We start from the raw sequence: 121,896 nt of genomic DNA on the forward strand, positions 1-121,896 counted from the left end.
GAGGTTTCCCAGTTCTCCCGCCGTGCTGGCTCCCCTGTGGATCCACACCTGTCTTCTGATGCGAAAAATGATGTGTCTGTGTCTGTGTCTGTGTGTATAGTGGAGTAGCACAGTGATTTAAGAATGAGTGTCCAAGTCTGACTCCACAGCTTACTGGCTGTATGACCGTGGGCAAGTTATTTAACCTCTCTGAGCCTCCTTATCGTCATCTGTAAATGAAGATGGCTATTGCTACCTTATAGGGTTGTAGGCATGGATTGATACAAAGCAAATGACAGGCTGAGCACAGGGCTTGACACACAGTCAGTGCTCAATAACTTGAATGGTTATTATTATTATGTTGAATGGTTATTATTATTATTTTGAGCCCACCAACTCAAGAGCCTGCCAAACTCAGGCCCAGAAGCCAAGGATCCTCTGGCTCCCCCAACAACGGTGGTTGCTACCTTCTAGACATCCTCCATGATTCTATGTCTTCATCAGTGGGCATGTCTGGCATTGTACCCTTCCTGCACACTCAGCTACCCACCTAGGGCCCAGTTTGCAGTCCAAGAGTCCACCCAAGGTAGCAGACACACAAGATGCAAGCATATATTTGCACAAGGCATTCACATGTTCATCCACACATGTCTGCACGTACCTGCACACACGTGTGCACCCATACACCTATGCACCTGCATGGTGCATGCATATGTATCTGTGCGTGATTGCAGGGGTACAGGTGCCTACACATGCTCTCAGGAACAAACACATTTACAGTTGTGATCTCAAACAACTTGCTGTCCCTCTCTGGGCCTCAGTTTTCTTACTTGTAAAACAGGGATAACACTAATTCTTGCTTTAGCCACTTAACCGGGGCCTTGAGTAGATCAGATTAGCTATTGCCTGTGGAAGTGTGGGCTAACCTGGAAAGTTTTGTGTAAACTTTATCATTAGTCCTATCAACTCCACCTCCAAAATAACTCCTAAATCCATCCCCCATCCTCCATTTTGCTGCTGCCACTCTAGCCCCAGCCACCACCAGGTCTCATGTGGACCACTGCAGTGGCCTCCTCTGTGGGTGCCCTGTTTCCACTTCTGCTCCCCTACAGACCACTGTCTATCCTGCCAGGATGTGCTTTTACAAGTACATGGCTGATAAGGCCTCTCCCCTGCTTAAACCCTTGGTGGTCTCCATTGCTTCTAGTTCTTTCACGTTTCAGAAGGCAGTCAGGACAGAGGTCAGGCTCTGTAGCCAGACTGCCTGGGCTCCATCCTGCCTCTGCTGCTGCCCAATATGTCCTTACACTGTGACCATGGGCAAGCCATTGCACTTCTATGAGCCTCAAGCATCTTCATCTGAGAAATGGGGCTGAATAATAGACCTTGCTCTTAGGGCACTTGAGAACAATAAATAAGGTGATGCCTGTAAGATGCTGTGAAACAGGGCTTGGCACACACCTATTACTCTTAAGACACAGAACTGTTTCTGACACTCTTCCATGTCTGGCCTCTGCTGACTTTTTAAGCCTCAGATTGAAAAGCACCTTCTCTAGTAGGTCACTCCTGAACCCCAGCCTAGGTCTGGACTCTTAGGTGAGGGCACTCTGGGCTTGCTTTAGCAAAATGCTCAGCTATAAATTTTCATTCAATATCTATCTCCCACACTCACCTGGAAGCTCCTTGAGGGTGGCACCATGTTTGTTTTCATCCACAGGGCCTGGTACATACCAGATGCTCCTTAAACCCTTGTTGAATGGGTGGATTTTCTAATATATGACTTGCAGCCTCAGAGGATGGCAAGAGCTTTTGAAGAAGGAAACAAGGATGAGTATGGTGGAAGCTGAAGCCCTGTGCCCAGGTGATGGCCAAAGGAGGCCAGGAGTTTGGTAGAGAGACAGCAAGGGCTCCTGTGCTCCCCATCTTGGCTCAGAACTTAGATTTTTGACTAAAGGTGAGTCTTCACCAGCCTGGGCCTTGATTAGGGGCCAAAATACCAGAAAACAGAGGCTTAGAAGGAAGGTAGGAATGAATACAACATTTCTTAAGTGCCTACTCTGTACCAGGGAGAATGCTGATGTGTGTCATTCTCATGTCATTCTTTGGAGTCTGTGGGCCACTAAAACTCATGCTCTCCCAAACTGCCTGCCAAGAGTCTGGTACTGGTGCCCCAGAGCAGTGCTTCCTACCACTTCTCACATGCTTACTCCAAGGGAAGGAAAGGTAGGGACATGGAAGGCCAGAGGCTGAGGAAAATCCAAACAGACAAAAGTCAACCCAGAGACTTCAGGGCACAGATCACGTAGAGAACACAGAAGAAAGACAGGTGGGAGAGGAAGAAAGAATAAGAAAGGAGAGGGAGGTAGAAAGAGAGAGAGAGGAAGGAAGTGGTGGAAGAGTCAACAGCCAGCAGATAAGTGGTGCCCTTGGCTCCCTCTGACCCCTTCTCTGGTGGTGCCCACCCTAGTAATGAAATAGAAGGCTGAATAAATACTCTGAACCATGCTCCTGTTAAAGCAGGGGCCAATCTGAGTGCAGCATGAAATGAGAGGGCCAGGAATCTGAGGTCTGGAGCCAGTCATTTCCTTTTTGGTCCCAGGCCTTGTAAGGCAGGGCTGTGGGCACTGGCCAGGGGCCACTTGGGGGTGGCCACTAGTGCTCTGGTCAGTAGCGGGCAGTGGACCCACTGCTGCCCAGGGAAAGCCTCCTTGTCTCTACACAGGTACTGCTAAAAAGAGCTCTTTTCCAGCCCTGGCCCAGTGCTGCCCCCATTCCTTGGGATAGTGGGGTGTACCAGCCAACATCCCCTAAACTCATGTCTCTGGAGGATCCAGGGCACTCAGTAATGGGGAACAATTCCAGCTCCTTTGAGCACCATGATGCCCCTTCTTCCCACACACATTTCCTGGGCCCCTACTCTGAGACAGGCTGATGTAGACGCACCACATCCTGGCCTCATTTTGTCCTCAGAACCACTAAAGGGGGAGGTCTCCGAAGCTCCATTTTAGACTTGAGGAGTGATGCTCTGAGAATAAAAATGACTTTCCCAGAGTCACCCATCCAGGAAGCAGCAGATCAGGGACTTCAGCCACGATCTGTCTGATTGCACAGTGGATGGCTCCAATCCTCTGTCTCTTGGAAAGGAAGGGCCAAGGGGTTGGAGACACCAGCACAGGCTAGGGCAGAGGTTCCGTGCCTGGAAGGCCCCATGTCATGTCTCACAGGGAGTGTTACAGGCAGAAGTGGCCTCAAGGGTAATCAGGTTCCAACCTAGTTCCTCGTTTGAAAGATGAGGAAAATGGGAACCAAGAGGGAAAAAGGTTTGACTCGGCCAGGGCCTCAGAGCCTGTTAAGTAATGCGACAGAGAGTGGAACATAGAATCAATTCAGATGCTGACTCCATGGTGTGGGTTCAAAGATGCCAGAAAGACCTCTGACATTTGGAAACGAAAATGTTGGTATTTGAGGCACATTTTGATGTTTTTGTGGAGCTAACAGGACCACATATTGAGATTTGAGATGGTCCCAGAAAATTTGTGCTGCATTACTGGCACTTTGACCCTGGAACCATCCAGTCCTAGGGCCTGGGGGTAAGGGGGAGGTGGGCACCTTGGCAGCTGACATCTCAGGCTCAGGGTGACTCTTTAGGCTTCATCAAAGAACAGTGTCTTATAAGGGAGCAAGCAGCTCAGGAATAACTACAGTGCCACTCACACAAGGAGCATGGGCCACTTGAGGAGGCCTCAGCTCCCCGCCTCAGTCAGGAACTATGGCCCAATGCCTTGGTTCCAGAGGACTTAGGAGGATGGAACTAAGGTGGCAGTCCTGGTTGGGGGAACCCTTCCCTATGCCTCTGGACTTGTGAGAACTGGGCCTCTTGGGAGCTTTCCTTTGAACTCTACTAATAAGCCAAAACTGTCCTGAAGCCTTTGCAAATCTCTGCCAGACATCCCCAGCCCAATTCCCACACCCAGGGAGACATCTGCCTGGCTGGGTGCAGGAAAAAGAGGTGGGCCAGAGGGCCAGTGAGGGACCCCAGGGCTTGCCCCCGTAGGCATCTCCCATCTCTCAGGGCCCACCAACAGGGGAAGCTGGCACTCGACAGCCACTCTGGCCCGGAGCAGAGCCCAACCAGGAGATTTTCCCGGTTAGGCCAGTCCAAGCCGATTCCATACAGGCCTGAGGAGGTGACAACCCTATCGACCAGCTCCTCCTGGCCCCCCATTTACATCTTGATTACATTCCTTGGGAAACCGTCCAGGCCACATTCCGCCTGGCAGGCGGCTGGGAAGACCCACAGAGCACTATGGCAACGCTGGAGGGGCCAGGCCCGCCGGCCAGCTGAGCAAGAGCAAGAGCCGCTAGGCTAGGGAACCTCCCTTCTAGGGCCAGCCTAGATTCCTCAACGCCCACCCACCCCACCACCAACCCCAGCCAGCCCCCACTCCATTCAGTGTGCTCCTGTCCTTAGCCCTACTCAACCCCCATCTCCAACCAGACCCATGCACACCGCATCTGCAGGCCTTGACGCAGTGCCAAGCCTAATGCCCAGCTTCCCTGGTCCCAGAGCCTCTGTGAGGGCTGCTGTCTTCCTCCTAAGCCACTTCCCTAGGCACAAATGTTTAGGCCTCAAGTCCAGGAAGGGGCAGTGGAAGGTGTGAAGCTATTCACCAGAGCGTGGGCCAGGGCTGGAGCTTTCAAGCTCTTCTGGTTTTCTCTCTCCTTGTGAAAACATAGTTGCTCAATAGGATCCCAGCAAGGCAAAGAGAGTCAAAGACAAGGGATCAACTCAGACTGCTTACCTCTCCAGAATTTGCTAGAAAATACTTCAATATCTGTGGAACCCTAGAAGCCTCTCCATAGACACTCCAGCTCCTCAGAAAATCAGGTGAAACTCCCTCCTCCAGCAGCCCTGCCTGGGAGGAGCAATGCAATTTCTTGCTTTCCTCCTGTTCCTCTGGCTGCCCACAGTCCCTTAGGAAAGGTCAAGGCACTGACAGGAGGGGGACTGGGGCCTCCTTCTCCAACCCCTAACTGATCTCTCTGTTTTGGGGCAGAGGATGAAGAGTAGTATAGCTCACACACCCCAGTCCCTTCCTTTCTCCCTCCCCTCCCCTCCCCTCCACTTCCTGCCCTTCGCCTTCTCCTTCCCTTCCTTTCTTCCTTCCTTCCCTTCTTCCTTCTTTCCTTCTTCCTTCCTTCTCCTTCCTTCCTTTCTTCCTTCTCCTTCCTTTCTTCCTTCCTTCCTTCCCTCCTTCCTCCCTCCCTTCCTTCCTTCTTTCCTTCCTTCCTTTTTCCTCCTTCCCTCCTTTCTTCTTCTCTCTTCTTTCCTTCCTCCCTCCTTCCCTCTTCCTTCTTCCCTTCTTTCTCCTCCCTTCCTTCCTTCCTTCCTTCCTTCCTTCCTCCATCTCTTTGTTCTTCCCTCCCTCCCTTCTTATTTTAGCAGCAAAAACCTTTCAGCAAGCAAAACCTTATGTGAAAGCCCCATATTGAATCAGATAAGGAGGTCTTGTTCTGGTTGAGAGGCCATGAGACTCGACAGTCCCATCAACTGGACTCCCACTTGTGCCCCAGAGGCCCCGGAGCACTCCAAGGAATGGAGTTTGAAACCCACTAGGACTGTCAGCCCTGGCAGCCTCTGAAAAGATACCTCTGCTTCCTCTTAACGTGTCCCTCCTTTTCATCCTCATCTTCCCTCTTTTCCTCCCTGCTCTTTTTGGCTTTCTCATGTCTTCTTTCATCCCTCCCTGCTTCACTCAGTGCTCATGAGTCCCCCTCACATAGCCCAAAGTTCAGTCTGGCACTGCTTTTTCTGCCTGGGGTGAGTGGGCAGGAGCCTCATTCCAGCACTGAGCTGTAATTTTGGGTCCCTGGCTTGGCCAGACAGTGCTTGCCAGTTGCATGAGCAGAGGCCCTGGAGCCAGGCATTCCTGCCCAGCCCTTTAAACTGTAATCAAGGTGGGGGTGATGGCACCAACTCCAAAGGGTAGCTGGAGACTTTTGTTGTTGTCTGGAGGGGCTATGGAAGGTCAAGTGCAATGTCAGGTACAGACACATCCATGAGCTGAAAACCCCTCCCCTATAGGGTGTGGGGCCAGATAGTTGAGAGAGCTGTGAATTGGGATCCTGTTTGGATGCCAGAGCTCTATAAAGTGCCATCCTGCAGTGGAACCCTCCAGAAAGAACCCACAAAAAGGCTCTATTCAGACAAAGGAAGCAAGGGCAGTTAGCGGCTGGGTGCCAAGGTCTGAGCCCAAAGCTTGCCTTGGCTCCCGTGCTCCTAGCTAGGCTCTAGAGTCACCTGGATTGTTTCCTTTGGGTGGTTACTCTGTGCCAGGCAGGGTGCTGGGCACTGGGGATGCCGTTGCTAACAAATAGACACAAGTCTTTGCCTCACAGAGCTGACATCCAAGTCAGGGGCAATAGATTATAAAGTAGTTAAGTAGAATAGACTGATACATTGTGAAAAATAAAGCAAGGAAGGCGAGAAAGGTAGGATGGGGTGAAGAAGGGTACGATTTTTTAATGGGATGGTCAGGAGGGTCTCACTGAGAAGGTAACATATAAGCAAAGGCTCCAGGGAGGAGAGGGAGTGACTCATGCAGCTATGGAAGGGGAGAGCATTTCAGGCAGAGGTCTCTGCAGGTACAAAGGGTGTGAGGTGAGCACATGCAGGTGTGTTTGCGGAGGCTGGTCTGGCTGGACAGAGCAATGGGAAGAGTGGCTGGAGATGAAGATTGAGAGCTAAAAGGGAGGGAGTGAACCCAGTAGGGCCGCATAGGTTACTCTAAGGACTTAGCTTTATTCTGAGTCAGATGGGAGCCATGGCAGGATTTGGAGGCAGAAGAGGGATATGATGTGACTGAATCATGTCAGGATGCTCCTTTTGGCTGTTGAGTTGAGAACAAATTGTAGGGAGGCACGGGGGAAAGCCAAGAGACTAGTCAGGATGCTCTGCAGTGACCCAGGGAGGAATCCTGAAGAATCCTGCATAAAGGCAAAAGAGGTAGCATACCTAGCCTGCAGGAGAGCAGCCTGAACACTGATCTCTGCCTCAAAGTCATAGGTTTCTCTTCTCTCGAGGCTGGAGAAAAACAAGGCTATCAAAGCTAGTCCCCTGGGAGAATTCCTCATGGAGCAGTCCCTCAGTCACTCCCTTATTTGCTCAATCAGTCAACGAACATGGATGAAACACCCCCTAAGCAGTATGGGCTAGGCCGAGCCAGGCCAGTCTCTCCTGTCATGTAGGACTTACAGGACTTCCTGGGTAAAAGGAGCAGTGGGAGAGGTGACCTACAGACCTACGCAGTACTCATTTAGGCCCTGCGAGTTAGGGCCAGGGGCCTTGGACCAGGGCTGGCACTAGGGGTGTGACCAGCTTCCTATCGAATTCATTTCCTGGACCAGGCCAATCTTTCCCTTTGCCCTGGCCATTTCCAGGGGCCCAAGACACCCCGACTTCCACTTTCTGTGGGGGGGGGGTAGGGGTGCAAGGTGCAGGGCTGTGCCCAGCCAAGCCAGGGCTCATGAGCTTAAGAGAGGGTGGCTGGAGCAGGAGCCAATGCTGTCCCTGGCAAGGGACACAGGCCTCTTAGACCTGGGAGAGGAAGGAACCAAAGTCCCTTGGCCAATGCCTGGTGCAGGATTCTGGCTGTATGCTCCTCAGCCAGAAGGATACGGGGGTCATGGGTCACATGTTATTTAATCTACTAGCACAGGGCACAGTGCCCATGGGGCACAGCTCACCACCCTCTGTGATTATTTCACTTCACATACAATACAATAGGAAATCGTATTGGTAGTTCCAGATTTCATAAGGCCTGATAACAACAACAACAATAGCAACAATAACAAGAGTAATAGCTGTCATTTACTGAGCCTTTCTGTGTGCAGACACAGTGCTGGACGCTTTATACATATTATCTCATTTAAAGGCCACACCGAGCCAATGAGATATTTGCTATTAATATGCTCATTTTAGAGACGAGGAAACTCAGGCTCAGAAAATCTGAGTTCTCTACCCAGTGCATACAGCTAGGAAGAAGCAGAGCTAGGATTTGAACCCATCTAGGAGCACATGCTGATTTTGGTTAAGGGCGATATAACTGTGAGCCCGGAGTCACAAAACCAAGACCCCCTGTGTGCTTCTGGTGAGGATGAGGGAAGAGGATGGAAGCTCCTTTTACTAGGACTTTCGTTCCCTCCCTTTCCCCATCCTATTCCACCCCACACTGCCTTCTCCTCCCTATTTTTCTCCTCCCTCTTTGCTGTTACACTGAGGTTATGGGGGCTGGGGCAAGGGGCCCTCCATCTGCCCGAGCTAGAGATGTAAGGACTGGGGTTGAGGGATCCAGGAGGGGAAATGATTTGGCTTGAAGATCCAGGGCAGAGCAGGGGATTGTGAGGGGGGTGTCCTAGGGATGGAGGATCATGCTACAGACTTGGGTAAAGCCCCCCAAAGCTGCAGTGAGGGTCTGACCTGGCTCCAAACCACTGTGGTCTGGCTCCTTCTTGTTATCAAGGAATGATGAATTTGAGAAATTACTGGAGGGATTGGGGGAAGCAATGAGTTTCCTCATCCACACTCAGGGCAGGTCTGGGGAGTAGGGAGGCCTCCCCAAAGGCCCAAACCCCATTCTTTAACCCCGGCTCCACCCCTGCTAGCCCCACCTTCCCCAGCCCTGCCAACCTGTGATGGTGGCCACAGTAGGACAGCACTTGCCAGGAGCTCAGAGCACTGGGGGTCGGGGAGCAGCATCACAAAGCAGTTCCCACAGTCAGGCCAGTCAAGGCACAACAATGTGGAGCTGAGCTGGGGGCTATTTCTTAGGGAGCATGAAAGAGCGGCTTTCATATGCAGCCTTGCTGGAGTCGTCCTATTGCCACATTTTATACATGAAGGACTGAGGCTCAGAGAGGGGAAGTGGCTTGCCCATGGCTGAACACGCACGTAGGGAGTGGCACAGCTGGGCTTCTGGGAACTTTGCTCTGTTCCTCTGTTCAGCAGAGGAGGAACTCAGGGGAACTACCTCAGCTAGGTCTTCAGGGGTAGTCACCCACCAAGCCCTGGAGGGCATTAGACAGATGCTGTAGAGCAGAAGTACCTGGTTCAAATCTGAACTCTGCCACTATTGCATAACTTCGGGCAAGCTCCTTAATATCCCTATGCCTCAGTTTCCTCATTTTTGAAACAGATACAACAATATTGCATCATACAAACATACAAAAGCCTTTTATAGGGGAGGAAATGAATTAATATCTGGAAAACACTTGGAACTGTACCTGATACATAAGAAACACTAACTGTTCAAGATTACTTCCGTGATCCCACCTGCAGGCTCAGCCCTAAGTCTGCCACCCATTGTGACCCTGGACACCCCCAGGCCCACCCTGTTAGTCCCAATATCTAAATCCTCTCCCCTCCTCCCTATTCCCCTGCTTCTGGTCTGACCCTGATCTCCTGTCCTGGTTTTGGGCTCTGATTGGAAACAGTGCCCCAGTCCCAACCTTGTGCACCTCTGCTCTCATCTCTAGGTGACCTTTCTAGTGCCTTGGTACCTGTCCAGTTTCCTGAAGTCCTGAGGACTGCGCCCTGCCTTGCATTTGCTGGTCCCCTCTAGGGAACCCCCCACCCACTGGGGTCCTGCTACCTGCAGCCAGACCCCTTCCTGCTGCTACCTCCTCACCTATCCCCATTGCCTAGTATCACCTGCCCTTGGACTCCCTTGCCAGTTACCATGACCTCCTAGAGGACCGCAGACTTCCACGGCTCCCTAGATGGCCCTCACTGCTGACTGTCACCACAACTCTCCAGAAAGCCTGTTATGTAGGGACTTGGCCCCTATCCTATCCTGTCTGTTGAGAATGGCTAAGGAACCACACCACAAGAAAAAAGAAGTGAGAGGTTGCCTACAGCCAAGCACAAGTGCAACAGCTCAGTGCTTCGGGCAGAGTTCTGCATGCACTTGGCCCTCCAGAAAAATGTTTTGCCCACCACTGGCATTCCCTCCAATCTCCCTCCCCAGGCCCTGTCGGGGGGCGGGGGGAAGTACTCAGAGGCTGCTCCCCTGCCCTGTCAACCCGATCTAGTTTGTGCCTGGCTCCAGAAGGTGGAGGTCAAATCTCAGCCACAAAGAAGCAGGAGAGAAGAGAGACAAGGGAGGAGGAGGAAACACGAAGCGATGCGATGTGAGAGATCAGAGTCCAGCAGTGGAGAAGCTGGGGCAGGGCGGGCCCTGGAGGGGAGGGGAGGGGAAGCTGGGCCCAAGGCTATTTCTGTACAATAATACAGGGGAAGAGGGCCAAGCTGACAGGACAGTGATTAGTCTTCAGGGAGCAAAGGCGAAGACTCTGCCGGCGAGCCTGGGGCTGGAGAAGCTGGCCGAGGTCCCAGTCCGGTGGGCTGGAGCAATGATTTCAGAGGCCCGGAATCTGAGGCAAGCTGGGCCCATGGACTAGGGAGCAGGGAAGGTGGGAGCAGGACAAGGGGAGCCACCCATCCTCCCTGCCCCACCTCCAGCAGAGAAGGCTGGGAAGGCGGGTGTGAGTTGGCTTGCCCCGGCTGTCTGCCACCGTGGGGTTATCTGGCTGTGTATGGGAGCGGAGTTTCTGAAATCCACACCTCCCGGGCTCTGGCCTGTGGGGGAGATGGCGTGAGAAAGATCCAGGAACACAAGGCTCGGAAACCTCAGGCAAAGAGTCAAGGCTTCATTTTCTTTCCCACGGGATTTTCAGTCATGGGGTCCAGGAAAGGGGGTGTCAGAGGGTCACGGTGTGGGGTGGGACAGGGAGCTCACATTCATGAGGCACCAACTCTGTACCATGCCCCTTGCTAGGCATTGTCACATTGAACCCTCCTGAAAACCAGGTGAGTTAGGAGTGTTCAGACTGGCTTTGCACTGAGGAAACTGAGGTTCAGAGAGGCAGGGTGAAGCCTAACATCATGCAGCTAGAAAGTGGAAGAGCGATAATTGACCCCAGGTCTGTCCTACTCCAAGGCCCTGGCTTTGGAAGCAATATAGCAAAGTGAGGGGTTAAGAGTCTTGGCTCTAAGGCCGGGCGCGGTGGCTCACGCCTGTAATACCAGCAGTTTGGGAGGCCAAGGCAGGCAGATCACCTGAGGTCAGGAGTTCGAGACCAGGCTGGCCAACATGGCAAAACCCCGTCTCTACTAAAAATACAAAAATTAGCCGAACGTGGTGGCACACGCCTGTAATCCCAGCTACTCGGGAAGCTGAGGCAGAAGAATCACTTGAACCCAAGAGGTAGAGGTTGCATTGAGCTGAGATCACACCACTGCACTCCAACCTGGGCAATAGAGCAAGACTCTGTCTTAAAAAAAGAGTCTAGGCTCTGGTGTACGGCTACCTGGCTTTGATTCTACCACCTGTTCCCTGCCAGCTGTGTGATCTTGGGCAAGTTACTTCACCTCCCATAGCCCCAGTTTCCTTGTCTGTAAAGTGAGGCTAATGATGGTATGTACTCTTAAGATTGTTATGAGGATTAAATGAGTTGATATGTGGAAAGTGTCTAGAACAGTGCCTGGTATACCATATACAATAATCCATCCCTGATAAGTGTTTTATGAGTGTTTTACCACTGTCCTCCATGGGCTCCCTTAGATGAAGGAGTGGAGAGAGGCAAGAGAGCTGGGTTTGGGAAATACAGGGCAGAGGGTCGCTCCAATCCCTGTAGAATTTAAGTCCTCCCACATTTGGACAATAGTATCAGGCGTCTTCCAGCAGGGAGCCCGAGTGACCCAGCAATTGCACTTCTGGGAATTCATCCTAAGGAAATAATGGGTCAAGAGAGCAAAGATGTATGTACCAGGATGTTCATTGCCATGGTGTCTATTATAGTGAAAAACAGCTTGCTTACATGAATTATGGCATATTCATACACAGTCACCATTAAAAACAACAATGTGGCTTTTTCAGTCCTGACAAGGAAAGAGATCCCTGATCTAGTTGTTAAGGAAAGAAATGCAGGTAGGCAGTGCCGGGGAGAGGAGGTCTTGGAGCATCAGGGCTAGAGAAGGGAACCCATTCATATTTCTGAAGCACCCCATAATGATTTACTATGAGCCTTCACTACTTTTCTAATTAAAAGAAAACAAGCAACAAAATTATTTCCATTTTGAAAACATAATCTCACAGTCTCAGAACCTCCAGCTGGAAAGTAGTCATCTGCATGAGGCCGCTGAGGATTTCCCTGGACAGGAGAGAACTTCCCACTTGGGAGCAGGCCCAGAATTTCTTCTCCCTCCCAGCCCTTCTCCCTGCCAAGAAGCAAGGGTGGAGGGGGGGCGGTGGGGGAGCAAAAAGGCCTGGTGGAGTCAGACAAACCTGGCTTTTGCTGCTAAAACAAAGTTTCAATACTACTGGCCAACATGACCTTCCTCATTCATTCATTCATTCATTCATTCATTCATTTGACAAATATTTATTGAGCACCAACTATGTGCCTAGACTAAGTGATGAGAACACAGCAGTAAGTGAAATAGACAAAAATCCTTGCTCTCATGGAGCTCCCATTTTAGTGAAGGCAGACAGACAGTAAGCAGGACAGATACTATGGGGAGTCTATGGGATGGTGAGAAGCACTATGGAGAAAAAGAAAACAACAAGTGAGAAGGGTGAATATGGTGCCAGGGTGGAGGAGCAATGCAAAATAGAGTGTAAGGGAAGGCCTCCCTGAACAAGTGAAATGGAAGTAAACACCTAGAGCAGGTGGAGAAAGCCATGTGGAGAATTTGGAGGAAGAGCACTCCAAGCAGAGGGAATAACCAAGTGCAATGGCCTTGAGGCGGGAGGGGTGTTTGGTGTATTAAAGTAGAAAAAAGAGGCCAAGCAGGCTGAAGCGGGAATACTGAAGGGGAGAGGAGGAGTAGATTAATTTCAAGAGGAAACAAGTGTGAAAGTAGATGGGACTTGGTAAGCCATGCTAAGGCTTTGGCGTTTACCCTGACTGCCATGTGGGGCCAAGGGCAGGGTTTTGAGCAACAGAAGTGACAAGGGCTAAACCTAAGCAGGTTGTAACAGGATCACTTTAGCTGCTGTCCTGAAAACAGACGGAAGTGGGAAGGGCCAAAGAGGGAAGCAGGGGACCAATTAGGAGGCTAAGACAGTAATCCAGGTGAGAGGTGGTAGGTGCCTCACACCAGAGTGGCAGTGAAGGTGGAGAGAGCTAATTGCTACCATAGTCGCTTTCTATTCTATTCTTTCTGCTCTAGTCTGCTTTATTTCTATTCTCCCCCAACTTCACAATGAGCTGTGGCAACCACTCTTCTACAGTAAGAATAAGACGTTCAGCATGTCCCAATATAGAAATACTTTTCTTAGCCCAGCTCCACCTCAACCTGCTGCCAGGTCCCTGCCTGCTCTTGAAGCCTAGGCTTAGACTGTCATCTCTGTGAAGGCAGGGACTTTTGCCTGTTTGGTTTACCGCTGTACCTCCAGTGCCTACAACAGTATCTGGTGATTACTTGGCACTGAATGAATGGATGGATGGATGGATGGATGGATGGATGGATGGACGAACAGTGCAGTGGAAGTCTAAAGAAGGGAGCAAGGAATTAAGCCTGACGGTGGGAGGAGGAGAGGGGTGGAGATGGGTGGACACGTCTGATTTGCCTATTCAGCCAAAGCCCTAGAGAGCAATCCTTAGCCTCAGAACATACCCGCAGGCACAGGTGGGCCCTTCCTCTCTCAGCCTGGCTGACTCAATGTGGGTGTGAATGTTAGTCATCTCATTGTTTGGTCACAGGAAAAAAAGAAATCTCACTTGGGCAGGATCACTTCCATCTTAGAAGGGAAGCAACTATAGGGAAATGGAAAGAGTCAGTGGTAATGATTGAGGGACAGGAATTAGGAACAGAGAGAGTCCAAAGCTTGAGCCCATCTCAGTTCTGAAAAACCAGAAGCAATATTTTTTTCACTCTGCCCTCCTGGCACAATCCTCTTACCTCCCCCAGAACACTCATTCCCATTCAACAACATGCTTTCCCAATCTCTTTGTCGCCCCTCCTGCTGATTCTTCCCCAAGCCTCCCCACCAGCCCTCTCCTTTGAAACTCTCGCTTCATTCAGTGGAAACTCTTCTTAATCTTGAAACTATCTATAACCTCCTTTCTTAGCAATAACCTAATTCCCTGCAGGATCTATCCCCCTCATCTCTGTAGTCTGCTATAGAAGCCTCACTTTCCCTTTAACTCAAGAAGAGGGTACGCTGGCTGACTCAGTCAGATCACAGCTACACCACTTCCTTCCTATGTTATCCATGAGTATGCCATGAGCCATTATTAATGTGATCTGGAGCAGGTCTTACAAAGACTTATCAAGTATATTGCCAATAAGAGGGGTAAGAAACTATCTCACTCTACTGTTTTGTTTTGTGTTTTCCTGTTCATTGGTCATTCAGGACTTCTAGTTATACATGGCAGATTGAACAAGTATATTTAGTGCTGTTCCCTCCCTGAGTACCACTAAAATGATGGTAAAGAAATTTAGAAAAGGGATTAGATTAAATGACTAAGATAATAGGGCAGGAAACAACTGCAACAAAATGGTGGCAGCTAGAAAATAGATGGAAGAGGACTGGAGGAAGGGGAAACCCACCCTAATAGTGGAGGAAGTCCAGAAGCAGACCAATTTACGCCACAAACCTCAGAAATGCCCAGGATTAAGGCTCACCAGCTACCTCTGGAAGTGGGGGCATATTTGGGCCGAAAGCAAGTGGACTAGTTGAAAGTCTGTATGAAAAAAAATTAGACTCTCAAATTTTTCTTTTTTCATATTAGTGGAACACCAGAGGTTTACTTGCCAGAGAGGCTAGATATGAAGACACCAAATATGTTCCAGACATCACTGGAGCAGGAGAATAAAGTGATAATCTACATACTAGACAGCAAGGCTCTCCATGTCCTCTTTCCCCACTCAGCTCCAAGAACACAGGCAGCCATAACACTGTATTACCTCCCTTTCCCTGCAGGACATTGAAAGCTTCCTCTCTGGAGAATCTGATATTCGGGTGACCCTGAAAGTCCATAAAATGCACTCTACTGTGACCAGTTAAAAAACCCAGAATTCCAGTAAGCTTTTTAGTTCCTTACTCTAACAAATGAGCAGACAGCCAAGGATTACCAGACATTTGAGGAAGTCCTCCTTTAATGTGGAAGATAAAGACCAAAGCAACCAGAAAAATTAATCCAGAGGAAACAGATGCAAAGTGGGGAGCAAAAGAAAACCAAACACAAACAACCACAATATCTCATTAACTTGCAACAACAAAGGGCAATCTTTTGCTCATGTCATAAATTATCTGCACGTCGTCTACAGTTCTGCTGTATGTTGTCTTCGTGTCAGGACACAAGCTGAAGGAGCAGCTTCTATCTGAGGTATCATCAGGCTCATAGCAGAGGGGAGAGCAAGATGTGGGATCACACAACTCTCAAAGCTTAGTACACTTGGCAAAAAGATCCTAAAATATTGCAGAAAGAAAAAAGAACAGGTGCATACAAAGCCTCAAGAATGAAAATAGCATCAAACTTTTTGACCACACACTGGAGGCTAGAAGATACATAGATCAATGTTTTTAATTTTTTTAGGGGAAATGATTTCCAACTTAGAATTTTATACTCAAGCTATCAATCAAGTGTGGGGGATAAAGGAAAGATATGTTCAGACTACACAGTTGTCAAAATACATGCTTTGCATGCACCCCTTCTCTAGAAGCTAATGGAGGATCCAATCCAACAAAATGAAGAGTAAGCCAAGAAAAGAGGTAGACAGAAAACCCAGGAAACAGAGAATCTAACATAAGAGAAAGGTGGAGCTGTTCCCCAGGATAATGGCAAAAGGGATGTCCCCAGACAATAGGCAGCCAAGCAGTAATCCTAGAACCCAAGCAGGCCAGCTGGAACAGGATCATGGAGGACTCCAGGAGAGATGGTTCCAAGAAAAAGATGTTTGAACATATTGAGATGAGATTTACTCTCTAGCAAACAGTTTGGGGATAAATTACTTATAAGTGCACAGAAAACAAAGCAAACACACACAAAAAATGAAGACAATTATTAATTCTGGGGAACACAGAAAGTATCCAGGGAAGGACGTGTAACCATAGGACATCTCAGGGCTCATAGTGACATTAATGTAAGCACTGAGTATTGATAGACCTACATCAGGGCCATGGGAAGAAGGGAAGTGCTTGTATGTATTCAGGTGGATGATAAGAGAGCTACATCCTTGTCTTCTAGAATGGGAAGTCAGATTGTAATGCCTGAAATTGGAGAGTCAAGACATATCAGTACATAATTTAGAAATACAAAGGAAAAGATTTTTCGGCTAAAAAGGATGAAAATATTTGGCTCTAAGGGGTTAAAATTGGGTGTAGAAAGTGCTAGGGAAGAAACCTGGTTTTTATCATAAACCTTGCAAACTATGTACATTGATTAAAAATACTTTTAAATATTTTATTTTCCTAATTAATTGTGAGGTTGAATACCTTTTAACACGTTTATTGACAATATTTATAGCTCCTCTTCTGTAAATTCTCTGTTGATACCCTTTGCCTATTTTTCTTTTGGGTGGTTCGCCTCATTTCTAGGAGTCCACTATAAATTGATGCATAGATTAATTCATTCAACAAATGTTTATTGAGTACCTATTGTATGCCAGGCACTGCTCAAGGTGCTGGGGATACAGCAGGAGACAAGACAGACCAAGTCCTTGCTCTCCCAGAGTACACATCCTGGTGGGGCCAAAGAAGTGGTGAAAGAATGCACAGACACACTACTTGCTGGTAACAGTCAGGGCTCTGAGGAAAAGGGAAAAGGATAACAGGATGAATTCTGAAAGATGGGGAGTGGCTGCCTTGGATTGGTCAGTTTGGGAAGGCCTCTCTGAAAAGATCAAATTGGAGTGGTTCTGCCCTCAAGAGGATTTGGGGACAGATGTAGTATTTCAGACACTAGGAATAGCAACTGTACATGTGCTAATGTAAAAAAAAAATGCAAAACAGGAGGGATGGTGGAAAAACAGAAGGAAGGCCACCGTGGAGAAAAGTTGCCAATCATTTCTCCCAATCTGTCACTTGTGTTTTAACTTTGTTTGTGGTGCCTATTGTCATACAGACGTTTCAGAATTTTGATGCCATCGAATGTATCAATCTTTTCATTTAGAGCTTTTGCTTTCTGTAGTTTCCTTAAAAGGAGGTTTTCCCCACATCAATATTATTACCATGTTTTTCAGTATTTTCTTATAATAGCATCATATTTTGTATTTTACACTTCATGCTATTAATTTTTTATAATTTCATTTCTAAATGGTGTGAAGAAAGGATTTAAATTTTTTCCCAAATGATAGCCAATTGCCTCAATACCATTTATTGAATAGACCATTCTTTCCTTACCGATTTGAAAAGCCGCCTTCATTAAACAGCAGATTACCACATACACATGGATGTGTTTCTGGTCTCTATTCAGTTCCATTGTCCTATATCTCTAACCCTGTGCTAGGTCTGATTATTAGGCCAGTAATCCTGCCTCAAGCCAAATTGGCTATTTAGGGCCCTTGTCCATTCTGATTGGTCTGAGTTTATGCTATACCCATTGTTATCTGTTTTGAATAGAGCTTTACCACACAGTTTTTATTCCTAGAAATGTATAAAATATTTTGATGTATGGTAAAGCAAGTCTCCCTTTTCATTGTTCTTCCCTTTCAAAATTGTCTTAGCTATTCTTGCACATTTTCTCTCACATGTGAATTTTCTAATCAATTTGTCAAGTTCTGTGAAAACTCCTGCTGGGAATTTGACTGTGATTGAATTAAATTTATGGATTAGCTTGGGAAAAAAAACTGATACCTTTACAATATTGAGTTTTCCCATTCGGGAACATGCATATTTCTCTATTTATTTAGATCTCTTTCAATATTCTTCACTAAAATTTTATAGTCTTCTTTTTATATGTCTGGCATACTTCTTGTTTGGTTTTTCTTTAGGCATTTTATAGTTTTTTGCTTTTGTGAAAGGATACCATCTAACTATTTTGTTTTCTAATTGCTCACTGCTGGTTTCTATTGATTAATTTTTAAATAAACTTTTTATTTTGGAATAGATTTAGATTTATAGGAAAATTCCAAAGATAGTACAGAGAGTTCCCACATACTCCACACCTTATTTTCATATTATTAACAACTTACATTACTATGATACATTTGCTATAATTAATAAACCAATATTGATATATGACTTGTTAATAACTAAAGTCTATAGTTTATTCATATTTCCTCAGTTTTTACCTAATATCTTTTTTTCTGTTCCAGGATCCCATCCAGGATCTCACATTAAATTTAGTTGTCATGTTTCCTTAGGCTTCTCATGACTGTGACAGTTTTTCAGACTTTCCTTGTTTTTGATGACCTGGATAGTCTTGATGAGTACTGCTCAGGTATTTTGTAGAATGTCCCTCAGTTGGAATTTGTCTAATGTTTTTTTTATCATGATTAGACTGGGGTTATGGGTTTTGGGGAGGAAGCCCACAGAGATAAAGTATCATCTTCATCATGTCATATGAAGAGAACATATAATCAGCATGACTTGTCACTGTTGATGTTACCGTAATCACCTAGCTGAGGTAGAGTTTATCAGACGTTTCCAGTGTAAAGTTATTTTTCCCACTTTTCATAGTGTACTCTTTGGAAAGAATCACTCTGGGCAGTCCACACTCAGTGAGTGGAGAGTCATGCTCTAACTTCTTGAAGGCAGAATATCTACATAAATAATTTGAAATTCTTGCACATGGGAGATTTGTCTCTCTCCTCCATGCATTAATTTATTCAGTCATTTATTTACATCAGCACAGACTCATGGATATTTATTTCCATACTGTGGGTTATAATACAATACTAGTTTATTTGTTTTGTTGCTCAGAGTTCTAGCTTTGGCCAATGAGAACTCTTTTAGTTAGTTCCTGTGCTCCTTTAATATACCCCAACAACGTGTGGTTTGTTTTTGTTCATTGTTTTTGTTTTTCGCATACTTCTTTACCTTCTCAGACTACAAAATGTTCCAGGCCTATCTTGTATAGTTCCTGCCCCGGTCCTAAAATCAGCCATTTCTTCAAAAAGCCCTGGTTCCTTTTATTGAAGGATGATATTAGAAAACAAGATCTGGGTGTGAGGTGTGTTCATTGCTACTGGGGTGTCATTGCTTCCAGGCCCTCTCGGTTGACAGAGCAAGGAAATATCTGTGTATACTAATCCATATATATATATATACATATGTCGACAAATATTTCTATGAATAGCCGTCTATATATATATTAAACTAAACATGGGTTTGTACTAATGCCTCCAACTCTAATCTGTTACCACATGGATAATTCTAGTCCCCTCCCCTTGCTTATCTATAAACTCTCACTCCAACAGTGAGAAACCAGGTTCCCACCATCCACCATCCATTCACTTTAATTGTTCAATTCTAGTATAGATGTATAGTGGTACAAGAATTATTAACTCATACCCCTGTGGGAAACAGCTTCAACTAGAGTACAGTACTTATGTACAGTTTGCTTTATCTTTAGTCTTACGGACTACTGATTTCCAAAGTTACTTAGGTCAATACCTTTTCTCCTTGCCATGCTTCAGTGAGATTGTTTCATATATTTATAATACAGTTAGAATATTTTGTCACATTCTGAATTTCATCCTGGGATCCCTAATCTCCTAAATAATTTTCAAAATTTGGATACATTAAGGTTCCCTCTTTGTGCTGTAAAGTTCTATGGATTTTGAAAAACATAGTGTCATGTATCCACCACTACAGTGTCATACAGAATAGTTTCACCACCTAAAAGTCCCCTGTGTTTTACCCAGTTATCGCTTACACTCCTCTTCCTGCAAGCCCTTGGCAACCACTGATCTTTTTACTAAATGATCATCACTATAGCTTTGCCTTTTCCAGAATGTCATACAATTGAATATATACAGTATGTAGCCTTTTCAGATTGGCTTCTTTCATGTAGCAATATGCATTTAAGGTTCCTTCATGTCTTTCTGTGGCTTGATACCTAATTTCTTTTTAGCACTGAATAATATTCCACTGTATGGATGTACCACAGTTTGTTTTACTCATTCACCTGTTGAAGAATAGGTGAATCTTTGTTGCTTCCTGTTTTGGGCAATTATTAATAAAGCTGCTATAATTATCTGTGTACAAGTTTTTGTGTGGGCACAAGTTTTCAAACAGTTGAGTAAATACCTAGGAATGCAATTGTTGTATTGTATGGTAAGACGATGTTTAGCTTTGTAAGAAACTGCCAATTGTCTCCTGAAGTGACTGTACCATTTTGCATTCTCACTAGCAGTGAATGAGAGTTTCCATTGTTCCACATCCTCACCAGCCATTAGTATTGCCAGTTTTTGTATCTTAGTCATTCTAATAGGTGTGTAGTGTTGTTTAAATTTGTAATCCCTAACGAAAACTGATGCTGAACATCTTTTCATGTTTGTTTGTCATTTGCACATCTTCTTTAATGTGTTGTCTTTTTAACTCTTTCACCCAGTTTTAAATTGGGTTATTTGTTTTCTTATTTTTGCATTTAAATTTTTTTTATATTTTGGATATAAGTCCTTTATCAGATATGTGTTTTTCAAATATTTTCTCCCAATATGAGGCTTATCTTTAGATTCTCCTAACAGTGTCTTTCACAAAGTAGATGTTTTCAATTTTAATCAAGTGTAACATCCATTTTTTCTTTCATGAATTGTGCATTTGGTGTTATATCTAAAAACTCACTACGAACTGAAGGTCACCTTGATTTTCTCATATGTTTTCTTCTAGAAGTTGTATAGTTTCGTGTTTTACATTTATGTCTATGACTTATATTGAGTTAATTTTTGTGAAAGGTTTAAGGTCTGTGTTTAGGTTTTAGGGCTATTTTAGTTTTGGTTTGCTTTGGAATTTTTATTTTTATTTTTACTTTTGTTTTTTTGCTTGTGAGCATACAATTGTTCTAGCACAATTTATTGAAAAAACTGTCCCCTTTCTATTGAATTGCCTTTACTCCTTTATCAAAGATCAGTTGACTATATTTGCATGGGTCTATTTCTGGGCTCCTAATTCTGTTCTATCGATCTGTGTGTCTATTCTTATACCAATACTACACTTTCTTGATTACTGTAGTTTTATAATCAGTCATGGAATTGGATCATGTGGATCCTTCAACTTTGTTCTTCTTTGGTATTGTGTTGATCATTGTAAGTCTTTTGCCTTTTCATATAAACTGTAGGGCCAACTTGTCTATACAAAATACCTTGCAGGGATGTTCGTTAAGATTGTGTTAAATCTGCAGATCAAATTTGGAAGAATTGACATCTTAACACCATTGAGTCTTTCATTCAATGAGCACAGCATACTTTCCAAGTCATTTAGATCTTTGATTTCTATCATCAGTTTTGTGGTTTTTCACATATAGATACTATACATATTTTATTAGATTTATACCTAAGTATTTCTATTTTTGTTGCATTGTAAATGATATATTCTATTTCAAATTCCAATTGTTTATTGTTAGTATATAAGAAAGCAATTCAAATGTGTATATTAACCTTGTAACCTACAACCTTTCTTTACTTACTAATTTCAGGAGGGCTTTTTGGAGGATCAATTCTTTGGGAATTTTCACATAGACAATCATGTCATCTGTGAACAAAGAAAGTTTTATTTATTCCTTCCCAATCTGTATACTTCCTGTTTCTTTTTCATGTGTTATTGCACTAGCTAAGACTTGCAGTACAATGTTGAATAAGAGTAGTGAGAAAGAACATCTTTGCCTTCTTCCCAATCTTAATGGGAAAGCATCTATCATTAAATATGATGTTAGCTCTTGTAGATGTTCCTTATCAAGTGGCAGAAGTTCCCCTCTATTCCTGGCTTACAAACAGTTTTCTTCTAATTGTGAATGTGTGTTTGAGTTTATCAAATGCTTTTTTGCGTTAATTGATATAATCATATGATTTTTCTTCTTTAACTCGTTGATGTGGTGGATTAGATTGACTTTTGAATTTGGAACCAGCCTTCCATACCTGGAATAAATCCTATTTGCTCATGGCATATAGTTACTTTTATACATTATTGAATTCAGCTTGCTAATATTTTGTTGAAGGTGTTTGCATCTGTGTTCATAAGAGATATTGGTCTGTAGTTTTCCTTTCTTGTTATGTCTTTATCTCATCTAGTTTTGGTATTAGTGTAATGCTGGCCTCACAGAATGAGTTAGGAAGTATACACTCTGTTTTTATTTTCTTGAAGAGATTGTAGAGAATGACTATTGTTTCTTCATTAAAATTTTGGCAGCATTCACCAGTGAACTCATCTGGGCCCAGTGCATTCTTTTTTTGGAAGGTTGTTAACTACAGGTTCAATTTCTTTAATAGATATAGCCCTGTTCAGATCATCTATTTATCTTTGTGTGAGTTTTGGTAGTTTGTGTTTTCCAAGGAATTGGTTCATTTCACCTAAGTTATCAAATTTGCAAGCATAGAGTCGTTCATAATATTTCATTGTTATATGTTTAATGTCTAAAAAGTCAGTACTAATGGCTTCTCTTTCTTTCATTTCTGATATTTGTAATTTGTGTCTTCTCTCTTTTTTTCTTGTTGGTCTGGCCAGAGATTTATCAATTTTTTGACCTTCTGAAATAACTGGGTTTTGGTTTTGTTGATTTTTTTCTATTGTTTTCCTTTTTAAATTTCATTGATCTCTGTAAGAATTTTTATTATTTCTTTCCTATTGCTTTCTTTAGGCTTAAGCTACTCTTCTTTCTTCTAGTTTCCTAAGGCAGAAGCTTAGATTATGGATTTTAGATCTTTCTTCTTTTCTAATACATTCATCTGCCTCATAATGAAGTTTTGGTCAATGATGGGCTGCATATATGATGATGACCCCATAAGATTACAATACTATATTTTTGCTGTGCTTTTTCTAGCCTTATGTATGTCTGGATGCAAACATACCTACCATTGTGTTACAATCACCTACAGTATTCAGTACAGTAACATGCCGTAAATGATTGTAGCCTAGAACAATAGGTTATACCACACAGCCTAGGCTACACCATCAAGATCAGTGTTAAGTATGCACTATGATGTTCATACAACAACAAAATTGCCTAGCAACACATTTCTCAGGACGTATCCTTGTTGTTAAAGAGAATATGCATTCAATACTATAAATCTCCCTCTAACTACTGATTTTTCTGTATCCCACAAAATTTCAATTGTATTTTCATTTTCATTTAGTTCAAAATATTTTTAAATTTTCCTTCAGACTTCTTTGACCCATATGTGTTACTTAGAAGTGTGCTGTTTAATCTCCAAATATTGGGGGATTGTCTATTGACTTTTAATCCTGATGTTTTATCCGTTCAATGAAGTTGAATGTTTACTAGTCTTAATAATTTTTAAATTGCTTCTCTTGGATTTTCTAGATAAACAATATCATCTGCAAATATCGATTATTTATATCTTATTTTTCAATATTTGTATCTGTTAATTTGTATTTCTCACCATATTACATTGGCCAGAATCTTCGGTACAGTATTGAAAAACAATGGTGATCGTGGCGACAAGAACAATGATTCTTGTCTTGTTCTTGTCTTTGGTAAGTAAGGCTTATCATAACCACTAAATGTGATGTTTGCTGTAAGTTTTGGATTTCTTCCAGTTTTCTGAAAGTTTTGTTTTGTTTTAATGAGAAATGGGTATTTAATTTTAGCATGTTTTTAAAATCATCTATAAAAATTATGACACAGTTGTCCTCTAATGACAATATAGTGAATAACTTGATAGATTTTTTTCTGATGTTGAATCAGCATAGTGAAGTAGATTCAAATCCCAGCTTTTCCTCCGCTTACTATCTGTGGACTTGTGTAACCTTTACTCTCCTCAGTTTTCTAAACAATAGGAGCTATCACATGAGGTTGTTAGGCAAAATTAATAAGTTAATACATATTTTCTATTACATATATATTATATATACATACAACATATATCATACATATATGAGTAACCTAGAACAGGGCCTAGTATATAAGAAGTACTAAATATTTTTGTAAATGTTGCTTTCTTGGAGGTAATTTCTATATGGTTATGATTGAGTTAGCATGCCATCGGATTTTGTTCGCTAAATGTTTATGGCTTTTTCATTGATGTGATTAGCTAGTAATATTCTTCACATAAACTACTTGTTGTCTACCTTCTGTATCAGGCTTGTCTAACTTCCTAAAGTGAATTCGATAGCTGCCTATCTTTTTCGACACTCAGAAACAGTTTATCTAGTAAAGAAAATTATCTGAGCCTGTTGCATATATTTGTATTAATTATATATTGCTGCATAACAAATTATCCCAAAACCTGGTGGGTTAAAACAATAGACATTTATTATCTCACAGTTTCTGTAGTCAAAACACCAGGTATGGCTTAGTGAGACACCTCTGATTCGGGGTCTCTCATGGACTGCAATCAAGGTGTTGGCTGGGTTTGCAGTCATCACAAGGTTCAACCAGGGGTGGATCCACTTCCAAACTCATTCACGTGGCCATGGGTTTTTGGATTGAGAACCTCAGTTCCTCTCTGGCTGCTGTGCAGAGGACTTTCTCAGCTCTTTGCCATGTGCACCCCTCCGTAGGGCAGCCCACAACATAGCAGCTTGCTTCATCAAGGCCAGCATGGGAGAACCAGAGTGCCAGAAAGACAGAAGTCAGTTTTTTTGTAACCTAATTTTGGAAAGGACACCTGACCACTTTTGCTGCATTCTATGCACTAGAAGCAAGTCACAAGTCCAGTCCACACTCAAACGGAGGAGCTTATGCAAAGGTGTGAATACGAGGAGGTAGGGACTATTGCAGGTCGTTTTAGAGGCTGTCTACCACAATTTTTAAGGGTAGATCTTTGATTACTCTTCCAATTCCTTTCATGGTTGTTGGTCTAACCAGTTTTATAATACTTCTTAGACAATGTTGGTAATTTATCATTTCTTAGAAAATATTTTTGTCTAGGTTTTCAAACTTATTTGTAAACTTAAAAAATCTCATCTAGGTCTGAGGTTCACTTCTATTATTATTTATGTCTTCTCTCTCTTTTTCTTTATCAGAAAGAATGCTTGTCTATTTCATTGGTTATTTCAAAGAACCAGTTTTTCATTTATTTGCTCAATTCTATTTTTTGTCTTTTCTTTCATTGATTTATGCTTTTATCTTTATTAATTCCTTCCTTTTACCTTCATTTGTGATTACTTGTGTTTCTTCCTAGCTCTTGAAAGCTTGATTTATTTCTTTTCAATATTTCTTGTTTTTTAATAAGTGCACTTAAGGTCACGCATTTTCCTCTGAGTACTGCTTTGGCTCCATCCTACTAGTTTTGATATATAGAGATTTAATTGCTTTTCATTTTGCATTGGTTCCTAATTTCCATTTTGATTTCTCTCTAACCAGATTAGAAGTGTGTATTCCATCTCTTATTTTCAGGGGCATAGATTCAAAACCATCATTTTACTGCTAAATTGTTATTTTATTGACCCTGTGGTTATTATGTGACCCTATGTAACTCTTATTATTTGGAATTGGTTGAGATTTCCCTTGCGGCTTAATACATCATCAATTTTTTTAAGTATTCAATGTGCATTTGAAAAGTGGGTGCATAGTCTGTTAGTATAAACATACATATGATCAATTTGCTAGTTGTATCATTTCAATCCTGTACATCCGTGTTTAGTTAGTAGATTAGTAAGTTAGCACTTGTGTAAATTTCTTAGGAAATTATGTTATTTATAATATAATTGTGGACTTGCTGATCTCTGTTTTAAACCTATGTTGTAAAAGTTCATTACAGTTACATCTTTGTTGTGGCCTATATCTATTATCCATGAAATATTCTTTATATTTTTAAATGCTTTTTGCTTAGAGTTTTGTTTTGCCTGATGCAGCTACACCTGCTTTCTTTTTATTGGTGTTTGAGCATATTTTTTCATTTCTTTTATTTCCAATCTTTCTGCATTATTTTGTTTTACATATGTGTCTTGTAAATGACCTCTAGCTATATTGGCTGTTGACCTAATCTGAGTGTCTCTGTCTTTTAATAAGGCAATTAAACATTCACATTTAGTGTGATTGCTTATACGCTTAGAATAATTCCTGCCATCTCATTTGATATATATTTTTATCTAGCCTGTTTTCTCATTGCTTTGTCTCCATTGCTTTTGCTCTCTTTTGTTGAATGGACAGAATATTTTCTTTGTTCCATTTTATTTTCAGCAATAGTTTAGAAAGTATACATTTCATTTCTAAGATTCTAAATTTACCCATACACTCTTAGTACATATACTAAAGCATATGTATTCTCTATCAACACTTAGCATTAATCTGTATGTCTTTTCTGCCTCCAAACAAGGCAATAAACTCAGTATGCATTTTCTTACCTCTGCTCCTTCTTTGCAATCCTACACTACACCTTCTGCCCAATGCTGCCACCCCAATCATTTCTTGTGTTGATACACTCTCTTACAGGTTTACTCATTTCTTTGCGTGTTGTTTCCTAATTCCTCCTTCTTGTACTTGAATTCATTTTGTTTCTTAGAGTAACGTATCTACTCTGGGTTATTTCAGATAGAATTTGTAACATAAAATTTTTGAGTGCTTGAATGTCCGAAAATGCCTTTCTTTCATTGTCTTTGTTGTCTCTTGGTTATAAATTTTTTAAAAATCTTAATATCTATCACTTCTAGAGATTTGGGCTATGAGATAGAGTCTATTATGTGTACTCAGTCCATCATTTTACTCTTTTTATACCCATTTCTTAAGCCAGGACTCACCAATGTCTATGGCCTAGGGCTGAGAAAACTGCCCTTCTGTCATCTCTTTCTTTGCTCTCTGGCCCCTATCAGGAAGATCCATCAACCATCAGGACACCAATTGGGCCACCTTGAATTAATGGGTCAAATCACTATGCACCAAATATCAGGGTAAGACTGTGGATTGCTCTTCCTTTTCTCTTTCACTCACGTGGCTGGAGCTATAATGCTGGTTTAGAAGTAGCTTTTAACCAGCCATCACTCTCCCTTTTGTCTCTTTATCCCATGAAATCAATAGGAGTGAGCTAATATCTGAAATTCAGCTTTGGCCATGTGGTAGGAAGAGATCCCTCAGGACTCAAGGCTAGGCCCCACAACCCTGCCCAGTGTATAAGAGCTTGCATTGAGGTTTGAGGCCCAAAGCTCAGCTAACAATGAAGTGTTACTTTGCCTTCCTTTGCCATTGTTCTGTGTGCATATTTCTCTCCTGGGAGCCTTGTGGGGAGAGCTGGCTTTGGTCTGGGGCAATATTTTGGTATTCTCAGGTCCCTTGGCCACACTTGAACATTAAATGCACCATATTTCCAACAATAACTTCATGTTAATATTATTCTTGCAATTCCAATTCTTTAAAGGTATAAAGAGTAAAACAATGTGCCTTCGGTGAAGAAGCCAGGGGTGTCAATTTCAATGTGCCACAGCCTTAGGGCCACCATACACATTTGCAGAGGTTATGAATGATACAGTTCTAGGATGCTCCCTTCTCATGAGAGACCATGCAGATGAAACTCTGCAGAGTTGTGCACCACCTATACAACCCTGTGAGATGTGCCTACGACTTCTGTCTCAACTGTCTCTAAAGATGCTTGCCAATCCCTTTGCCCTTAGAAAATGGTCTTGTAAATATCTGCTGTCCTAACATTCCAAGACTTGTCATTTTGCTTTATCCCATCCCATTGGGTTAGACCTGTTAGCTTTTTGACATCTGCTTGGGTTTAACTTGAGGCATAGAGAGAGAGCTTGCCCCAGACTATATAGATGGGAAATGGAGAAACCGGTATCCAAAGCAAGGTCTATCACTCCAAAGCCTATACACTGTCTACTATAGGCAAGGTGGCTGGAAGAATGCAGCTGGCAAGTGTCTGAGGTTTTGTATTAGCCCACAAAGGGCATAATTATCTCAGACACTTGTTTATTCATTCACTACATTTTCTTTAAGTCTCTGCCTCAGGTGATTACCTTCCAACTCTACCATTCAGTGATATCTCCAATCTGTATTATGTTAGTGAGGCCTCTTTCTATTGCAAATGGCAGGTATCCAACCCAAACTAGTCTAAGCCAAAAGGGGATCTTATTAGTTCACATAAACTAGAAGTACAAGGGTGGTCTGGTCAGGCAATGCTAGATCCCAGCTCAAGTGAGGTCTGTCCATCTCTTGGATGCCCATTTTTCTTCGTAGGCATCACTGTCAGGCATGCTGTTCTCTTAGAGCTCCTGAAACTCTAGGCTTATATCTTCTAGCTGATCAATCCCCAATGTCTCTTTCCCTACACTTTTATCAGAAGTTCCAGGGAGGGTTTGTATTGGCCCAGCTGGGGTCACATGACTTTGCATATACTAATCACTCCAACCAGCATGATGAAATCCTCTAGTTGGCCAGGGTTAGATCATCTGTCAGCCCTTGGACCTGATTCACACATACTCACAGTGGTGGAGGGGTACTCTCCCACAAAAATGTTGGCGGCAGTTACAGAAAAGAAGGAATGGATGCTGAGCGAATGAAAACAATGGGCCTCTGCATTTCTCATTTCATAGATGAGGAAAGTGAGGCCCAGAGTAGGGTAGGGACTTGCCCATGATTATATAGCCTCTGTAGCAAGGAATGTTATGGGACTTTTGCTGGCCAGGAGTTAAGAGGCCCTGCTTCCTGCTTTTGTCCCAACATCAGAAATGCTAGGCCATCTCTGGTGGCAATTTCGAAGTTTACAAGGTCAAGAGAAGTTCTAGGTCTGACAGGGCTGCAGATGTGTGCTATGAAAATAACTCTGTGGGCTAGAGATCAGGACACCTGGGTCCTGGTCCTAGCTCTGCCACTAACTTGCTGAGTGAACTTGGACAGGGCCATCCCTCATTCTAGGCCTCATTTTGCCCATCTATAAGCTGAGAAGACTGGATTGAATGGTCTGAAAACAGACTATAAGTTAACGCTTTTATTCTACTCTTGGGGAGGGAGGGAGAGAAGGCAAAAGGCTGAGAGTGAATTTCTCCTCTCCATCTGGAACCATGTGGAATTTCTGCAGTGGAGACATTTAACCTGACTTTAATTTGAGTTGAAATGTCTGATATTTCTGATAGTAATAACATGCCCTGGATGGGGCAAGGGGGAGCAAGACCCCCTGAAAAGAACACCAAAAAGCCCTCTCTGTTCCTTCTCTTGAAGCACAGTCCCCAGCAGGCAGGGGTCCCGGCAGCAAGGCCCAGGGAAGCGGGTGTTCCTGAGAAGCCGAGGTTGGAGGAATCCATATCCAGCTGGCAGGCAGCCATGCTGGCTGCATGGCGGTCTTTCTGCACCTCCTTCTCCCTTCAACCTGCCCCATCCTGCCCTGCTAGGTCTGTTGGCTGGCTTTGGGCTGGGCCAGGAGCTGTGGAACACCAGGGAGAAGGGCAGACGGTGGGTGGTGCATGAGGTGCCACCTGGGGTGTCAGGCACGTGCCCTGGCAGAGCATAGAAGCATGGTGTGAGCACATGTGTGTAGTGGGTGAGGGGGATGTTGTGCTGCTGGTGGGGTAATAGTCATGGTAGCCACCGCTGGGTGTGTTGGTCCCTCCCTAGGTATCTATCATCCTTCCCCCACTGAGTCCATCCCTCCCTTCCCATAAGCATCTCCTCCTCAATGGGAGGTCCTCTCAGCTGCCACCCCATCCTCTCCTACCCTGACACAGATGTTTCATCTTAACCCTCCTTCTGTCGCAAAGTAAGCCCTAGCCCAGATAGGTGTGGGGGAGTGAGGTCATTCATTCATCAGGGGATACAGCTAAAATTTCTCAACTCTTTTCACTACTAGGCCAAGTACACTGTGTTAAACAATGAAGGTGGAAGTCCTGTCTTACGTCTAACTTTGCCGCCTCATACTGTATTTATTCTCCTCTGGAGATAGAGAATTGCTGGCCAGTAGCCACTATATAAAAAGCGCCTGGAGTCAGGGAATACGTGGTGCCCTTGCTGCCCCTCCTCCAGTTTCTCATCTCACACCCAGCCTGTTTTCTTGCCTTAATGATCCTTCTGTGATGAGGCGATGAGTGGGCACTGGAGAGCCCATGCTGACCGACTAGCCCAGAGCAGGCAGCCCTCCAATTACCCACAAGGCTCAGGGGAGGGGCCGTAGGGGTGGGGAAAGAGTGCTTTCTTCCCCCCTTTAAATATATATATTTAAGCAAGGAAACAGATTTCACTTTCAATCTTCTTTCCAAGAGATTGTTATAAACAAAAACAGGTCTGGGGCAGGAGGAGGAGGGGGAAGAGAGGAAAATGATTTGGGAGATTAAGGAGGCAGCCACGACAGCGTCCCCTTTTAAACCTCAATAACGTTGTTTTTCTTGGTTGTTTTTTCCTCCTTCCCTCTCCAGCCAGCGTTACTTAAAAGGAACATTATGTTATCACAAATCAGATTTCCAAACATCATCTCCAGGTCACTGTGAACAGCTCAGCAATTTGGCTGCAGATTCCTGGAGAAGGCGTCCCCTTTAACCTCAAACTCAGGAGGGAGCTGCCCCCATTGCAAATGCTGGGGAAGCCCTCCCTGCGGAGACTGAGAGAGGAGAGCAGCCAGGCCAGGCTGGGCCGGGCGGAGTGGGTGGGGGTGCTGCATCTACAGGCAGCAGGCAGTGCCACACGGCTCCATGCCACCCCACCTCCACTGTGCCCTAAGGGGCAGCTGGGGGATCTTGCTGCTTCTTGGAGGACATCCCTGGCTCTGCTGTTGGGGCCTGGACCTGGCAGGATAATGTGGGCTTCATTTTCCCTCTGCCATAAACATGGGGCTTATCGATGCCACGGAGCTGCCAGGGAAGATTAAAGTCAGGGCTGGCGCCCTAGTTCCAATGCCAATGAGATACTACAAGTATTCCAGCTGGGGCGGTGCAGGGCAGGGTGACATGAGGGTGAGGCAGAGGGTATGGGACAGCTGAAGGGCTTCTGGAAGAGTGATGTTGCTCCATAGTCTGCTCCATCTGGCCAAACACAAAGCTGCCCTTTGCCCTCCACCTTACTCTTTCCTCTGGGGACAGGTCAGGAGTCGAGGAGGAGGAAAGAGAAGCCAGGTTAGGAGGTATCTGAGATGTATAGGCCTGAAACTGCAGCAAGAAGGATTTGGGCTAGATGCAAAGGATTTCTAAACAGTGAAGATTCAGCACCCATGAGGCAATTTTTTTCACAAAGAATTGAGGGGAACGAATGAACTGTAAAGAGTTGGTGATTTTGGCATCTAACCAATGGAAACAGCTGAGGGACAGCAATTGGGATTGGGGTCCCTGCATGTTCTGTGTGTCCTCCATGGGGCCCAGAATTGAGCCAAGCCAGAAGGTTCAATTCCAGGTCCTTGAGCCAAAACATTCTTTCAATGATCCTACTGCCGTTAACGTTTGTGCATTTCCCAATAGCCCTGAGATGCAAGAACTGGGACCTCCATTTTATAGATGGAAAAACAGAAGTTCAAAGAGGAAATGGCTTCCAAAGACTACAGAAGGAATGAGCTAAGGAGTTGAAACTAGCCCTGAGATCTCCTGGCCTTCACCTTCAGGCTCTTTTCTTTGACCCTTGCCACTGTGAGGTGGACCCTTGTAGGCCAGCCCTTGCTCCATTGAGTTTCTAAATGAAGCAAGTGACAAAGCAGGCCCAAGAGTGAGCTCTTGGCCTTGAACAGGGTGGAGGTGGTGAGATTGTCCAAAAAGGTAAAGAATGGTCCTGAAAAATCTGGAACTCAGAGAAAGAGTTCCACGGGCAAGGCTGACACTCAGTCAGAGAGCTGGCAGAGAGGCCTGCCCAGTGTTGTGGTGAGGGCCATGTGCAAGGCTGAGATGGCAGAGATGACTGGAGATAAAGGGATGGCCCAGAGACTACGGGTCTGTCCGGGAAGAACTTCATTCAGCAAAACTGTGCCTGGAGGGTCAAAGAGCCACTTCTGCCTGGCCCAGGTGGCAAGAGGCTAGATACCTCCATAGTCACTCTATGACCTTGGGGTAAGAGGAATCAGTGGGGATTCTTTGGAGACAACTCAGGAGTAACAGTTGGCCAAGATCTTCTCCCTCCAGAGCACTGCAGGATTGGGCCTCAAATGGCAGCCTGGGGCCCACATCCAGCACAGAGAAGGGCAAAGCAGCTCATGCTTACCAGGTGCCTGGCCCTTGCATGTGGTTACCTCATTGACTCCCGCCAACAGTCCTGTGAGGTGGAGATTTGGCTCTCCATTTTAGGATGGCAAAGTAAGGCTTAGGGAAGGGAAGGGGCTTGTCCAATACTCGTCAAAAATACAACCCAGAGGCTAGATTTGAACTCGGGTCTGTTTCTCTCAAGATTTATACTCTCTGCTAAGCCATGACCTCAAGGGTACAGCCTGGCCCCCTCAGGAGTCACAGTGAAAGGTGCCTGGTAGTGGCCCTCAGGGAACTCTGAGTTTGGGGGGTTCTGGGCCTTTGGTCCTCCAGGTTCCCCACTCTGAGGGCCCTCCAACTCTCTGAGATCAGGAAATGGACATGGGGAGACCTAGGTAGGCCAAAGACAGGAAGCTCTGGGGGCCAGGGGGCTGGTTGGGGAAAGATTTCTGCCACTGCCCCGAGCTACAGATTCCCCCCTCCTCCTAGGTTCCCTAGCCCTCCCTTCAAGGCCCTCATAGACTCAGCACCCCAAGAAAGCTCTGTTCCATGAAGGGGGCACACAGGGGGCTTCTGCCTTGCTCCTCATGCTACTGATTCCTGGGCATCTGGCCCGGCCACTCCCTCCAACACGATCCTTTGGGAGGAGGGTTGTAAAGCACCCAAAGCAACCTTGGGTAGACTGACACTCAGCCCGCCACCCCCACTACAGGGGCAGCTTAGCCATCAGCACTGAGCATGCAGAGGCCTCTCCCTTGCTTGCTTTATTTATCTTGGCCCAAGGACGATGAAGCCCGGATCTGAGGGGAGGATGGAAAGGCCATTTCCAATATTTCCTCTCGGCCTCTCCATGCCCCTGAATTGCCCCTTAGTACCCGGGAGGAGAGGGCAGAGGTCCATGGTCTGAAAACAATGGCTTGAAACTGGGGGAGGGGGGCAGAGGAAGGAGGGAGAGGGAGGATTCAAAACCCACAAGCCCTGTCATGGACTTGCAGGTAATGCACAGCATGCTCCAGGGTGGGCTCTGCAAACTGGTGGACCTCAGACTCTCAACTGAGTCACATAGATGCAGCCTCAGACAGCTATAGGTAGATGGGGCAGAGGCTGGACTGGTTCCCTTCCTTCCCAGGGCCAGGACTGCATAGAACTGCCAGCCCTAGGAAGCAGTGTGGAGAGTCCTCCGTCCATGCCAGTAGAAGGAAGGGGCCTGCAGGCCCTCCTGGGTCTCTAAGAAGCTCCAGGCTTGCATCTCAAGAGCCCATTTGCCTGAGCAGAGTGGCCCCACCATGATTGGAGGTCCCAGTCCTCCCCCTCTTTGGCTTCTTTGCACTGCTAGAATCCCTATCTCCAGTTATCATGTCCTTCACCACACCCAGTGCTGTCCTTCAGCCAAGCCACACACATGGAACTGCTTTCATCTTCCTCCTCAGCTGGGCCTACCCTTTCCCAAGGGCTCAGGGACCTCGCTCCTCTGAATTCTCTCCAATTTGTCTCCATCACTCCCCATGTGCAGGGATGTTCAGCTGCACAGTGGCCTCAGAGGAAAAGTGGGAGGCTTGGGACTGCAGCAAGCTGGCCTGCACCCTAGCCCACAGGGACATCAGGGAGGGGAGGGCATTTCCTGTTTCTCAGCCTCCCTCCTTCCTTCTGGGCTCTGCAGGGACCTGAAGTGTCAGGGAGTGGGTAGCCTCCATTCAGTCAGCAAATGTCCAATGTGGGTGACAATAGGGATCTAACTTGGTTACTGCCTGTAAGGATCTGTCAGATCAGTAAAAGAGGTCATATTACTAATAATAGTACCCATAACACCAATACAACACTTTACCCATGGCAGGCACTGTCTCAAGGACTGTACACAGGTTAATCATTTCATCTCACATTAACTACAACTATCTCCATTTTACAGATGAGGAAATGGACTCAAAAAGGTTATATGAATTGCCCTAGTAACTGTGATTCTAGAGCTGGGATTCTGTACCCAGGAAGGCTGACTCCAGAGCCTGTGCTCTTAATCACTACACTAAACCTAGACAGAAAGCTCACAGAATGTTTAGAGGAAAGACCAGTTATTTCCAACAGAGAGGTTTAGGGAAGACTTCTCGGAGGAGGAAGTGTTGCCGATGGACCACTCAGGGAACTTGGACTTGCAGAGAGATGAGAGGACATTCTAGGTGAAGGACAAGAGTAAAAGCAATGATCAGGGACTAGGATATTGTAAGTCAGGTTCAGAAAACTCTAGGAGCTCAGTGTGGCAAGGACTGGAATGGCAGCCTTGGGAGGCAAGACTGCGAAGGCAGTGTGTCCTGTAGGCCATCAGCTTTAAGGAAGGGCAGAACCTGATCTGAGCTCGGTTTGAAACTCATTCAGCCTGTGGGAGAGGCTACTATAATTGTCAGACAAGAGATGATCCCGTTCTGTTCTGGGGTGATGGCAGTGGGGATGCTTTGAAGATGTCATGAGGTGGCAGAGGTAATGGATTGACAGGACTTGGTCTCCAAATGAATGCCAGGTGTGAGGGAAAGTGAGGAGCCCACTGAGTGGGTTGTTATGCTATTCCTGGAACTAGGACACTGTGAGGGAGAAGCAGAATGGGTGGGTTGAGGCATTTTGTTTGGGACATGGAGGGTTTGAGGTGCCTGTGGGGCATCCAGCAGAGACCCTTATTTTGGAAAATAAATAAGGGGATCCCCAAATGCCTCAAGTGCAGACTTTAAGAGCAAACGGTGGGAGGTGGTGCTGAACAGAAAAGCTAGAGCCTGGACTCCCCAGTTAATTAGTTAGAACTTGATTCTATAGCCACAGGGAGCCCTTAAAGGGTTCTTGAGCAGGGGAGTGATGCAGTTAGATTTGCATTTTTAGGAAGGTGGATTTGCATTTTAGGAAGGTGAACAGGCTGCTTGGGAAGAAGGCTGAGGGGAGATGGTGGGGATGGGGATGAGGGAACAGATATGAGAGACATTTTGATGGCAGAAAGGGTGGGACCCAGAGAGAAGAAGCAAGGTAAAAAAGAGAGAGTGACCCAGTTGCCACATGGAGAAGGAACAAGCCTGAGAGTGAGGCAGGGAGCGATGGGGTGGCCGGCAGTGGTGGGAGAAGTGAGAGTGAGGCAAGTTGCTTCCTCCCTGCTTGTTTGCTCCCCTGGGGGCCCTAGCCACAGGCCTTTGTTTGAGGACAGAAGAAATGCTTCCAAAGGCAGCGCCTCCCTCCTGCTACAGGTTATAAATCTCCAGGGCCAGACACCAACACACACACCTGCCGCAGGCCTGGGCTCAGCAGCTGGGCCGCCAGGGTAGGGGCCAGTGCTTCCCAAAGATGGGAGGATTTCCAGGCTACATTTCCAAAGGAATTCCCGGCTGGTGAAACACCAGAAAGGAGCGGGGAGAAAGAGCCTGTCCATCCCTGAACAGGGCCCAGCATTTAAGGGTGGGGGTGGTGGTGGGATGAGGGGCCAGGGAGGGAAGATGGGGCCAGATGGAGGGAAGGCTCATAAGAGGGAGTGGGGGCTGGCTGGGGAGCCAGGCAAGGAAGGGATGCACAGGAGGAGGGGCTGGGAATCGGGAACTGAAGCAGCTGGGAGTACCTCCTTTGAGCTTCAAGCATCTGACATGGCCTTTCCCAGGGGCCAGGCCAGCCAGAGTCACAGAGAGCTACCAGTGTAGGTGACAGTCAGGTGTGGGGCACAGCGATGGCCAACACATCTCCTATGCACACACAGAGGGAGCTCATCTCAGAGCTGGAAGAACCTTAGCAGATGCCAGGGTCCAATCTCAACATGTGATTGGGGGAGCAGGGAGCTCAGAGAGGTGTAGCGGCTGCTCAAAGCTGCACAGCAAGGCAGTTGCAGAACTGGGCCTGTAGATGGGAATACAGGGCTTTCTGGCATAAAGCTCTACTCTCTTGAGGGAAGCCATAATGAGAGAGATAAAGAGATCTTGGGATTCTTTTGTCACCACCTGGAGAGAAGTCTTTCCCTCCCTAATTTGTGGGGGACAGAGAGGATTGAGAGCTGACTGCAGCAGTGGTAACTGCCAAAGCAATTAGACTTTGGCAATCTTTGGATGAATTGAACATGGGAAACATGGAGGAAGTGTAGACAGAAGGCCAAGAGGTAATTCTGAAGAGGTAGAGAAAAGGTGGCGGGAGCCACCTAGAGAAGATGGGGCACCAAGCTGGAAGACAGCAGGATGCTTCGCTGGTGGCTGAATGGCTGTTGGGAATGGTTATTAGTTGCAGAAGAGAAGAAAGGAGGAGAGGGCGGAAGGGGGACATGGAGGGTAAGATTACTAGGAGCCCTGGAAAGAGACACGCTTTGTTTCAGACAGTAGCTGTGAGGGACCACAGAAGGCCAGGAGTCCCCAGGGAGCTTGATCTGGTCTAAAGTCTCTGCCTAGAGATCCAGACAGAAAGACTCTGGCTTCCTCAGTGGCCAGTAGGGTGGGTGGCCACACTAGGGGCCATCTTCAGAGTAAAGGCTTCTGAGAGGAGGTAAGCTTGGCATTGGACTGGACAGGCAAATTGTGGCACCTGTACACTCTCTTCATCTCTGTCAGACTCTGGAGGCTGCAGGCAAGGGCTAGTTAGCTGCCCAAGCCCCTTTGGTGCATGGACAGGAAATTGGCACATGCACTGTATGTGCTCACTTTTCACCTACACAGGCTCATGGGTAGAGCTGGACACTCTCTGGAAAGAAAGAAACCTCCCAAGCCACTGATGTCAAAGGCAGGAATGCCTCTAGGGTACTTCTAGGCAAGAGTCCAAGGGCCCTGCCTGGGCTAAACTACACAGGCCCCTCACTGACCTGGCATCCTGGATGCCACTTCTGCCATTGATGCCACACTGGCAACGGGAGGGAGGAAGACTTCCTACTTGCCTCCTCAGTAGCCCAGGGTAAGAAGTAGCCTCCTCTCCTGCCCCGAACCAAATGGTCCCTGCCTGGGGACACCCTGGCCTATTTTCTTAGCTCCTTAGCAGTAAGCCAACCGCCTAGGCCCTTTTTCTACCTAGAGAGATTTCCCTTAGATTTCCTGGTGCTTATGCATGTTCTACCCTCTCTGCCCAAGTTCCTTAGAGGCATACAACAGGCACTCAAAGGAAGCTCCTTGATGGCGTAAGAGACAGAAATTGATAAGGCCAAGTATTGCCTGATCCCCAGCCCTTGAATGCTGACAGTGAAAGTTTTCCAAAGGGCCAAGAGCTGACCATATCCCTTGGCCTTGGCACATATGCCATCCCTGAGGGTGGTAGTGGTTAGGCCTCATTTGGAGGATGATGGTGGATGAGGGGGCACAGGGATGGGACAAGCCACAGAACAACTTGCCATCTTCTAGTGAACAGCAGGAGCAGAGACAAAGCCTCCTCCAACTCTGACACTTTGTTTCCAGGCCACCAACCCTATCTCAAGGTTAGCTCATAGTTAGAGGCAGCCACAAGCCCAGCCAATCATCCTGCTTTGAAGAACCATCTACAATTTTTTGAAGAGATAATAATGTGGCCTTTGTCTTTCTCCTCCTCTCATTCTCACTTTCCCTGTCCTCTAGTCCTTTATGTGGTCATTTTCTGGCCCTTCTCCAAAAAGGAAAAAAAAGGGCACCACCAAGCTAGGCTGAAGAGATGATTGAGGCAGACCTGTTCCTCTTGTGAGCTGGCTGCTCCATGGGGCCTGGTAGTGAGGCCAAGACAGCAGATGGGAGTCCCTCTGCCTCCTCCTTCCTCGAGGAAAGGTTTACAAAGCTTACTCCCTCCCAAGTGTCTTGGGTGTACCCACTGCAGGAGCTAATGAAAGTGGATGTGATCCCATCCACCACCTGGATACCGGTACAGGCCCTAAGTGGGCAGACACACACCATGCTGGTAAGGGTGCCATTTGTCCAAAGCAGGCAGATGGATTCAGCAGCTGCCTAGGTCACCTGCCAGGTCTGGACTGGGCCAGGGGCTTTTGGCACCAGCTTCAACAACTTGGACCCTTTCTCAGGACTCTGAGCCAAGGAAAGTTCTCCAGAAACTGAGAAGCCCATCCCATCCTCTTCCCCAAGCTTGACACTAGGAGAAAACTTTCAGTCAAATATTTCTGTCATGACAAAGACCTCCAAAGGTCATCTTATCCATCCCCCAGGCTCCAGACTAGAAAATTTTTCTTTCAACCTGGTTAGTCAACCCTTTCCTGCCATGCTTATGCATTCTGGTCTCAAAGAAGGCACCGTGAGTCCCTGTGCTCCAGTGGTATTTGTTTTGGATGCTGGGAGCCATGTATGCCGGCTTCTAAGAGCGGAATGGGGATCCTCCGGGGAAGGTGAGAATGGAGTCACGTGGCAGAGCCAGCAGGGCAGGGGGCACCCGGGGGCCCAGTGCCTCTCTCCTGCTAAGGATTGACTGCCTCTGCCTTTCTGGCCGCCTGCCTGCATCTCAGTTTCTAAGCAGAGCCTGGAGCCTGGCCTAGGGAGCAATGCGAGTCCCAGCCCAAGGCCTTCTGAGAGCAGCAGAGCGGAGCAGCCCCAATCAGCCTTTGGCTGCCTTGCTTCCTGCAGGTGGAAAAATCATCCTATTTATCCCCAAATGGATTTGTCGACTTGAACAACAAACAGACACAGAAACACACATGGAGTCATAGACATATGTGCAAAAATGGATCCAGAGATGCACATACAGTCTTTATGTCTGCCTCTCTCTCTCTGCCTCTGCCTCTCTGTCTCTATGACTTTGTCTCTGTGTCTCTGCCTTTGTCTGTCTCTGTCTCTCTTTCTTTCCCTCTCCCTCTTTCAACTCTTTCTCTCACTCACCCTTTCCCAAGGCCCCTCCTGCCTGCATTACAGCATTTATCAAAGTGGCCTGACCTCATGTTGTAAAAATATACAGCATGGAACAAAATCCACCTTAAACTCTCTTCTAAATATATTAAAATAATAGGAATTCTCATCTGCCTGATTGAATTTGCTGCTTGATATTAGAAGCATGCCAGGCCCTTCCGGGCCCAGTCAGGGGCAGGGAGGGGCTGGGATTCCCTGCCTGACTCCTCTCTCTTGGCCAACAGCTCTGCTCCTTTGGGTGGGCGGGGCCAGAGTGAAGGAGTTGGAGCTGTGTTCTGGCCAAGAGACCTTGGGCGGCCACCTCAGCCAACAGCCAGCAGCTAGCACAATCCACTGAGCACGTGCAGACAAACACTGTGATTTCTCTGGCCCACACAGCACCCCATCTTGGTCTGGAAGCTGGGAGCCCCTGCCCCTGCTCCCATCTGCACCAGTGCTCACAAGCCGTCCTGGAGGGACTCCCGGGTTTCGCTAACGGCCACATCTGTGGCCCATGGGACCAGAAGCTTCTTGAAGGCAGGGACCATATGTTGCTCTTTTCTGTATCACCAGGATCTAAAATGTCCTGGTACAAATAAAAGCTTAGGGGAAACATTTGTTGAATAAGCAGATTAATTCATTTATTCATTCAACTTATATTTATTGAATACTTAGTAAGGGCCCAGTGCTGATCTAAGCACTGGGAACACAGCAAAAAAAACAAATAGATGTCAAATCCTGCCTTCATGCAGCTTTTATTCTAATGAATAAATAAACTGGCCCACTCAGCCCACAAGAAAAGATAACCACCACCCTGGGTCATGCTTCCCCTCCAGGTCTCTTGCTCCTTCATGGAGCAAACCATCCAACGTGCAAAATCTTATACTCTGCTTTTCAGAGGTACAGCAGATGCCTCATCATGGCTTGCTCAGGACTTGGATACCAGCCTACTGGCAATTTAGGGCAACACTGTGCAGGCAGAGGAAAGGATGGGGCAGGGGCCTGGCATGAGACTCCCATACTTGCTTAGGATGGGGGCTGGGGAGTAGGTCTGACTAGCGGTGAAGGGGGCTCCCTGGTGGACAAAGTTTGGTGCCAAAGGGCAGGGGCACAGTCAACAGTGGGCCTTGAGGTTCCAAGAGGAAGTAGTCACAGGATATTAATCAGATGGGGCAATGCTGCTGCAGGGAGTCAGCTACAGTTGGATTTAGCGTCTGGAAGAAGAGCAAGTGTCATGTAGAGAAGGGCCCCAGGGTGGAATGCGGAGAAATGAAAGGTTGGTACAAGTAATGTTGTGCTGGTAAATATTTAACAGCTTGCTCACGGGGAGGGGAAAAAAATCTCTGATTTGTAGTGTTGCCAATTGCCATGGTATAAATACTCCCACAGTGGCTGAATTCAAGCTATGAATATGACATCACTGGATACAGCTTTGTAAAGAGATATGCACATGCAGTTCTCATGAGCCAATGTGAGCCTTGGCCTGGGCTGGGGGTCAGAATCAGAAATTTATTTATTGGAGGGGGACTGGCCAGTAGATGGAGGATGAGTGGTGACTGAGGTTGCTTGTGTCATACGGCCTCTGCCTGCACTGGCTTGGAGATCTGTAGGCTGATTTGACACCTGCAGAGGAAGGAGAATACGAGTGGTTTTGTGTGTGTGTGTGTGTGTGTGTGTGTGTGTGTGTGTGTGTTTGTGTAAGTGACTGGGGGTCATGGAGAAATACTGATAATTTTGATCCTTAAAATGATAGCCAGTCGGGTTCAGTGGCTCACACCTGTATTCCCAGAGCTTTGGGAGGCCAAGGCAGGTGAACCATTTAAGCCCAGGAGTTCAAGACCAGCCTAAGCAACATAGCAAGACACTGTCTCTACAAAAAAATAAAAAAATTAGCCAGATGTGGTGGCATATGCCTGTGGTCCCAGCTATGTGGGAAGATAGCTTGAGCTAAGAAGGTGGAGGCTGCAGTGAGCTGTGTTTGCACCACTTCACTCTAGCCTGGGCAACACAGTGAAACGCCATCTCATTAAAAAAAAAAAAAAAAAAGATAACCCCACTTCTATGTAGTGCTTTTCTGTGCCAGGCCCTGTGTAAGCATTTTGCATGTATTCATTTACTTGACCTCAAAACCACCCTGTGAGGTAGGTTGCTATTATTATCTCAGTTTTACAGATGGGGAAAATGAGGCACAGACAGATTAAGTAACTATCACATGTCACATAGCAGTCTGGCTCCAGTCTGCTTTCAGTCGCTATGTTGCACTGCCTCTTGTCTTACTTCCCTAATGGAATCTTCTTGAAGTAGACCTCTTGCCTGGGCCCGTAGTACCCAACAGGGCTCTCTGGCCTGGCCTGCTGCTCCTAAAATGCTTCCTTCCACCCATTTCTCTAGAACGTTCCTGCCAGCTGGGGCAGCTGCATGTGACCTCTCTGGGCCTGACGCCACCCACACCCCAGCAGACTCAGCTCTCAGCTTTATTCTTTGTGACAGTGAGACCTGGGACGATGATATGTGTGTGTCGAGGTGAGGGGTGGCTAAGCATGGGTGGCCTTTTGGAAGAGGGAGGCAACTCTGTCTGGGAGGAGGAACAGGAAAAGGAAAGAAAATGAGCATGAAACCAGTGGAGGAGGGGTGGAAGCTCCAGTCTTGCGCTTGGCCCACGCTGCTCTCAGCATTGCTGTGACCTGTACACACACTCAGGGCAACGTGAGGTGGGACTCGCTGAAATGTAAACAGGATGAGAAGATATGGGCTTCTGCAGGAGGCTTGTGGAATTGACTCATCATTTATAGCATGTGTGTATGTGTGTGTACATGCACAGGCCTGCTTACACACCCATATTCAAAAGAGAGACTGTAGCTGAGTGTGATCAGCCAGGTACATTTGTGGGATGCTGTGACTGTGTATGTCAGAAACATTGACGTCCTTGACTCCTGGAATTTCCCTGGACCTCTGGAAAAACCCAGGGGAGGTTTGGCAAGAGCTCCAGAGAATGTCTGAGAGGGTGCCGAGAGGGCCAGACTGGCTCTAGGAGGGGCTTTCCTCTGTGCTGAGATTACCAGCCCTCCTCCTACCCCTATGAGACAGCAGTCCTCAGCCTCCAGCACATGCCTGGAGAGTGGTGAGGCATTTCCTCTGAGCCTTACTCCGCAAAGGGAAGAGACAAGACGTCTGAGGAAAAGCTTGTGAGGAAACACCTGGGGTGAGCACCTGGACTGGCCTGGACTTGGCTGTCCCCGTTGTTGCCTAGAGCCTCAGGAACAATCCCAACGTCCCAGCTCTCTCCCAACCATGTGGTGTAGAGGAAGGAGAAAGGCCTTTGCAGTCCATCGGGATCTGGATTTTAACCCTTCCTCCATCACGTACCTGTCTTGGGACCTTGAGCCACCTCCCTCACAAGACTGAGCCTCTGTCTCCTCATCTATAAAGAGGCGTTATCTGTGTCCATAGAGAGCTTTCTAGGCATGAGGACAAGAGATGTTGGGTTAATCTGAAACAGTGGGTATGAATAAGGAGGACTAGTACTCAGGCACTGGGTTTGGGGCCTGTCAATCATCTGTTGATGTGTAAATAAAGAAGAGTCCAGCAAAGGGTCAAGTGCAGGATGGAAGACCCTTTCCCATCCTTCTTGCCCTAAGAGAGAGGAAGAGCTTCTGGAAACCCAGATTCTTGGCCTGGGAAGAGGTTGCTTTCAGTATCTGCCCACAGAAGGGGAAAGAGGAAGTGAGTATAACTGAAAGCTCTTTGAGAACAGGGACTGGCCCTCCTGTTCATTTCTGTGGCCCCCCTTCCCCCAGTTACCTAGCACTGGGCTTGGCAGAACATAGGCGCTCTGGCCACATTTATGAACTAAATATACAATCTCATTTGCAACCTCACAGCAACCCAATGGGATAGTTACTATCATCCTCCATTTTACAGTCATAAAGTGAGGGCCAGGAAGGCGAATGCATCTGCTCAGGGTCAAACTAGCTGTAGTAGCACAGCAGGGATGCAGTCTGTGTAACACAAGTCCATTCTTGTTCCATTGCACCACTCTGCTGTCTTCACCCCTAACTCTCTGTGATGCTGCCCTGATCAACACTCTGGCTGGTGGGGAAGGCCACTGGGTCAAATGGAGAGCCCCACAGGCAGAGATTGGTGAGGGGTGTGGGTGACAAAATTTCAGGCCACTCCTGACTTGAGCTGGATCCTAGCTGTTCTATTGCCACAAGTGTCCTAGGATCTCAGAGTGTGCTAGTAGTGGGCAAGACCACCTCTGATGAACACATACAATGAGGGACTATGGGGCAATGAGATGTTGGGAAAGGGAAAGGAAAAGGTGTGGGAAAGGACAACTGCTGAAAATAGCAGAGACAGGCACCCTGGCCTTCCTGGTTATCTATTGTATCTAAAGATACAATAAAGTACTTTGAGGTTCTTCCTGGAGTCTATCATAAGTCCTTCCTGCTGCTATCTAAACCCATTCTTTCTAGCTTTATTGCATCTGGGCTTCTATACAAACAACTTTTTACTGTACTTTAAATAACATCCTTTCAGGGGCTCTGGCCGGCAAAGAAAACTCCTCTACTCAAGCCAAGAGTGAGGAGAACTTGCACCAACTCTACCCAAGGAAATCAATTGCCGAACTCATTGCCTAAAGGGGCCTGAGTAAAAAGAGCCCTGGACTCAGCTTCTGGCTCTCCCAGTGACTGTCTGTAACTTTGGACATGTTATTTGGGCATTCTGTGCCCCAGTTCCCACATGTAGAGTAGGTATTATCCATTGACCTCCTATCTTAGGAGCATGGCAAACAGTCACTGCTCAATAATCAGAGTTGTGGTCTGGTGATAACATGAATCTGCATCTTCATGGAATTCCGCTCACTGATTCCTGCGCCTTTGACTTGCCTTGGCTGAGAGTTTACACATCAAGTCTAGCCCTCAGCTCCAGCCCTCGGCTTGTACCTGCACAGTTCTGGGAGGCCTGCGTAGTGCCCTGCGCTACCCCAGGAGCCGCCTATGCCTGAGCAGTATCTCCTCCCAGCCTTCCGGCTCCACGATTCTTTCCCAGTGGCCACCCTGACTTCTACAGCTCCGCAGCTGCTCTCTGTACAATATGACTGCCCCATCTTCTGTTTCTCTGAAAGCTCCTAGGATTGCTTTTTAGCCAGGGACCCCTGAGTCACATACCCAGGCCTCCAGTGTTCAGAAGCCATGTCAATGCATCCAGCTCTGAATTTACATTTGCATTTCCAAAGCCCAATTTACATTACAATTATTCCTGTCTTGCCATGCAGGGGGACTCCACACATATTTTGGGGGAGGCCTTCTGGCCAACTCTAAGGATTGACAATCACATCTTCTTGGGCCTCATTCCCCTAGCACTAGGGCTTTTTTTCTTGGTTTCTTAGAGTGACCACACAACCATATCTTTCATTCTTACTCCTTTTCCAGGTAGGAAGTATATCTGGGCCACTCTAACCAACAGGGCTGAACCCACTTAACAGTCCTTGTCATGGTATTCTGTCCCATTCCTGACTCCAACCAGTTGGAATACAAAGGATATACATTTTGTGCATCAATTTAGCAAAAATTTAAAATAGTGGCCAAGGTTGCGGTGAGATGGGCAATCTCATGTACTGCTGGTGGAAGTGTAAATTGGTATAGCCTTTTTGGCAGGCAATTTGGAAATATCAAGACCCTTAAAAACAGGTATACATTGTGACTCGATAATTACCCTTACAGGAACTGACACTAAAGAAATATCTGCAAATTTGGATTAAAATATATGTAAAAGCAATTCATAAAAACAGTAATAAGCTAAATGTCCACCATAAGAAAATTAAATACATACAATTATCTACAATTTATAAGGATATTATGGAGGAAAAATTTGCTCATGCTATAACGTTAAGCTAAAATATGAAGAATACCAAATCATAGATACAGCATGATCCTGATTTTTTGTTTTTACTAACAGTAAACGTTCATATAAAAAGACTAGAAGGAAATTAACCAATTGTTAACAGTGTCTGACTCTAGGTGGTGGGATTATAGTGGATTATAATAATAAAAGCTAACACTTGTATAGCGCTTTTCTCAGCACTTTACATATATTTATATACACTTACTCCTTATATCTATCCTACAGGAGAAATACCATATTATCCCCATTTTGCAGATGAGGAGACAGAAGTGGAGAGAGGTGAAGTGACTTGCTCAACATCACACAGTTGGTAATTTTCTTCTTTGTAATTGTCATTCTCCAGATTCTCCACTATGAGTATGTTTGACTTTTATAATCAGAACAAAAATGCACAGGGATAAGCTTTGTTAAGAAAAATTGAAGGGTACTGTGGCTTACAGGGCCTCCTTGGCCCAGCTGGAGACAGCTCTACTGAGCAGCCAGTTTTTATGTGGCACTGCAGGTCTTGGGGTCTTTGTGATCTTCTCTTGGCCTATCCTGTCTGGCCACAGCCCACCGCTCAGGGCCTGCCCCTCTCCTGCTTGATATGCCTCATGGCTAATGCCCCACCTCCCCACCTACTGGCCTTTGTCCCTTGCAGGGAAAGCCTACTTTGCTAGCTGGACGCTCACCTCTACTGTCCATCCCTGGAATAGCAGAGGCTGGCAGTGGGCTGGCTTTGCCTACCAGCCCCATCTCAGGGACATCACCAAGGGGGATGTGGAGGGGGACATTTATCTTCAGGCCCCTGTCCCCGAAGATTCTACAGAGATTTGTTGTTTTCAACTGTAACAGAGAGGTGGCATTGTCTAGAAAGGGGCTGACCTCCTTACCTTGGCCCTGGGCCCTCTTTACTCTGCAGAGGCCACTGCCCCATCTTTTCCTGGCTTGACCACTGCTTACACAGGTCACAAGCACTTCTGTGTGGGTGCAAGCATCAGCCACCCAGCTTTCCTGGGATCACACCTGGCTGCAAGCTGGTTCAAGTAAAAATGGAAGCTCTCTGGAGGGGAGGAGTAACTGCAGCTCTGTGCCTTCTCGTGCCCTCTTCATGCCATGCCCTGGCCACTGTTCCAAATCCAGATTCCAGGAATGTTTAGCAAGGCCTGCGGGGTGGGATGTGGAGGCTGGTCCCCAGAATATGGGGAGCAAGAAGCGGGCAAGAGGGTGCTATGAGTTCTCTTGCAGGCTGGAGGAGGAGCAGCAGATCCCACTGTAGGCAGCTTTGCTTCTTGGCCCTCTGGAAGGCAAGAACAAAATGGAGTTTGGGAAAAATAATTGATAGGATGCCTGGGATCTTGTCCTGGCTTGTCCTCTAACTGTCTGTGTGACCCAAGCAAGGCCCTTCCCTTCTCTGGGCCCCAGAATCCTTCTCTGGAAAATGACAAGAACAGTGATCCATTTCACTAGGCTGTCATGAGAATCAAGAGACACCTACACAGGATGGGAATGCAGTTTGTATAGTAGAAAACAGGGTGGAATCGTGAGCTGGTTAGGAAGCTGAGAGATTCTGAGTCAGTACTTTTCCCTCTCCAAGGCTCCATTTCCTTATCTGTGTAAGTACACTGGGGAGTGCGTGCTCTTCAACAACTTTGTGAAAGCAACGAGCCCATTTCCTATAAAAGTACACAGCAAACAAAGTGTTGCACATGATTTCAGGAAGGCCTTTAATTTCATGGGTCTCTTTTTGGGCCACTTCCAGGCCAGAAACCCCTGTCCTAGGTGAAGGCTTTAACCCCTTGTCTAGCCAGCTTTCTGGGTGTTAGGCAGCCTCTGCTCACACACCTGTGGTGATAGAGAACTCACTCCTTGCCAGGTAACTGGTTCCACCCTTGCAGACCTCTGACTTTGCTTATGCTCAGCTGAAATCTGCCTCCCTGGAGGCTTCTCAGAGGCTTCCCTGCCTAAGGAAGCTGAAAAATGCCTGGGGCCAGGTGTGCTCTGGGCTCTGGGTTATCTGGGCAAGAGCATGACTCAAAGCCAAGTCAGCTACTTTGCTGCTGCTGCTCCCAGAGGTGGATGCTGGATTTTCTGCCTCATAAAGTTGTCCACCAAGTCACTCTGGAGGCAGCTTGTGGCCGGGCTCTGGCAGCCAGCTGGTCTGCTCAACTTCCCCCAAGGAAGGGGGCAGCTGGAGGTGGGGTCTTGACAACACCTCTTGCACTAGCCTGCAGCACTCTCAAAACCAGGGTTAAAAGACCTACCCCCACCCCCACCATCCCTCCAGCATGGGATGATGTCCTGGTGTGAGCTCAGGAGCTAGAGAGAGCAGGTTTCAACTCAGAGATCCTAATAGTAAATACCTCAACCAGGAGCAAGGAGTGTTAAATAAAGTAATGAATGTAATGAACATCAGTTCCCTTCCTCCTGCTGCCCCCTCCCTAGGCCTGTCCATTTCAGCGGGGCAGAGTTAGTGTGAAGCAACTAGATTGAGCATTTCTTGAGTATTTAGTATGGACCATGTTCTGGGCATGTTAGATCTTGAGAAGAAACCCATCAATATGTTCAACTTAATTGCCCAAGTTCACACAGCTGGTAAAGAATGATGAGGAATTTGAACCCAGGTCTGGCTTCCCTAAACACACATTCATAACATGGCATCATCCTGCCTCCAGGCAAGGGGTGAAGATGATACCCTCCCACATAAAGCGGCTTCTTTTTTAAGGTTCTTTCAGGACCACCATTCAGATTGTTCTAGGGGAAAAAGAAGCAAAAAGGTTAATGGATTCCCTTAGCCCCCAAATCCTCACCAAATTGTGCATGGAGTAACTTCTCCCTCTCTGCCGACGCCAGCCTTCCCACGTGTGTGAGACCATTGCTGTGGAAAGAAGCCGGGCCTGACTTCAGGGATCTGGTGTGAAATGACTGGACCCATGCGTTCTGAGTAAACAAGAGAGCCCCTTCTGGCTTCTCCGGGAGGAACCAAATGGCTTCAGCATTCAGGTAGGCAAGAGAGGCCCGTGAAAGGAAGTTTGTTCAGCTCGGATCAAGAGAAACAGATACTTCTTGGGTGGCAGGGTGAGGCATTTGGTGGTCTGAGCTGAGGGTAGGAACAGGGTGGAGTACCAGAGAAGCCTGGGGAAGAGGGCGACACAGAGCTGGAGTAGGGCTTGCCCAAGGCCTCTGGGGCCCTGGGCTGAGAGGGAGATGGGGCTCCTGTGCCTGTCCAGTTTACCCTCTAAGGCACCCTCAGTTAGCCTCTGCTTCCCTCAGGGCCCGCTCCCCGCCTGGCCAGAGCCTAACTCCACCTCAGAAAAGGCATTCCTGGGCTTTCCCAAGGCAGACCTGGCAGGCCATTGCCATGGCAGCCAGGGATTGCTGGGAGGAGGAGCAGGAGAGGAGCGACCCGGGAACTGTTCCTGCAGGAAGGCATTTCCTGGGTCCTTCGGTGCCTAACCTGAGGGGATGTTGCTCTCTGTGGCTTATGGCTGGCAATTGAGGTTATGGCCTTCCTCAGCCCACCCAAGGCCAGTCTCCAGTCTGAATGTGGTGTGTGTGTGCGTGCATGTGTGTGTGTGTGTGTGTATGTGTGTGTATCTGTTAGTCTGTATATGTGTGTGGGTATACCAAACCCCGGGGGGGGCCACATGTGTGTATGGATAAGTGTGTATGTGTACACTCATGGGGGTACACAGAGGCCCCACAAGAGCAGGGGCCCTATATGTATGTATGTCTTTGTGAATGTTTCTTGAAACAGTAGGGAGAGGAGGAGAAAAGACAAAAGCCTTAAATGACTCTGGCTTTTGGAGGAGCCAGCCCAGTGTGGCGGGTGTAGGGAGCGGGCCGGCCAGGGGCCTGATTGGAACCAGACTCAGCAAGGAGGGGCTGTAAATGTTTTTTGCTGCCTGTCCTGAGAAATTTATGTCACACCCACTCCATCATCCTGGCGGGGGCAGCTTCTCCCAGCTGCCTGTGGTTCTGGGCTTTCCAGCGTTACCAGCAACCACTATGGGGGTCCCTGAGCCTCCCTCAGTCCCGGGCTTGGGTGGACCCATCCCATAATGTCCTGAGGCTGACAGGGATGCTCCAAGCATGGGTGGATGAAGAGGAGGAGGAGAGAGCCTTCCCACAGAGCCTGAACATGGGGTCGGGAACACATTGTGGAGGTGTAGGGAAGAAGAAGACAGGAGAGGGGGCTGTGCTGCATTCAGAATCTCTTCTCTGCCCTCTTCCCCTCTTAATGGGGGATAGAGACCTACAGTAGACAAAGAAGGACAAGATGGCCCCTGAAGTAGGTTTCAGAGACCATTTGGTATATGATGAAAACTGAAGCCCAGAGATGAAAAGGGACTTGCTCAAGGCCGTGCATCAAGGGAGCCAACGGCAGGGCCAAGACTGCAACCCAGCCTCTACCCATCCTGCTCTATGTGGCCTTTCTCTCCACCTCACAGCCAGAGACCTGTCTCAACCTAGGATTTGGCCCTGTCTTTTTCTGATCATGTTACTCCATCCTTAAAATCCTCCACTGGCTTCCCTTTGTTCTTAAGAAAAAGACAAGACTCCTGACCACAAATTACAGGGTCTGCCTTGATCTAGCCCCTGCGTACCTCTCCAACCACATCTTGTACTAAACTCCCAAGCTCCCTCCTGCCTCTGGGCCTTTGCACATGCTGTGCCCTCTTCCCGAGTTGATCTTCCTCCTCTTTTTCTGTTATTTGACTCCTACTTCGACTTTAGAACACAGCTCAAGTGTATCTTCCTCAAGGAAACGTCCACATATGTTCCTGGCTGGGACACATTTTTTCATTTTGTACTCTCATGGCACCATGGACCTCTCCTCCATGGCACTTCTCACTGTTGCGGTTTTTCTTTTGTTGTGTTACTTTGTGATGAATGGCTACCTTCCCTGCCAGACTCAGAGCTCCATGAGGACAGGAACCACAGCTGCTTTGGCTCGCCAATACTATCCTAGTGCTCAGGGCAGGCCAGGCAAATGACCACAATAATGACAAGGACATCAGGAGCTAATATTTGAGGCTTACCATGTGCCAGGCGCTCTTGCAGCTGCATTACTTAGAATAAAAAAATGTGATCACAAACTATTTGAGGTAGTTACTATCATTATCCCCAACATACAGATCAGGAAACTGGGACAGAGAAGTTAAAGAACTATACCGAGGTCACACAGTGAGTAGTGAAACTGGGATTTGAACCCAGGCAGTGTGGCTCCAGAGCCTGTGTTTTGACCTCTACCACCATAAGTGCTCAATAATAAATATTTGTTGATGACATGTTTTTGTCTGAGCCTCCTCAACTTCAATCCTTGAGGGAGTTCCAGCCACTGAGCACCTCCCTGGATCTTGGAGTGGTCCCACCCAGAACACCCTGCCACCTCCCCAGGTCACTTCTTCTGAGTCCCCTTTCCTGGCTTCCCCTGTACACACTGCTTGCCTCTGCTACTCCCTGGGATAACATGAGAAGTTTCTAGGGCTGGGCAATGTCCCTGGGTTTAGAGAGGTACTTTCCCACGTTGAACACTGGCTCTGGTCATTACATCTCAACCCAGAGTCCACTGACTTGCTCTCAGCTCTCCAAGCTCAACCCCTTCCCAGCTGTGTGCCAAGCTGATTCACCTCCCTGAGCCTCAGTCTCCCCTTCTGTGAAATAGAGCTAATCACAGTACTGCACAGTAGGGTTTTGAGGATTCAGTGAGTTTGCCTGTGGGTAGTTTGTATCTGCAAAGCACAAGACCCTTACTAGTTATCACTTGTGTCATTGTTATTAACAATAAGTAAGATGTAAACTGAAACTTTCTTCATCATTTCTAGCTCCAAAGCCCGATGGAGACCAAGAGTGATACACTGTACTCATGGTAGGTGTTCAATGTGCCCTCTTTTTGCCTGCTCACCCTCACTACACCCTAGACAAGCTTAGGACTGGTTAGGAATCCCCAGCCCTGCGTGAGGGAGGGGGCAGAACTCTATCACCCCACCGCTTCCCCTCTCTATCAGCCCCCCACCGGCCTTGCTGTCTCTCTGCCAGGCCAAAGGCAAGGGAACACACCGCCTTCACCAGCCCCACCTCCTAGGCCCCAAGAGCCCTGCCCCCTCCCTGCCATGGCATCTTGAACAGAGCTGAGTCTATGGCTCTTGGTGGGGGGTGGCTGTGGGATGGGGGTGCCGCCGAGAGAGGAGGGTTACAAAAGCTGTGCCTTGCTTTCCCAGTGGCCTCCCAGGGGCCAATGAATGCACAGAGCCGCAGCCTGGGGGCAGCCAGCGTGTTTTCATTTTGCTCTGTTTGTTTTCTGTTTAGATCAACTGCTCAGTTCTGGTTTGGGCCTCTGAGGGCTGATGGGGTTTGGCAGGTAAGAATTTCTGAGGCCACCCATCTCTGCCTTTTACAGGGCTATGGGCTCAGCTCCCACCAGCCCCTGCAGGAGCAGGAAGGCAGCCTGATCTACTGCCTTACTAACCTCTTTCTTTACTTTCCTCTCTCTTTCTTTTTTCTCTTTTTCTTCTCTTTTTTTCTCTCTCTTTCTTTCCTTCTTTCTTTCTTCTTTCTCTCTTTCTTTCTTTCCTTTCTTTCTCTACTCCCTACCCCAACTCTCTCTTGCTCCCTCTCCCCTCTGTCTCTCACATCTCTCTCTCTCTCTCTCTCTCGCTCGCTCACTCACTCGCTCGCTCTCGCTCTCAGTTTGTTCCTGTCTCTTACTGACTCCCTGTGCAGTAGCTTTTTCTGTTTTGCCATCTGTCTCCCTTTTTTTTTTTCTATTTCTCGATTTCTTTTTCTACAAAGAAGAAAAAGAAATCCAAGCCTGGGCTTTAAGAGGCCTGAGTTCTGGCTCAGCTTCTACCCTAGCTCTCTCTGAGTAACCTTCAATAAGTAGTTCTTTCCCATCTCTGAGCCTCAGTTTCCCCATCTGCACACTGAAGGCTCTAACTTACGTGACCGCTGAAATCTAAGCTAGAAGATCTTGTGATTATTTACTCCTTACAGGGGATAAAAGGGAGGGAATGGATCAGATTCTCTAGGGAGCAGGACCACACAGTGCAGCCTAGATGGCAGGAGAAAGGGAGGTCAGTGGAGTGTCTCCTTGGGCAGTGAGGGCTCATGGGAAAGGGCAGAGATGAAGGAGACCACCCTTGCTGGTACCAAAAACCCAGTCTAGAGAACCCAAGGAACCGACAGAGACCTGGGGTCTGGAAAGGTAGAGGCGCCCACCCAGCAGTGGCAGGGGACAGGGCTTAAAGAGCAGCACACTGGTCTTGATGTTTGGTGTTCCATCTGCATTCCATGCAGCCTGGGATCAAGCCAAAGGCCAGAGGCCCTCTATCTTCCAGCTTACCTCTCTTCTCTCTGTGGCATCTACCCGATACTCTCTGGTGACTTAAGGGTGGATGAGTAGGGGCTAGAGAGTGTCACCCATCCTTGCATGGCCTCCTCCTCTCGTCTCACCAGCACCTCAGACCTACTGCACACCAAACCAAACTCCTTCTCCATTCCCACCCATGCCTCCTCGTCCTCCTTGCTTCTTTTCCTGAACGAATGGTGCAGCCATCCTCCTAGGAGCTCAGGCCCTGGCTCTGGCTTCCCCCCACCTCCCACATCCAGTCTATTTCTAATCATGTGGCCTCTACCTCCTTCCTCTCCCGCCCCCAGGCCTCTCCAACGCCCCCACCTACTGCCATGGCCCCAGTCCTTTCGACCACCATTTCTCACCCAGCTCCTTCCACAACCACCTCTTGTGACCATGTCTTCTGTCTCACCACCCCTAGTTCTGCCTCCACACAGCTGCCAAGGCCACCATAATTCTGGGACCTAGGAGTAATTTCAAAGGTTTGGCTGTTACATATACAGCTGTTATAAACATCTGTGTGGGTGTCTTTCCAAATGGAATTGCTGGTTCATGGGTAAGCATACATTCAACTTTCACAGATATTGCCTCATAGTTTGCCAAAGGGTTGTACCAATTTACACTCCTGCCAGCAGTGCATGAGAGTTTTGGTGACTCTCATCTTCACCAATATTTGGGCATTTGTATTTTCTTTCATTTTATTCATTCTAGTGTGTTGATGATGACATCTCATTACAGTTTTAATTTACATTTTCTTTTTGACTAAGTGGAGCACCTCTTCATATATTTATTGTCTATCTTGATATTCTATTTTTGTGAAGTGCCTGTCAAAGTCCTTTGCACATTTTTCTATTGGGTTGCATAATACATTCTGAATTATGACTCCTTTGTCAGATATATCTATTGCAAATATTTTCTCACATTCCGTGGGTTGTCTTTTCATTCTCCTACCATAACCTTTTGATGACCAGTATGTTTTTATTTTAATATAGTCCAAATTATCAAATTTCCTTTTCATGGATAGCATTTTTAGAGAAATATTTGTATACTCCAAGGGGACAAAGTTGTTCTCCTATATTTTCTTCTAAAAGCTTTATTGTGTTGCCTTTCACATTTATGTTTGCAATCTATCTGGAACTGACTTCTGTGTATGGTGTGAGGCAGGGTCAAGATACAGATTTTTGTTTCCCTATGGCTATCCAACTGATCCAACACCATTTATTTATTTATTTTTTTTAAAAAAGAACCTCCAATGTACTGCAGTGTCATTTTTGTCATAAATTAAGTAATCATATATGTGTGGCTTTGTGTTTGAATTTTCTCTTCTTTCCATTTGGCAGTTTCTATATCCTTGTGCCAGTACCACAATGTCTTAACTACTATAGCTTTCTATGTCTTGATATCTGGTAGTAAGAGTTCTCCAGCTATATTCTTCTCCTTTAATATTACCTGGGAAATTCCTGGCCCTTTGCATTCCCATCTGAATTTTAGAACCAATTTGACCATTTTCAATTTAAAAAAGCACTTGCTGGGATTTTTGCATGAAATCACATTGACTGTATGGATTAATTTGGAGAGAACTGACTTCTTGGGAATATTAATTTTTTCTAAATCACAGATATGGTTTATCCCTTAATTTATTTATGTCTCCTTTATTTCTCTCCATAACGTTTTATAGTTATTGGTGTCAAGATTTTTCACATTCTTCATTAGATTTATTCCTATTTCATATTTATGCTATTACAAATGATAAGGTTCTTAAAACCTCATTTTTCTATTTTTTGCTGCTATATGGAAATATAATGAATCTTTGCATATTGACTTTCTATCCAGTGATCTGGTTAAATTCACTTATCAGTTTTATTATTTTGTCAATAGAGTCTTCGGATTTTCTATGTACACAATCATGTCGAATGCAAATAATGGCAATTTTACTTCATCCTTTCCAATCTTTTATTTCTTTTGCTTGCCTTATTGCACTGATTAGAACCTCCAGCACAATGTTGAATGGAAATGGTGATAGTGGGCATCTTGTCTTGTACCCAGTCTCACTATGTGGAAGCTTCACTATTTCACAATGAAGGCCCAGCACGGTGACTCAAACCTGTAATCCCAGCACTTTGGAGGGCTGAGGCAAGTGGATCACCTGAGATCAGGAGTTCAAGACCAGTCAAGACCAGCCTGGCCAACATGGTGAAACCCCATCTCTACTAAAAATACAAAAACAAACAAACAAAAAAATCAGCCAGCTGTGGTGGCGCATGCCTGTAGTCCCAGCTACTCGGGAGGCTGAGGCAGGAGAATCACTTGAACCCAAGAGGAGGAAGTTGCAGGAGTCAAGATCATACAACTGCATTCCAGCCTGGGTGACAGAGCAAGACTCCATCTCAAAAAAAAAAAAATTCACAATGAAGTATGTTGTTTGCTGAAGGTTTTCATAGATGCCCTTTGCCAGGTTGAGGAAGCTCCCTTCTGTTCCTAATGTGTTGAGACTTTTATCATGAATGTGTGTTAAATTTTGTAAAATGCTTTTTACGCATTTATCATGATTTTTCTCCTTTTTACTGTTAGGTGAATTACAATGATTGGTTTTTGATTGTTAAACCACCCTTGAATTCCTGGATTAAAACTCATCTAGTCGTAATGAATTATTCTTTTAATATTTTGCTGGACTCCATTTGTTAATATTTTATTTTACTTTATTTTATTTTGAGACAGGGTCTAGCTCTGTCACCCAGGCTGGAGTGTAGTGGTGCAGTCATAGCTCACTGTAAGCTCAAACTCCTGGGGTAACATGATCCTCCCACTTTGGCCTCCCAAAGTGCTAGGGTTATAGGTGTGAGCCACTGTGCCTGGCCAGCTAATATTTTAAATCATGCTTTTTTTGTGATAATTGTAGATTCACATGCAGTTGTAAGAAATAATACAGAGATATATTGTATCCTTTGCCAAGTTTCTCCCAATGTTAATATCTTGCAAAAATACAGTACGGTATTACAACCAGGATGTTGACATTGATTCAGTCAAGTTGCAGAACAGGCTGAGCTCATGCCTGTAATCCTAGCACTTTGGGAGACTGAGGCAGGAGGATCGCTTGAGTCTAGGAGTTTAAGACAAGCCTGGGCAAAATAGCAAGGTCTTGTATCTACAAAAAATTTAGAAAAAAAAAATAGCTGGGTTGCCTGTAATCCAAGCACTTTGGGAGGCCAAGGCAGGCAGATCACCTGAGGTCAGGAGTTTGAGACCAGCCTGGCAAACACGGTGAAACCTTGTCTCTACTAAAAATACAAAAATTAGCTGGGCATGTTGGCAAGTGCCTGTAATCCCAGCTACTTGGGAGGCTGAGGCAGGAGAATGGCTTGAACCTGGGAGGTGGAGGTTGCAGTGAGCTGAGATCACGCCACTGCACTCCAGCCTGGGCGAAAGAGCGAAACTCACTCTCAAAAAAAAAAAAATAGCTGGGTGTGGTGCTGCATGCCTGTAGTCCCAGCTACTTGGGAGCCTGAGGCGGGAGGATGGCTTGAGCTCAAGAGGTCACAGTGAGCTGTGATCATGCCACTGCACTCTAGCCTGGGCAAAACGGCAAGATCCTGTCTCAATAAATAAATAAATAATAAAGTTCCAAAACAGTTCCATCACAAGAATCCCTCCTATTGCCTTTTATAGCTATGCCCACTTCCTTCCTGCTCCCACCTCCTCTTTAAACCCTGGCAACCACTAATCTTTTCATTTCCAAAAGTTTGTCATTTCAAGAATGTTATATAATGGAGTCACACACTACATAACCATGTGGTATTAGTTTTTTGACTTAGCATAATTCTCTAAAGATTCATCCAAGCTGTTGCATGTATGTTTGTTCCTTTTTATTGCTGAGTAGTATTCTGTGGTATGGATGTACCAGTTAGCCAGCCACTCGTTGAAAGACATCTGGGCTGTTTCCAGTTTTGGGCTATTACAAAGAAAGCTGCTATAAACATTCACGTACAAATTTTTGTGTAAACATTAATTTTAAATTCTCTGGTATAAATGTCTGAGTGCAACTGCTAGGTCATATGGTAGTTGCTCACTTAATTTTTATAAGAAACTACCAAACTCTTGTGTAGAATTACTGTACCATTTTACATCTCCAGCGGCAATGTACGAGTGACCCAGTCTCTGCATTCTCACTAGCATTTTTTATTGTCACTTTTTTAGGCCAATTGATAACTATGTAGCAATAACTTATTGTGGTTTTAATTTGCACTGATGATGTTGACTAACTTTTCATGTGCTTATTTGCCATCTGTAGATCTTCTGTGGTGAAATGTCTCTTCATGTCTTTTGCCCATTTTCTCACTGGATTGTTTGTTTTGTTTTACTGTTGAGTCTTAAGAGTTCTTCATATATTCTAGATACAAGTCCTATGTCAAATACATGTTTTGCAAATATTCTCTCCCAGTCTATAGTTTAACTTTTCATCTATTTTATTGCAGAATGTAAGTATTTAATTTGATGAAGTCTAATTTATCCATCTTTTCTTGTATGAATCATGCTTTTGATATCAAGTCTAAGACTTCTTCACTAATGCCTAGGTCCTGAAGATTTTCTCCCATGTTTTCTTCTAAATAATTTGTAGTTCTATGTTTTATATTTAAATCTATGACTCATTTTCAGTTAATTTTTGTGTAAGGTGTGAAGTCTAGGTTGAGGTTTGTCCTTTTGTTTATGAATTTCCAATTGTTCCAGCCTAATTTGTTGAAAAGGCTGTCTTTCCTCCATTGAGATGCTTCTGTACCTTGGTCAAAAATCAGTTGGGGGCTGGGCGCGGTGGTCACACCTGTAATCCCAGCACTTTGGGAGGCCGAGGTGGATGGATCACTTGAGCTCAGGAGTTTGAGAGCAGCCTGGGCAATATGGTGGAACTTCATCTCTACCAAAAATACAAAAAAAAATTAGCCAGGCATGATGGCACAAGCCTTTAGTCCCAGCTATTTGGGAGGCTGAGGCAGGAGGATCACTTGAGCCTGGGAGACGGAGGTTGCAATGAGCTGAGAGCACACCACTGCACTCTAGCCTGGGTGACAGAGCAAGACTCTGTCTCAATAAATAAATAAATAAATAAATAATAAATAAATAAAATTCAGTTGAGCATATTTTTGTAGATCTGCTTCTGAGTTCTCTATTCTGTCCATTGATCTATGTCTCTCTCTCTCTCTCTCTCTGCCAGTGCCACACAGTCTTAATGACAGTAGCTATGTAATAAGTCTTAAAATCAGGTAGTGTGATTCCTCCCACTGTGTTCTTCTTTTGCAAAATTGTATTAGCTATTCTAGTTCCTTTGCCTTTTCATATAAATTTTAGAATAATCTTGTCTATGTCTACAAAAATGCTTGTTGGAATTTTGATAAGAACAACACTAAACTTGCATAGTAGTTTGAGAGAACTGACATCTTTACTATGTTGAATCTTCCAATCCATGAACTCCTGGGTATGTTTCTCCGTTTTTTTTTAGCTCTTTGATTTCTTTCATCAGCATATTGTGATTTTCAACAGACAAATCTTTTGCATTTTGTTAGATTGACACCTAATTATTTTTTTGGTGAGATTATAAATGGTATTGCATTTTTAATTTTGATATGCACATGTTCATTGCTAGTATATAGAATACAGTTTATTTCTGTATGTTTGTCTTGTATTCTGTTACCTTGCTGAACTTGCTTGTCAGTTCTGGGAGGGTTTTTTTTTTATGGATTCCTTGAGATTTTCATGCCTTCTGCAAATCAGAGCCAATTTATTTATTTTCCAATCTGTATGCCCTTTTTTCCTTTCTTTGTTCTTTGCTTTGCTTTCCTTATTACATTGACTAGAACTTCCAGCATTATTTTAAAGAAGAGTGATGAGAGCAGGCATCCTTTTTTTGTTTCCAATATAAAGTGAAAAGTATTTCATACTCAATCTTTCATTATTGAGTATGACCTCAGTTGTAGGATGTTGTAGATGGTCTTTAACAAGCTGAAGAAGTTCACACTCCCTCCTTTTTCAAGTGTTTGTCTTATGAAAGAGTATTGAATTTTGTTAAATGCTTTTTCTGCATCAATTGATAATGTGATTTTTCTTTCTTAGTCTGTTAATATGATGGATTACATTGATTTCTGAGTATTGAACCAGCCTTGCTTTCCTGGAATAAACCCCACTTGGTCATGGTGTATGATTCTTTTTATATATTGCTGAACTGTATTTGTTGGCTTTTTTGGATAATTTTTCTATTTTTCTGAGGGATATTGGTCTGTAGTTTCTTGTTTTTTTTTTTTTGTTTTTTTTGTTTTGTTCTGTTTTGTTTTGTTTTGTTTTTGTATATGGTCTCTTCCAGTTTTGGTGACAGGGTAAAACTGACTTCATAAAATGAGTTGAGAAGTCTCCCCTCCTCTTCAGTGTTCTGGAAGAGATTATATAGAGTGAATTATTTTTAAACTTTTGGTAGAATTGTCCAGTGAAACCATTTGGGCCTAGAAATTTATTTTGAGGGAGGTTTTTTAAATTACAAATTCAATTTATTTGATAGTCATATGACTATCCAAATTATCTCTTTCATATTGAGTGAGTTATGGTAGTTTGTAATTTTCAAAGAACTGATACATTTTATCTAAGTTGTAAAATTTATGTGTGTAGAGTTGTTCATAGTATTTCCTTACTGTGCTTTTGATATTCACAGGATCTGTATCAATATCCTCTGTTTTATTCCTGATATTGGTGATTTGTGTCTTCTCCCTTTTTTTCTTTGTCAGTCTTGCTAGAAATTTGTCAATTTTATTGATCTTTTCAAAGAACCAGCTCTTTTGTTGCATTGATTTCCCACTCTTAAAGTCCTGGAACATACCTCACTTGGTCATGATGAATTATTCTTTCAATGTATATTCTGATTCCATTTCCTAATATTTTGTTTTTAGATTTTGCATTCATGTTTACAAGACAGATTGGTCCGAAATGTTCCTTTTTTCATAATACCATTGTCCAGTTTTGGTATCAAGGTTTGTCTAGTTATTTGGCTAGGCTTATAAAAAGAATTGAGAAGTATTCCTTCTTTTTCTTTTCTCTAGAGAGATTTTTGTAATACTGATGTTAATAAACACATATAGTTTAATACACTTAGATATATTTGGTGTAAATAGTTTCACTTCTGTGCATGGAGCTAGGTGAAGGAAACACATTTTTTATCTTTAACTGTGTGCCAGATACCATGCTAGGTATTTTACATTCATTATCATATTGTTTCTTTATAAAAATCTCATTGAGGAAGTATTTTTATACCTGTCTCTGAGCTCAGAAATTGAGATTCATTGACTTGACTAAGATCACGCATGTAAGAATCAAAGCTAAGTCTTATTTATTAACCTCCTACTATTACCAGGCAATGTGCTCCAAGATGGCCATCTACTATAGCAGCTCAATGAGACAGTAATCATGTTTTTCATTATAGAGATGAGGAAGCTGAAGCTTAGAGAGGTTGAGGAACGTGTTCAGAGCTGCACACCTAAGATTTGGACAAGCTGGTCTCCAGGTGATATTTTGACATTCTTCAGCTGAAGAGTGTGTTCTTTATGCTGTGATCAGAATGTCCCTCATGTGAGCACATCTTATGTTTTAGTCACTGCCACAATTGTTAGCAGCAGGGAAGAGTCATGATGGTCAGGACAGCTGCCGGCCCCAGACTCCAGGTGTGACAATGAGTCAAAGCTGAAGATAAAGTTGGGGAATAGGCTGCTGGGCAGCTGGAATTAAAGGGCTCAGGAATGTGGGCCCTGAGGCTGGGGAGCAGACCAGGACATGGGCTGAGGATTAGGAGATCAGTGGGAGGCTGGACTTTGATAGGTTGAGTTACCCACTCCTCTGTCATGGGATACAGCTTTCCTGGGCTAGGCCTGGCAGGACTGAATTTATTCTGCTACTGCAAAGCCCAGGCTTGAACCTGTATCAGTTCACTCCTAGGAAAGACACTGGAGGTGGAGGTGGGAGAAGAGGTGCCCTAAGGCCCTGGCCCCCAGCCAGAAGTATGGGGGTAACTAAACTGGGGCTAATGATATGGCAGAGCTGTGGGGGCTCCTTAAAGATCACCTGGTCCAACCACCCCGCTGTCTAGAGGGAAACCAAGGCTCAGAGAACTGAGGATATATTGATGGATTTGTCCAAGGCCACACAACCCTGAATGGCCATCTTGGGGAGAGCAAGGACCCAGACTGAGCTGTGTGGGTGTGGGCACACAGGGGATGTGTGCACATAGATTGGCCTTCCTTCTATAAAGCCAGACCTTTATAACACCTGTTGTGTACTGAAGTGGGGATGAACATGAACTCTGAGGGCTGATTCCATGTATTAACTTGAGTGTCTAGAAACAAGTTATTTGAATGCTCTGGACTTCAGTTTCCTCATGGGCCCCTCATTGTAGTAATTACCTCATAATATTGTTGCACAGATTAAATAAGTATATATATATATATATATATATGTCACCTAGAACAGTGTGTGGCACATAGGATGCATTGTGTAAGTGCTGTTGTTATTGCCAGAGGCCCTGGGGTGGAGTGGAAAGAACAGAGGCTCAAGAGTCACCTACCCACGTCCCAATCCAGACTCTGTCACACTGGCTATGTGACTTTGGGCAAGTCCTTTTTGTCTCGGAGCCTCAGCAGCATCGTCTGCAATATGTGTAATATGGAATTCATAAGACTCCCTGGAGGCCAGATGCAGTGGCTCATGCCTGTAATCCCAGCACTTTGGGAGGCCCCCATTTGAGGCCAGAAGCTCGAGACTGGCCTGAGCAACATAGGGAAACCCCATCTCTATATAAATAAATAAATAGATAAATAAATACATACATACATACTCTGGCTACCAGGGCTATTGGACTATCACATGGACAAATCACCTGTCTTACAGAAGGTCTTAGAGAAAAGGTGGCTGTTATTATAATGCTGATGAGACCCAGTGGGGACAGAGAGACATCCTTCATGGTTTCTGTCCCCCCAGGCCGTGGTCCTCCATACCCTTCAAGCTAGCCCAGCCCTACCCTGCTTTGAGCTGGATAGGCCCTGCAGCCTCTCTGCTCCTGCTCCCAGGCTGGCTTGCTGGCTTGACAACTTCCTTTCTCCCCACAGCACTGGGGGCTGTGAAGGCAATTCTGAGGCAGGGAGGGAGCTGGCTGGAGCCCCAGATACCCCCACATATGGTGGCTTGCAATGGAGAGACAGAGTCTGGCTGCACATCTCCCTCCACCTTGGTAGGGTCTGCTTGCCTCAAAGCCTCCCATCCACCTGACCCTGGTCTGGGGCTCAGTGGAGCTGGAGTAGCCAGTTAGAATGAGAATCAGAGACTCCCAAGCTTCTGAGTACAGTTAACTTCAGCTCCTCAACTCTCCATCCTCACATATTTTAGTTTATGGGAGGGGGAACTAGACCTAGAAAGAACAAAGAATGCAGCCAAGGTCACACAGCAATGATTTCCATATTACAGAGTAGGAAGTTGTGGTTTAGACATGTTCAATGCAGAGTTAGGATCATAATCCAGATCTCTTAAATGCTATCTTTTCTAGAATCAGAATATGTAGAGCCAGAAAAGATCTTAGTTTAAAGGACACCTGAGTCTAATCCCACTTTGTACATGAGTAACACTGAGGCCCAGAGAAGAAGAGGGATTTACCCATGGTCCAAAAGGAGTTAGTGGCAGAGGCGGCACTCGAACACAGCGTTCCTGATTTTTTTTATCCAGGGGCTCTTCCCACACCCACCAGCTGCAGGAGAGGTGGAGGGCCCAAAGGCTGTGTGTCAGGGTGTGGGGTACCTGGCTCAGTACTGGGATGCTTTTAGCCCCTTCCCAGTCAGAACTATTGTTTTCCTACCACCTTATAGCTCTGGGGACCCTCTCTTACCTTCCTCATTGGTACCCTGGGGAAAGTGTTCCCACATGGCTGAGCCCTACAGAGAGTTAGGAACCTGAGTTCTAGGCTGCACGTCCTCAGATGAGTCCTTTCCTCTCTGTGAACCTCTGTTTCTCCAACTTTAAAATGGTGTCTATGGAGTGTGGAGCAAAGGAGGACTAGTTGAGTCTGAGCGGTAGAATTAACTGGAGAGCTGGGAAAAATCCCGATGCCCAGGCCCTACCCTAAACCCATGAAATTAGAATTTCTGGAGATGGGCCCCAGGCTTGGGAGGATTTGTCCAGTCCCCCAGGGGATTCCAGTGAGCAGCTGGGGTCAAGGAGATCTCTAAGAGCTCCTCTACATGACTGTTGCTAAAATTCTGTGTCCCATTCAGGGTATCTTGGGTTGAGGGGAAGGAGGACCATGACAGCTCCCCTCCCACAGCCTCCACACCGAGCATGCCAACCCAAACCATAGGCCATTTCCCCAGGGTTAGAAAATTGCTTTGTGGTTTCTGGAATTGTCTGAATTCCTACTAGGACACTGCTCCTGTGGTAGGAGTCTGCTTGTCCACACCCCTCCGCCTCCTCTTTCCCTGAGATCCCCCCGCTCCTTGTCTGAACAACTCTGTGTGGACGAGAAATAATGCAGGCTCTGGAATCAGGACAGACTCAGGGCAACATCCCTGCTTCACCTTGAGTAGCTCTGCAAATCATTTCACCCTCTCTAAGCCTCAGTTTTCTCATTTATAAAGTGGATTGTATTGGTACTTAGCTCACAGCACTACTGGGAAGATTAACTGAGCCAATGCACGTGGCATGCCTAGCACAGTGTCCGGCACGAGGGAACACTCAGTGAACAGTAACAGCCCGGGAGGCAGCCTGGTGCCTGTCTCCCTCAGAAGAACCTCAGGGAAACTGACTTGCTCTCACTTGAAAGACTCAACATCCTGAATGAGGCCCTATTCTAAGACAGGGCTCTCAATCTGCTTTCTGTGCTTGGTGCTTTCTATTTCATGAGGCAGGTCCATTCCACTTGTGCCACCTTCCCAGCAAGCCCATGAGAGAGGAATTCTTATCATCTCTGCTATGCAGGTGACTAAGCTGGGGCCCAGAGAGGTTCAGTCATTTGTCCAAAGTTACTCAGTTTAGAGTTGGTATTCGAAGGCAGAATTCGAAAGCTGGATTCAAAAGCGGAACCTTTACTAACATCCGCCCACCTCAGTATGGGTGCAGATGCCTACTGAAGGTGCTTGTAGAGTCAAGGGGGCCAGATACTAGCCAAACATAAACACAAACAGAGTCGGGGGTGCTGGGGCAGGCTATAACAAATATAATAGGGTTGATGGGCTGGCAAGTTTAAAGGAGGCTCTCCACACCAGCCACCACTGAAGGGGGTTGACAAGTTGATATTTGCTGGGAAGGATGTTAGGGAAAATGATGAATGTTCCCCCCATACCCTGAGCAAACAAACAGCTTCTTACACACACACACATGCACACATGCGTGATAATACAACTAGCAATAGCCACCCTTTGTTTGTGTCTAGCTTTACAACATATGCAGAAAAACTTTCTCCTATCACCTTATTTTTCCCCCACAATACATTCGCTTTATTTCCCCCAACAAGATATTCATTTGACAGACATCTATTGAGCTCCTACTATGTGGCAAGCACTGTTCTAGGTGCTTAAGATACATCAGTGAACAAAATAGCTAAGATGCCTCTCATCATAGAGCCCGTAATCTAGTGAGGAGGCAAAAAGTAAACAAGAGAAATAAACATTTCATATGGTTGATGGTGATACGTGCTGTGGGGTAAGAAAAAAGCAGGAGGAAAGAGGGTCAGGGTGTGTGAGGGGAGGTTGCAGGTGCCCAGGTAGGTCACACTGAGAAAGAGAAATTTGAGAAAGCTCTGAAGGAGGGAAGGAGGCGAACCATGAAGATATCTAGAAGACCATTCTAAGTGGACAAAACAGTCCACGCAAAACACCCGAGTTGGTTGTGTGTGGGAAATGCTTGGAGAGATACAAGGAGGCCAGCACTGGAGTGAGCAGAGAGGAGGAACGGGACGTGAGAGCAGAAGGTAATGAGAGACAACATCTTGGAGGACCTTGTGGCCACCTTGATGACTTTGGCTTTACTTTTAGAGAGATGAGGAGCCATTGGAGGGCTGTTACTTGGGTTTCACCAGACCCCTCCGGCTTGCATCCTTGAAGTGCAGAGAATAGGCTGTGGCAGGCAGGGTAGAAGGGTAATCCTCAGGGTAGAGACAGTGGAGGTGGTGAGAGGGGACCAGATGATAGGGCAGAGGATTTGAGACAGATGGAATGTGGAGTGATGAAGAAAGAAAGGAGGCAAGGAATACCTCATGTGCTACGAATGTCTCCACAGTCTCCACTTCTGTGGTCACCACCCCAGCAATGGCCTCCACACAGGGACTTCTTGCTCTAGCCCAGCCCCCTACAATTTACTCTCCACCCAGCAGCCAGAGGGGTCCTTTTGAAATGTAAATCAGGTCCTGTCACTTTCCTGATTTAATCCTCCTGTGGCTTCTCATGATACTTAGAAAAAAGTCCAGGGTCCACATGAGCTGGCTCCATCTGCCTTTCCAGTGACTTTTCCCACCTCATCCCCATCCCCCACTTGGCTCCAGCCTGTTCTGCTGTCCCAGGAATTCACAATCTCATTCCCACTTCAGGGCCTTTGCATTTGCTGTTTTCCCCACCTGGAATGTTCTTTCTCTACTCTGCAAGGTTGGCTGTTTGTCATTCTTCAGGTCGCAGCTGAAACATCGTCTTCTCAGAAAGATCATACCCTATACCACCACCCCATCAAAGTTAGGTTCATCATTCTGAGTTTTCTCCTATAGCTCCTGGGTTTTGTTTTTTCCCTTCACATCACATACCATGGGTGATATGTTGCTTTCTGCAACTTTTGTCCCCTTCACTCAGCTTCCTGAGGGCAAAGGCAGGGGCCACACAGACTTGGCTCCGCCCTGCATCTCAGTGCCTGGTTCCAGGACAGGCGCTCAGGGTTAGTGTTTGTGTGGCAGTGCATGATAAGTGTTTTATAGCCATATGCTCATTTAATACCTACGGCAAGCCTGTGAACTAGGTGTTGCTATTATCTGCATTTTATAGACGAGGAAAGTGGAGAATGGAGAGGTCATAATGTTTGCAGTGATAGAGCAAAGATTCCAGATCTGTCTGACCTTTTATAATCACACACAAACACACACACACACACATACACACACACACACACACACACACACACACACACACAATGGGCACTCTGGAAATATTTTTTAAATGAATGAAGGATTGCAAATGTTAAAAAGTTAGACTTAAATTTAGGTCCATCAGACATAAAATTCATATTCAACCTCCATCGCCTAAGCTGACATATGGGGAGCCCCATGCTATTTTTGATGTCAGATTATGGAAAGAACATGAGCTTTGGAGCCAAGCAGGCCTAGGCCTTCAATCTCTGTCTCACTGATTACTATGGGACCTCAAGCAAGTCACTTCACATCTATGAACCACTGTTTGCTCATCTGTTTGTAAAATGGAGACGAAAGTCACCCCTGATTCTTGGGGTTCCTGTCAGAAGTGTGACTTTGGACAAGCTTAAGTCTGTTTCCTCTTCCAGTATTCTCTAATGTAGTAATCTCAATCTATACTGCTATATCTTGTTTCACTCATTCAACCTATTCATCTGTCCATCTACCTGCTCCTCAGTCCATCAATCCACCAATTCATCCATCCATCCACCCACTCATCCATCTATCCATCCATTTTCCATCCATCCACCCATTCATGCATATATCCACCCATCTATTCATCTATCCTCCATTCATTCAATCTATTGATATGAATCAAGACCTCTGCTATATACCAGGCCCTGTGTTAGGCCATGAGCTACAGAGAAGAGTAGGATACTAACAAAACCTGTAGTCTAATTGTTCAAATAGTGGTCGAGGTCTCTATCATGACCTGTGGTACCACAGGGAGGGAGTGGCTAGTGCTGCCTGTTGAACGAAAGCATGCTAGCTGGCCTGAAAGCTGTAGCAGGCACCCTCCAAAGGCTGAAATTTTGTTGGTTCCTCTTTCGGTCCCAGTGCTTAGCATACAGGGACTTACTATATGCTGACCTGCTTCTGAACTGTGAACACTCCCTTAAATATAGTGTGAACTTTAGCCAATGGGCCACATAGTTTCAAACAGGGGTATGACAAGATCAGATTTGCTTTATAGAATGACTTTTCCAATCCCTGGTGTCTTCTGGGTTAGAAGAGACAGAATCAAAAGCAGGGGGCCCAATGTAGAGGCTGTTGGACTAGTAGCAGTGAGAGATAATGGGCAACTGACTTTGGCAGCAGTGGAGCTGAAGACAAGCAGAGAGACTCGGGAGATATTGAAGAGGTAGACTCACTTTGTTGTAATTGCATGGATGCAGAGGTGAGGGTGAGAGAAATGGAGAGATGGCTCCCAGGTTTCTGCTTTGGACAATTGGGGACCTGGCTGGATGACTCCAAGTGCTATACTATGGAGGCCTGGGACAGGGGACAGGGGAGTGGTTAAGAACACAGTGGCTTTAACTTTCCTGGAGGAGTTTGCTTGGCATTCACATTTATTGCCAGCAAATATTTTTCTTTCTTCAGAGCTGCAGCCCCTCAGCTCTGTCCTGCTCAGTGACAGATGTAAAGGCACATTAACAGATGCCAGTTGCTAACACACCTCCATTTAAACGGATTAATCAGCCCCTCGGAAACCTGGGAAATTCTCACTCCTGACACTCTCTTCTTTCTCTCTCTCTCTCTTTTTTCCTTTCTCTCACTTCCTCTCTCTTCTCTTCTCTTTCTCCCTCTACTCTTTCTTCTCTGTTTCTTACACAGATACTCTCACATCCACCCTTACACATACTCACACACCCTACGCAGACTTGGGAGGATGTGTGTGTATGTATGTCTGTTTGTGTGTGTACACACAGGAATGGGGTGTGGGAGGGAATGGGAGCTTGAAATGTGAACTTTTTAAACATTTTTTGTGTCAGACCAGATTCTTAGTTAAGGCCCAAAAAGGAGCCCTATAGGTCATGTGTTTGCAGATGACATGATTGTATATTTAGAAAACCCCGTCGTCTCAGCCCATAATCTCCTTAAGCTGATAAGCAACTTCCGCAAAGTCTCAGGATTCAAAATCAATGTGCAAAAATCACAAGCAATCCTATACACCAATAATAGATGAACAGAGAGCCAAATCATGAGTGAACTCCCATTCACAATTGCTACAAAGAGAATAAAATACCTAGGAATCCAACTTACAAGGGATGTGAAGGACCTCTTCAAGGAGAACTACAAACCACTGCTCAACGAAATAAAAGAGGACACAAACAAACGGAAGAACATTCCATGTTCATGGACAGGAAGAATCAATATCATGAAAATGGCCATACTGCCCAAGGTAATTTGTAGATTCAATGCCATCCCCATCAAGCTACCAATGACTTTCTTCACAGAATTGGAAAAAACTACTTTAAAGTTCATATGGGACCAAAAAAGAGCCCACATAGCCAAGACAATCCTAAGCAAAAAGAACAAAGCTGGAGGCATCACACTACCTGACTTCAAACTATACTACAAGGCTACAGTAACCAAAACAGCATGGTACTGGTACCAAAACAGATATATAGACCAATGGAACAGAACAGAGCCCTCAGAAATAACACCACACATCTACAACCATTTGATCTTTGACAAACCTGACAAAAACAAGCAATAGAGAAAGGATTCTCTATTTAATAAATGGTGCTGGGAAAACTGGCTAGCCATATGTAGAAAGCTGAAACTGGATCCCTTTCTTACACCTTATACAAAAATTAATTTAAGATGGATTAAAGACTTAAATGTAAGACCTAAAACCATAAAAACCCTAGAAGAAAACCTAGGCAATACCATTCAGGAAATAGGCATGGGCAAGAACTTCATGACTAAAACACCAAAAGCAATGGCAACAAAAGCCAAAATTGACAAATGGGATCTAATTAAACTAAAGAGCTTCTGCACAGCAAAAGAAACTACCATCAGAGTGAACAGGCAACCTACAGAATGGGAGAAAATTTTTACAATCTACCGATCTGACAAAGGGCTAATATCCAGAATCTACAAAGAACTTAAACAAATTTACAAGAAAAAAGCAAACAACCCCATCAAAAAGTAGGCAAAGGATATGAGGAGACACTTCTCAAAAGAAGACATTTATGCAGCCAACAGATATATGAAAAAATGCTCATCATCACTGGCCATCAGAGAAATGCAAATCAAAACCACAATAAGATACCATCTCTCACCAGTTATAATGGCAATCATTAAAAAGTCAGAAAACAACAGATGCTGGAGAGGATGTGGAGAACTAGGAACACTTTTACACTGTTGGTGGGAATGTAAACTAGTTCAACTATTGTGGAAGACAGTGTGGTGATTCCTCAAGGATCTAGAACTAGAAATACCATTTGACCCAGCCATCCCATTACTGGGTATATACCCAAAATATTATAAATCATGCTTCTATAAAGACACATGCACACGAATGTTTATTGTGGCACTATTTACAATAGCAAAAGACTTGGAACCAACCCAAATGTCCATCAATGATAGACTGGATTAAGACAATGTGGCACATATACACCATGGAATACTATGCAGCCATAAAAAAGGATGAGTTCATGTTCTTTGTAGGGACATGGATGCAGCTGGAAACCATCATTCTGAGCAAACTATCACAAGGACAGAAAACCAAACACCGCATGTTCTCACTCATAGGTGGGAATTGAACAATGAGAACACTTGGACACAGGGCAGGGAATATCACACCCCGGGGCCTGTCATGGGGTGGGGGGCAGAGGGAGGGATAGCATTAGGAGAAATACCTAATTTAAATGATGAGTTAATGGGTGCGGCAAATCAACATGGCACATGTATACCTATGTAACAAATCTGCACGTTGTGCACATGTACCCTGGAACTTAAAGTATAATAAAAAATAAAAATAAAAAAATAAAGCTGCTATGAACATTCATGTAAAAAAAAAAAAATTTTTGATGTCAGACCAGACTCTTAGTTAAGGCCCAAAAAGGAACCTCACAGGACATGTGTTGTCTGGAGCCAATGGGAAGCTCACTCATTCATTTAGTAGACACTTCCAGGGGCCTCCCCTGTGTCTGGCTCAAGCTAGCTCAGTGTAAAGTTCACAGAGAAGATAGTGAGGGAGACAGCTACCTCCCCAAACTTCTGGGGTGTGATTAGAGAGGTCATTGTGGAAGTACTGAAGAAGGAGTCACCAGTTGCCTGCCTGGGTGGCCACACAGGTGGTGCCCTTTGCCATGGGCGTTGAAGAGTGAATAGAAGTTCATCATGCTGCTAAGACAGCAAGGACATCCCGTATAGAAGGAACAGCATAGGCAGAGACCTGGAAGCATGAGAGGAAATGGTAAGTAGTTCATTTGGACTGAGTGGTACGCTAGGAGATGGAAGATGGAAGATGGGGAAGGGTGAGCCCTGATGGCACATGAGCAAATTTGAATGGTGGATGGTTCATCAACACTTCAGATGCCCAGACCTTTTGGCACAGCAGTTTCACATCTCAGTGTCTGCCCTAGAGAAGTACTTGGCATGTGGATATGTACAGGGATTTCAGGATTTTGATAATATAAAAGAAAATGTAATGTATAATACAGTATATAAATAGCCACCAATAAGGGACTAATTTAATAAGATTTTTTTCATCCTTGCTAAGGAATATCATGAGGCAGTTACAGTAAGTGAAGTTTATCTCTTGAGGGCAGAACAAAAGTAAATAACATTTTTTTAATTGCAGCAAAATGAGTTGGTATACACGCATATATTTCCTAGCTATGTCAGCTGAGAGAGCCTAGAAGCAATGACATCCTAGTAGCAATGACTGCATCTAGTGCCCACATCTTGGTTTCTTCTAATACCATCTCCTCCAATAAAAGGAACCAGGGCTCCTTGGAGAAATGGCTGGGTCAGGGTTAGGGCAGGGAAAATCCAAGATAAGCCTGGACCATCTCGTGGTGCCAGAAAATAAGGAAGTGCTCACAAAATAAAATAAAATAAAATAAAATGAAAAAAAATGGGAGCTTGTCTAAGGAGCACAGGAGCCAACCTGCAGGATGTCCTAATAGCCAAAGTAGGAACAATTTGAGCAGAAAATAAATATAGTATTGGATTTTTAATAATTCATTTTTATTTTAGAGCGGTTTTTGATTTACGGAAAAGGTACAAATAAAACATTAAGAGTTCCCATATATTCCACATCCGGTTTCGCCTATTAACATCTCACATTAGTATGGTACACTTGTACAACTAATGAGCCAATATTGATACATTGTTATTAACTGAAGTCCATAATTGATTCACATTTCCTTAGTTTTTACTTAATGACCATTACCTGTTCCAAAATCCCATCCAGGATATATAACATTACATTTACTCATCACCTCTCCTTAGGCTCCTCTTTCTTGCAACAATTTCTCAGACTTTTCTTGCTTTTGATGACTTTGACAGTTTTAAGGAGTATTGGTCTGGTACTTTGTAGAATGTTCCTCAATTTGAATTTGAAAAATCATGATTTTTTTTCTCATGGTTAAAATGGGGAATGGTTCGTTGTAGATTCTGGATATTAGCCCTTTGTCAGATGAGTAGGTTGTGAAGATTTTCTCCCATTTTGTGGGTTGCCTGTTCACTCTGATGGTAGTTTCTTTTGCTGTGCAGAAGCTCTTTAGTTTAATTAGATCCCATTTGTCAATTTTGGCTTTTGTTGCCATTGCTTTTGGTGTTTTAGACATGAAGTCCTTGCCCATGCCTATGTCCTGAATGGTAATGCCTAGGTTTTCTTCTAGGGTTTTTATGGTTTTAGGTCTAATGTTTAAGTCTTTAATCCATCTTGAATTGATTTTTGTATAAGATGTAAGGAAGGGATCCAGTTTCAGCTTTCTACATATGGCTAGCCAGTTTTCCCAGCACCATTTACTAAATAGGGAATCCTTTCCCCATTGCTTGTTTTTGTCAGGTTTGTCAAAGATCAGATAGTTGTAGATATACGGCATTATTTCTGAGGGCTCTGTTCTGTTCCATTGATCTATATCTGTTTTGGTACCAGTACCATGCTGTTTTGGTTACTGTAGCCTTGTAGTATAGTTTGAAGTCAGGTAGTGTGATGCCTCCAGCTTTGTTCTTTTGGCTTAGGATTGACTTGGCAATGCGGGCTCTTTTTTGGTCCCATATGAACTTTAAAGTAGTTTTTTCCAATTCTGTGAAGAAAGTCATTGGTAGCTTGATGGGGATGGCATTGAATCTACAAATTACCTTGGGCAGTATGGCCGTTTTCATGATATTGATTCTTCCTACCCATGAGCATGGAATGTTCTTCCATTTGTTTGTATCCTCTTTTATTTCATTGAGCAGTGGTTTGTAGTTCTCCTTGAAGAGGTCCTTCACATCCCTTGTAAGTTGGATTCCTAGGTATTTTATTCTCTTTGAAGCAAACAAATTTACAAGAAAAAAACAAACAACCCCATCAAAAAGTGGGCAAAGGACATGAACAGACACTTCTCAAAAGAAGACATTTATGAAGCCAAAAAACACATGAAAAAATGCTCATCATCACTGGCCATCAGAGAAATGCAAATCAACACCACAATGAGATATCATCTCACACCAGTTAGAATGGCAATCATTAAAAAGTCAGGAAACAACAGGTGCTGGAGAGGATGTGGAGAAATAGGAACACTTTTACACTGTTGGTGGGACTGTAAACTAGTTCAACCATTGTGGAAGTCAGTGTGGCGATTCCTCAGGGATCTAGAACTGGAAATACCATTTGACCCAGCCATCCCATCACTGGGTATATATCCAAAGGACTATAAATCATGCTGCTATAAAGACACATGCACACGTATGTTTATTGTGGCACTATTCACAATAGCAAAGACTTGGAACCAACCCAAATGTCCAACAATGATAGACTAGATTAAGAAAATGTGGCACATATACACCATGGAATACTATGCAGCCATAAAAAATGATGAGTTCATGTCCTTTGTAGGGACATGGATGAAATTGGAAATCATCATTCTCAGTAAACTATCGCAAGAACAAAAAACCAAACACTGCATATTCTCACTCATAGGTGGGAATTGAACAATGAGAACACATGGACACAGAAAGGGGAACATCACACTCTGGGGACTGTTGTGGGGTGGGGGGAGGGCGGAGGGATAGCACTGGGAGATATACCTAATGCTAGATGACGAGTTAGTGGGTGCAGCGCACCAGCATGGCACGTGTATACATATGTAACTAACCTGCACATTGTGCACATGTACCCTAAATCTTAAAGTATGATAATAAATTTAAAAAAAATGGGGAATGGGTCCCAGGAGGAATATCACAGAGGTGAAATGCCCTACTCGACACATCTCATCAATGGTACAGGCTGTTAACTGATAATGTTAACTTTGATCATCTGACTGAGGCAGTGTTTGTCAGGTTTCTCCATGTTACTTTTTTCCCTCTTCTGTACTCTTTGGAAGGAAGTCACTATGCCCAGCCCATATTTACAGAATGGAGAATTATACTTTACCCCCTTGAGGGGGGAGATAATACTGGATTTTAACCCATAGAATAAAATAAATATCAACTTAAGGGTGGAGGGTGGGAGGAGGGTAAGAGTTGAGAAACTACCTATGCTTACACATGGGTGATAAAATAATCTGTGCACCAAACCCCCATAACACACAATTTACCTATATAGCAAACCTGCACATGTACCCATAAAACTAAAATAAAAGTTAAAAAAACTGAATAAACAGGGGAGAAGGGGGAACTTTCCCTTACAGTAAAATTGCAATCAATATGCATAGAAAGAAAGAGGAAAATAGATAATTGTCAGGAAAGCACCACTACAATAATGGTGGATCCACTGATGAATGCTACAAATTGTGGGTGAACGTTTGAGGAGAAACAGGACTTGCATAGTCCCAAGATATTTATCAACTAAAAAGGGAACTATAGTAACTTTATAGTGGATAAACCCTGCACACATCAGCTTAACCAAGTGATCAAGGTAAACACCACTAGTCATAAGACACATGGACATTATGAGCCTCTTGCTGTGGTGTGCTGAGATGGACCCAACACCATTTCTGTGGTATTCTTGCCAAAAATTATAGCCTCCCTCAGGTCATGAGAAAATATCAAGCAAACCTCAATCAAGGGACTGTCTATAAAATACCTGACTAGCACTCTTCAAAAGTATGAAGATCATGAAAGATGACAAAAGACTGAGGAACTGTCATAGATTGGAAAATACTAAGGAGAAGTAACAACTAAACGCAATGTGGGATTCAGGACAGGATCCTGGAACGGAAAATAAGATGTGACGGGGGAAAATAGGGAATTCCAATAAGATCTGTAGTTCAGATAATAGTACTGAACCAATGTTAATTTCTTGGTTTTGATCACTGTACCATAGTTATGTAAGATATTAATATTAGGAAACTAGGTGAGGGGTGTACGAAAGCAATCTGTTCTATTTTTTGCAATATTTCTATAAGTCTAAAATTAGTTCAAAATAAAAGGTTTTAAAAGTTGCAATGTAAAAGATTTAGGGCAGATACCTGGAAGGCCTCTGGTGGCAGAAACATGAGATGTTTCAGTGGATTTTTGAAGGGTGCTTGTCTCAGGCAGTTAAGGAAAAGAGCCTGGGTGTTTAGCCCTTGGGTCCTCAAACATCCTGGTGCCTCTCTCTGCATTTGGGGCTGGGAGACCTCCTCTCTTCTGGGCAGTCTCCCACAAAGATTTGTTCAACGTAGTGGCCTGTGGTTGGTCAACTCCCCTGTATCTCCAGACCACCCCCACCCCCCCAACCTTGTGTCACCGGCTGAGACTGCAATCCCCACTCCCTGTTTCTTCTCTCTAATATAGCACTGGTGGGGGGAGGGGGTGGGGAAGCAGCCCTGTGTGTGTGTGTGTGTGTGTGTGTGTGTGTGTGTGTGTGTGTGTATAGCAGGAGAGCTGGGGATTCCCATCCTAGAGGATGGAGGTGGCCGAGGTGAGGCTGAAGCAGTTGGGGGAAGGCTTAGCAGGCAGGCGAGCGGCTGCTCCAGAAAGAGGGCGGCTCAGACAGTGGTTAGCTGCGGAGTGGGGCTTAGCAGAGGGAAGGGGGAAAGGGAGGGGGCTCTCCTTCTCAAGGGGCCCTTTCATGTTGAAATCAGCCAGCGTGAATGCTGGCGGCCCAGGAGCCCAGCCGGGGGAAATGTGAGAGCCCCCTTATCTCCCCTCATGTCACAGTGCCGTCTGCAGTTCTCAGCCGGGCCAGAGAGGATGCATTAGGAGAAGTGTTGGTGGGGGATGGGGGAGAGAATGCTCCCATCAAGACCTAGGGCTGGGCCCACTTAGTTAAGGGGAGGTTGGAGGAAGCAGGTTCCAGACTGTCCTGCTGCTGGAGGTGGGGGTGGACTGGAGTGCCCTGCATCTCGAAGCAAGGAGAGCCAGCAGGCTTTGGGGCCTAGGGTGGTGGATTTGGCAGGAATCAGAAAGAAGGCCTCAGGTTCCACCCCTATCAAATGCCAGAATGCCCTATACAGCATGCCTCTGGTCTGCTCTGGGAGTGCAGTCCTTGCCCACACACCTGCAGGAGCAAGGAGCCCACTCCCTCCTGGGAGAGCTGGGAGAGTCAGGCCATGGGTTCCACCCCTGGATTCAGTTCTCGTTTCTGGGTAGGAAACCTGGAACATTTGACTAGGAAAGCCAAGGCCTCACCTTTCCCAGGACACTCTCAGCCCAGGAGTGACCCCTGCTGTTCAAACAACCTTTAAGGCAGAGGACAGAGCCATTAGCTTCCCATGGCTTGGACTGGGTGGTCCTTCCTGCCCCTTCCAACCCTGCAATCTTGTTTCTCTGAGATGGGCTGTGTGGTTCTTTGTAAATCTGCTGTTGCAGGAGGGAGGTGGGTGAGGCCACATCTGGACTGTGGGGGCCTTGTTGGCTGGAGCTGTCAGCAGCCAATGTTTTCACAGACACCATTTGCCCGTGCAAGTTCCCGGCCCCCAACACACTCCCACTGCCCAGGGCCCCAAGCCTCCTCCCTGCAACAGCACAGGAACCCAAGGGAGCCCTGGGTCGACTCCAGGATGACCTAAACCTTTAGGTCATCCCAGAAGCCTCTGCTGCCCAAGAGAGGGAAGAGCTGAGATGCCACGGGGCCATGTGGAGGTGTGGGTACAAACAGGACAAGGTGAATGAGACAATTTGAGGAGCCCCTGGAGACAGCTCAGTGCACAGGGCTGTAGACCTCTGGGATCTGCCTCTCGCTTTTTCTTTTTTGTTTGTTTGTTTGGTTGTTTGTTTTCGGGGGGGTGGTTCTTTTGAGACAGAGTTTCACTCTGTCACCCAGGCTAGAATGCAGTGGTGAGATCGTGGCTCACTGCAGCCTCGACCTACTGGGTTCAAGCTATCCTCCCACTTCAGCCTCCCAAGTAGCTGGGACTACAGGTGCATGCCACCACACCTGGAACATTTTTGTATTTTTTTGTAGATATGGAGTTTTGCCATGTTGCCCAGGCTGGTCTCCAACTCAAATGATCCGCCCGCCTTGGCCGCCCAAAGTACTGAGATTACAGGCGTGAGAGCTGCCGTGCCCATCTTGTCCTGATTTCTCCCAGAACCTTGCTGGATGACCTTGGGTCAGTCTGTTCCTCTGTCTCCCCAAGTGTCCAATGGGAAGAATTCCTCACCACCTGATTGAAAATAGCCTTAGCTTCTTCTGTGAAAATAGCTCCTTCACAGCATGTACCTCTATTTGAGCTCTTCTGTCTCCCCCACTAAAGCACGATCTCCATGAGGGCAGGGGCCCTATGCCCTGGGCATCCAGAACAGGGGGGCAATGGGTCTTAAAGGCCTTCTCAGTGCTGGACACTCTCATTGCATTTGTTCCAAGCAAGATTCAGGGTTTGAGCCAGGGACGGAGGAACCATGTTCTGGGGGTGGCAGAGGAGAATTTTCTCCTGGAGCTGCGTGAGCATAGTGGGCCACATGGTGGGCTCTAGGATGCAAAAGGCTAGGCTAAGGCCCCCTGGGAAGGGGAGACAGGCCTGAGATAGCTGCCAGGGCACGAGACCTACCAGAGGCTGATCCAACCCAGCCAGGAGATGGGCTGTTTCCAGATGGGCTCTGTGATTCCTCCAGGCGTCCTCAGCACCAAGCTCAGGACCTGGCAAGGAAAAGGGATTCTGGCAGTGTTTGATGGTTAGCAACAGTTAACTACTCACCATTTATGCCTGCCTTGGCACCTCCCAGCTTTGCCTGTGGGACTCTCTAGGTGGGCCTGGCCATCTCCTACAGGCTAGCTGTGCTTTATGCATCATTACATTGCCCTCTCACAGCAGTGGGGTAGGTACTATAGTACTATCCCTGTTCTACAAATGTGGAGACAGAGACACAGAGAAGTTTAGCGACTTGCCCAGGGATACACCACCACCAAGGTACAGAGCCAGGATTTGAGCCCAGGTCCATGCTGTCTTATTTACCCTGTTGCCTTCTGTAAAACATGTTCAGAGATCCAATTTGACCAGACTCAGCACCTGGGTCCCACACTCCGACGTTCCCACACATTTTTGCTGTCTCACTGCATTCCTACCCCCAGCCTGTGTGGTGAACAGGGCAGGCACTATCATCCCCACTTCACAGACAGGAGAATGGCTTGTGGTCACCCAGCCAATAAATAGCAGCACTAGGACCTGAGCCCAAGTCAGCCTCGTTTTAGAGCCTTGCTTTTTGCCTTCAACCAGGCTAGTCCTATGCTCTTAGACCCCACTCACTCCCTAGGGCTCTCCCAGCCTGCATTCAATACCACTGATGCCACAAGCACCCCAGGAACCTAGCCCTCAGTATAACCTGCTCTTTTCACCCTGGCCACAAGGCCCTTTCAGCAACTCCTGCTGAACCTTCAGTGGGGAAGCAGGTGATGGGGGGTGGGGGGCAGGTGGCCATGTCATGGAACAGACAAAGAAGGCAAACTGTGGGGCCCTACAAAGGTCTCTGCAAAGATCTCTGACCGAAGGCAGCTGCAACTTAACTTTTGCTCAGAATCAAGCCTCAATTCAACGAATATGTACTGAGTATCCACAATCCACCTGGCATTTCAGAAAATGCTTTTCTAAACAGGCAGTTGCCATCAGTCAAGCGCTTGCTATATGACAAGCAGGCATTGTGCACAATCCATTGAATCTTCACAGATCCTTCGAAGGGTGCTACGAACATGGACCCCATTTTGCAGGTGGGTAAAGTGAGAGTTAGAAAAGCCAAACCGCATGCCCAAAGTCTCCAAGGTAGAAAGTGACAGATCTGGGAACAGAATCTAGGCCTGCCAGACTAAAACATCTATGTTCTTAAGCCCTGTGTTATCTGTCTCCGAAGGGGAGTGCCCTGCCTGGGAAGCACGAATGACAGCCAACTGCATTAAAAGCGGGAAAACAGAGAAAATGCAGGACAAGAAAGAGAGCCCTAGCGAGGGGCCAGCTCACTTCCAGAGGACACAGGGGCCATGGGAACATGGGGGTGCCTCCCCTCAACATCCTACCACAGACTTATCAAGCCTAGGAGCCCCAGGTTTGGCTGAGGTGGGGCTTGCTGAGTGTGTGAGGGCTCTACTGGCACTACCCATTGGAGCTGAGGGGCCCAGAGCATATGGATGACAGTGCAAAGGGCCCAGAGAGAACAAAGGAGGTGGGACTGGGGAAGGGGGATGTTCAGAGAAATTCTGGGGGGAAATCATGGGAAAAGCTTCCAAAGCAAAGAATGATGCCTTTTGCTTTGTAAATCAGGACGTACTTGTAGGACAGAAGCAAGAGACCAGAGGGGCAAGAGCCTGGCTCAGCAGAATGCTGGCAGACAAAAGGAGTCAGGCCTCTCAAGCTTTGTCAGGCAACTGACACAGACTCTTGACGAGGGTGAAACAAGCTCTCAAATGGGACCTGAGGGATCTGAAATTGCATAGTTAGAAAGGGGGCAGATTTGAGTTGTGAACACGGGCTTAATCTGGTTTCAGAGCCTGTCTTAGTTCAGGCTGTGATAACAAAATACATTAGACTGAGTCATTTATCAATAATAGAAATTTATTGCTCACAGTTCTGAAAAGTCCAGGATCAAGGTGCCAACAGACTTGGTGTCTGGTGAGGGGTGACTCTCTGCTTCCAAGATGGCACCTTCTAGTTCTAGTTGTGTCCTTACATGGTAGAAGGGCAAAAAGGCTCCCTCAAACCTCTCTTAAAAGGGCACTAATCCCATTCATGAGGGCTCCACCCTCATGCCCTAATCACCTCCTAGCAGCCTCATCTTTTAATACTATTGCACTGGAAATTAAGGTTCAACATATGAATTTTGGAGGACATAGCAGAGCCCATGCTCTGAAATGTCCCCAAAAGCAGACTATCGGGGAGAAAAGCCTTGGGTGGTGGCAGTACAAGGAGTCCCAGAGCCCAGAGCTGTATGCCTGAGGCCTGGGTATCTCGGCCCCCAGAATCCCTTGGACAGCAGTAGCCCCTTCCTAGAGTTCCCTGGCAAATACAAGACACTCTGGGCTGGGAGGGAGGTGGAGAACATCTAGTCCAAACCCATCCCTCCATTCATCTTATACTGAAGTCATCTCTGCAACATCCACGTTGAGTGGGGTTTCACTGGCAGAAATAGGAAACGGCACTCCAGGCTGAGTGCACAGCCTGAGCAAAAACATGGTGCTTAGAGAGGCCATGGTGGCTGCAGGGCAGATGACATTAGTGTGGCTGTAGCAAGACTGCTGGGAGGGATGGAAAGGAATGTGGGAAGCCAGCTGAGTCTTGGGCTGAAAAGGACCACCAAGATTCTCTAGACCAGGCCCTCACTCTGAGCCATACCATCAGTGTCTGCTCTCCTTTCCCCCGGCCACCCTGCAGGATTTGAGAAGCTAGAAGTTTCCTTACAGTCCATCTAGCCTGGGTCCTTCATTTGCAGATGGAGAAATTGAGGCTCAGAGAGAGACAGTGACTCATGCTAGGGCCCACAATCAGTCAGCCCTTTTGCGGACATTCAGTAAATATCCATTCATTTGAAGCTTAGTTCTGAGCAAAAGTGCAGAGAGCCTTTAGTCAGAGAACTTTGTAGATGTGCCGTAATCTTTGCTCCTTCAGAGCAAGCATCCCTAGCTTCTGGGGCCACTCCTCAATACTTAGAAACTGCCTACATATGGCACATAGTAGGAGCTCAACTCGCATTTATTAAATGAATAAAAGCTTGGGTAAGTCAATGGTAGGGACATTAAGACAGCCATGTGGGCACACAGCCAAGGGGACAGTGGGAGCTGAAATCGAGCCCACGCTGCACTCACTAAGCCATGTGCCCTGGTACAAGGCTGCATGCATCCAAAGGAGGTGCTTTTTGCCACCTTGCACTATGACACTGTATAGGCTGGTGACAGTGCTGGGGACTTCAGAAGGCCAAGGAGTCAGTCTCCTCTGTAGCCTGCTCTCCTCTAAACAGGCATCCATTTGGCCATGACCCAGCCACCACACCTCCAGAGGGATACCCAGTGAGTAGAAGAGATGCCTCCCTTGCACCCAGCCCCCAGCCATCAGCTGATGCAGGAGCTCTTCAGGCCACCAGGTCCGGTTGCTGACTCATTGAGTTTCCAGTCAGCTAATCCCCAATCCTTTTCTGCTCACTCCCTTGCTCACCACCTCATTACACACCAGCCTCTGGTGGGAATTCTTTCCCCTGACATATCTTCCAATTGCATGTGCTTAGTAGGTACTGCCCTCCTAGAGCCTTGAACAGTGAGAGGGCAGGGCATTGACGGGTGGGGAAATTGAGGCTTAGACAGGTTAAGTAACTTGGCCAATGTCACCCAGCAAGAACATCCCAATTTGGATTTAAACTGAGATCTATCTATTCCAAGCCTTAAGCTTTGCCCAGGGCTCTCCCTCCAGATGCCAGGGCGGGGCAGTCCCACTGGAAAAGTGCCTGATGGCAGATGCTTCTCCATCCTCTCTGGTACAAGGCATCTGTGTCAAGTTGACATCAGAATGTCTGGCCGTGTGTTGTACATGCCACCTGTGTGACTCTAGGCAGGAGCTCCCACCTGGCTTTTTAGTAGGGGACAGATGGACTTTTGTTCCGCCCACCAACCCTGCTACTTAGAGCTATGGCGGGACTTTTGAGAGCAGGGCTGGACTTGGTTGGGAGGGTCCAGGGCAGAGGCTGGGAAGCGTGTGCAGGAGCCAGGCCCTGACGGTATGAATTTCTGTCTTTAACCTGGGCAGGATTTCCCTCGGTAGGGGGTGTCTGCAAATCCTACCCCTTCACTGAAGTGAGTGTCAATTCTAGTTCTGCCCTAGGCTTTGCTTGGCAAGGCAGGTGGGCAGAGAGGAGGAGTAACTGCTGATGCCCTGTCTCAGGAAGACCTCAGAGCCCTGTGGGGCTGGGCCTGCCTGCCTAGTGGCCTGATTTGATGCCAGTATCTCCTGGTTGAAGGGAGAGTAGGAGGTTACTCCAGAGAAGATGGAACCCCCACATGCAGGCCCAGCCAACAGGCCACTCACCTTTGGCAGCCTGGGGCAGAGGGGCACTGAAAGAAGTTCCATTTAGTTGCAGGTCTTAACTGCTCAAACTCTTGTTGAGGAAGGAAGAATGCATTGCATAGTGAAGGAGGGAGAGAGAAGGACAGAGGCAGATACATAGATAACAGAGGGGACAAACAGAGGGTGTGAGAGAACACAGAGTGTGAGTGAGCCAATGAGCAGGGGCGCACTTGGAATGAACGCATAGCTGGGAGTCAAGAGACCTGATTCTAAACTCAGCTCTGTCACTGACTTGCAGGGGGCCCTGTAGCCAGTCACTCCTTCTCTTCTAGGCCTCTAAGTCCCATTTGTCAGGCTGTGGGGGCAGGGAGGGGGAGGTAGGACTGACCTAGGTACCCTCCAAGGTCCCACCAGCCCTGACCTCAAATTCTGTGAGATAGAAATTGCTCCTCTTAGGCTGGCTCTGGCAGTGGGCGTTTCTGAAACTCACAGCAATGAAAAATAGGAAAAAACAAACTTTGGGAATTCCAAGTATGGCTGGGGCTGGAGGATGAGGCAGGCAGAGCTGCAGAGCTGTTTGTCTATGATTCAGAGCCTCTTGTGAGGTAGAGCACATGTTCTTAGAGGCAGGACTGCCCACCACTACCCCCAGCCGCCACCACCACTCTGGACTCCCCACCCAGCTCAACCTCAGTGGGGCCCCTGCCCTGGCCCCGCTGCCACTGCAGCCACTACCTCACTCCGACTGACCCTCTGGAAGAATCAGGGATGAAGCCAAGGCCCAGAGAGCCTCACTAACTTGTGCACAGACACCCAGCAATCTTCAGGCTAACCCTAATATCAACAGCCCAAGTGGGCAGAAAGGTGAAGGGAAGGAGGGGGAAGGAGGAGTGTCCCACGCAGCCAGCCTCTCCTAGATGCCCAGGACAGTAGTTGTATCTTCCAAACATCATCCTCTTTAATCTTCAAAACCATCCTTTGGTTTAGGCCTTAGGGTACCTGAAACCAGTGCTCAGAGAGGTGCCTCTGCTAGCTCAAGCTCACATAGTCACTAGGTGTAAAGCTAGGATTTGGAATTCAGATGCCAGATTTGCACCACTGCCCAAGGGTCCCAGCATGGCTGCAACATAGGCCTTCCTGACAGTTGGGCCTTATCACTTTGACTAGCAATTTCCTGTCCCACACATGCCTGACCATGAGGCCAGGTACAGGCTGCAATCTGAGCAGCTTGTGGGAATAAGCTCAACTGAAGGAGGTAGCCTGAGGAGGTTTGGGGAATATTGTGGGGTGATTTGCCACGGGGGTTGTGCCTCTGTCTGCCTGTGTCCCCACCTCTTCCCCAAACAGCGGTGGCAGGTACTGCCCCAGCCCCTGGATCCCAAGCAGGCCTGAGTGAACCCACTGGGCCATGGAACCCTGCAGTTTGGGCTTCTAGTTGATCCTGTGAGGGGACAGTGGGAGTTGCCACCCTGCTTCCAGCTTCCAGGAGCTGCCAGCCAGGCACAGGGGGCAGAGCAGAGCAGGTCTCACACACACAGAGTTGAAGGCAGAGCAGCTGTAAGAGACAGAGAGAGAGAGAGAGAGAGATAAAGGGAGGTAAAGAAAGGTAGAGCCAGTGAGAACCAGAAAGAGGGAGATAGAGACTGGGCAAGAGAAACAGACACGGAATCAGAGAGATACTGAGACCGGGAGATAGATAGGACAAGGAAAGGCCTAGAGGCAAAGAGATGGAGAAACAGAGACAAAACCAGAGTCAAAGGGCAAGGGAGACACGACAGACATGGAGAAAACCAGCAAAAGGCAGAAGGGCAAAGAGGAGGGGTGGAGAGAGGGGTGGGAGCAGGATGGGAGCTGGGGCCAGGGATCTGGCCTGAGGCGTCCCAGCTGTGGCTGACTCCTGGTCCCCACTTGCTCCTCCCTGCCTTTGTCTCCCTCTCCCAGCCTTTTTCCTTCAGGGCCCACAGAGGAAAAGCAACACCATCTGTATAGCAAAATAGGGGGAGGGGCCCTGGAGGCTAGGGCCTCCTCAGGCCTCACTTTGCCTCCCTGAGGGCTGAGGGGGTGAGCACCCCCAGAGACCTATAACACATGTGGCACAACAATAATTGGGAGGCTCTGTCCCCAAACACTGCTGCTTGGGATGATCCCAGCCTGTTGCCAGAGCAAGTCCGCAGCTGGGAGGGAGGGCTCCAGAATCCTAGTTTGGCCCTCGCCTTTCTCCTTGGGTCCTCAGTTTCCCCAGGGTTTTATTGATGGCCCAGCATGCCTAGCCCACTAGCCGGGAAGCCATAAGGAAAAGGACCCAGGGCCATTGTGAGGCCCATCAGGCCCCTTCAGTTGGCTCTGAGTAAAGGTGGTCAACCTTCCCCACTTCCTCCTGGACCTATCTGCACACCTGCCTCCTGCACCCTCTGCCCTGTCCTTACTCTCACTGAGGCCGCACCATCCTGACGTGCTGCCTCCTTCCAGCCACCACCTGTCCATCAACCCGAAGTTCCAATCCCTCCCTTCTCAGCCAACCAGGCCCAGGGAAGCCAGGCTTCCGGGCAAGAGTTCAAAACCTCCATAGCTGCCACCTGCCCAAGCCCAGGGAAGGGTCCTCGGGCCCCCCAAGGAAGCTTCTTCCTGCCATCCAAGCTTTTTCTACTAGTCCGGCTAGGCTGTACAAGGTCTGCTGAGCCAGCCCTTCTCTGCTCTCCTTTGCAGGCCTGGATCAGGCAATGGCCAGGGTGAGGGTGCCTCCCTCCCAGCCAAGATACTTCCCACATTTTACCCAGCAATCTGGGAGCCTCTAGCCATATCTTCTCCTCTGGGCCCCACAAGTCAGGGGCAGTGCCAGCTCAGCCACCAGCCAGCAGCCCTGCCCTAGGCTCTAGATAGGACTCTAAAGCTCCCCATGCTTTAGGGAGGTGAGCTTTCAGGTTCCAGGCCAAAGTGTGTGTGTGTGTGTGTGTGTGTGTGTGTGTGTGTGTGTGTGTGTGTGTGTGTGTTTGTCTGTCTGTCTTACATCCTAGCAGTAGAGCACTCCCAGAGCCATGATCTTTCCATTGGGAAGGAAGGTGACAGGCTCTGCTCTCAGAGGGCCTGAGGACAATATTTGGCCTGGTTAAGTGGAACAGCTGCTTCAGACCAGGAGAAAAGAATTCTCCATCCCAGCCAAAATGTCTCTATTTAGGGGGTTATAGGATGTGAGGAGAGGTCCAAAGCCCATTTACTCACTTCCTGGGAGGGCAGACAGACCAGAACATTCTTCATGACATGGGAAAAGGGCTGCCTCATCCTAGCCCCTCTGCCCTGCAGAGGCTGGCATGGTGGCCCTCCTGGATGGTTAGGTCACTCAGGGATGGCATGGAAGGGAGACAGGTCCCAAAGGATGCAGAGAAGTGACCTATGCCAGCCTCTTTCTACAAGTAGGAGCCTTCTACATGTTTTCTGCCCGCTGTCAGCCCATATTTGGTCCCTTGGCTGGCATTTGTTCCCCAGTTTGAGCTGTAACCCAGTCACCAAAGGAGGACCCATGCAGTCTGATCACCAAGCCTAAGTTGAAACACTATTCCCATTCTCTCTACGCATTTCATACCTTGGAACATCGAGGCCCAGTCAGTAGGAATGGCTGGGTCACATCTCACTCAGTAGAGGCAGGGCCTTCAGAGGCCCCAAGTGACCAGAGTCTTCAGTTTTCCTAAATAAGTGTCACCAGCAGTGGAGAGAAGTCCCCAAGTCCCATCCCAGGACTCACTCAGCATGGCTATGGCCTTTATCTTTGTAGCGCATGTACCCACAGGATGCCCGTGTGGCACCTGCCCGGTAGCCAACTGACTTTCTTTCTTTCAAAGAGTCAGTGTAATATTGAAAAAAGAAATCAAGTTTGTGACTCCTGGGTTTGAATCTAAGATCTGCCATTTCCTAACTGTGTGACATTAAGCAAGTCCTTTAACCTCTGTGAGCCTCCACTTTCTCAACTACCAAAATGAAGGTAATTACTACTGCCTGCCTGCCCTGCCTACCTTGCGAGCCCCACATCAGGGAGGGGGTGTTGGTCATTTACTTGTCCACTGAAAAAAGACTAATCAGGCACCTACTATGAAAAAAGACTAATCAAGCACCTACTATGTGCCAGACACTGTTCTGGGGCATTAGGGTGCTGCAGTGAAGAGAAGAGACAAAGTCCCTGCCTTTGAAGAGTGCCCTTTCTAGAGAGGAGAGACAGTCAGTAAACAACAAATATCTAATATAACATCAGCTGTGATAAGTCCTATAAAGACATGGCCAAATGAGGGGGCAGAGGGTGATGGCAGTGGTGCCCTGGCTCTGACTGCCTCATCTTTCTGCCCACCGGATGCTGACAGAGCTGCCTTCTCCAGCGTCCACGTGGCTCCTTCCTTATGAGTGGCCTAGCCAGGCAGGCAGAGCAGGACTGATCTGGAAACCCAGTGGCCTGGCCTATTTCTGTCCCAGGGCCCTGGCACTGATCCAGCCCAGATCCCAGCCTCCCTCGCTTCCCCAGCTCCAGTTGAGTTGGGCAGAATCCCATCTCTGCTCTTCCGTCCCACCAATCTCTGCAGCCACCTCCCAGCAGCCAGCCTGGGCAGTCCCTTCAGCCTGGTTCCCTCCCCCCAGCTCCCCATAGATGCGTCCCCGCCCTCACCCTGTCTCCTACACTGGGTGCAATTGGGGCTGCCTCCCTCCTCCACCCACGAGCTGGAAGGCAGCCCCTCAGAAGCAGCTGGGGCTCCACTGAGCTGGTACTAATGCTATCTCCTACGAGGAGGGAGGAATGAAATGGTCTTGGCTTCTCAGAGGCCCTCAAGAGCTCAGCCCTTCCTCCACCAGCCTCCTTGCCCGGGCTCCGCAGGACACAGTGGTCTGGTGGGGGATGGGTCACTCCAGGCAACAGAGGGAGGTTGGGGTGTCCTCAAACTAAGAAGAGGCTGAAGTGGCAGAGCAAAGGGATTTCTCCACTGGGCCCCACACCTCTCTGGGCCTTCCCTCGGCAGATATGTCCTGGGACTAGGGGCAGCTCTTATTGTCCCTTTTAAATGTGTTTACATTTCCGTTTTGATGATTTAACATTGATGAGGCCACTATGTACTGATGAAATTTTTGAGAGTTTTTTTTTTTTCTGTTTGCAAAAGTTAATCAGGCTCATTACAGAAAGTTTGGGAGGTACAAAAAAGTATAAGGAAGACAAAAATAACATTTCCCACACCTAACTATCCAGATATAATTCCTGTTCACATTTTGGTTTATTACCTGCTGCCATTTGTCTATGCCTATCTCCAGAGCCCTGTGTAGCTATATTAATACCTATACACACAGATACATTTTAACATACTTGAGAATATATATGCTAACAACAGTTAACACTTATTGTATGCCTACTGTATGCCAGACCCTATTTTCTGCACTTCACATGTATTAGCGAATTATTCTTCCCAACAACCTTAGAGGTAGGCATGATTATTAAGCCCATTTTATTTCTAAGGAGACTGGGGTAAAGGGAGGTTGAATGTCCAACCCAAGGTCATGCATCTAGTAAATGGCAAAGCTGCAAAATTAACACAGACCGTCTTGACTTCTGGAATCTGGGTGTTTAATGATAGACTGCCTTAAAATTTTTTAAATGATAAAATATATTATACATACAAAAGAATGTATGTAACGCTAACACTGTTTAAAGGCTGGGAATAAGGTGAGCATCTGTGGTATCACTGACCAGGTTATGAAATAGAGCATTACCATGGGAGTGTTTTGTTTTCTTTCTGCTTCACCAGATATCAGGCACGTGTTTCTATATCCCTCCAAATTTTCAGATAATGTGGCTCATTACTGTCTAATAATGAAGTTTCTTCCCCACAGGCCTCCAAAACCTCCCTGATAGCTTCATCTGCCAAAGACTCCTGGTGAGCCACTGGGGTGCACTTCTCTAGCCCTTCCAGGATGGGCCCCAGGACACACAAAGGCTGGCTGGCTGGGATTGGTGGAGGCACAGGCAGCCCTGCACACAGCCTGCCTCTCCTGGCATCAGGTACCATCTCAGCCCTGCAGGCACAATTTTTATCTTGCTGATGTCCACTGGCCAGTCCTGCTGACAGATGGGGGAGGACAGGAAGAAGGGGTGAGGAGAGGAAGGGAGGAAGTGTGAGCTCGCTGAGATGGGGCCTAAAAGGCACTGAGAGCGCATAGGCTGGCTGTTCTCTCCGGCTCAGCAATAGGACCCAACATGGGGGTGTTTCCTTCAAACCTTAGAGATAGATACTAAGCACCCCCATCCCAACGGCTGGATGGCATTCATTCGTCCTTTCCTTCAACATTTTTTCCTTGGACATCTACTATATACAGTGCTGCGTTCTGGGGCACAGTGGCAGAGGAGACAGACACCATTGCCTCCCTCCTGGAGGGTTTAGTCAGTGGGGGCTGGGGTACAAATGTTCAATGACTAATAATCAAATAAAGATTTAGTTACAGTTAGGATGAGTACTCTGAAGGGGAGGTGCAGGCTGCTAGGAGGGCATATGACAGAGGTTCGTGACCTAGCCTGGGGGTCAGGTCTGGGTCGGGGAAGCCCTTAAGAACCTGGCCTACCTCCCCTCCTGCAGGCAATGAGTGGATGGACGTGGGAAGGGCAGACACAGCTCCTATCCACCTGAAGTCACTTTCAAGAGCCAGAGTCTGCTGGCTGGTGGCCCTCGACTTTGGCCAAGCTGAACTGGGTGGTTTTTCTCTCTTCTCCATTATTCTACACTCACTGCTAGGGGAAGGCTTGGCCCTGCTTCTTTGCTGTGTCCTCCAGGCTAGTGGCAGATTCTCTGAATGAGCCTGCTGAGCAACCATCAAGGCACAAACTGCCTCAGTGAAGCACCACTTAGGTGACTGGGCACGAGGGTGCCAGGGCCTACCCACACTCAGGCTCTCCTGTGGGCCCGGCCCATGTGGCCTTGATCCTCACAGTATGCCAGACCCTATTTTCTGCACTTCACATGCATTAACAGAATTATTCTTCCCAACAACCTTAGAGGTAGGCATAATTATTAAGCCCATTTTATTTCTAAGGAAACTGAGGTAAGGGAAGTTAAATGTCCAACCCAAGGTCATGCATCTAGTAAGTGGCAAAGCTGGAAAATTAACACAGACCGTCTTGACTTCTGACCCAGGCTCAGCTTTTGCCCTACCTGGGAGCCTCTTCTCCCTACTCTGCCCCCATGTAAGTGCCTGGGCCCTGAGGAGAGGACACTAGCCTTCCCTCTGTTCCTGAGGACACTGGGAAAAGAAAGGCTGAAAGGCTGGTGTCCAGGGCCAAGCCTGACTCGCCTTTGGGGCCCCAGAGTGCAGAATGAGGTCTCTCCCTCCTCTTGCCCATCCAGCCATCCTTCTGGAAAGTGTTGAGCCCAATGCATAGTGGTTAAGACACAGGCTCCTTTGCCAGGTGGCCAGGGTTTGAATCGTGGTTGTGCCACTTACTAGTTATGTGGCCTTGGGCAAGTTACCTAAGCATTCTAACCTCATTGTCTCATCTGTCAAATGGGGATGAAGATGGTGGTAACTATATCATAGGGTTGGCACAAAGATTAAACAGATTGTTTGCAAAGTGCTTAGGACAGCACTTGACACTAAAGAGTAAATATAATGATTGGCTGTTTGTAGTTTTGCTGTCTCCCAGGGCCTGAGGTGACAGACAAGTGTTGCTCTGAGTCTTGCTTTGGACATTTCCAAGCAAAGTTATTGCCTTTGAGTGTGGAGGCTGAGAATAGTTGATTTTTTTTGCCTTGTCAGAGATCCATAGAGCCTGCAGCTGAAAAAACCCCAGAAACCATCCAGACCAGCCACTAACATCCCCCTACCTCCCACCCTTGCTCAATGAATGAGAAACTGAGGTCCAAGAAGGAGGCAGGACTGGCCCAATGTCACAGACAGTAACAGCAAAGGGGCTATGAACTTGACCTTTTAGTCACAGCTCTAGTCTAGCCTGGTTGCTAAGTAGTCAAGCTTGGATTCAAACCTGGGCTTTGGCACTTGAGAGTACTTAATGACTGTGTCCCTTAAGCAAGGGCTTTAACTCATAGGAGCCTCAGTTTCCTCATCTGTTAAATGGGGATGATAATATCTACCTCACAGGCTTGTTGAGAGGATGAAGTGGAACAACGCATGTAAGTGCTCACTGTGGGGCCTGGCATAGAGTAATGCATGTTTGTTAACATTCTTGGCTCAAGGGCTCTTTCACTGCACCAGCCTGCAGGTGCTGATGCCCAGGTGATGCCCACTGTGCAGGCCAGGCAGACCCAAGGGCTCACCAACTGACACCGTGCCCCTCTGACCAGGTCATTCTTCCCCTCTGGTCTCAGGCCCTCTGTGCCTGCTGTTAAGGCAGCCTGACTGGCTCAAACTGGACTTATCAAGGGCCAGGCTGGCTTAGACACACTTGAGTCGAAGGACACAAGTGATGCCAGGCAGTGGTGTGGTGGTTTCATTCATTCTCCCTGCCCTAGGGAGAAAACACGGCTTTCTCTGTATTTGTTTGTGTTTGTTTTTGTTTTTTTTTTAGAGGCAGAGTCTTGCTCTGTCATCCAGGCTGGTGTGCAGTGACATAAACATAGCTCACTGCAGCCTTGAACTCCTGGGCTCAAGTGATCCTCCTGCCTCAGCTTCCTGGCTAACTGAGACTACAGGCACATGCCACAATGCCTGGCTAATTTTTTATTTTTAATTTTTGTAAAGACAGATGTCTCCCTGCCCAGGCTGTTCTCAAACTCTAGGCCTCAAGCAATCCTCCTGCTTCAGCCTCCCAAATGCTAGGACTACAGGCGTGAACTACCACGCATGGCCAACTATGTGTTCTTTTTTATGCTGGGGCTGGCTGGAGACCCAGCTTCCTCAGATGCCCTTTCTGGGGTCCCTTTGAGCCAGTGCTGGTCCCCTCAGAGGCCAGCTCACAGGCCAGGAGGAGTCAGAGCCATTTGACCAACAGGCAGACACAGAATGCTTGTTCCAGCAGTTCTCCACCCTGTATATTAGGCTCATCATGCTGGGAGCTCTGAAAATGCCCATGCATGGGCTCTATCCCCTAGACTCTACTTTAATTAACCTGAACTGGGTCTGGGACACAGACATTGTGTAGAAGCTCCACACATGTTGAGTTTGACAGAGATGCAGCCAGGGGAGTGAGCACCTGTGCAGTAGGTGATTCCAAGATGCTTCAGCTGAGGTTCTTGGCCTCACGAGGCTCCCTGGCTAGTGGGAAGATAAGACAAGTAAGGAAACCATGACCAGACAAAAGGATGTACATACTGACAGGGATAGAAAAGCATGCTGCTAGCACCAATGTGCTTTTCCTGGGCTACCTCACAAAGGAAGTGACATTTGAACTTGACTCATCCATGCAGTCAACATTAAGGGACTATTTATTGAGCAGTTACTGTGCATCAAGATGGTTCCAGGTGTTGGGGGTGCAGCAATGCCCTCCTGCAGCTTCCATTCTAGCAAGGATGCCCTGTGACGGGTCAGTGGGAATTTGGCAGGCAGGGAAGCTGGGGAAAGGTATTCCAGATAAATGAAATATCATGAGCAAATGGGTGGGAGAGAGGAGGCCTTGCTTTGACAACAAAGTTTGATATGGCCAAAGCCTTAGCATCAAAAGAGGAAGTGGTAAAAGAGAAGAGATCTGGATATGGCCCAGCTGATGGGAGTGGGTATGCATAGGCTCTGCTAAGGAGCTGGAATTTATACTGCAGACAACAGGAGCCATGGCAAGGCTGTGGGCAAAGGAGTGGCTTATGTTTAGAATCATGACTCTGGGGCCATGTAGAAGAAGCTAGGTCGCTGGCCCATCCTAGGTGACTCTTCTGACCCTTCCTCAGTCAAGATCCTGAAGTGTTGATTTCCTCTTGAGGGAGGCCCCATGTGAGGCCAGGATTGGAGGCAACGAGCAATGAGCACAGCAGGCATCTGTTGAGTGCACTCTTCCAAGCACTGTGCAGGCATTAGCTCATTTAATCCTCATGACAGCCACCCAGGTGGGCACCATCATCAGCCCCGTTTTGCAGATGGTAAAACTAAGGATCAGAGAAGTTAATCCATTTTCCCAAGGTCACATAGCTGGCCAGTACCAGAGCCGGGATTTGATTCCAGGCAGTTCACACTTTAAGCACTATACTACACTGCTTCATAAAACACCTATTAACTTCAAGAGCTCTCAGTCTTGAAGGAATGCCATGGGGGTATCATCACCTCAATTCCTCCAGGAAGGCGAGGGGTACTCTAACCTCATGTTGAGATTGGGGTTTGTCCTCTTGAGTAGAAAGGCCCTCACTGGTGCAAGGCTGGTCCTGACCTGTTGGTAATTTCAGGCCTGGACCAAATGAGATCCTTCAGGCTGTGACCACCTTGCCAGTCTTGCCTGACACCCTTATGCTAAATGACTTCTCCTCAAACCTCTCTGGGGCAGTTTGGAGGAATACAAGAAGGATGTGTGGTCTTTCCACAACTGGCATGGTTCTTGACACAAAGCAGGGCAAGTTGGAAGTTGAATGAATAAATGAGTGAACAAATGAATGAATGGTGCATCGAGCTGAGCCCCCTCAGTGGCTCTTCGCAGGCAGTAGAGCATAGTGGTTAAGCATTGGCTTTTATGTCAAGACAGCCTAGGTTCAAATCCTGACTTGAATGATTACCAGCTAGGTGGCTGTTTCTGAATCTAGGTACCCCACCTCCTTCTTGGAGCTGTTTGAAGGGTAGAGATAAGAGCTATAAAGCACTTAAGATGGTCCCTGGCATACAATGAGCACTTAATAATTAGCAGCTCATGTTGACTTTCTGGAAGCCTCTGAGAACCTAATAAGCACTTTGGACCATCTCCCTAGAATAATGCACCAAGCTGCCCAATTTTCCATATAAGATCAGGGAACCTCTAAAGACTGGACCCCACCTTTAAGAGTCTGGCTCCAGATGCCCTCATATGAATGATATTGGGAAACACGGTGGTATTTGCCCTTCCCCTCTGCCTACTCCTGCCCTCAAGACCTTTGGAAAGGGGCAGTTTGGGAAGAGGAGTTCCCAAAGGCTTGGGGACAAGGGGAGGGGTCCCTTGCCACAATTCCCCCACAGCCATTGGCATCTTCAGTCTGTCTGACTCCACCCTCTCCTCCTGCCTCTAAAAGCCAGAGATGGGGTGGGTAAGGCTAGAGTGGCTACCGGCTTTAGATCAGCTTGGACAGGGGAGAGAGGTGGGGGGTTCAGGACACAATAAAGAACCCCAGCTGTTGAACAGCCACCCAGGCAGGCACGGGCTAGGAGACCTCCCCAACCGTCTTCTCCTTCACTGTGTAGATAAGACTGCATGTGTCTGAGGAGTTAATAGCCCCATTAGCAGATGAGACAGCAGGCTCAGAGACAGGGATGGGTGTGTGGGGGGAACAAGTGCAGGGCCCCTCAGCTCTTAAGTGATTGAGTTGTAAATGCAACCGGAGCCTGTCTCGTTCCAATGCCCTATTCTCTGCTCCCCACCAGGTTGCCTCAGGGGAAAGGAATGGCTCCCAAGCCAGCTGAGCTCAGCCTCTCGTCCTGTAGGTGGGCATTCAGTGTAAAGGGCCTCAGATACCTAGGCATGGGCACCCACCTCCTGCCCTGTTCAGGTCTCAGGCAGGCTGTACTGGGAGCAGCAGCCACCCATCCAGAGTGGGTGGTGAAGCCGCAGCTGAGTTTATGAAGAGCAAAAGATGACTCCAGCTGCACAGGAAACTCAGTAACCCTGATTATGTGTTTATTCTTTCCCTTCCCTGCCTCCTGTGCCCTCCCTCCCACCTCCTTCTCTTCTTTCTTCCTGCCTCCTCCCTAGCTGCCTTTCCTCCTTCTATCGCCTCTCAAATCTGCCTGCTGCCAGCTGCCAGCTGCCCTCCACCCTCCTCTGCTCTTTTCCCAGCCTCATCCCGGCCAGCTGGTTCTACATGGCCCCTTGTTCTTCCCCTCCAGAGGCAGGGGCTGCCCAAGTACCACACAAAGAGGCACCAAACTTCCATCCCTCTGGTAGAGAGCCACAAAGCTAGAGGCAGCCCTAAAGGTGAGCTTGTCCAGCCCTACTCTCCCCTTTTTTTATAGATGAGGAGACTGAGGCCAGAGGGATGGAGTCAAACAGCTATAACAGAGCCAGAAGTAGAATTCCGGATGCCCATGGCAAGACTTCAGGGGCATCAGTGACATGATACCATGGGTGCTGGAGGAAGTGCCAGGGACTTGCCACCTCTGGGCCATGCTTCCACCAATAGGGCTCAGTACTAATGGACTCCCAGTCAACTCCTTCTGTTTGCCAAGAATCCTAGAGCTACAGACTATCAGAGGCCACAGGACCCATTGAGGTCATCTAGTCCAACCACTCGTCATATTGGATCCAGGGGCAGGTGGGAGCAGACATCAACTGGCCTTAACCCTTGGCCCAGGAAGGAACATGGCACCAGACTCAGACATAGGAGCAAGTCAGAAGTGTAGACACAGCATAGCATTCCAGCCAGCCAGGGTTCGAATCCTAGTTTAACAGTGCATTGGTGGTGAGGCCTTGGACATGTTGCCTAATTCCTGTCTCTTAGTTTCCCACCTTACAAAATTGGGTGATCATAACACTTACCCCATAGGGTAGTTACGAAGATTGCATGGGTTAATACTTGTGAAGCACTCAGAATAGGGTCTGGCGCGTGGAAAGTGACACATACATTTTGGCGCTCACCATTATTCAACTTCATAAGGAACTCTTATATAGCCAACAAAAAAAAAGTGCCCAGTAAGAAGCCTCCATGGGCCTATTATAATGATTCACCAACAATCGAGATTGCCCAGTAGTAGGGCTGAGAGTGTCCACTGTAATGATGCAACAGGGAGGCTATTGCCCGAGACAGTCCTTGCAAGATTTACTTTACTGATTCACTCAGAACAGTTGGAAACTATCAGGTTGAACTGTATGAAATTGTTAATATTTGACCACTTCTGACCTACAAAAATGGTTATTTCACATGGTTTAGCCTAATAGCAAGGTTCATTTTGGGGTGGGTAAGGGATGGTTCAGCCTCCACTCATTTCTTACCTCTTCAGTTGAGGGAAGGGGGTTGCTAAGCATATTTGATTCATTTCTATAAAGAGTCAATAGGTGGTTTCTAGTAGGTGTTTCTAAAGTGCTTACAAACTGCTTCCTTGAGAAGTTGAAACTCCTCCTGGAACCAATTTTGCATTGTGAGAGACCTTGATATATAAAGCCAAGAGGGGATTTTAGCCAAAAAAAAAAAAAAAAGGAAAAAGAAAAAAGAAAAGCAACCTTTATTTTTAGCTGTCTGAAGATGAGTGGTGAGTAATCAATGATATCGATGTCATTTCTGGAAGTCCTGGAAGGCACCAGGGGCCACTGGAGATGGGTTTGAGACACTGGGATACTTCCCAGGCAACAGAGTAGAAGAAAAGGGGGCAGGTCACTGCCATCTCTGCCCTGGGATGGCTTCCAGGTTTGTGGAAAATGGCTCAGGGCAGAAGCATGTGTAGGGTGTGTATGCATCGTCTCTCATCTGTATGTTGCTGCTATTTTTAGTAGTATCAATGACATGCTATGTTCCCTCTGAACCTCAGTTTCTTCCCTATGAGCTCCAGGAAGTCAAAGACCACATCCGTCTTGTTATCACTGAATCCCCAGGACTTAGCACATTGCTGGGCACAAGAAAGCATTCAATAAATATTTTCTGGATTGATTAATTTCTGGTTTCCAGGTGGAAACAATGACATCCTGTGAAAATTCTTTCCAAGAACTTGAAGTGGCACCCGAATGCCTGGGGATTTCATCAGTGTGGTGGCCGTGATGCTGATCAAGGCTCCCCAGAGCAGTTGGGGCCGGAGCTCTCAGAATGATGAAAGCCACAGAAGAGGAAGCTGAAGGAGCAGGACACGGCCACTTTGGAGTCCACAAAATATTAGTCTGTGTCAGTAGCTCCACTGAAGTGTGACAAAACAAATTGAATTTATCTGCAGCAAGAGGGATTTAGGTCAGACCTTCTAGACACTGTGGGGAGGTGAGGCAGGGTATAGACGTCCCTCCCTGAGCAAACAGAAAGCTTCAATTCTCATCACACTACCCCTAACTACTTACTGGCAGTGGAGCTCCAGCTAATTCCTTCACCTCTCTGGGCCTCAGTTTCCCCATCTGTAGCTGGGGGTGGGGGGCAGCGGTAGACTCCACGGTCTCTACGGTTCCTTCTAGCTCTTAAAGTCTGGAATTCTGTCTGGAGGCTGGGCCGAGCTGGCATAACTTCAGAAGGCTGTAGACGGCCATAAAAGTGGTGGGATCCCTGGGGATGGAGAATCCTGCAGGGAAGCCCCCTCCCCCAGCCCTTCACCTCCTGCCCTTTTAACTGCTGCAACCACAACCCTCCCCTGCTCTCCCAGGTTCCTCCTCCCCAAACCCCCACAGCTCTGTCTGGAGGCCCCATTCTCTGACCAGCTTTGTTTGCTTTTAATAAAGTTAATCGCACTCCTAATTTGTATGTAATGAAAAGATAAAAGGGAGACATGGGGGCGAACCTTCCATTGGAGTGGGAGCAGTCCAGGTCCAGGGCCGGCAGCCGCCTCCCCACCTCCGCCCTCACCACTGCCTTGCCCATCCCCGGAGTCTGAGCAGGCGCTGCTGTCTGGGCGCCAGCCCGGCCCAGTTGTCCCTGCAGCTCCCCCAGGGAAGCCTCCTGGGACCTGCTTGATCGGCCTTTCCTGTGCCTTTCGTGGAGGACAAAGAATCCCCACGTGTAAGTCCTGACAGCATCCCACAGTTCACCTTTGTAGGACTCCCCATACTCCCAGCCATTCAGTTCGTTGAAGGCAGGGGCTGGCTCCTGGCTGGGAACACAGCAAGCAGCAGCAAAACTTAATTCCTCCACTCTTGACTGTGTCCTCATTTGGTCTCTGGGAATGCGTTGGATTCCTCAATGAGAACAGAGAAGAATATACTGTAGCGGGTGGAGGGCTACTGATTAGATTTTACTCATCTGTGGGTCAACACTTCTGTCTACTTAGCCCACTCAGCCATTTCTTACCCCCTTACATGGCTTTTCCCTCACAAGCCCCACTCAAATGGTTGGTCACCCCAGGTCCTCATTCTTATCCCAGCCTAAGATCTGGGTGCATAAGTCCCAGCATGCTGAAGCAGCTCTGGGGAGCTGCTCCCACGAGGCCAGTCCCCCACAAAAGAAGCCTGGCTCCCAGGGTTACTCCCCCTGCACCCGCCCACCCCCAGAGGCAGTGTCCATGGGAAACTACCCCCTGTGGTGGTGGTTTGGGGGATGATGTTCATGGGGAGATAGGGAAGGAAACACAGGCTCCCCATGGGGAATGCTCAGGGACACAATTCAGTGAGGACTGTGGCAAGGGATAGAGGCAGCAGGGGTCACCTCTACCTCCAGCCCTTGTTTCAGAGGCCCATATCCCATACCCTTGACCATTCACAATAGAGGGACAGAGGTGAGGCCGATGGGGATTGGGAGTGGCTTAGTGCACAGGGAAGAAGTCAGGCTGAAGAACAAGCAGCCCTTCCCCTGCCCTCCCAGGTCTAGGTCAGGCAGGGCACAGGCTAACCTCCAAACCCAGATGGGGGTATGGAGTCAGCAGCCCCACTGGAGGGGCTCCCAGCATGGCACGCCTGAGCAGCAATCTGGAAGCTATTGGGCTGGTACATTTCTGCCGATCCACCGCGAATGCCATGCCCAGTTCATTTCCTCTAAGGAAACACAACCTCGGGGGATAATTAGAGCTTCTTTGCGTACACAATCCCATATTGTTTATCCAACACAAATTAAAAAATGTGGGCCCTGAGAACATGGAGCAGAGAGATAAAGGAACCTCCTCCTCCTCCTCCTCCTCTACTTCCTCCCCCTCCCCTCTCACTCCCTCCCAGCTGGATCTCATTACCCTACCCGGCCAGGCCAAGGCCAAGCCCCAGCCCCAGCCCCAGCCTCAGCCTCACCCCTATCCTGCCAGGTCCTGCTCCTCAGACCCGGACCCTCCAAGTCAGGGCCTGGGATCCTCCCCACCCTTGCCCTTGTGTCTACCTGTAGTGAGAGGTGGCTCCGGCATAGGCTTCTCTGTCCAAGGGTGCTGGACAGAGTCACCATTTCATCCCTGTGTCCTCTCAAGGACCCTCCCACAGAGAAATGTGGGAAACGCCAGCCCCAAAACGCAACTCAGCACCCAGAAGCAGAGGCAGGGCCTGTGCCCCGGGGCTTTCTGGGAAGGAAGGGCTGGCTGTCTTGGCCCTGGCCTTGGCCCTAGTTCCCTTCCACTGCCCAGATGTGCTCCACCCAGACAACAGGAGCCCAGTCAGCCTGGCCTGGGGGCCCCCTTCACAAAGCCCGGCCCCTCTCCCCCCAGGGCTCAGCCCAACAAAGGAGGATTCTCAGGCAAGGCGACTCAGGGCGGGAGGAAGGAGGGTTGTGGGTGGAAAATCGCTTCAGAACCCAAGGTTGGCCATCTCCATGAAAGCCCTATTATTGCTTGAGTAGTGAAACGTCTTGCTCAGCATGGCCAATTCAGCTTCCCTCACTTCCCTGTCTCCCCCTAGGAATAGCTCCACATTCCAACACTGCACAGCCAGCCTTTTCCAACCATGGGGAGGCGGGACAGGAGAAGGTATAGGCAGGGAGGGGTTGGGGAGGAAGAAGGGCTGCCCATGAGAACTTACCTTTCTCAAGCCTTTGCTTGCTTAGAGGGCAGAGATCGCCCCACAGAAGTTAGTTCATCATTAGGTGTGACCTTCCCGTTTCTCTTACATCACAGCCTACTTCCTGGGGGGCCTTGTTCCAGGGAGGCCTGGTGGACTTTCCTTGCTGGCTGGGAAGGTGTCCTCCTACCCACTGGCCACTAAGCAGTATGGCATCTCTCCCCACCAGGGCCAGAGACCGGCATGGCCAGGCCTCTCTATTCTGTGTCCTGACCCCTCCTCCACCTCAATCACTAAGAAGGCCAGAGGGTCAGGAGAAGGAATGGACTCTCTCCTGGGGGCCAGCCCTCCCACCCTTCCACAGGCACAGAGCAGGGAGCTGACCGGCTGGGTGAGCAGGGAGTTTGACTGGAGGTAGAATTTTCTCTGGTTGAAGTGAAGAGGAAGTTGTGTGAGCTGAGAACACATTCCCTGTCTAGTCTGTCCTTTCAGCTCTCCTGGTATTTTTTTTCTTCTTCTTCTTCTTCTTTTCATTTGTCTCTGAGCTGGAAAGAACATGTGCTTGGCAGATTTTTATTTATTAACTCTATAGCTTGCTCTCTCGTGCTATCTCTCTCTCTCTCTCTCTCTCATTCTCTTTCTCTCTCTGTCTCTGTCTCTCTTTTTTTCGCTTGCTTGACAGAATTTAGATTAGACAAAACATGAGCTCATTTCTGCCTGAGAAAAAAAAGCAAACCACTCCCCCTCCCCCTCCCCCACCTTCTCCTCTTCTTCCCAGCCTCACCCACCTCCACTCACCAGGCAGGGGTGGGGAGGGCCGGCAGGGCTCACCCAGATATCATCTCTAAGTTAGGTCTTGGGGTGCCATTGCCCTCACGTTGTGCCAGCTCCCAGCTCTGGAGGACAGACTGTCTCACAGTCTTGCAGTCATAGGCCTGCCACCCAGAGTTGGCCGAGGGTAGGAGGCAGAGGGGTGGCCTGGAAGAGACATACCTGGAGTTCTGAGGGTAGGTTGGCAAAGTGGACCCTGCCAAGGTTGGCCAGGCTCCTGGCAGCATCGCACAAGCACCCAGGCCCCAGACCCTAATGCCACTTGGGCCCATCTCTCACTCACCTTCCTTTATTTTCACTCTCATAGATATTCCTGGACAGTTGTTACCACTTCCCATCATCATCAGGCCACCTAACCAGAGTCCTGTTTCTTCAGCCTGTCCCCTCTGAGCACTTGCTGGGGGGCCCCCTCCCTGAACTGCTGACTAAATTACTAAAGGCCCTTGTTTCGTCATGGATCATCAGGCATACGGGCATATGGGATGGTGGCTTGGGAGGCCCATCTGAGTTGAAATCCCAGCTTTATCATTTACTTGCTGGGTGTTGGTCTAATCATTTCCCCTCACTAAACCTCTGTTTCTTGTCTGAGAAACAGGGATAATAAGATCTGCATTATAAAATTGTCATGAGATTTAAATAACATTGGAATCCATTTTGGCCAGGCACAGTAGCTGATACCTGTAATCCCAGCATTTGGGGAGACCAACTAGGAAGGATCGCTTGAGCCCTGGAGTTTGAGATCAGTCAGGAAAACAAAGCGAGACCCTGTCTCTACCAAAAAATTAAAACTTTAGCCAGGCTTGGTGGCATGTGTCTGTAGTCGCAGCTTCTCTGGAGGCTAAGGCAGGAGGATCACTTGAGCCAGGAGTTGGAGACTGCAGCGAGCTATGATAGCAGCACTGCACTCCAGGCTGGGCAATAGAGTGAGACCCTGTCTCTAAAACACACAAACGAACAAAAAACCTTACCATTTTGACCTTTTTAAATGAGTGAAAACAAAGAGTCCTCAATAAATTACAAATAACTGTGCAGTAACTGAAGGAATGACCCCCTCCTCTTTCTTCTCCTCCTCCTCCTTCTTCTCTCTACTCATCTCTGAAGAAAATTGGGGTGGAAGGGCAGCAGGAAGGATTGTACTTAGACATGAGAAAGAACTTCCCAGGAATGTAGAAGTTGGAAAGAAATGCACACTGGAATCTGTAGACGTGCCTTTCAGCATACAGCAAAGGAGAGCTGCCCAACCCTGGAGGCAGGAGGATGCTGAGTCCTGCCCTGGAGGGTCTGGAGCAGTGGAATGACCATAGACTGTGGTGGGACAGAGCCCTGGGTTTGGATCTTATTTTCATCATTCCTTGTGTGACTGTGGGCAGGTCACTCCCCAGTCTGATCTTCTGTTCCTCATCTACCTCATCTACAGTGGAAGAAGAGCTTCCCTCCTCTCGAAGCCATTGGGAAGTATCTTTATGAGTTTCTGCGGGCTGCCCAGATGAGTCTTCCTTGTCACTCCAAAGCAGCAGGGAGGAAGGCCAGAGGGGGTTTCTGGGGCTGCCCTAACTGCTGAAGCTGCTGGGCCCTCGGGAACCCTCGCAGTTGTCCTGTCAGGCAATGGTTCAGCGCAGTTAGGGCTCCCAGCCCAGGCTCCAGGACTGGTGGGCCCCTCAGAGTCAGTGGGCTCCCCCACACTTTACTGCCACCCCCTCCTCAAAGCCCGCCAGCCCACCCTCTAGCTGTCCCTTAGCCAAGCAGGGCAGCACTGCTCTTCTAATCTCATTTTATAAATTAATCCCTCTCTTCCCTTAATCATTTTCATTGCCTGCCTCTGAACCCACTCCAATCCATCTACTGCTCCTGCACCTTCTCCCACATATCATCTCCTTCATGTCCCTCTGGCTGCAGCGAGAGGCCCCCCACATGGCCTGCCAGTGTCACTGCATTCCTGTCCCCAGGTGAGAGGGTCAGCTCCCAGTGCCAGATGGGCCTGGCCCCTTTGCCTTTGGCCCCTTAGAGACAGCTAAGTGAAGCAGAGATCCAACACACCTGGACCGAAACCCTAAAGCTGCAGCTTATTTGCTCAGTACCCGTGGGGAAGTGCCTTCACCTCTCTGGGCCTCATCCTCTCCATCTATAAAATGGAGCAACTGGCAGGGACCCAGGTGAGAAAAGTGCTTTGCAAAGGGCTGGGCACGTTTTAGTCACTCTGTTCACTTTGGGGGAGGACAGGGCTGCAGAGTCAGTTCTCCCCTCGGCCTTCTCTGCTTCTCTTCTCATTCACACACTGCCCCCCAGCCCTGAAGATCCCTGGCACGCTGGGCATAGGGCCCCACAGCCCACCGTGGCCACAGACAGGAGCCTTATTCCCCAAGCTACTGTCAGCTTCCATTGGGAATGATGGGCTTTCCCCCACCACAGGAAGGAAGGAGGCTTGACCTGAAGCAGCAGCTTGCAACAGCAAGAGAGGGGATCTGGGTGGGATGTGCTGGGGGGCCTTGTGGCCCAAAGCTAAAAGGGATGGTCAAGATGCTGAAAGTTACCCTCGCTTCATCTCCTGTGAATCATCTCCTAGACGTTCTCTGGAGAAGGGAACTCCTCTGTTTGGCTGCCTAAGCCTTGGGAGGATAGGGCAGGGTTGAGGGAACTCAGCTTTGTGGAGCACCTACTCTGAATTTTCCCAATAGCCCTGTGAGCCTGGCTGAGGGGATCATATCCCATAACTTGTCCACTTGAGTGCCTATGCCATGTGGGGTGCTTACGGATTCAGCAGCAACAAACGCAGTAGACACAGTTCCCACCATGCTGAGCTTACCATGCAGAGAATGGTAGAGCAGCTTCCAAACCCTGGTCTGTCCGATGCCAACACCTGTGCTAATGACCAGTACACTAAGATGCCCCGTGTTTCAGACAAAGAAAAGAAAAAAAAACCTTTCTAGTTGTATGACAAAAGAGGCGGCTGACAGTGATCAAGAGGCTTCTCAGGGCCAGTCTGAGCACTCTAGGAGTTGATGATCTACAGGAGTGACATGGCAAGGATAGGAATGGGGCAGTAGGGACACAAGGAAGCAAGTCCTGTCTGCAGGAGTGGGGCAAGGCTTGGCGAGCCAGAACTTTTAAGATGGCTCCTAAAGGATACATAAAAGTTAGCCAAGCTGACAAGGGAGAAAATGACATCATAGATGGACACAACTCTAGTAAGTGCCAGAGCTAGTGCCAGCAGACCCATGACAGTGGGACCCCCACCCCTCTTTCCCTGTCAGCTGCACGCAGGCCCCCGCCTGGACGAGGGGACAGTTTAGAGGAACTTGGGCTCCTATCTCTGCTTTGCTCTTTCTTGGATGTCTGGCCTTCAACAATCACTTCTCTCCGAGCCTCAATTCTGCAATCTAAATGCTGGGCACCCAGTCAGTGTGAGATAATAGACAGCTATTTTAACCGGTATCTTCTTATTATTGTTATCTTCATCAATATCTTCACTAAATCTCATCTCAAAATGACCGCACTGCAGGGTGTCTGCCCTTGCCCCACCTCGGTCTGCCTGCCTTTTCCCTCACCCCACGTTTTCTCACCTACCTTTAATTCACCCTGAGCCCCACCTCTGCCTCTTCTATAACAGACTGGCTTGGCTCTGGCTGAAATCTGAAAGGTCAGGCCCTAGCAGGCTCCTAGCAGACTTTAGAGCACTTAGCATCCTTTCCGCCAGTCCCCCACCATTTTCAGGGAAAAAAAGGTGGAACAGGAAGATTTTTCTCTCCCTGTTCCAATTGGGATGGGTTCTGCTGCACAGATTGCATGATCTGGGCTGAGGTCTGTCTTCTTCATCTGCTTTGTCCACCCCAGGAGGAAAGGAAGGGAGAGTTATTTTGAGTGAGAGGCTGGATGCAAGAATATTCTCCTCTCACCCCCACCCACCACAGCCCACTCAAGACCTCCGCCACTGACAGCCAAAGGCAGCCCCTTCTGAGTAGCACAGGGTCAACCCTCCCTGAACTCGCTGCATTGCTGAGGCCTGGCCTCCCTCAGGCCTCCCCCAGGCCAGGGAGGCTAGGGGGAGGCAGTGAGGGAGGTTGTTGCAGCGGGGAGCTGGGGCCAGAAGTCCAGCCTGGTTCTGATTTCCCTGGCTAGGGCTGGGAACCAGAGTCTGGTCTGTCTTCAGTCCCTACCCGCCCCCCACCCACCTCATGCAACGCTCCTCTGCTTTCGGGAGCGGCCCATAACCGCAAACACATTTGCTAATGCAGCTAGCTGGCCTGCCCTGGGACAGCTGGCTGGGCCCTGTGCCTGGGGCCAGGCCAGGCAAAGGGCAGGGGGCCTGGCTGGGAAAGGGGCCTGAGGCTCCTCCTCCTCTGCTAAGCCGCCTGCATAGCCGTGGCCACCGCCTCTCTGACTCCACAGCCCCTCTCTACTATGACTCCTTCTAGTGCTAAGAAGGATGTCAGAGAAACTGAGGCCACTAGAGAAGGATTGCATGATGGTTGCATACTGTCCAGCCCAAGAATGGGGCAGCCAGACAGCCAGACGTGCTCTTTGGCCAAGAAAACACTTTGCCTGCCTGAGCTAAGGGGGTTTCTTGGCCTGAGCCCTCCCACATAGCATCTCCTAAGAGGAGCCACCTATAGGAATGGAAAATACAGGGCTCGGGGAGGGCTGCGGGCTTATACATTGCTCAGAAGGGCAAGAGCAGAGGAAGGCTGGGACTTCCCATCTCTGCCACTGTGAGACTTGGGTAATCACTTCCCTTCTCTGAGCCTCAGTTTCTCCATCCTGTCCTGATTACCTCACAGACTTGAGATATGGGAATGAATAGGCAAGTGTCTTATAAACTGCAAAGCTCTGTACCCATGAAAATAAATTATTCTACCAGACCATAAACTCTAGGAGGGCTGGAATCGTGTCTGAGCTAACCTCTATGTCCCCTGTGATCCAGCCCCGGGTGCCACTGTAGGGGATGGCTAGAGAGATGAGCCTGGGGACTGCGAGACACAAGTCAGTGCTAGCTTTTGTCAACCCTCAGTTCACGCAGCCTCTGGGAACCAAGACTGAGTCCTGGGGTCCCTGGGTTCCGGAGCTTGAGCTGTGACTGGAGCCCACCCCTACCCAGACAGCCATCCCAAGGCCCCAGACTCACTCAGCTGCTCACATCCACCCTCCCCCCACTCCTCCCATCACACACAAGGCATGCAGCTCAGCTTCCCCCTGCCAAGACAACCCCACCCTGGCCCCATAGCCCCTCTCCAAAGACAGGGGCCTTTTTCTGCCACGTTCCTGGAGGCTTTTCCACTTAACAGGGCCTTGAAATCCATTTGCTGCAGACTGTGAACTTCTTTTCCATGCTCCTGCCCACTGGCCCTCTTCTAGGCTGACCACCCCCCCACTCCCACCCCCACACTGGCGTCCGCCAGCCCATGGCCTAGCAGCTGTCACACTGATCTTCCCCTACCCAGGCCTCTGGGGCAAAGCAGGGGGCACCTGGAGGAGGTATTTGGGGCCCAGGAAGCAGCAGCAGCCTGGACTAAGACAGGGGGCTGAAAGCTCACTTTCTAGGACTGTTCTGAGCTCCAGCCTAGCCTCAAAGGGGTGCTTTCCCTTCTTCCAGGCTGCTAGAGAAGGAAGCCACCTCGTTTAAGACTCTAAAGCCACAGACAGGCTGGGCACTGTGGCTCGGGCCTGTAATCTCAAAACTTCGAGAGGCCTAGGAGAGAGGATCGCGTGAGGCCAGGAATTCTAGACCAGCCTGGGCAACACAGCGAGATCACATCTTTACTAAAGCTGAAAAAAAAAAAAATAGCTGGGCATGGTGGTGCATGCCTGTAGTCTCAGCTACCCAGAAGCCTGAGGCAAGAGATCACTTGAGCCCAGGAGGTTAACGCTACAGTGAGCCACGATTGCGCCACTGCACTCCAGCCTGGGTGACAGGGCAAGACCCTATCTTAAAAATAACATAACATAAAATAATAAAATAAAATAAAATGCTACCAAGGCATTTCTCCCTAGATAACACCTCCATCCCTCATGGTGTTTGCCCTTGTGTCCTCATGGCCTTCCCTCATGGCCCTCCCTCATGGCCCTCATGGCCCAAGGTCCATGGCTATGCTGCTGATACAGGTACATGACAGTGGCCAGATAACCCTCCAGGCATAGCTGGGAAGGTAGGTGTTCTGGGCTGTAGTCCTACCTTAGCTACAATCCATGACCTTGAGTCAGTCTGGTCTTGATTCCTTTGGAGGCTCCTCCCCACCCAGCCCTGACATCCTCTTGTTTCCTGAATTCAACTCTGTCCTCTACTTCTCCTGAGAGGTGAATCCCAGGTCTTTGTGCCCTTCTTTCTGGACTCCAAAATTCTTCCATGTTCTGCCACAAACTTCATTCTCTGCTTCACGAGGCCCTCTGAAGCTGTAGAAATGGAAGGCAGCTGACATCCACTGAGCACCTACTAAGGCCAGGCATTTTCATGCCTTCTACCTCATTTTCGTATTAATATCTTCACAGTGCCTGCTAAGGAAACTGAGGCTCGAAATGGAGAAATGACCCACAGGCCTAAGGCCAGGAAATGGTGGCACCACAACTTGAGCCTGGGTAGTTGGACCCTCTCATCTGTGTTCTTTCCTTGTCCCCTTCACATGCCCATGCCTGCACACCAATGTCCTCTTGTCACAGAAAGAGGTCCAGTTCATCCGTACTTGCTTTGCAGCAGCTAGTCATAGAGCTTCAGATCCTGCTCAGTCTTCAAATGGTGAAACTTTGTGCTGACCTGTGTGCAGCTTGTGATCTACTCTGGCCTGAGGCTCCATCTCAGCTCTATTTCCCTAAAATTGTATTATTCTAAAGCTAAAGGCAGAGTGAAGAAGAAAAGTGTACACCAAGGACAGAGCACTTGGAAGAGCGAGGGAATGCCTTGTGTGTCTCAAGTTATCCAACCAACTGAGCACTGATTGTGTGTCAACCACTGGTAGCCAGTTTCACACACCTTCTCTTGTTTGAATACTCACAACAACCCTTTGGGCAAGCAACAATCTTGGCCTTTTTATAGATGAGAGACTGAGGCACAGACAGAAGAAGTAACTTGCCTAAGACCACACAATGAGAAAGTAGCACGGTATTTTTCCCATACCCACTCCTACACCTCAGCCTGGCCTATTCCCAAGGGAAGAAAGGTGATTTCTGCAAGAAGAGGTTCCCCCTGTCCCAAAGACCTCGGGCCCAGAAAAAGCGCCATGAGCACAGAGAACCTATATGGCAGAGGTCAGGACTACAGTCCTCAGTCAGATTTTGCCTTATCCCTGCTGCCTGGAGCTCACCCTTGCACTGGCTCTGGGGGATTGCCTGTCTCTCTCCCCATCTGTCTTTCTCATCCTTCCCCACTCTGGTTCTCAGCAGTGAATTTGTGTGAAACCTGGACTGAATTACCACCCATTACCCAACCTGCCTCATTCCAAATCCCTGGCATTAATGCAATCAATGGAGGGGAAGCAGGCTCCCTTCAGCCGCCTGTCTGGCCCGCCCTGCACTGGCTTCTTGGTGCTGCTAAAGCCCTGCGCCCCAACCCCTTCTCCTCCTTGCACGTGTACAGGCCCCACACACCATTCACACATGTTCCTTGTAGAAACTGAGCAGGTCCTCTACCCACGGAAAAGGCTCTTCTGAAAACTCAACTGAATGAAGATATATACGTGCATATTTATTATTTCAATGAACGTTTATGGGGCACCAACTCTGTGCCAAGCACTGTTTCAAGGCACTGGAGATACAGCAGTGAACAGCCCAAAGTCCTTGTTTTCATGAACTTTAGCATTTAGCCTGGGGAAGGGGTGAACAATAAACAAGTAACCATAAGTTAACAAGTTAATCCCAGATTGTGACAGGAGCTATGAAGAAAATAAACCAGGCTTATGTAATTATGATGTTAGAGGGGGCTATTTTAGATTGAGTGATCACGGAAGGCCTCAGTGAGGAGGTAATGCTTGGGTCGAGACCCAGTTGACAAGAAAAAGTCAGCTATGTGGGAATCTGGGGGAAGGGTTTGAGGAAGAAACAGCAGAAAGCATAAAGGCACTGAGGTGGAAATGAACGTGATGGGGAAAAGGGGTAAAAGCTGAAGTTGGAGAGACAGAAAGGGACCATATCACATAAAGCCTTATAAGTCAGGATAAAGACTCTGAGTTTTACTCTATGTGTGATGAGAAGCCATTAAAGGGCTTTAAACATGTTAAAGAGTGTGATTGAATTTGTGTTTTAAGATCACTCTGGCTGCTACAAGGGGTATGGATTATTGAGGGGCAAGAGTAGAAGCAGGGAAATGTATTGCACCAGTCCAGGTGAGAGATGATGGTGGCCTGGCCTAGGCTGGTGGCCAGAGAGAAGTGGATATCAAATGGGTAATTAGCTACAACAGACTTCAGTAGAGGTGTCAGGCTCTTCCTGATTACCTCCAATGGATGATTCCTCCATATATCCACTCGAATTGTCTAGTTAGGCATCTCAAATATACTCTGGCTACAAAAGAATACTTGATTCCCCATCACCACCACCACCAAACCAGGCGGTTAGATATACAAGCATGGAGTTTAGGGCAAAGATCAAGATGGAAGATACAAATCTGGGGGAGTCATTGGCATATAGATGGTATTTAAAGCCATGGGGCTTGACGAGATCATTTATAGAGAAAATATAGGTAGAGGAGATGAGAACATCTAACACTAAGATCCAACATTTAGAGGAAGAGCCTGCAAAAAAACAGAGAAGGAACAATCAGAGAAATAGTAGGAAAGCCTGAAACTAGGAAAGCCTGGCTCCAGGAGGGAGTGGTCAACTATAGCCAATGTTTCTGAGAGGTCCAGAAAGGCAAGGCAGATCGTTGGGGTTGGCAATGTTGGGTCATTGGTGATCTTTGACAAGAGCAATTTCAGTGAGGATGGAAGTCCTCTAGGGTAGCTAGAGGTGAGAATGGGCTGTGAGGAAGCAGACACATTGAGTGTAGAAATCTGGTGTGAGAGGTCCCACTGTGAAGGAAAGCAGAGTGATGAGGCAGAAGCTGGAGGAGTGCATGGGTGAGGAAAAAGTAGCAGGGCAGTGGATTCGAGGCCTAAGTGAGGACGGAGCCTTGGTAGGTAAGGGTACTAGAGGGAATAAGAATAATAGAGTGTAGGATCAAAAAGTGAGATGATTGAAATCAAGATTCTTAAACTGATGTCATTAATCATGATGGCAAGGTCAAGGGTATGGCCAAGAGAATCAGTGACTCAGATGGGATGAAGGGCCAGATCCTTGGAGGTGTGAGGTACTCCAGGAAGAGAAAAGCCAGAGTGGTAGGTCTATGTTAATGAAGAAGTTGCAGGATGTGGGGGTAGAGAGGAGACAGTCAGCCACCTACTAACATCTTCAGTGAATGGAGGGCAGCGACAAATACAGTCAAAAGATGGCAGCCTTCAGGAGGGGTGGGAGATGAGGCAGTCTTTGGAAGAGCCATTGTTTTAGAAGGAGGAAGGAAAACAAGTGGTCTAGAAGCAGCCATGGGAAACAAGGAGGACATCTACCCCATCTCCCTGCCCAGAGGTATGTGGGGTGTGAGAGAAAAATATAGCCCCCAAAATATAACAGGAGAGTTGTGACCTTGGTGTATAGAAATAAAGGAAACGGTTATAAGAGGTTGAGCATATGGGGAAGGGGCAACAGTTGCTGCCAGTAGACCATGGGTCCCAGAAGGCAGAGTGGAAGGGTTTGAGGAGCTTGGAAGGAATGTAAGATGAGGCCCAAAGTAGGGACTGTACACGGCAATGGAGGGATTGGAGTTTGGGGGGTGATGGAAGACCAGGAGGCCTGGCTTCTGTGGTGAGCAAGGCAAAGAGGGATATGAGTCCTAATGAGATATAGCAGGATTCCGTCAAGAAAATGGGCTCATCAGGTCAAGCCAGCAGACACGGGGAAGCTGAAAGACTGCCTGCCTGCTACTGGCTGGTGGTGCTGAGGCGGAGGGTGAGCTAAGACCTGTAACGAGGGGAAGCTCTGTAGGTCTCCCATATAACCTGCAGGGGGCAGTGTCTCTGTTGAGAGAGAAGACAATTTCAAACAAGCAAAGCATGGAAACAAACTTCCAAGCAGCCACTCATGACTGCATACCCTCAGATACACACTTGTATGCACACAGAGACCCTAGCCCAACCCCCCACGAAGCATGAACTTGTGGACAAAATCATATGTACATAAGCAGGCATGTACACTTTTGCATGTACCAACGTACACACACCATGCATACAGGCCCAACACACCATGCACAGCCATATTACCCCATACCATCACATACACACATGCAAGCACACACCCACGCACACGCACATGCATGCAGAGGCAACCGAGAGTGGGTTTTCTTAAGTCTTGCCAAGCCACAGACATCAGAAAATCAAGCTGAAGTTGAACAATCCAACCCAGAAAAGGGGGAGGAGATGAAGGGCGTGAGAATGAGGTGTGTGTTGCGGTAGTCCGGAAGCGGGGAGCAAGGGAGCCAAGTGCTGAGTTAAAAAAAAAAAAAAACTAGACCGTTTGGAAAAGGGAAAGCCTTCAGACAGAGCAGGAATGCAGGCTGTAATTAGAATCGCTTCAACCGTCTCTAGATTGGGAGAGGATAGGCAAACTGGTTACACATGCGGCATGGTGAGCCCCAGCCCAGATAATACTGGCAAAGCATGTGCACATGGGAGCATGCAAGCGCTGTGGAAAATGCACTTAACCGAACCACATTGGGCCCTGGGGAAGCCAATGTGAGGTAGCCCCCTTCACTTGCCCCTGCAGCCACTTTCCTTCAGGCTGGACCTCTCACCAGACTCAGGGCCACCACCACAAACATGTGTATGTCCCCAACAGGGTAGGACTTGCCAAAGGCCACAGAGTGGGCCTAGGGAGTGATGTGGTGATGTAGGCACTGGACTGGAAGACAGTATCTCCGAGTTTGAGTCCCAGGTAAGCCACTGACAGGCTGCCTGACTGGGGCCACATTCCTCCCCTGCTTTGGGCCTCTGTAGCCTGAAGGGAGATCTTGGGGTCCTTCCAATCTGGCCCTGAGTATTCATCCAGGACTATTGGTTCTGAGCAGCTGGAAGGAGGCAAATGAAAGAGATTTGTGGGGTGCCTGCAAGATGAGGAGCTGGGCTGGGAGGGATGTGAGTGTCTCTGGCTCCCCTGGCCCTGGGCAGAGGTTGCACTGAGGGAGAAACTTCACACGCTGGTGTGCTGTGGGCCCCAGGGACTGAAGCAGGCCTAGGAAAGAGGGCCAGGCGGCCACAAACAGAATCCTTCCTATTCCCTCTGGCCCTCCCCTTCCCTTCTTCTCACCTTTCTCCACCAGGCTTTCTGGGAGGCCTCAGGGCCAGCTGCTATCATCACTAAAAATAGCCTAGGCAGCTTTGGGTGTGAAGGAGCCCATCTTACTTGCAGGGTCCCAGAGGCCTGGCAGGTGGCAGTTGGTATCTATGGCCCCTCCAAGCCTGAGAGATCAGATTATCCTTTTCAAGGAGAAATCTTGCAAGCCCCAGTTCCAGCCAAAAGCTTAGGTTGCCCATGCACTGCCCTCTTTGTTCTTTGTTTCCCAATATCCCAGCGACTCCAACTTAGAGCCTCACACAGTGGGTAGCCTGGATCCTGGTGCTCAGAGAACTATAATAATAACAATGATAATAATAATAGTTAACACTTATTGAACACTACTGTGTGTCAGGCACTTTGCCAAATGCTTTGCATGTATTCACTCATGACTCTTCACAACAACTCTTTGAGGTAGGTCCTATATCCCCATTTTATAGGTGAACAAACTGAGGCACAGACAGATTAAGTACATTACCCATGGTTACACAGCTAGTAAGCGGTAGAATGAGGATGCTTTTTCTTCTCTTAATTCCTTCAGGGAGAGGAAGATTCTGATAATGATAATAGTAATAGTTAATATTTATTCATCTTCACGGGCACTGGGCAGCTGAAAGATCCTCAAAGCTAAAGGGATGAAGGGTTAAATCCTTGGTTTGCTCCTCAGTAGCTGTGTGACTCTGAGCAAATGCCTTCACCTTTCATAGCTTCTTGAGTTTCCTCATCTGTAAAATAGAAATAATCACAATAGCTGGCTCTCAGAGTGGCGAGAGGATTGTAGGAGATGATGTGTGAGGAAGTACTTAGCACAGAGGAGCTCACATCACCCTCTTTCCCCTTCTGAAAGATACCTGGGGCTTTTTTGTCTCATTCTCTCCAGTGGCCGGGTGGAGACCACCTGAAGTCCTGAGCCCAAGCTGTTCTTTCCACGTGGCACTAAAGGCACAGTACCCAGGGCCTCCGGGCTTTTCAGGGGCCTATGAAAACATGTGAGCCCCAAGAAAATTTATTGGCTCTAAAATATGAAAAGAAAACAGCAGAATTGGAATTAATAAATGTTCTATTATACGTCTACAAAATGTAATATAATACCAACCTCATTAATTGTTAAATTTAGTATTCCTAAAAATTTCATTACATTTGAAAACAATTTGTTGGTTAGATTTCCTCACTTTGCAAGAATTCCCAAGTATGCACAGTGATTACAAAGAAATCAGAGCCAATTGGGAATGAAACGAGTTACTCATAGGCAAATAATTTCGAAAGCGGAATTATAAAATCCTTTGAAATATTTTATGGCAAAAATTACATTTAATATGGGATGTGGGAGCATTTTCATATATATGACACGCTGTGGGGTGAAGCCTCTAAAAGTGAGAGTGCCTAGGGCCTGCCCCAAGACAGAGGGAACAAGAGTCCCTTTGTGAGGCACACTGGGATGGGGGGAAGCGTCCATGCGCCATGGTGGGCGCCCACCGCTCTGGTTGTTCCCCTCATCTCCTAAAAAAACAAACAAACAAAAAAACCAAAAAACAAACAAACAAACAAAACACCAACCAAAAAAACCACCCTGGCCACATGCGTATAAGCGCTGGCAGAATGGCCCTTTCGGAGCAGCCCTTTCATGTACTGCCCTCGGCTCTTATCAAAGGCCCTTTCAAGAAACAGGCATGCCTGTGTGCCTTTCATAATCGGGAAGAGAAATAAACATTATCTGATGAAAATCGAGAAGAAAACAGCCATGTGTTAACGGTGTCTGTTGGGTTGTCAAGCCATTGCCCAGGACATTGACCACTGGGCTGCTCAGTGCCCCTCAGGCAAGGGCCCACATGAGGTGTTTCTCTCCCAATTTAGCACCAGCATAAACTTGGGGTCCCTTGAGTACCTGTCAGTTTCTTCCTCTCTGATAACGAAAGCGGCAGAATGCTCTGCTTCTGGCTGGCTCACAATGGGAGGCCGCCTCTGCGCAGGCAGGGAGTGAGAAGCACACAGGCCACCACTTACTTCTACGTGACCTGGGCCAGGTCCTTTCCCGCTGAGCCTCATGTGCAACATGGGGTTAAGTCACAGGGTTAGCGTGAGGATGCACTGAGATAATGAATGTCAAGTGGAAAGAACGGGCCTCCGTACTGTTAAGAACGCCAGGTTGGGAGCGGATTTGCTCTCAACTGCTGGGACTTGATGACTCAGGCCTCCCACCCCAAGATGCCTACCTGCTCTGCAGGATCTCTGACATCCCAGCTCTGTGACCAACACATGCCAGCAACTTGATGAGGTCAAGCCTCTCCCTTGTCAAATCTGCATGCCCACGGATCACCGATGAGCCTGGGAAGATTCCACCATGGCTTCCAGCTCTCTGGGAGCTAAGATGACTCATTCTCACCTAGGCTTGAAGTCCCCTCTCTCGCTAGTTAACCTTTTCCTGGTTTCTGTCCTCTCCTCCTTACCTCTTCAATGCGAAAACACAGTGAGGATACAGTTCCGCTAAGAGCTCTTTGTCCTACTTACTGCTGTGGCCAATGCAGGGACGAAGGAGCCCGAGCAAGAGGCTGGTGGCATAATGCCAGCTCATCAATGGCAGACAGCATTGGGGCTAATCCACCATCTGCAGCTGGGCCACCCACTTTCCAGGCCAAACACCTTGCTACCAGCTCAGAAAATGCTCCACCCACTCTTTTGAATGCCATCTCTCCACTGCCCCATCCTCTCTCCCTCAACCCATCCCCCACCTCCTCCTGTCCCCCACATGACACTAGCCTTCCCTCCTCTGTGCTTTTACCACACTTTGTATGTGCCTCCATTGTGGTCCTTAGCAGCTCTTAGCTCCTTGGAACAGCACTTCTGGGCTCTCGCCTCTGCATCCCTCAGACCACCTCAAGAACAGAGCTTGTGTAGTTTCATCTCTGCATCTTTGGTGCCCTGCACAGGGCTTGCCATGAGGTGTATCCACCAAAGGAATGGAGTTCAGCATAGGTGAAGGAAACAGGGAGAGAAGTAAGAGTGACTCTGTCCTCTTGGGTGAGTTCTTCCAACTCTGGGCCTGGACTCAGAAGATCTGGGCTCAAGTCCTTGACCATTTTTAGTTGTGTGGCCTTAGACAAATCACTTCCCTTTCCTTTGAGCCTCACTTTTAAGACCAGACAAATGAGGATCCCAGTCTCTCCCCTGCCTCCTGCATGGGCTGTTGTGGAGATCAAATAAGCAAATGATTGAGGAAGTATGTTAGACGTTGTGAACTGCTGAAGTTCCATGTATTTTCCCATCCTGGGAATCTGCACACACAAACACCTGCCCACTAAACCACTCCATTGCAAGGGAAACCCAATTTGTGTGCTTATCACATGATGACTCGCATTTGTACTGTGTGATCCAGTTTACAAACAACATCTAGAGGGCTTTCTGTGCCCTTTCATTCTCTTAATACCTGCTTTTCTCCCACGTGTCAGGCAACCTGAGCCCCATTTGGCAGTTGATGATCACTAATAATAAAGGCAGCTAGCGCTTATTGAGGACTTACTATAGTTCTGAGTGTTCTATATTTATTAACTTACTTAACAGGTACCATTATTTTCCCCATTTTTAGAGATGGAAAAACCGAAGGTCAAAGAAGTTAAGTTACTTGCCCAGGATCACAGAACTAGTACACAGCAAAGGTATGGCTTGGTCCTAGGTATTCTAGCTCTAGAATCCGTGAGTTTAACCACTGCGCTGTACTACCCAGACAAGAAATTGAGGCTCAGAGAGGGGAAGTGACTTGCCCAAGGTCACGCATACAATGGGTTAGTGGCATTGCCTGTATCTTCTGACTCAGATCTTTAGCACTTTCTACAACCTGGACTTTTCTGTTGAATAGGTAATTATCTGTAAATGAAATTTCACTGTGCTCTATGGATGGAAGGGAGGTGGAATCCTTGTATGAGGGAAGCAGATCAGAGATATTCCTTATGTTTACAATTCAACAAACATTTATTCTTGCTCTCAAGGAGACCCTAATTCTAATATTCAACTGCAGGCACCAGAGGTTTATCCAGTAACTAACAATGGCCCTGGAAACAAAGGAAGGAGTCCTTAACTTTCCCACTTGGGCTGGATCTGGGAGGGTGGAAGACCTGGGGATGTGGGAGTAAACAGAGGGGCATCTCCAGCAGAGGAACTGCCGGAGGAAAAGCGTGGCTGTAGGAAAAGGCCTGATGTGTTCTGGAAATAGTGCCGGGTCCCAGGCCACTACAAGACTTTGTGGAAGAGAAGTGGACTTGAATACCAAGCCAAGGAATTGGGACTTCATTTCTGCAAGTGACAAGGAATCCACTTACTTTCTGGTTGCCAAGAGAAGCTACACCCAAGGAGTAATTCAAGGGAATAGACTCAGACAGTCATGATATGTCCCACCTTCCCAGCTAGAAAGGACACTGAGACCTTCCAGAGGTGCCAATGACTTAGACAAGGTCAACCAGTGAGATTGTAAGAATTAGGCCTTTTTTTTTTTTTTTTTGAGACAGAGTCTCGCTCTGTCACCCAGGTTGGAGTGCAGTGGCGCAATCTCGGCTCACTGCAAAGTCCGCCTCCCGGGTTCAAGTGATTCTCCTGCCTCAGTCTCCTGAGTAGCTGGGACTACAGGTGCTTGCCACCATGCCTGGCTAATTTTTGTATTTTTAGTAGAGACGAGGTTTCACCATATTGGCCAGGCCTCGAACTCCTGACCTCGTGATCCGCCCACCTTGGCCTCCTAAAGTGTTGGGATTACAGGCGTGAGCCACTGGGCCCAGCAGGAATCAGGCCTTAAGTTGGGTCTTGACAGACCTTGGAGATTTGTACAAGCAGAGACAAGGGAGGAAGGACCACAAGAGTGGGGAGTCCAGAAAAAGGGAGAAAAGGAACCTGACTTGGAGCAGCCCCACATCCCATCCCTATACCCACCCAGGCTGTCAGGTGTGGCTTTGGGTAGGGGGCTCCCTAAAGGGGCAGTCAAGTCCCTGGAGTCTTGCTCATTGCCCAGAATCCTGGGCCAAGGCCCACGTCTGGGTGTTGGGGAGGGACCCCAGAGCCATGCCATTGGTCTCCTTCTCTGCAGGAAGCCCTCAGGAAAGAGCTTGTCAGGGGAATAGAAGGGCTGGCTGGGCCTGGCTGGCCAGGCAAGTGTCCTGGTTTGAGAAAAGCCAGGCCTAACTCAGAGCAGGCAGCTATCCCCAGCTTGTGGGGGAGCCAATTAGAGCCAGGGTTAGGTGGGGTCCTGGCGGCCTCTGCCCTGGGTCCTCCACTCCCAGCTGGCAATCATTAGGTTTGCTCAGAGGATCCCTGTCAGGAGAGATTGACTCTGGGACGGATCAAGGTGAAGGAGAGGCTGGCAGAGAGGACCCCAGTGCCTAGACTGCACACTGAGGCCCCCCCCTCCACGGCTGCCGGCTACCTTGGGCATGTAAAAAAGACATTTAAAATACCTAGTCGGCCCCTTATCAAGCCATGTGTGCCCCCATCCTCCCCACCCCTCACTTGATAAGCACGTGTCCCACTGTCATGGGGAAATATGGGCGCTATAAACTCAAGGGCCTGCCTCTCAGAGCAATGGGCCCATTAGTCAAACAAAAGCTGCTAGGGGAGTGCTCCTCTCTGGGACTGGGAACATGGGTTCTAGGAAGCCCCAGGATACATAGCCCCGGGGAAAGCATACACAGGGGCTGAAGCCATGCCCCTTCTTCCTCCAACCTTCAGACCCAATGGCCTGTTCTCCAAAGTCCCAATGTCCTCATCTGTAAAATGGGCACAATTCCTTCCTCACAGGGCTGTTGTGAAGCTGAAACAAGAGACTGGATACAAAGCTCCCACCACAGTCCCAAGCACAAAGTAAGTAGTAAGTGCTAGGCCAGCCCACCCACTTTTTGTCCCTACAAAAGGGGTCAGGATAAAACTGGTGAAAATCCACCACTCCATAAAGCACCTACATGTTAGAAGTTGGGGGGGCCAATATCCTCTGAACCCTGCCTCCTCTGTTTACTGATGCAGCAGTAGAGGCCAAGAGAGGTTAAGTGACTTATCCGAGACCACACAGCTTATCAGTGGTAGGTCTGGGACTGGAATCCGGGTTGCCTGTATCATAGCACACTAGAGTGCTGCTCATCTCACAGCCCTGATTTGGCCCCTGCAGCAATATCGGGTGTTTTTCCATACCCCTCTTTTGAATAGGATGTGATGAGGACACCTCTAGGTAATGTCCTGGCAGGGCTGAGCCTGCAGATAGGGGGTCCTCTGCCTTTACTCTGTGCTACAGCAGTGTGGCCCCATGCAGGCAGAGAGAGAAAGAGGGTGAGAGAGAGATGCTGACTTCAGCGGGCTACCATATCACATTGCAAGCTCATATCTCATTTGCTGTTCACCAGTCCCCGGCCCCCCTTTCCTTGCTCTTTCCCGGGCAGAGCTGCATGGTTTGCATTATTCCCCTTCCCGCCCGCCTCCCTTCCCGGATATCTTGGTTCCATATTTTCCACGCTGAGGCTCAGTTTACTCCTGGCTGGGCTCTGGGCCTGCACCTGGGTTCTAAAAGGTCTGGGGGGTGTGTGAGTGTGTGTGTGTGTGTGTGTGTGCATGTGTGTGTGTGAACATGTGTGTGTGAGAGTGTGTGTGTGTGTGTGTGTGTTGAGTGGGGGAATGCTGCTGTTGTCCAGCCCTTCTCTCTGTCCTGGGTGAAGGCCACCAGAACATCCTCCCTACCCTCTGCCTTTCACTTTCTGCCTCTAAGATGGCAACATCCCTCAAAGTAATGACCACAGACCCCTGCTTCTGAATCACTAGAAATGAGGACTTCCCAGCCCCACCCAGACCTATGGAATCCACATCTCTGGGGCCAGGGCTCAGAAATCTACATTATGACCAGTGTTTCATTCATAAGGATTTTGCTTGATTTTTTGCCTTTAAATCTTCATTGGCAAGGGGTTCATTTTGATACCTGATGTTGATCGCTCCTGTCCCAAGTTCACTTAACAAATATTCACTGACCACTCAACATTTTCTGGGTTTCGCTACTAACTCTCTGGCTACTCTCTCTGTTTCCTTTGCCAGCTCCTCTTCCTCTCCTATTCCTTGAATGCTGGAAGGCCCCGGGGCTCAGTCCTTCCCTTTCTTTTTCCTGTGCTACCCAGCCTCCGTGCGTGAGCTCATCTTCTGTCAGCTTCAGTTCCTATCTGTGTGCTGAGAATCTCCACCCCAGGCCTCCCACCCAGCCCTCTCCCCTGAGCTGATTCAGCCCCACCCCAGCTTGAATGACCTCCAGGCCCCTCAAATTCAACAGGACCCATACTGAGCTCATCTTCTTCACACACTCAGTGAACTTTCTGAAGCACACATCTGATGACCTCACTCAGAAACCTTCTGGGACTCTCCTTGGCCCACAAGATCAAGTCCATACTCCATAGCCAAAAGAGAGCCTGGCCGCTATTTACCTCTCCAGCCTACCCTCTCCCCACTCTCCTCTCCTTGGCCTTCATCCCTGACTGTCCCACTCCAGATCGGATCAGCTGAATGACTCACAGTTCTATAAATGCACCAGACGCCCCTCACCCCTGGCCCTGCATGTGTTACTTCCACTTCCTGGAACACAGGGGCATAGTGAGAGCAGGCCAAAGGGGACATCTGTCTTTGAGCACCAGTCTGTGGGGGTGCTTCTGAGATTCTAGTTGTGGTGTCCTTAGCCAGCATGAGGGGACAAAGGGGGCAGACATTTCCTTAGCACCATTGACCGTAGCCATGCCATTGTTGGCACACCCTTCTCCCCCAGGTTCACCAGGCCAAATTCCATTTCCTCTAGGAAGCTTCTCCTTACTCTTCCAGTCTGAACTGTCAGTATGCTAATGATCAGAGATAAATCTCTAGGAATAGTGCCTGGTACATAATAGGCACTCAATAAATATTTGTTAATGATTGAGCAAATGTGTTCCTCTCACTTTCCTCTGTCAACATATTCTATTATGATCCACAATTTCAAGACTATCTCCCACCTCCACCCTTACCCCATCCCACCTCCACCCCCACTCCAGACTATGTGCTCACCAAGAGCAGGGCAGCATCTTCTCTATATATCTATCCCCAGCGTACAGCAAACAAGAGTATGTGCTCACCAAAGGTTCGACGAATTAGCTTATTGAGACCCCTCTCTGCCTGGCACTGAACTATGTCCTAGGGAAGCAAGCAATGATTAAAAGACAGAGTATCGTGTTCCCTGCTGCTGAGACACTGGAAACTCCAGCTGGTGTACTAAGGGTAGAACGGGCAAGTTGTTTGCTTTTTGGAGGCAGAGTGAGGAGGAGGAGAGAGTGGGAAGCTTTCCCAGAGGAGGTAAGTTTTGACCAGTGCCTTGTTGGATGTGGAGGGCTCTTCTAGTCTTTGTCTTTGATTATAAAAATTAAGGCTTTTTGGCCAATTAAAGCTAAGTGCTGCTCATTCAATATCTTAGTTAATCCAGATACCAATCCCAAAAATAGGGATTCTCATCATCCCTGGTTTACCAATGACCAAGAGGAGGTACCCCTGGTCATTCATGTGGTGAGTAGCAAAGTTGGAACTTGGTCCCAGATTTCCCTGATCCCAGAGTTCACATGCTGACTACCACATCCTCTGCATCCAGTTCCATACATATTGCAGAACATTTCAAACACACTATGTTCTAAAAAGAATCCCCAACCTGCCCCATTAGGTAGTTAGGCACATATGCTTGCAGGCCTTTCCTCTTGCTGTTGCCCTAGAAATGAGAGGCAGCAAAGCGTGATGGTTCAGAGCACGGACTCCGAGGCAAGGCCACCTGGTGTGTACTCCAGCTCTGCCACTTACAAGCTGTGTGTCATGGAGCAGGAGGCTGTACCTCTTTGGGCCTCTGTTTCTTCATCTGTAAAATGGTGATGATGATAATGGTACCTCATTCATAGAAGAATGAATGCCATGTCCATTGTTTAATGCTTATCTATTGTTATGAAGATTAAATAAGGTATAAACCACTTAGAATAGTACCTGGTGAATCTAAAGACAAAAAATATAGTACCTGGAACATAGTAAGTGATTATTAGGTACATTTTCTATAAAAAAGGGAACTCTACTAAACATGCAGCTTGCTATCCCTACTTCTTCCTGTGGAGCAGGATTCTGTCAGGTGGAGAAAAGCATTCTAAGCCAGTGGGGAGACGAGTACAAGAGCATGGAGGTGGGGAAATACGTGATGTGTGTTAGGAAGATCAGAGAGGGTGGAGATGTAGACGAGGGCTGGATCCCGAGGGCCTCAAAGGCTCCCTTTACATGACAGGACTGGGAAGAAAGCCCAGGACTCCTCAAGACCCTGAGAGCACTGCCCTCACATCGTATCTCAGCCCTCATCTCAGCTTCTTTGGCAAACCTCTAGCAGGGTTGCTGAAACAGGGACTGGCCTTCCCCAGGCACCAGCGTTTCCACTGTCCAGACAGCTGTTTTTCTCTGTCTGCCCAGGTCCGGGCTCCAGGACTGGTTCCTACTCAGGCATTCAAAGCATTCTCTTCTCCTCAGAAGAGAGAGGCAGGGGGAGGGGGCCGGCAGGGGCAGGGCCCCCTCCACATCTGGAGGCGCCACATTGGGGTGAGCTCACCTCTGAAAGCCAGGATGGGGAAGGCAAGGTGAAGGGGCCGGGACAGCCTGCCAGGGTGGGCTCCCCTTCTCAGCCAAGGTCTAATGGGAGCTGACAACAGCAGCTGTGGGCCTTTGATCTGCCCTTCAGGTATGTGTCCCAGCTCAGGATGGCGAAGCTAGAATGAGGAATGTTGATGAGGGCGGAGATAAGAAAAGATCAGTCCAACCAGGCAGAAAGGGCCTGGGCCACCAGGCCAGGGCTCAGAAGAAGAAGGAGAGAAAAGCTTGTGCTAGAGAAAGGCCTGCACAGCCCCATCCCGTGGCTGTCTGGCCCCTTCCTTCCCCTCAAAAGCGAGAGAGGCTCCTCTGGACTCAGCCAGGCCCTGCTTGCGTGGGTGGGGTTCAACCTGCCATGTGGTCTTCATTTCAGGTCTTCACACACACACACACACACACACACACACACACACACACGTACACACACACGTTCCACCCTGCCTGCACCTGGGGAGACATAAGGTGGGCTGAGCTTGGGACTTAAATCAGCCTCAGCAGGTGAATTGGGGTGGGGGCCTCCTGGAGCTGCCAGCACTGAGATCAAGGGTCCAGCCCAGGCCCAGTGGGTATTTTTCCAGTTGGCTTTGTCCCAGGAGACACCTGCTTGGCATGGTCTAGAAAGATCCTCAAGCCTTTTGACTGCAGATTCTCAGGCCACCAGGACTCCCTCAACAGTGCTCTCCCAAGTGGTCAACCAGCATTTTCTCGAAGAGTTCCAGGGACAGGTTGCTCATCACCTCTCCAGGCAGGCCAACTTGTGGACTTACTTTGTCAAACCTGGCACCTCTGGTCACACCTACAGCCCCACCATGGGCTGACTCTGTCTACCTTGCCTTCTGCCTCTTTAAATGAAATCCTCAGACACTGACCCAGAGAAAAGCATATAAGCCCATGGAAAATCGGGCAGCAGAGGGAGAGGAGCCAGCTGCTTACGTGAGATTCTAGGCTCTGATCACTTCTGTTGCAAGCAGACCCTGGTGGGATCCGAACCCAGTCCTCAGGGAGGAAGGCCAACCATAGGGCAATGAGGAAATGGAAGCCCAGAGAAGGGAGGAAGTTGCCCATGGCACATAGCTCTTTTACAGCCCAGTGGACCATCGTCATTCTGGGTCCATTTCCCAGGCTGGCAGGAACCCTGAACGCCATCCCATTCCACTCCCACCTAATGCCCTGCCAGAGGACTTCTTGCCTACCCCTAGCTTTGGGGTGGGGAGGGGGGGACTTAGTACCTTTCCCTTCTTGGACCACTCTAGTTGTCAGAAAGTGGTTCCCTATTAAAAGTCTGGAGTCACCTCCCTGGAACCCCCCTCCTTGTGCCTGTTCTGCTTTCTATACTCTCATAGATGGGGAGGGTACTTGGCCAGGGGGACGGGGATGGAAAGAGCAGTACATTTGAGAGCCAGCCTCCCTGGCTCATCTTTGGATGGTCCCTTCCCCTCCAGGTTACACCTGATGATTTTTATTCAGCTCTAAGATTTTTTTTGTCAGTGTTCTGCCCTATGACAGCCTTTCAGACTTCTGAGGATGAAGACCACACCTCCCACACTTTCCCACAGTTTTCTCTTTTCCAGGATCAACAACTCCAGATTATTCAACTTATCCTTCTAGGGCATGAGTCCCTGTCTCCTCCCAGCCAGCAAACACCCCTCAGTGAGAGGGGAAGCGGGGGTAATCCAGAGTGACCTATACTCAGAACTGTGTGTTGAGAGGAAGAAGGAGGGAAGGAAACAAATTTGGACTTTTGTCTTCTCTATATTTATGTAGTCTTCTCCTTGACCTTATAGTTGCTCAGTTGCCCTTATTCCTAAAGCCCCAAGAAGCAGGACCTGAAGCAGCCACCTGACACACTCCCGATGCCTTCTCCCCTCCTGTCAGGGCTGAAACTAAGCTCCCCAGGAATCAACCCCCATCTCAGGTCCTAAATCTTGTTCATTACAGTTTCCCTTCCTTCTGGAATCCTGTCTGAAGAAGATCCTCAAAGGCCAGGCCTAGAGATCTCTGACAGAGGCTGGTTTGGGGGAAATGGAATCTGCTTCCATTTAGGAAGTAAGAGCTGGCCACCTTGAGCCCCCTGGCCAGCCGGCCAGCCACTGCTGCAGCAGCATCAGAGGTGGAGCTCAGATTCCAGGCTAAAGCCTGAGGCTCAGCCCAGAACCCCAGGCCCCTGGGACCCTGGCAAGCCCTCCAGGAGATGACAGCATCAGCAGGAGCTTGCAAGTGAATGAAGCAGGCCAACCTCCTCTCCTGCTGCCTCCTCCTACTCTTCAGGCCGCTGAGGAGTTGGAATGTTGCCCTTTCTCCCTGGGGTGGTCACCTGCTTCCTCCCTACCTGAGCACTAGAGCTGCTGAGTAGGTGGAGGAGGGCAGGGGAGGGGCTAGGAACACCAGCTAACCTTGGCTTAGAAGAATGTGTGAAACAAGCAGGCCACAGGGCCCCTTTCCCAGCCAAAGACCCAGTGATAAGGAAAGGGGGAGGGGACAGCTGGAGGCAGCAGCAGGAGGGAGAGGGGAGAGTGTAGGAGAATGTGCTGTGTCAGCCAATTGTGCTCAGGCTCAGCCCTGAACTAACAACTCCCTCCCCTCCCCTCACCCTTTTCCCTCCCTTCCTTCTTTCCTTCCCTCCTTCCTCCCTTCTGTCCTTCCCATTCTATGTCTCCATCAGTCTTTCTGTCT

General features: G+C 47.6%; 3 long non-coding RNA genes across 10 annotated transcripts, besides 8 other annotated features; 1 reads left to right on the forward strand and 2 right to left on the reverse strand.

Moving 5' to 3' along the window:
- Nucleotides 3,870-4,370: an enhancer, noted in NCBI's record as "H3K4me1 hESC enhancer chrX:68209602-68210102 (GRCh37/hg19 assembly coordinates)". NCBI's record gives its function as "activates a minimal SCP1, AML or CMV promoter by ChIP-STARR-seq in primed H9 embryonic stem cells {active_cell/tissue: H9 hESC(primed)}" and the evidence as "EXISTENCE:reporter gene assay evidence [ECO:0000049][PMID:30033119]".
- Nucleotides 42,451-42,640: an enhancer, noted in NCBI's record as "active region_29727". NCBI's record gives its function as "activates an Ori minimal core promoter by ATAC-STARR-seq in GM12878 lymphoblastoid cells {active_cell/tissue: GM12878}" and the evidence as "EXISTENCE:reporter gene assay evidence [ECO:0000049][PMID:35858748]".
- Nucleotides 45,115-54,865, forward strand: LOC102723911 (uncharacterized). Of its 3 annotated transcripts, none has more exons than XR_430523.4 (5): nucleotides 45,115-45,194; nucleotides 47,717-47,866; nucleotides 50,692-50,735; nucleotides 51,176-51,227; nucleotides 54,205-54,865. It is a non-coding gene; the product is annotated as an uncharacterized LOC102723911 (long non-coding RNA). The 3 variants fall into 3 exon arrangements; XR_938425.3 differs by having other exon boundaries at nucleotides 54,264-54,865; XR_938426.3 differs by lacking the exon at nucleotides 54,205-54,865 and adding an exon at nucleotides 52,639-52,984.
- Nucleotides 45,231-98,620, reverse strand: LOC105373242 (uncharacterized). Of its 6 annotated transcripts, none has more exons than XR_001755876.1 (6): nucleotides 98,528-98,620; nucleotides 98,212-98,391; nucleotides 96,806-97,958; nucleotides 95,536-95,682; nucleotides 76,317-76,405; nucleotides 45,231-46,163 (listed from the first exon to the last, which is right to left on the reverse strand). It is a non-coding gene; the product is annotated as an uncharacterized LOC105373242 (long non-coding RNA). The 6 variants fall into 6 exon arrangements; XR_007068260.1 differs by lacking the exons at nucleotides 45,231-46,163; nucleotides 76,317-76,405 and adding exons at nucleotides 94,023-94,733; nucleotides 94,858-95,026; XR_005647091.2 differs by lacking the exons at nucleotides 45,231-46,163; nucleotides 76,317-76,405 and adding an exon at nucleotides 94,023-94,733 and having other exon boundaries at nucleotides 94,858-95,682; nucleotides 97,435-97,958.
- Nucleotides 47,646-48,454: an enhancer, noted in NCBI's record as "H3K4me1 hESC enhancer chrX:68253378-68254186 (GRCh37/hg19 assembly coordinates)". NCBI's record gives its function as "activates a minimal SCP1, AML or CMV promoter by ChIP-STARR-seq in naive H9 embryonic stem cells {active_cell/tissue: H9 hESC(naive)}" and the evidence as "EXISTENCE:reporter gene assay evidence [ECO:0000049][PMID:30033119]".
- Nucleotides 50,539-51,040: an enhancer, noted in NCBI's record as "H3K4me1 hESC enhancer chrX:68256271-68256772 (GRCh37/hg19 assembly coordinates)". NCBI's record gives its function as "activates a minimal SCP1, AML or CMV promoter by ChIP-STARR-seq in naive H9 embryonic stem cells {active_cell/tissue: H9 hESC(naive)}" and the evidence as "EXISTENCE:reporter gene assay evidence [ECO:0000049][PMID:30033119]".
- Nucleotides 74,862-75,763: an enhancer, noted in NCBI's record as "H3K4me1 hESC enhancer chrX:68280594-68281495 (GRCh37/hg19 assembly coordinates)". NCBI's record gives its function as "activates a minimal SCP1, AML or CMV promoter by ChIP-STARR-seq in naive H9 embryonic stem cells {active_cell/tissue: H9 hESC(naive)}" and the evidence as "EXISTENCE:reporter gene assay evidence [ECO:0000049][PMID:30033119]".
- Nucleotides 108,794-109,294: an enhancer, noted in NCBI's record as "H3K4me1 hESC enhancer chrX:68314526-68315026 (GRCh37/hg19 assembly coordinates)". NCBI's record gives its function as "activates a minimal SCP1, AML or CMV promoter by ChIP-STARR-seq in naive H9 embryonic stem cells {active_cell/tissue: H9 hESC(naive)}" and the evidence as "EXISTENCE:reporter gene assay evidence [ECO:0000049][PMID:30033119]".
- Nucleotides 109,996-110,580, reverse strand: LOC124905196 (uncharacterized). The gene is made up of 2 exons (XR_007068261.1): nucleotides 110,439-110,580; nucleotides 109,996-110,312 (listed from the first exon to the last, which is right to left on the reverse strand). It is a non-coding gene; the product is annotated as an uncharacterized LOC124905196 (long non-coding RNA).
- Nucleotides 118,863-119,456: an enhancer, noted in NCBI's record as "H3K4me1 hESC enhancer chrX:68324595-68325188 (GRCh37/hg19 assembly coordinates)". NCBI's record gives its function as "activates a minimal SCP1, AML or CMV promoter by ChIP-STARR-seq in naive H9 embryonic stem cells {active_cell/tissue: H9 hESC(naive)}" and the evidence as "EXISTENCE:reporter gene assay evidence [ECO:0000049][PMID:30033119]".
- Nucleotides 119,457-120,049: an enhancer, noted in NCBI's record as "H3K4me1 hESC enhancer chrX:68325189-68325781 (GRCh37/hg19 assembly coordinates)". NCBI's record gives its function as "activates a minimal SCP1, AML or CMV promoter by ChIP-STARR-seq in primed H9 embryonic stem cells {active_cell/tissue: H9 hESC(primed)}" and the evidence as "EXISTENCE:reporter gene assay evidence [ECO:0000049][PMID:30033119]".

This window comes from Homo sapiens, chromosome X (assembly GCF_000001405.40).
Source record: "Homo sapiens chromosome X, GRCh38.p14 Primary Assembly".
NCBI lineage: Eukaryota > Metazoa > Chordata > Mammalia > Primates > Hominidae > Homo > Homo sapiens.